General features: G+C 49.0%; 6 protein-coding genes and 1 non-coding gene across 22 annotated transcripts; 3 read left to right on the top strand and 4 right to left on the bottom strand.

Annotated features, from left to right (window-relative positions):
* Positions 1-996: 996 nt before the first annotated feature.
* Positions 997-13,893, bottom strand: Gucy2d (guanylate cyclase 2D, retinal). The gene is made up of 18 exons (XM_052195288.1): positions 13,105-13,893; positions 12,702-13,006; positions 10,190-10,541; positions 9,789-9,873; positions 9,470-9,572; positions 9,048-9,149; positions 7,607-7,687; positions 6,217-6,423; positions 5,964-6,120; positions 5,414-5,563; positions 4,091-4,239; positions 2,927-3,090; positions 2,649-2,841; positions 2,080-2,254; positions 1,734-1,832; positions 1,531-1,625; positions 1,311-1,396; positions 997-1,100 (listed from the first exon to the last, which is right to left on the bottom strand). The coding sequence occupies exons 1-18, from the start codon at positions 13,835-13,837 to the stop codon at positions 1,007-1,009; spliced, it is 3,330 nt and encodes a 1,109-aa protein (XP_052051248.1). The 5' UTR covers positions 13,838-13,893; the 3' UTR covers positions 997-1,006.
* Positions 13,894-70,953: 57,060 nt separating this feature from the next.
* On the bottom strand, positions 70,954-95,783 carry Cntrob (centrobin, centriole duplication and spindle assembly protein). Of its 9 annotated transcripts, XM_052195156.1 has the most exons (20): positions 95,657-95,783; positions 92,370-92,508; positions 91,529-91,616; positions 91,235-91,319; positions 90,716-90,872; positions 89,514-89,630; positions 89,085-89,201; positions 88,685-88,783; positions 86,815-87,051; positions 86,361-86,507; positions 83,098-83,231; positions 81,050-81,175; positions 80,034-80,196; positions 79,373-79,631; positions 76,971-77,125; positions 75,474-75,537; positions 74,520-74,690; positions 74,258-74,390; positions 71,643-71,715; positions 70,955-71,441 (listed from the first exon to the last, which is right to left on the bottom strand). In XM_052195156.1, the coding sequence occupies exons 3-20, from the start codon at positions 91,590-91,592 to the stop codon at positions 71,322-71,324; spliced, it is 2,421 nt and encodes an 806-aa protein (XP_052051116.1). In that variant the 5' UTR covers positions 91,593-91,616; positions 92,370-92,508; positions 95,657-95,783; the 3' UTR covers positions 70,955-71,321. The 9 variants fall into 9 exon arrangements, with proteins under 9 accessions (XP_052051109.1, XP_052051111.1, XP_052051114.1 ...); XM_052195149.1 differs by lacking the exon at positions 95,657-95,783 and having other exon boundaries at positions 70,954-71,441; positions 92,361-93,564; XM_052195151.1 differs by lacking the exon at positions 95,657-95,783 and having other exon boundaries at positions 70,954-71,441; positions 91,235-91,316; positions 92,361-93,564.
* On the top strand, positions 93,634-95,455 carry Trappc1 (trafficking protein particle complex subunit 1). The gene is made up of 5 exons (XM_052195159.1): positions 93,634-93,744; positions 93,836-93,934; positions 94,070-94,140; positions 94,482-94,620; positions 95,109-95,455. The coding sequence occupies exons 2-5, from the start codon at positions 93,836-93,838 to the stop codon at positions 95,235-95,237; spliced, it is 438 nt and encodes a 145-aa protein (XP_052051119.1). The 5' UTR covers positions 93,634-93,744; the 3' UTR covers positions 95,238-95,455.
* A 158-nt stretch (positions 95,784-95,941) lies between the features above and the next one.
* Kcnab3 (potassium voltage-gated channel subfamily A regulatory beta subunit 3) lies at positions 95,942-102,545 on the top strand. Its single transcript, XM_052196776.1, has 14 exons — positions 95,942-96,578; positions 97,818-97,861; positions 97,949-97,986; positions 98,225-98,304; positions 99,545-99,589; positions 99,673-99,717; positions 99,866-99,909; positions 100,081-100,167; positions 100,419-100,504; positions 100,648-100,768; positions 100,849-100,943; positions 101,042-101,162; positions 101,251-101,339; positions 101,554-102,545. Exons 1-14 carry the CDS (start codon positions 96,337-96,339, stop codon positions 101,629-101,631), a joined length of 1,215 nt encoding a protein of 404 aa, XP_052052736.1. The 5' UTR covers positions 95,942-96,336; the 3' UTR covers positions 101,632-102,545.
* Positions 102,546-109,358: 6,813 nt separating this feature from the next.
* Rnf227 (ring finger protein 227) lies at positions 109,359-111,553 on the top strand. Its single transcript, XM_052195057.1, has 2 exons — positions 109,359-109,991; positions 110,092-111,553. Exons 1-2 carry the CDS (start codon positions 109,475-109,477, stop codon positions 110,145-110,147), a joined length of 573 nt encoding a protein of 190 aa, XP_052051017.1. The 5' UTR covers positions 109,359-109,474; the 3' UTR covers positions 110,148-111,553.
* Positions 111,554-112,476: 923 nt separating this feature from the next.
* Positions 112,477-138,895, bottom strand: Chd3 (chromodomain helicase DNA binding protein 3). Of its 8 annotated transcripts, none has more exons than XM_052197556.1 (40): positions 138,619-138,895; positions 134,218-134,330; positions 133,499-133,669; positions 133,181-133,305; positions 131,400-131,686; positions 131,042-131,172; positions 130,736-130,886; positions 130,405-130,598; positions 129,921-130,151; positions 129,534-129,737; positions 129,193-129,404; positions 128,525-128,656; positions 127,658-127,757; positions 127,110-127,301; positions 126,802-127,002; positions 126,361-126,498; positions 125,961-126,082; positions 125,645-125,818; positions 125,227-125,368; positions 124,943-125,074; positions 123,988-124,105; positions 123,684-123,808; positions 123,282-123,513; positions 122,805-122,971; positions 122,184-122,361; positions 121,797-121,862; positions 120,626-120,711; positions 120,342-120,475; positions 119,656-119,800; positions 119,335-119,497; positions 118,725-118,837; positions 118,475-118,610; positions 118,264-118,365; positions 117,942-118,073; positions 117,231-117,339; positions 116,228-116,360; positions 115,739-115,980; positions 114,675-114,838; positions 114,342-114,468; positions 112,477-113,667 (listed from the first exon to the last, which is right to left on the bottom strand). In XM_052197556.1, the coding sequence occupies exons 1-40, from the start codon at positions 138,872-138,874 to the stop codon at positions 113,421-113,423; spliced, it is 6,327 nt and encodes a 2,108-aa protein (XP_052053516.1). In that variant the 5' UTR covers positions 138,875-138,895; the 3' UTR covers positions 112,477-113,420. The 8 variants fall into 8 exon arrangements, with proteins under 8 accessions (XP_052053516.1, XP_052053518.1, XP_052053517.1 ...); XM_052197558.1 differs by having other exon boundaries at positions 117,942-118,070; XM_052197557.1 differs by having other exon boundaries at positions 133,181-133,302.
* LOC127695733 (small Cajal body-specific RNA 21) lies at positions 120,073-120,212 on the bottom strand. Its single transcript, XR_007980092.1, has one exon. It is a non-coding gene; the product is annotated as a small Cajal body-specific RNA 21 (non-coding RNA).
* Positions 138,896-139,965: the final 1,070 nt, after the last annotated feature.

Genomic DNA, 139,965 nt, shown 5'->3' with positions numbered 1-139,965 from the left:
GGCAGGACGGGGCAGAAGCCTTGGGCCTTCGTCTCATATATAGCAGCAACTTCAGGAAGGGCCTTGCAGAATAATCCTGAGGGAATAAAAGCTGTCTCAGAGAGGAAGACATGAAGGCCACCTGCTCTGTCAGAACTGCAGAAGCAACCTCACACTGACCTCTGGTAAATGCAATCCTCAAGAATTCCATTCTCTGTGCAGTAATGGCTGAGGGGCCTCTCTGAGAGGCCTGGTTTATGTTCAGGGGATGGGGTGGGTCAGGGCAAACCTGGTTCTGGGATCACTCCAGACCTGCCAAATCCGTATGCCTGGTGCTGGTACTTTCCTTCTAAGGGAAGTCTCTTTTATGGGCTGAGGAATCAGCCTTTGTCCCCTAAATCAGAGAGGAATGAGGACACTTGGCTTGGGTGGGACATTATTCAGGCAACTCTTACCTAGTCTCTAATCTGGTGAGGAGGTGCCTGACCCCTAGGAAGCACATCCACCCTCCCAGCCCACCCTATAGAAGCGAGAGGTCCCTGACTGTTGGGTACACTGTGTGAAGTTATGTCCCTGTCCTTTCTTACCAACCTAAGGCATTCTTTGATTGGCTTTAATAAAAATCTGATGGCCAATTAGCTGGGTAAGAAGTGGAAGTGAGACTTCCTGGGAGGGAGAAAGGAACTTTGGGGAAAAAAGTCCTGTCACATCACCAGGAGATATGGAGGAAACTGGCTTGGTCACAGGCCTGGAATGTAAGGCTATCTGCATGAATGGATGGGGCTAGGTGGTCAGGTTAACTTAGATGAACTAGTTGAGAGTCTACCCAGCTAAGGCCTAAGGACTTGATCCTTTGAAATATTAAAAGGTCTCTGTGTGGTTATTGGGGGGGGGGAGAACTGGCTAAGGAATAATTGCCACTGTATTAATTTCCAGCATTAATTAATTAATATATACAGAAAACAATACTCTTTTTAACCTACTCCTGAGGCTGAGGGAAGACACGGTACCTGTCTCCAGTAGAGCTTCACTTCCCAGTAAACTGGCCTGGCCTGGCTTTCTCCAGCTTCTTGCGTCTCTCTGGGGGAATCTCCTGCAGGCTGATGCCATGGTTGCTGGCCCTGCAGGGAGGAAACTGCAGCCTCAGGGAAGAGAAATGGGGGTGAGGGAGGTCAGGGCTCGGGTTGCTGCAGCTTGGCGGGAGGATGAGACTTTGTGTGGGAGGCAGAAGAAAAGGCGAAGGCATGAAGGGCCCATTGGCTGGCGCCACGCTGCCAAGGAAGCGCCAGCATCCAGCTTTCTCAGCAGGCTTAAGCAAACCAGCCACTCACCCTGGCTGCAGATCAGGTGGTTTGGGGATGGGCTTGTTGAAGCCGACTCTGCCCACAAGCCAGTAAGTGTTCTCAACACCCTTGCCCTGGAGAAACACAAAAGAGGGGAGATTTATGCAGACCAGGATGAGGGATGGAGAAGTTTTAGGTCGAGGTGAAACTGGGAGGCTCTGCATCTGCACAGACCCCCACAAAGTGGCAGAGGATGGTCCACACACACCTTCAGCTCTGTGCGGCCTCGACACTCCATCTGGAAGCCCTGGTCCAGAGCGCGAAGAATCCCAACAGTGCTCATGTTTACGTGGATGCGGTAAGCTGAGGTAGTGAGGGACACTATGATTGCTCAGGAGTCCTCATCCTGGGCTATCTCCCGTGTCCAGCCTCTCCCACTTCCCCCCAGCTCTCCTCGTCTGTTACACTCACGCAGTCCAGTGGATTCCATTCGTGAGGCAGTGTTGACCGTGTCCCCAAAGAGGCAGTACCGAGGCATAGTGAGGCCCACCACACCGGCGACGCACGGGCCTGGGGAGATAGGCTGGGTCAGAAGACAGGCGGAGATGGGTTGAAGCTAGTGGTGTTCAGCAGCTAGGCTGCACGAAAGGCCTCGAAAGACCTCGCACCCATCTTCTCCACCAGCTCCGCCAATGAAAAAGACACTCTTAAGTGTATTTTCTTCAAGGGAACTCCTCCCCAACCCCTACCCCAGCCAAGACTTTGCCTCCAGTAGCTGAAATCTGGAGCCCAGACATGGGGAGGGCTCAGTAGTTACCTGAATGCAGACCAATGCGGATGCGCACTGGTACCTCTGGCATATGGCGCATGCGGAAGGAGCCTACTGCACTGAGGATGTCCAGTGACATGTTTGCAATCTCTGCAGCATGCCGCTGCCCGTTCCTCTGTGGCAGCCCAGAAGCCACCATATATGCATCTCCAATTGTTTCCACCTAGGGGATGAGGTTGTGTCTGTTCAGTTCTGAGCACCCCGCCCCCAACACTCAGATCAATGACACTTGTCAGGAGGTCTTAACCGGTTAGAGCAGATATTCCGGGAGGCAGAGCTAGGAGCAGGAGTTGCATTTGGGCCTGAAGGAAGAGATTGGGGACAGGAGGACTGAGGGAAACTAGGCTGGTGTCCCAGGCAGGTAGAACTGATTAATTCAAACTGAAAGACAGTGCCAGGTGTGCTGGTATATGACTATAACCCCGGGGCTCAGGAAGCAGAGGCAGGAGGATTGCTATAAGTCTGAGGCCAACCTATAAGTCTACACAGCCACCCAGGTAAACATAGAAAACAACAAAACTGAAAGGCAGGAGGTTTCTATCTCCTGCACACCCCACCTTATAGACATCATGGGCCCCAATGATGGCATCAAAGAGTGTATAGAGGTCATTAAGCAAGTCGACCACCTCAATGGGTTCACTCATGGCTGAAATGGTGGTAAAGCCCACAATGTCACTGAAGTAGAGTGTCACCTCTTCAAAGTACTCAGGCTCCACAGATGTCCCCATCTTCAGGGCCTCAGCCACAGATCTAGGAATGGCGGACAGTGGGGTCACCTGGAGGCTGGCCCAATCTGGCTACCCTCTCCCCACACCCCTTTGCCTTAGGCACCCACGGAGGCAGCATCTGTGTGAGCAGCCTGTCTGTCTTCTGCTTCTCCTGCTCTAACTCCTCTGTCCGTTCTCGGATCAGATCCTCTAGGTTACTGGAGTACTGCTCCAGCATCCGAAGCATGGAGTCAATGATGTTTGTCTTCCGGCCCTTGTTGATGCTCTTGAACTAGGAGAGGAGAAAGCGTAGGCTTACTGCCATTGTGCGTTGTGTAAAGATTATCCCTGTATTACTCAAACACTGATTTCTGTGCCTTCCTATCTGATTACAATCCTTGTTCTGAGAATCTCCTGTCTGGATGTTGTATAAATATTGCTCCCCAGTTATTCCCTAATTGGTCAATTATGAAGCTGACCAGCCAATGATTTAGCAGAGGAGAGGATAGGGCTGGACTTTCTCCCAGCCAGGGGCGGGGGAGGGGGAAAGAAGAGGCGGGTGTCCAGACAAAGAAAGGATTCAGGAGCCACCATGGAGACACACCAGAGCAGAGAGAGTCAGATTCAGCACTAAAATGCAAAGACCTCAGGAATTTTGGCTGGGAGGTAGCCAGGGTAGAGGATTAAGTAGATTAATACTGCTCGGTTGTTGTGCCTTAAAGCTGTTAAATAAATCTAATAGTCCTGTCTCAATTATGTGGGAGCTAGCTGGGTTAAGAGAAAAAGTGCAACGCCTTTTTAAATGACTCTAACAAGAAAGCGGGAGGTCAGGGGGCTACCTAGGACTTTGGCTTCCATGGCCCTCCTGTACCCTCTCATGGGACTAAATATCTGAGTGCCATCTACTCGTGAAGCACTCCCAAACTCCTGGAACGAGAGTTCCCAGAGATGCTTGCTCTGAGTTGGAACTGACAAGGGACTAATTCAGCCAGAAGTCTTTCTGCTGCACAAACCAAGCACACATCTGGTTCTCATCCAACGTTATTTGCTTTGAATTAAATATTTCTCCCTTCCAGAGTTCCCACTCCCATTCCAAAGGCTTACACAAGTCCTCATTGGCATTCTAAACCTTCCCGGGCAAATTCTCAGTCCATAGGCTAACCCTTCGGAGAGAGACAAGAAGGCCTGCCAGTCTGCCAGTCTGCCAGCCTGCCTGTCTGGTAACAAGATGCCCGACAAGAATCCGGGATCCCAGGGGCCAGCCCAGTCCTTGCCCAATCCCAGCCCCTGACCAGGTCAAAGGTGAGGTCCATGGAGGGCCGAAGTTCTGGATGCTCTGCCCAGCACTGTGTCATCAGCTGGATGCATTCCACAGGTGCCTGGTCCATTGACACCAAGGGCCGGCACAGCGGAGGAGGGCTCCGCACCCTCTGTATTACTTCTAGAGGCAAGAGGAGACTGTGAGAAGTGGGTACCCCCAAACAAAGTCACTTCTGAGCCTAGCCTAAATGGGGCACTGAAAGAGGGTCTAATAACTCCAAGCTGGCTCCAACTTGCTATGCGGATGACTCTAAAGGATGACCCTGAACTTCCGAAGCTTCTCCCCAAGCAAGTCCTGGGACCACAGGCTTAGAGCACCATGCATAGGTTATGGGGTGCTGGGAACTGAACTCAAGGCTTGGGAACACTAGGCAAGTATGCCGTCAGCTGAGCTGCTTCCCCGCCAGAGAGGGTTTCATTTTTTGTTTTTTGTTCATTGTTTGTTTTTAATTAACACTTCCAAGCCTTAGGAGATGGCTCAGTCGGTAAGCCTGGCATGTAAGCCAGAGGACCTGAATTTGAATCTTTAGCAGCCACATTTTTTAAAAGCCGGACATAGTGGCATACTCCTCTAATCACTGGGAAAGCAGACACAGGCGGCTCCGTACAGCCCGATGACAAACCAATATAGCTAATTAGTGAGTTCTGGCTTCACGGGAGATTCTGTTCAGAACATAGGGAAGAGGAAGACACCTAACGTTAGCCTTTGACCTCTATTTGGATACACACACATAAGTCCACACGACTGTCTGCACACATGAACACATACATATACTGCACACAAATAGCTAAGTAAAATAGATAAATAAATAATAAATGCTTTAGTTAATGGGAGAGTGTAATGTGGATGGTCATCTCTAGGAGTAACCACAGGGCCCTGAACTCTGAGTGTCAGTAAGAGGTGACACAAATTAATGTTTAATGAACATAAGAAAAGTAAGGATTGGGGTGAGACTCTTCTAGAACACGAGTGATTTGGATTTTAATCCAATGCGACTGTCCTCTGGACCTCTGCTTGTCCCCTTCTGTCTTCCTAGGATCTCTGAGAGTCAGAGAGGAACCTGTCTGTGTGGTGGAAGAGCAGGGTGGGTCCAGGGTCAGGGCAGAAACCCTTAAGATCTGTGCCCTTGAAAAATCCACCCCATCCTGGGCTTTCCCACTGCTCTCCTCAGACCCAGCTTTAAGAAAGCCACGACAAGATTAATAATCATCACAGGGCTTCCCTTTATTAAAGAACCAGGTTGGGTGTGGCTGTTTTAACTACAGGGTGCCTATTTAGCCACAAACCCCCTTACCCTCGGGCGATAGCTCCAGCATGGCATAAGGGGTGCTACGGCACACGACCTCCTGCATGATGATGCCCAAGCTAAAGACATCGCCAGCTAGAGTTCCTCGGCGCTCCAGGGCTGGGTCCCGAAGCAATTCTGGGGCTGTCCATAGCTGATCTAAGAACAGAAGAAGGGCAAGGGAACAGAGAGGCTGTGACTGGCCCACAGACTAGACGCTCACCTCACGGATACTAATTAACCCCACAACCCTCAAATGTCTCAGCGCAGAGATTAGTTGAGATTCAAGGAACCAGAGAAAACCCTGCCCTCAGGAAGGCGGTGCCTAGGGAAGACTCCGCCTCCAGAACACCAGCCTTCAGCAAAGCGCCACTTAACCGCAGACCAGGCCCTCTCTAGCAGGCCCCAACGTCCCCAGCCATAGACCTTTCCTGTAGCTGATAAGTGTCGGTAGATGAGGAATGGGAAGAGAGCGAGGAAGCGACTGAAGGAAAAGCGCTTGCAACTATGCGGGTACTAGGGATGCTCCAGTGCCTGGGACGGAGCTGGGGACTCCTACCCTCTGCACTGGGAGCTTCCGGTAACACTCTTTGCGCTTCCAGTAGTCGCCCATGGCCGTGATCTGTCACCTTGAGCACGAACCTCCCGTCCACCACGCAATTCCGTGACTTGAGTCTCCCGTGGGCCACCCCGCGATGGTGCAGATATCTCATTCCCTTGGAAGGAGAGGAAGAAGAGGCAACCTCAGTTCTCCTGACAGCTAGCTCCCTCATCAGCACATCTGTCTCACACACACACACACACACACACACCTTGATGAGGTCCAGCAGGAGGGAAGACTTGAACATCCAGTCCAGTTTTATTTCTCTCTGGGCCAGAAGGTCATGGAGGGAGCCTCGAGCACAGTGCTCTGAGACCACAGCCAAGAAGCCCTCCCCAGGGGTGGCAGGGCTGTCCGCTGTGCCCGCCAGGAAGAGTCCCAGGTAGAGAGCCACATTCTCATGCCGGAGCTCTCGCAGCTGAAAGGCAGAAACGAAACCCACAGGCATTTTCTGCCCTGGGAGCAATTCAGGGAGCACCAATTATCACCTCCCCTCCCCCCCCCCATCTAGTAGACCCATTCCGGCTCTGCTTTGTTAAATGAAGCTGCAGGTCTTAAATTAACTACAAAGCTAAGTGAAGTCGTGAGAGAACGTGTGATGTGAAGACACCTGCTTTTTTTTAATTCAGCAGTCTTTGATGAAGGGCCAGACAGACCAATGGTTGCCTCACTAGCTTTCCCTGGGGCCAAATGCTCACTTAAGGGGCTGCCCTTCACGTTAATCACCTGGTGTGCAGTGGTGAATCTGTCAGTTCCCAAGTCTAGCCACCTGAATTGGTCCCCCAGAACCCACATTAGTGGAAGGTGAGAACTGACCCCTGCCCTCTGATCTCCACGTGGGTTCCATGGTACACGCATGCCACACGCATACAAATATGCAGATATGCACACACATATTATTAAATAAACAAAAACATTTTAAAAAAGGAAAAAAATTCAACGAGTCTCCCCTTCTCTTAGACACTGTGTGGAATGGCCCGGCTGTGCCCACACCGTGAATAAAGCGGGAAGCTGGCGGCAGGTCGTAGACTAGCGTATTCTGGTACTTTAGTGTCCCTATTCTCCCAGCACGGAGGGAGCATCCTTGGTTTAGCCTCTTTCCAGGAGGCCGCCACAGGAGCTAGTGATCACAGCTGTGAGTGACTTAAGTGGGTTCTGAGGAACAGATTCAGGTGGCGAGGCTTGTCAGTGGGCACCCTTGTCCACTGAGCCATCTCGAGGGGTCCTCATTTTTATTTTATTTTTTATTTATTATTATTATTTTTTTTTTTAGCATTTCACTCTACACAAATCGACCGGCCTCCGATACTCCAGACACTGTGCCAGGTGCTGGGAATGTGGCAGCGACTTCCTCCACTCCATGATGGAGGCAGATAGCATACACCAGACATAGCTGAGTGTACAACTTATATGATGCTAACATGTATCATATATAAGTGTGATTAAGAACATTAGGGGAAAAGCTAGTATCATGAGAGAGGAGGCCAAGGAGTCAGTCCTCTCTAGATTGGAAGGAAACCCCGGGGACTACTACCTCTGTTACCTGCTACAAAAAAGAAGCCAAGAATGGTCAAATTAATAGCCACAGGTCCAGCTCTCACCTTGGAGAAGGCTGTCTTGGTTGCTGGCCTGATGGCCATATGATGTTCCCCTGGAAACTTCTTCAGCCAAACCCAATCCCCCTGCAACAGAAGGTTAAGGAATTCAGTCCTGGGAGGCCCAAGACGCAAGGTCCTCTTGGACTCTCACATTTCCACTGCCCTAGTGACCCAGAACCCATCCACCATGAGACAGAACATCAGATGCAAGCATCTCAATGTATGCCTACCCGTCTCACAGGTATCTGGGTCAGAGCCCAGGCAAAGAAGATGCGTACCTGTTCATGGTGGTCCTCACATCCCCAGATATGCCGATCAACAGTCATGGTGGTCCTCACATCCCCAGATGTACCGATCAACAGTCATGCAAATGAACTGTTGCACACGTGACCCTCGCCACTACCCCTTGCCACGAGAGAGCCCTGTACTAAGGAGTCGTCGGCTATCACTGTGAACTAGCTATGAAGGGAGGCATCATCCTTCCGGGCTGTATTGTCCCCAGAGGCTGCAGGCATGCTTTGCCTTGGTTCAGTAATCTGCTGCCATCATGTGGATGAACAAAGAATCCTTTGTACTTATTTTGCCCTGAGCCTTACAAATCAGGTTTGTGGTCCTGCCTCTTGCTAAGAGACATGAACTAGAATCAAGTCGTGGAGATTTGGTACTGACTCTTAATAAGCATCTGGAAGTAAATATGGAGATTTTCTTAATGGTCATTAAAAATTGGAGGTTGCATTTAGTGGACAAGGTCAGAGAGAAGAAAGACTTAGCGAAGGCAGGGGGTGTGGTGCCATGTCACAAGAACAGTGTGCTTAAAGTAACAGCAAGGTGTCTCTGAGAACCGTCATAATGGTCCCAGGTGGCATGCTCAGAACATTGTCTCCAGGATCTTGAGCTTGGGCGCTCCTCCCAGTCCTCTCCACTAGCGTGTTCTCTGAACCTCACGGTTCTCACTCCCTCTCACCCACGCTGCCACATTCGCACGCCCTGGCCCAGTCGCTAGTGTCCCTCTCTGGCATCCCTTTTCCAGTGTAGGGCTTGTTTGTGCTTGTGGGTCTCATCAGAACCGGGTGACAGTATTGAGGAGGTCGGGTCAGAGACTCCCAGGAGAGAAGGGGTGGGTCTCACTGGCTACACCAGATCGCATGCTGATCCCAGCATGCTCCACAATACCTCCAGCTTCCGGCTTTGGGTTTGGGAAGCCTTCACCTGGATCTTGTGTCAGAAAGGTTTTCCAGATTGGAGAATCAAGTTGGGATTGCTAAATTCATGACTTTCCCCCAGGTCCTGTCCAGTGTCATCTCTGCCTGGAGCCCGTGGGATTTGACTTGACTGTGTGTATCTCTCCCTCGAGGGTGTTTTTCCTCTGGACTCTGGTCTGAGCATTCTTCCCTTTCTTCCCCTCCTGGAGTACAGGTCAGCCTAAGTGGGGAATTAGGCTTACCTCATAAAGGCCAATGTTGGTGCTCTCTTGGGGCTGGCTGGGGACACTGCGAATGTCTGATGTGCTCCGGGCAGCCAGACTGGATCTACTTCCCTGGACCACCTGAGGACAGAGGCCAATGCAAAGTATCAGAATATATTCTGCAGCTGAGGCTGAGTTCTAAGGGCAAAAGAGAGGAGGGACTCTCCAGGGCACGTGGAAGTGGTACCACATGGCACAGTTTACAGAACACGCATTCACTTTCTAGTTGGACTTTCACACCAGCACGAGGTCCCTGACTCCCAAGAACAAAGATGGAAAAGAAGCTAAGTTTCTCACATGGAAGTTGCCAGTGGGGGGTTGGGGGAGGGGTGGGGGAGGGAGAGCTGGCTCAGGGAAGGAACCAAATATAACCGGGAAAGATGGGTTCTAGCTTTCCCGACCTTTCGAGAGTTGCCCCCCTGTGGGTGGAGGAAAGTAACATCTTCCAGAGTCAGAATGATCTTATTGGGTCCGGAGATCATCTGCATGTGCAGCAGCCTGTGCCTGGTGGAGGGAGGTGGTCATCCCCAGAAAGTTCACAAGAGGCCAGCAGGGGAGAGAGCAGAAGGACAGCATTAGCTCAGGGAAGTTTACTGGAATAGAGCTATTCCCCCCCCCCCCCCCCGCCCCAAACACTCCCGGGGACGCTGTCAGCCCCTCTCCGAGACGACTCTCCCTCACATGGACCTCAAGTGGGCAGATTCCCTTCCCGCTACTCACCTCAGGTAATGAGCCAGGAAGGCTCCAGTCAGTCCCACCCCTATCACCAGGAGGAAGCCAACAAAGACCAGGCCTGGCTCCACCCCTGAAGGAGCAAAGAGAGGGACACTTTTGGTCCTGTCATGGATAGGACCCCTTGAGGGACGGAGGTGTTCAAACAGTCATGCCGAATCTAAAGAAATCGGCTCAGGAGCTGGGTAAAAGGTTACAGATCCCTCAAAGGAGACCACGTCTGGAGATGCTACGGGGTCCTCAGGGGCCTTAGACACCTTCGAGAGGGGTCCTGAGCAAGCCATGGGCTGAAGGAAGACCTGGAGAAGTAGCGGGAGTTCCCGCCCTCTCGCCCTCTCTCGCACAACTTTGTGGATGTCCCAGTAGGAGCCTGCGGGCACTCCCCTCACCTCCGTTGCAGATCACATCTGGATCGAACCAGCAGGAAGGATCTGGTCCCGGAGCAGGTCCACCTCTAGGGAAGTGGACGGGGGTCCCTACGGACCGCAGGGAGCCTAAGATAGGATCCAGCAGGTGTGTGGCGAACAACCGTTCTCCGGACGCATCTGTGTCCAGCAGCACAAAGGAAGGCTCCTCGGTTCTTCCCAGGACCCCACAAAAGCCAGAGACTTGCGCTTCTCGTACTTGGCGGGCCACAGAAGCACCTGACACCCAGCCGCCACCCACAGCTGCTCTTGCTCTTGTCACGCCCCCAGCCAACAGGAAGATTGCATCATAGATGGTGCCAAACAGTGGAGAGACCTGCAGGAGAGTAAGGACTCAGGGCCAGGACTTAGAGGCCATAAAGGGGTGAGAAGTCACTGGCTAGCCTGTTCCTTCACTGCACCAGGCTAACCCTAAGGGTTCCTATCTGTAGGTGAAGGCTCCCATCCACCCCATCTGACTGTTACTCACACCTCCTTTCAGGAGTTAGGTTCTTCTCAGACTCTGACTCTCTGTCGCCCAGACTCTTTCATCCAGTTGTTTGTTTGTTTGCTTGCTTGTTTTTGGATATTTTTTGTTTGCTTTTTTACTAGCTTATGTTTTTAATCTCATCAGCTATCATTCATCTGATGGCTTCCCCACCATCCTTTGGTCGTCCTTTTGTTGTTTAATTTATTGAGTCATGGTCTTCCAAAATTGCTCAGGTTGACCTCGATCTCTCTCTCTCTCTCTCTCTCTCTCTCTCTCTCTCTCTCTCTCTCTCACACACACACACACACACACACACACAACTTTCTTTCTTTGAGCCGTGTGGCCCAGACAGAGGACACGCCTAAGAACCTACAGTGCCTTAGTCTGGCTGAGGTTCTCGGAAGACCTTAGAGAAAGGAAGACTCAAGACCTACTAGACCATGTGGAGAGACCTCCATCTACACAGAGTAGCGAGGGTTCCCAACTCAGCATGCAGGATGCCCTCCAGAAGCTCCCAGGAGGCCTTGAACCAGGTATGCAAACTGTAGAGCACACCCCACTTCTGAGACCTGATGTAGCTATTAGTGGAGAGAGCCTGGGTCGCCTGAGCATCTCGAGGTTCTGGACTTGGGCCCAGAAGTATTGCACCCTGAGTCAGGGCTGTGTCAGTGAGGAAGGAGAGTGTGAGTGGATTCGAGCAACCTTCAGGAAGTCAAAGCAATAGGGCTTCACGCCTGGGTTTGTGGGGGACGAGGAGGGGAATTGGGTCTCCAGCATGGTCAGCTGGCTGTGCCCCTCACGGCAGCTAAGGAAAGCACCTTTTTCCCTGACTGACAGATTCTCCACCCCATCTTACCCTCACTTTATTGATTATTCCCAAACTTTCTTCCCCTCTATCCCAAATATCTCCTTGGAGAAGGCTAGAGGTGTTGGTGGAATAGTCCAGTATTCCTCTCCACCCACACCCCACCTCCTTTCAGTGGCGGCCCCTCTTGACTGGGTGTTGCCACTTTTTTATTTTGGGAAATTGAACCCAAGGCCTTGCCCAAGCCTGGCCAAGTACCCTACCAGTGTGCTACACACAACCATCTCTTGATTTTTTTGAGACAAGCCCCTGTTGACCAGAGTTTACTCTGTAGCTCAGGAAGGACCTGAGCTTTCTATCCTCCTGCCTCAGCCTTTTGTATGTGGGGGATTACAAACCCATATCACTAGGCCCGGAATGAGTATGATTCTCTTGATCGCTGATTTTCTTCCTACTGATGTCTAGCCTCCCTTCTACCTCAGTAGCTTCTAGACTCCCTTTGTGACTGGGATGGGATTGGATAGTCTGAACTTGGATTCTAGAGAGTCAAGGAATTCTGATTACTACTTGAATGTTGGAAATTATCTTTGGAGTCCCCATCTCCACCTGGGGATCTTTCTTTCACATCAAGGCCCTCACAAAGTTAGAAATACCGTTGTGACCCGAGAACAAAGTCCAGGCCCTCAAGGTAATGTCTCTGAGCTAGGTAGGTGTGGAGGTTGAAACTGTGTCCGTTTCCCAGAACACCCGCTGCTTGTTACAGCCCGTATGCTCTTGAGGTGCTGAGCTAAGTCTGCTTTGAAACACACTAAAAATGACATGGCAGTTTAGGAACTGGATTTGAGAGGTTTCATTGCCTCCTAGGTGGGGGGAGCGTAAACGTAATAATGAGGGTGCCCCAAGCCAAACCAGAGCTTCTACAGCACACAGGCAACTCCAGATCAGCTGCTACTGTCCACTCCCCATTGGCTCCACCTCTCCTTTCCCATTGGCTCCACCCTCTCCTTTCCCGTGGCTCCACCTCCCCTTTCCCATTGGCTCCATCCTCTTCTTGCCCATGGCTCCACCTTCTCCATTCCCATTGGCTCCACCCTCTCCTTTCCCATGGCTCCACCTTCTCCATTCCCATTGGCTCCACCCTCTCCTTTCCCATTGGCTCCACCCCACTGGGTCCATCCTTCTCTTTTCTGTAGTCTATCTACCTGCTTCAGGTTGAGGTCAAGGGGCAGCTCCTGGTGTTCTTGGGCCTTGCGCAGGCTGTCTTGCACGCTGCTTCCAGGAGGACAGCGGCGTGTGAGTGTGAGCACCGCATCGTGAGCCCTGCGGAGCTGGGAGCTGTTGACAAATGCAGCCAGAGCCTCCGGGTCTGGAGACAAAGCGTAGTGAAGTGTGTCGAAGGGCAGGAAAACCAGGGAGCCATCAGTCAGACCCAGCTCTTCTGCAGCTTCCAATAGGTAACGCTGCTCCTCGCCGCCCAGCAGCACCGAGTGCATCACCATGATCACTACTGCGGACACAGAGGCTGGCTCGCTGCGCTGCCCGCTGCCCGCTGCCCGCTGCCCGCAGGACCCGCCCACCTTGCCCACACTCTACTAGAGAGCTTACCTCTAACTCTAGGCCCGTCTCGGATCCTCCTGAGGGCCTCCCGGGCTCCAGATCGGTCTGAAGGCTCCATGGAGGTCACTAGGGCAACTGGCAAGCCCCGAGCCCTGAGGGCTGTGGACAGAGCGCGTCCTGCCTCCACCCACAGGTCCTGGGGTGCGGTGATCAGGGCCACGCGCGCCCAGCGGAATGCTCTAAGAAGGACGTAGAGAGCGTCTGCAGCGGGGGTCACCGCCGGGGCCGTAGTGCCCGCCGCCCGAGTGCCCGGGCAGCCCCAGGGCACCAGCGCTACTCCAGCTTCTTGGGCTAATAGTTCGGCTGGCCGGCAGGCTGCGGGGTTCACCGGACCCACCAGGCCAGAGACTCGAGACAGCGCGGAGGACACAGCCCCTAGTGAGCCCGGGGTCAGGCAGGGCTCTGGGAGCAGCGCGACCTCGAACCTGGGGCCGCCATCTAAGGCAAGGTCACGATTCAGGCGGTCGGCGGCCAGGCGAGCAGCCAGATCCGGTCGGGCCCGTGCAAAGATGCGGTCGCAAGTCCAGGGGCCCAGCACCCCCACTTTGAACACAGCGGAGAGGGCAGAAGGAGATGGGAGCAGCAGCAGCAGGAGCAGGAGTCCCGGCAGCCCAGGCCCTGGCCAGCGCAGGACCCGCGAGAGGCTGGACGGCGACTGCCACGCTGGGACACAGGACCCAGCGCTGGGAAGCCCTCCCGCTGGCAAGGGCCACGCGCACATTGCCCTCTTCTGTGAGCATAGAGAGAACAAGATGCGAGTTGAGGCCCTCAGCACTCACTCCCATAGGCTTCTCCGCCCAAGCCTGTTTCTCAAATTCCGCCCAACCCCTAGGGTGTCTTGGCTTCCGGGACCCTAGATGGCAGCCCAGCGCATCGCCCCAAGATCTGAGCCTAGACTGCTCGTCCTCAGATTGTTTATCCTCCCTTCCTCATCAGCAGTCTTGGGGGTTCAGTGGGGAATACTCCTACGCCTTCACACAGGACCGAAGTTCCTGTGTGGGTCATTCGTTACTTACCGGAAAGTCCGGGGCTAGGGCTTGGCTAAGGGGTCACAGGGTCGATGTCCCTTCGGTCTCCCCTGGCAGCCCAGCCCAGGGCGGGGGGTGTGGGAACAGCCCACTGTAGCCCTTAATCGCTCCAAGCCGATTAGGATCTTTTAATCAAGCAGAAAGGGGCGGGCTGGTGGAGGAGGAGAGTCTCTACTGCTCCTCTGTAGAGCGGGGTCTGCCCCTGCTTCGAGACAGCCACAGTTGCTTTAACTAATCATACAGGGAGAGAAAGTAATAGAATCTGGTCTGTACCTCACGCTGCACATGAATTCAACGTCAGACTTACATATGAAAATAAAATGTTCATCTTTTTCAGCTGTCTCTGCAAAAAGTGAATCAGATACGAATCATCGGTGGGAAGGTGGAGAGATGGTTCAATAGACAAGAACACTTGACTGCCTTTTTTTTCGGAGGACCCAGGTTCAATTCCCAGCACCCACACAATGGCTCACAACCAGCTCTAACTCCAGTTCCAGGGGATCTAGTGCTAGCTTCTGAAAGAAAGCACCTGGTTGTGTGCAGATGTACACACATACAAACATAAATAAGATAATAGAGTTAATTTTTTAAAAAAATCCATGGACACTAAAGCTAGGGAGAAATTTTAAAGGACATCAGGATGTTTTGGTTTTCATGATTATAAGTTGTCACTCCATCCATCTATTGTTTATAGGTTGATAGACAGCAGACATATAATTGCTGCAATTTTAACTGTAAAAAAAGATATTTATAGCAGAGTGTAATGGCCTCTATTCCCAGCACAAGGGAAGCAGAGGCAGGTGGTTCTCTGAGTTCAAAGTCAGCCAAGTATACCTAGAGAATTCCAGGCCAGCCAGGGCTACACATGGACCCTGTTGCAAAAAAATTATTTTATTTTCTGCATATGTATGGGTGCCTGAGTGTATGTATGTGTGTGTGTGCCACATGTGTGCAGTAGCCAGTGGTGGTCAGAAGATGATCAGAATGCTGGAGTTACACACAGTCGTGAGACATGTGTGTGCTGGGAGCCAGCCAGTGTAAGTAAGGCTCTGAGCTGTTGATGGTCTCTCCAGGCCTGGGACTGCTGCAGTCCCTCTGCACCCCCTTGTTCCGAGGTATTCTGTCTCCGGGCATAGGACATTCAATTGCCCCTTCAGTGTTTCGTTTGATTAAATTGTCATATTTCATCTCCTGCATAATTTCTCCCCTCCCTCACCCTCCCCTGCTTTCCTTCCAACCTTTAGGGAAAAACTTTAAACAAGTAGAGTTAAAAAAAATTCTACAAGAATATCAGCATCAGTCAGGCATAGTGGGAGCCTCGGGACTCAGGAGGCAGAGGTAAGAGGGCGGTGACTTTGAGGCCAGTCTGGTTACATAGGGAAGTCATGTCTTGGAACAAATAAAAGAATATCTTCAGGATGGCTCTTGAAGAATGACATGTGCTGAGTTGGAGAGATAGCTCACTGGTTAAGAGCGCTGGCTGCTATTCCAGAGGTCCTGAGTTCAATTCCCAGCAACCACACGGTGGCTCACAGCCATCTGTAATGGGATCTGACGCCCCCTTCTGGTGTGCAGGTATATATGCAGAGAGAACACTCACATAAACGAATCTTTAAAAAAGAAGAATGACATATGTGTGGCAGGCTGCTGGCTTCCACATGTACATGCATACACACACACTCACAGAGGGAGAAGGAGAGAGGACAAATTTGGAATGTGAGTGGGCAATTTAATGAGTTATCACTGTACATTTATGAAATTAATAACTGTACTGTGGTTACACTAAGGAACGCCCCCCCCCATAGTGTTTAATTCCAGCTCTTTAATCCGAGGAAAAGGTGGGCATATCTCTGTGAGTTCAGGCTAGCCTGGTCTACATAGCGAGCCCCTACCCAGTCAAGCTACAGAGTTTTTGAGACCTTGTCTCCAAAAACAGAACAAAGAAACAAAGAAACAAACAAAAAACCAAAATCAAAAGCCGCAAGTGGTAAGACATATACATTAAAGGATGTAGTGACAAAGCACCGTGATATATGTGATTTACCCTCAATAGTTCACAATAGATGATGCATGTTGCATATATTAGATATTTCAAATAATGATGAAAATGCTAACAGTGAGTAGATCTGCGGGTTAAGGAGATGGTGTGGTGGATGGAGTGCTTGCTGTGCAGGCACGAGTTTGGATTTCACACATAAAAATAGACAGCGCAGCATCATGCTTCTCCAGTCCAGGGCTGGGACTGCAGAGACGGGCAGGGTCTGGGGCTAGTCCAGGGCTGGGACTGCAGAGACGGGCAGGGTCTGGGGCTAGTCCAGGGCTGGGACTGCAGAGACGGGCAGGGTCTGGGGCTAGTCCAGGGCTGGGACTGCAGAGACGGGCAGGGTCTGGGGCTAGTCCAGGGCTGGGACTGCAGAGACGGGCAGGGTCTGGGGCTCCGCCAGCTGAGCTGAGACACTGAGCCCCTGGTTTCCTGAGAGACTCAGAGATGGGCTAAGGTGTTTTCAGGCAAACCCAATTGACTGAATTTGATTCCTGGGACCCATATGATAGAAGGAGAGAACTAACTTCAGCCAGTTATCTTTTGACACCACACACACACACACACACATACACAAACACATATATACATACATACACACATATGCACATACATACACACATATGCACATACACACACATATTCACATCACATACATACAAACACACACACATACATGCCCCGGCCCACGGGGAGTTTCGACAGGGGACCCTAGAAGAGAAGGGCAGAGAAACAGAGACAGGAGACACGAAGAATGAGGCCAAGACTAATTAACTGCTCAAGGCCTCTCAAACTGTATTTTCTCAGGGAAATTATACAGGCAGGGGAAGAAGTGAGCAAGTGGGATTCTTCACGTAGCCCGGGCATTCAGCCAAGGTGAATCTCAGGCAGCTGCAAGATGTTTTCTTCTTCTAGGAGGGCACAGTGACCATTGACCACCCGACCTCTCCAAGGTCTGCAGCTGAGGAGAAGTCAAAACCTAAGCCTATCTTTAAAATGAACTCTAAACATAAAGTAAGGTCAGTTTGGCTCCCGGCACATACACACAAATACACATACACACATATATAAACAAATACACACACACATACACACACAGTCCCACACAAACACACATTCACATACTACACACACATATATGCACACATACACACACATATAGACACATTTACACACACATACTGTGGTATACTTATACTCACAAAATCAATGCATAAATGTAATAAAAAATATGATGGGGTTACAAAAAAGGCTCAGAACACATTCACTGCCTTCCAGAGGACTCAAGTTTGATTCCCAGTACCCACATGGAAGCTCAAAGCTTTCTGTAACCCCAGTTGCAGGGAATCCAGTGCCCTCTTATGGCCTCCTCAGGCAGGTGCACAGACACACATGCAGGCAAAACATCCATACACATAAAATAATAAATAAAATTTTACAATAGCACAGTGGTGCAGGTTATTACTAAAATGGAACAACACAGAGAGGATCGGCACTGCCTCTTTGCAAGGATAACACACACACACACACACTCATGACACGGCCGCGATTTTGTCTCCTAGAGATATCAGAGAGGTTCTACCCATTAGGTCTCATCAACATGACTGCCTAAACAAGATCTGCACAGTGACACTAATGGGCATTCTAACACAGAAGGGGCCAAGCTCGAGAGCCTCAGCCCTACACAAAGAACTATGGGGAATGGGGAATGCTAAGAACAGGAGAAGAGGTCTTCCCCAGAAATGAGCCCTCCAGTTCACTATCCAATAGCAAGCTGTCAACCCAGAGGTCATATACATACAGGGAACATCATATGGACTGAGAAGGTTGTATTTGTATATCTAGGAATACATACATGTGTATACACACACACACAGACACACACACACACACATATTAATAAAAAGAGGCCATGAATTTGAGAAAGAACAAGAAGCAAGTAGAGTTCATGGGGGAAGTTGTAGGGAGAGGAAATTATGTAATTGTGTCATAATTTCAAAACATAAAACAAGATGGAGAGAGGTAGAGGAATACACTGATACCAGTGTCCATCTCTAGGCATGCACAGACCAAGGACACACATGCACATACATACATAGACCAGTGTGCCCATATATACATATGCACAGATAGACTAGTATACCCTTGTACACACATGCACATACACACATAGACCAGTGTGCCCAAGGACACACATGCACATACACAGACAGACCAGTGTGCCCTGTACATACATGCACATATGCACATAGACTAGTGTGCCCAAGGACACACATGCACATACATGCATAGACCACAAACACACACACTCTTGGAAAAACATAAGTGAATCAGAGTAGAGAGCATGAATACATTTCTTGTTATATTTTCTAATATTTTATAACTTTGAAGTTATTTCTGAATAAAAGGTTGCTAGAAGATGCTATAAAAGAGCATGTGTTTATCAACCCAGGGTAAAGGGTTTCTTAGAGATATATAAAATCCAGATGATAGAGGGAAAGATTAATACATTTTTAAATGCCCGACTCCAAGAAGAAACATGCAACAAAGAAATATGAACCATTGACAAGAAAATCTTTAAAAAAAAAAAACCACAAGCAAGTTTTTAGGGGGGACAGCTCGGGTTGTGTACCTGAGGTCAGTCTCCAGCAGAATATAAAAGAGTACTGTAGTATCCCCTGAAGTCCTAGCACTTGGGCGGTAGAGGTAAGAGGGTCAGAAGTTTAAAGTCATCCTCAACTGCAAGATGAGTTCAAGGCTAGCCTGAGACACTGCCATAAACAAGTAAATAAGAAAGAAAGGGTAAAACAACCACGAAAGTTGGTATTTAAATATCTCTATTTATTTATATTTATTCTAATCTCTATACCTGTTTTAGTTAGGGTTTCCACTGCTGTGAACAGACACCATGACCAAGACAGCGCTTATAAAGGACATTTAATTGGAGCAGGCTTACTGGTTCTGAGGTTCAGTCCATTATCACCATGGCTGGAAGCATTGCAGCATCCAAGCAGTCGTGAGGATGGAGGAGCTGAGAGTTCTACATCTTCATCCAAAGGCAGACAGGAGAAGATTGTATCCCATGTGGCTAGAAGAAAGGTCTCCAAGCCCACACGCACAGTGAGTGTCACACTTCCTCCAACAAGGCCACATCTACTCCAGCAAGACACACCTCCTAATAGTGCCACTCCCTGGGACAAGCCTATTCAAACCACCCCAGTAGCCATATAAAAGATAAACAACTCAGTATTAAAATGGACAAAGAATATGAGTAGACTCATCAAAGGAAAAGCTTCAGAGAAAATATTCAACCTCTCTAATAACCAAGACAACGAGAAGCCATTCACACCCAAAAGATTGGCAAAAATGACAATAGGGAGCTGTTGACACCAAGACTGCATGTCACTAGGGAAGTCTAGTGGCAGACGTGACAGATATACATGGCAGGTGTGGCAAGCCCATTTTTCAGGTATTGTTCCCTGACAGTTAACTTTCACTGCTAATCCGATGGGATTATGTAGAAACACACCTCTGGGGGGGAGCTATGAGGAAGTTTCTGGAACAATTGAAACGATGCAGGAAGGCCTGCCCTGACGTGGGAGGCAGCATACCTTGAGTTGGAGTCCTTGCACCGAGCAAAAAGAAAGGGGGCTGAGCCCGGGTTCAGATCTCTACCTCCCAACCAGCCGCTTATGCTCCTCCCTTGCCCTGCACAGACACTGGCCTTGCTATTCCCCTGAGCCCGACTCGGAGAAGGCTTTGCCACTCCCATGGGTCTGAGCCATGGTGGTCCTTAAGCCAGACAACCCTTGTCACCAATACACGTTCCTCTAGGACTTCACACTCCTTACACTTCAGTCAGGCTTCCTCAGGTCCCACACTTATTTAGAGGTTATCCTCTAGGTCCTAAATGTTACTGAAACTACTTTGTTGTTGTTGGTGGTGGTGGTGGAGGTTTTTATTCTGGTGGTGGTGGTAGATTTTATTGTTATTCCTGTGTGTGTTCGTGATGTGTGTTGTGGGGTCTGGGACACACATGTGACATGAGCTTGAATAGAAGTCAAAGAACAACCTTTGGGCATCCATTCTGTCTCTGCCATGGTGACTGAACTCAGGTCATCAGGTTTTTGTAGCAAGCTATCCTGCAAAATCAGTATTACTAATTTTTTTTCAGTTTTGTGTTGCTTTATTGACTTGTGTGTATGTGTGTGGGTGCAGACACAGCTACAATGTACGTGTGGAGAACAGAGGACAGCATGCACATGTTGCTTCTTTCCTTCTACCATGTGGGGCTGGGAGATTGAACTCAGGTCTCCAGGCTTGGCGGCAAGCCCCTTTCCCTACTGATCCATCTCAACAGCCCTTACAACTTTATTTTTTAATTTAATTTAGAATTGACTTAGAAAGTCCAGTACTTCTTTCCTTCCACAAGGGAAGTCTGCTTACATCTCCTTGTTGGACACAGCCCCTTGCAGTCATGAAAATTCCACCCAATCCTTCCATGCCTCCGATGATAATGAGGTATGATTTGGAATAATCATATGAGACTGATTTGGAACCATTGATAATTTCCCAATTATCCTTTATTAAACGAGTCAATGCTCATAGTAAAGATGAAGGGAAGATTTTTTTAAATTTAATTTATGCGTGAGTACACTGTCTTCAGACACACCAGAGGAGGACATCTGATTCCATTACAGGTGGTTGTGAGCCAACATGTGGTTGCTGGGAATTGAACTCAGGACCTCCTGAAGAGCAGTCAGTGCTCTTAACCACTGAGCCATCTCTCCAGCCCCCAAAGGAAAGATTTTCTAAAAAATTATAGTATAGTATATTTAACAAAAAAGTTTCTATCTTAGCCATTCTAAGTGTGCAGCTGGTGGCATTGAGAACTTCATCTGTGAAGTCGTCATCTGCAGAGCTTCTCTTCCTCCACTGAAACTGTGGACGCATTAAACAGACGCTCCTGATTCCCGGCTCCTCACCATGATCAGCACCATTCTCCTTTTCGTCCCTGTGAAGTAAATCATATGAGTAAAGTCATACAATATTTGTTCTTTTAAAATGCATTTGTGTGTGTGTGTGTGTGTGTGTGTGCAAGAGTGTGACAGGTTATGACAGGCATGGCCTGAGGAAAACTCATTACATCCAGTTCCCACCTTCCACCTTCTGGGACCCAGGGATTCACCTCAGATCTCTCTGCTTGGGAGCAAGCGTCCTTACCCACCGAGCCATCTCACTGAGCCCGTCTTTTCCTCTCTTGGCGCCACGTGTGCAAGGCCATCCTACACTGTAGTGTGGATCGCAGCTTCATTTCTTTAAAACTTGTTGTTATTGCTGTTGTTTTGTTTTGTAAGACAGAGTCTCTCTGTGGACCAGCTTTGGCCATCCTGGAACTTGCCTGGTAGCCCAGGCTGGCCTCAAACTCACAGAGATACTCCTGCCCTCTGCCTCTGCCTACAGACTGCTGAGATTAAAAAAAAAAAAATGTGCCACCCATGCTTGGCCCTTAAAATATTTTTATTAGTTCTTTGAGAATTTCATACAAATTATTTTGATTGTATTCAATTTTCAACTGTCCCCCTCCAGGTCCATTCCCACCCCGTCTTCCCTCCATGTTCACACTTTTTCTCCCCTCACACTCAGAGTCTGATGTGTGTGGCTCAGAACTCTTGGACGTGGCTCCCTCCTCTGAAGTGTGGTGGACCTAGCAGGACCACATCCTTTGGAGAAAACTGTTCACCCAGGATCAACTGTCAATAGCTTGCTAGCTTCAGGTAGGGGTTTTGTTTCTTTTTAAGGCTGAACAACATTCTGCTGTATAAACACACCACACGTTTTATCTGTTCATTTGTCCATCCATGCTTGGGTTGCTTCCGCCTTGTTGCTGTAGAGAGTAAAGCCACGGTATACTTAACAAATAATTCATCCGTTAGAGATTATAGCTAAAAGTGAAGTTTCTGGATCAGTGATTTGAGGAGCTGACATTCTAGGTTTTCATTTTATTTTATTTTTTTATTTTATTTACAGATGCTGCATATTTTATACAGGGGGCAGAATATTTTAAATCTATCCTGGTCTTCATTCCAAGATGACATAGCCCACAGTAGAGCCACAGCACCAACCCCTCTCATCCGTGCTCCTTATCTGCCAATTTGCATTCAATCTGTAGTGTACAGAAACAGAACTGGTCCTCCGAGAGGAAGGGTGGGGCCATGGCTTAAAGCCAAGTTACCAGAGGGCAGAATTATAATTAAGTCCTAAGACTATAAATAGCCTCGGCTGCCCAGGGAAGCACATAAGAAGGTCTGGGTTTCTCTTTCTGTGGAAGGAAAGGGAAACAGTCTTTTCTTCCTGCTTCTCAGCCCCTCTCCTGTGTCCCTCAAAGTCACGGAAGAATTCAAAGAAGGAATTCATTTCTATTTGTGGAATCACAGCTGCAGCAGATAAGAAAAAAAAAAATAGTCTTTAAAAGAGGCAAAACAACTGTGTGTGTGTGTGTGTGTGTGTGTGTGTGTGTGTGTGATTGAGAGTGTGTGTGTGTGTGCGTGTGCGTGTGCGTGTGTGTGTGCGTGATTAATCCCAGGGCTTTATATACAAGCATGATGGTAGCGATCTATAACCCCCAAGCCCCAAACAACTTTTGAAACAAAGAAACTTGGCTTGAGACTGATCCAAAAAAGTAAGTGAATGATTCAGTTGGAGTAAAAAAAAACAGAAAACAAGCAAACAAACACAACATAACACTGAGCTAAAGTAGAGGAGGGCGGAAACCAGGAGATTCCATTACACTGCACTTTATAGTGGTTACAGAATAGTGAAGAAGTGACATAGAAATATATCCATAGCCGGGCAGTGGTGGCACACGCCTGTAATCCCAGCACTCAGGGAGGCAGAGGCAGGCAGATTTCTGAGTTCAAGGCCAGCCTGGTCTACAGAGTGAGTTCCAGGACAGCCAGGGCTACACAGAGAAACCCTGTCTCGAAAAAACCAAATCCAAAAAAAAAAAAAAAAAGAAAAGAAATATATATCCATGTCCATTTAAATGAACACACACATACAGACACACAGACACACAGACACACATGCACACACATACACACACACACACACAGGCATGGAGTACAGATTAACAGTAAAAAAAAAAATGAGGCCCTGGCTCATGTCCTGCATATGCACAGCTCGGTCCTAGAAACCTTACTGGGGCAATGGCAGATACTCTTGCAGAGAAGCTAGGTGGGCTGCCCCCACCTACTACAAAACAGCCTGGGTGAGTTTATTGCATACAAAGCATGGAAGAGTTAGCTGGTCTTGATAGAGGTCTCCATGGAGGGGCAGTGACAGACTTCAAACTTCTAGGAAGAGGAACTGCGGTGGCTTCTTCCTGTTCACCCCACCAACCTTCCAACATGGACCAGCAGAAGGATCTGCCAGAGCCCAAGCCAGGAAACAGCTTTGCCAGTTCCTGTGAGTCTGGCATTGGGACCTCATCAACAGGACACTGGGGGCTTCCTCTGCTCCCTGCAGGGTTAAAACCTCAGCATCAAGTAATCAGCCAATCAGTAAGTAATACATTATCTCTGTTTTCTGACTACAGAAGCTATGTATAGTCCTCATGCAAATCAAAGCATACAGGAACATTATCACCAAAACCGAAAGGCCTTGCCAGACGACGACCATCAACAGCTTGTGTGTGTGCTGATCATGTGCTCCGGGATGTATGTGCAGAAGCCAGAGGCCAGTGTTATCCCTCAAGTAGAGTACATCTTTTTAAAACCCTTTGCTTTACTGAGATTTAAATGCATTGTATTTTGGCCGTATTCGGTCTTCTCCTCCATCTCTTCCTGGATTCACCACCTACTCCATGCCCACCTAACTTTGTGCCCTCACTCACTCTTTTAAACCCATGGAGTCCAAACTAATGCTGCCTGTACAGTCAGGCCTGTGGGCATCCACAGGAAGGTGCTAGATCAAGCAAGAGTCCCATGCACACTAAAAGAAAGCCGTCCCTTCCTCTCTCAGCAGCTACCTTTCTCAATAGCTCCTCAACCAGGTGGGACACCATGGTCACCTCCTCGGTCCATCTTGTACGGCTTGAACTTGTGCAGATCTCGTGCATCCTGTCACAGTCACTGTGGGTTCACACGTGCAACTGACCTGCGGTGTCTAGAAAACAGTCTTCTTGTCACCCGCCGTCTACTCTTTTTTTTGGGGGGGGGCGGTTCGAGACAGGTTTCTCTGTGTAGCCCTGGCTGTCCTGGAACTCATCTGTAGACCAGGATGGCCTCGAACTCAGAAATCTGCCTGCCTCTGCCTCCCAAGTGCTGGGATTAAAGGTGCGTGCCACCACCGCCGCCCGGCTTGTTACGCTCTTTCTATTGCCCCTTTCACAATAATCCTTGATCCTCGAGAGAAGGGAATGTGTCTTGGCTCATCTTGGTTGTCAACTTGATTCTATCTGAAATTACATAAGCCCCAAGCTGCTGGGCACCCCTGTGAGGGATTTTTCTCCTTTAGATCATTTGCAGTGGGAAGACTCATCCTTGGGATGCCAGGGTACGCTGAAGACCGGCTGAGATAGCCAGCCTTGTGGATAGAATGATATGCAATGACTCTCGGGTGCTTGGACTGCTGCACCACAGCCTGTGAGTCACTCTAATATCTCCTGCATGGATTTGCTCCTTCTGTCAGTTCTGACGCTCTGTGGAGCCCTCACTAGCACAGGGTGTGATATAGATGGCTCAGCAGTCACTCTACTGGCTGAGCTATCTCCCTAACACTGCTAATAGCTATTAAAACTCATGCACAAGAAAACAGACAACTTTTTCACTGCCTCTGTATGTGATGCTGGGAATTAAATCCAGGGCTGGGATGTAGTCCAGCAGTGTGTGGTCCAGCACACACACACCCTTCCATATACACAAGTATGTAAGAAAAAACTTAAAACATTTTATTTGCTTCTTTGTTTGTTTGTATGCATGTCTCTGTGAGTGTATGTGCACGCCTGTGCAGGTACACACATCTCTATGCACAGGGGCCAGAAGAGATGTGAGCTCACCTCACAGTGGGATCAGACATTTTTCACACGTCTATCTACTTACCTTGTTACACGGTGCTTCCGTCTAAACTGTGCCCCTCAGAGCTCCCCTCTGCAAGCGTCCATAAGTCACTGAACACTCTCTCTCCAGCCCAATCTTTTCTTCCCCTCTTGGGCAGAGTCTCACATTGTCGCCCAGACTGAATAAAATAAATCTTTCTCTGGTTCCTGTTTGCTTCTCTCCTTAATTGGCATCCTGGAGTTGGTGGCTAAGCCTAGTTTGTTAGGACTCCATAGCCCGTATTTTGAACTCTAAGAACTGGGATAATGATAGGCTTTAGGAAAGACAATCAGTTTATACGCTTTCTGTTTGATCTACATTTGGGTTCATGTTTGCTAACCATGTTGATAAATGCAGTCTTGGGGGAGGGATTGCATTTTCAAAACAAGGTCTCACTATGTAGTCCTGGTTGTCCTGGAACTAACTCTGTAGACCAGGCTGGCCTCGAAGTCACAGAGAGCCACCTACCTCTGTCTCCCAAGTGCTGGAATTAAAGGTGTGCACCACTATGCCTAACATTGGATGCAGTCTTCTAACACTCTCATTTAAGAACGTTAAATAAGATCTTCTGGATATTAAGTCATTATTAGAGAAGCTGATGTTGGAGGCAAATTCTCCAGCGTCTTCTTCACGGACCTGCACCTTCACCTTTACATTCAAATCATGGTTTTTTGGTCCTTCACTTATTTTTATTTACTTGAATAATAATATTTATAAATAAAATAATTATATCAAGAATAATAATAATCAATATAATATACAACATTTACATAACATACAATATAATATTAATAATTGAAATTATAATCAGTAATTATTTTATTGTATCATAAATTATATGATTAATAAATAATTAATACTGCATAAATACCGATAATAGTAATAATTATTATTGGTTTTGTTTTGTTTTTGAGACAGGGTCTCTCTCTCTCTCTCTCTGGCTGTCCTGGAACTTTCTCTGAAGCGGAGGCTGGCCTTGAACTCCTGGAGATCCCCCTGCCTCCTGAGTGCACACCCCCCCCACGGTCCTTTCTGGAGTGAGGCACCAGGTGAGCTGCCGGTTTTGCTTTCTCCCAGCTGGTGCCTGATTGTCCTGTTGAATAATTACCTCCCCCTCATTTTCATCATAAAGATTATCCCTGAATGCATCTGCATGTATTTCTGGAGATTTTTTCCTCTGTTCCATTAGTTATTCTAATAACTGTTCCATGAGTTAGTCTGATAAAAGGCAGTAACATACTGATTCGTCACTGAAATATAAAGAATGCTTTTAGTAAGCTAATACAATTGTCCTCTCCCTCTGTCTCATTATATCTCTTTTCCAAAAATGTCCCTTTTGAAAATGTTAAATTAATACCTAAAAAGTAAATGTTAAAATATTCATTTTTAATTAATAATTTTATTTATCGACAGTTCCATACTTGTACTCCATGTATCTTATTCATTTCTACCCCCACTTCCCCTCCCCCACCCACCTCATGTCTGTTATTTTAAAAATAACTCACTGATTCCATTAGAGCCCGGGTGTGGGCTATGTCCCTTCTTCAGCAGCCTTCAACTGCCAATAGCTCCTCAGCTAGGGCCTTGAGAGTCCCCCTCCCCCTTCCCCTTCCACCCTCCTCCATGATGGAATTTAGGCTGACTTGATCTTGTCCAGGAAACCGTATAATGGCCGTCATGTCTAGAAGGGGAGCACTTCAAAGCACTCTCCCACATCCTCTGGCCCTGGAATTCTTTCTGTTTCTGCACTTGAGGTGTTGCCTGACCTGGGGGTGGGGGTTGACACAGATGCCACATTTAGGCCTGAGCAGCACAGCTATCAGTCCTCAGGCCTCTGAGCAGTTATGAGTCTCTGCACTGCTGACCCTGAGGCTTCTGTGGCCAAGGTTAAGAGAGCACACATCTACAGGTATAAACACAAATATTTGCAAGGCAGTTTGACAACATGACCAATCAGTAAATCATTAGTAAAGTTTCTCCCATAAGAACCTCGACCTCCTAGTCTTGGGCTTTCAAACTTGTGTTCTGTACCGAGTCTGAATTCCCTCCCATGGGGCAGGCCTCAAATCCAGCTGAACACCGTTGGATCGCCTGAAAAAGGGGACCCAATTGAGGAATTATCTTCTTTTGTTTTATTTTCGAGACAGAGTTTCTCTGTGTAGTTCTGGCTGTTCTGAAATTCACTCTGTAGATCAGACCCACTTGGAACTCAGAGACCTGGCTGCCTCTGCCTCCAGAGTGCTGGGACTAACGGTGTGCACCACCACCACCTCTGCCAGTGCCACTGTGACCTGGTGAGTAAATGTCTTTATCAGGTTCATCCAGGGATGTGTTTGTGAGAGATTATCTTGATTTCTTGGTTGTCTTAATGTAGGGGGCTCCAGCCCGCTATAGACAGCTCCATTTTCTGGGTGAGTGGTCCTGGGCTGCACAAGAAAACTAAGCAGGGTTTAGAGATGGAGCCGGCGGGCCAGCGGGCCAGGGGGCCAGCGGGCCAGCGAGCAGCCTTCTTCCGTATTCCTGCAGGCCTTCCCTGAAAATGTAAGCTCAATAAACAGTTTTCCTCCAAGTTGCTATAGTTGGAGTGTTTGTATCACAGCAACAGAATGTAACTAAAACACTACTATATTTTTATTTGTTTATGATTATGTGTGTGTCTGTGTGTATAGTGTGTGCAGGTGCCTCTGGAAGCCAGAAGAGGACACTGAATCCCCTGAAACTTGCTAGAGTCAAAGGGAGCTGTGAACTGCTTTGTGGGTTCTGGGAAGCAGCCAGTGCTTTTAACCACCCAGCCATCTCTCCCACACCCTCCTCCACTGTTTTAGGCAGGACCTCACTACGCAGCCTTGGCTGGTCCGGAACTCCCTGTAAAAACAAGATGGCTTCCAATTTAGCAGAGTTCCACGTGCCTCTGTCCCTGCAGGCTCTGGGATTAGAGGCATGCACGCCTTCATACCTCATAATATTTTTTAGCCTTTTTTCAACTATGTCCAGTTTAAGAGAGTTTGCTCTCGACACTTCAATTTCCTATAACATAAAATAGCTTAAATAATGACAAATCCAAGCACCGTCGTAGACTTTCTAATGTGGAAAGTTGAAGGGGCTCAGTGGTCCTAAATTTAATTCTCAGCAACCAACACAACCATCTAGAATGAGATCTGGCACCCTCTTCTGGCCAGCAGGCACACATGCAAGCTGAACGCTGTGCATAGATAATAAATAACAATGAATGAATGAAACCTGCTTCGGGAGGCAATATCCAAGTCCTGGAGACCGCCAGGCATTAAAAGCCGATATTGCCAGATGCTGCGTCTTTCTCCGTTGTCCAGATCCATACCCATGCGGTCCCAGGAACGCAGAAGCCATTCCAGGTATGTTGGCAGGCTGTGAAGACGATACTGGAATTTCAGAGCAAGCTCCTGACCTCACCACAGGCTGGGCAGATCTCACTTAAAGCGATTTGGTTGCATTCCTTTATTTATCGGAGAGGAGGTAACACGGCACTCACAGAAGCCAGGGGTTCTCCCCTCTGGTGATCGAAGTTGATATCTCTTGTCTTTCTACCCACAGGGTCATCTTGCAGCCCTAGATTTCATGTTTTAATTGCAAACAGACACTCCAGAGTTTTGAAAAGTTGGTGAACCTCATGTGTGAAACCTCATTCTCATCTGGGCCAGATTTGGTTGCTGAAATCACGAACGATGCCATGGTAGGATGAGACTTGTATTTTTTGTGGGAGGAATGTGAACTGTTGTGGCCAGAGGGCGAGCTGTGGATGGCTGGATTTTCCCATGACGGCTGGACGGCCAGAGCACCATTCCCTGCATCCCACAATGTGGTTTGGCACTTCTCTTTGAGTGTCCACGCCCCCTACTTTGGAGACTAGGTGGGCTTGTGGTAACGGCAGGAATGGTGCTCTGGCTCCACGGGATGGAGCGTAAATCTCAGCATACAGTGGATAGCACGAGGCTGCCGTGCTGAGAGGGAGCCCAAGGCAGCTCATGCCCAGATTGACAGACTGATGGAGAGAAGGGGTCAGGAGAGAGAGCACGCACTGCAAGATTTTCCTTTTTAAAAAAATGATTAAGGTAAAAATTATTAGTCATAAATAATCCCAGGTTAGTGGGTCTCAGTTGTAATCTTTTCAGCCAGAATATTATATTTTATTCTTTTTCCCCACTTATTTATTTTATGTATATGAGTACACTGTCACTGTCGTCAGACACACCAGAAGAGGTCATCTGATCCCATTACAGATGGTTGTGAGCCACCATGTGGTTTCTAGGAATTGAACCCAGGACCTCTGGAAGAGCAGTCAGTGCTCTTAACCACTGAGTCATCTCTCCAGCCCTTATTTTATTCTTTTGTTTTGTTTTTGTTTGTTTGTTTGTTTGTTTTCGAGACAGGATTTCTCTGTGTAGTCCTGGCTGTCCTGGAACTCACTCTGTAGACCAGGCTGGCCTCGAACTCAGAAATCCACCTGCCTCTGCCTCCCAAGTGCTGGGACTACAGGTGTGCACCACCATGCCCAGCTCCTTATTTTATTCTTTTAATAGTTATTTTAGCCTTTGAGACTAGATCTCCCACTGCAGCCCTGTTTGGACTAAAATTCATTATATGGCCCAGACTCAAACTTGCAATTCTCCTGCCTCAGCTGCCCAAGTATTGAGGATTATAAGTGTAAGCTACCTTACCCAGATAGCTCTAGAATTTTAGACGGGTCTATTTTTACATTCCCTTCTGGGTCTGTTTGTGGTTGTGTACAGCAGAAGTCAGAGGACAACTTGCAGGAGTCAGTTCTCTCTTTTCTCCATGTGTGGGCCTTGGGGATCAAATTCACATCCTCAGACTTCGCAGCAAGTGCTTTAACCCTCTGATCCATCATGCTGGCCCCGGAGCTCCAGAGATTAAGTCTCTCTCTTATTCATTGCATTAAGTTTTCAAACATGCAACATCCGCAGTTAAGACTCAGCCACGTGGTTTCTAGCTGGCTGCCTTCCCACCATTGTCCCTCACTCTAGGATCCACCGAGTCCTTCTGATCCATGTTTACGGAGCTGAGCTATGAATGGACACCACACACCAGATGTCCGTGAAGTGTAGACTCTTAATTCCTGTGACCAATCTCTTTTTCCCTTCTCCCCACTGGCAGGGGGAGAAAGGACAACTTGAGAGTTACTGGAGGCCCTGTCTCCCCCAGAGGAGCTGTGTCTTTGGAGTAAACATGCCCTTCTCCACAGGACCTCCCTTTATCTTCCCCTTGTTTTTCCCATCATAGCATCTGAGCACAGCAGGGACGGTGCCAGTGTCTGTACTAACCTCATTCAGACCCTGACCTGAGGTGGCACACCTGGCCCCTCCCCCATCTCTGCTCTTGTCCTAATCCGTGTGGGATGCAGCACCCTGATCCACTTCTGGTTCGATCCTGCAGATGGTTCGCTCACATACACACATCTGATACACACATCTGGATGTTTCCACCAGACAGAAGTCCCCAGTTCCAAACCGAGCAGGGAGAATAGCAATGTCCCTGGTATCTCTTCTGCCTCTTTCTCTCCCTGGGATAGCTTTCTATCATGGTGACACATGTTTTTCTAGAGTTAAAAGCATGTACCAACTCTTGAAGGGGACCTGAGATTGGCCTCTAGCATACATGTCTGGTGGTTGACAAACACCTTTAACTGTCTAGCTTCAGGAAATCTGACACTCTTTTCTGAACACCACAGGCTCCTGAACTCACACTTGTGTTCGTGTTCGCTCGAGCATGCACGTGCATGCACACAAACACACACACACACTTAAAAATAATAAAAGTAAACACAAAAAAAAGAGTAAAACTTGGAGATTCATCTAGAAACCCACATTTATATCCCCAGGACCTTTCTCTCTTGCTCCTCATTTTTTAGTTTACATAGTGAGTTCCAGGACAGCCGGAGTTTCAGAATGGAGAGAACTTGTCTCAAATAATTTAATTAATTAATTATTGGTTTTTTTGAGACAGAATTCTTTGTGTAGCCCTGTCTGTCCTAGAACTCATTCTCTAGACCAGGCTGGCCTCCAACTCACTGAAATCTTCCTGCCTTTGCCTCCCAAGTGTTGGGATTAAAGACATGTACCACCACCGCCCAGTGAAATTTATTTATTTATTTATTTATATGTTTTTATATGTTTTGCCTACATGTTTGCTATTAAAGGCATATATCACCACTGCCCAGCAAAATGTATTTTGTATGTGTCTATATGGTTTGTCTGCATGTTTATCTCTGTGCTACCTGCCTCAGACCCACAGAGGACAGAAGAGGCATCGAAAAGGCTCAGTGCAGCAGTGTAGGGGACACTAGAACAGGGAAGTGGGAAGGGGTGGATGGGGGAACAGGGGAGGGAAGACAGCTTATGGGAATTGCAGGGAGGGGGGATCAAGGAAAGGGGAAATCATTTGAAATGTAAATAAAGAATATATCGAATAAAAAAGAAAATAAAGTTTAGCTATGCAAAAAATAAAAAAATAAAAAGAGGCATCGAACCCTTCAGAACTGGACTTGGACAATAGTTAGCTGACTTGCTAGTGCTAGGAACTGAACCTGGGTCCTCTGGAAGGACAGCCAGCACTCTAAGCTGCTCAGCCCCCTTCCTCTCTTAACCGGCACGCTTGCTTAAGCCTGTTATTGTAGGCGACCTCCTCAGAGCCAGGGAACCACTGACTTGAGTACTTCAGCTGTGCCGCCTTGGAAAGGCTTACCCCAGCTGGACCTCTGACTGCTTATACCTCATAGGGGGACAGGGAGGGTCATGAGAGCCTCCACCAAGCAGACAGCTGCTCCCTTCCGCCTGTTGTAAGCCCTAATGCACATGGCCTCAGGAAGGGGCGAGCCTCTAGCCCTCGGTCCTCTAGCCTCTAGAGTACATGGGGGAGGTGGGGTAGAGAGGAGGGCTCCATCTGTCAGCTTCCAGGAAGTCCTTCCTCGTCTATGCTGTGGCTTTCCAGGCGCAGGCTGTTGGAGGAGGCGCAGTCACCGCTCTGTGCGTGCGGTCAAGAGAGAAAGCAGGGCTGAGCAGCTTAGAGTGCTGGCTGCCCTTCCAGAGGACCCAGGTTCAGTTCCTAGCACTAGCAAGTAACTCCTCACCTGCACTCTGTAAGGAAGCACAAACCCCTCACTGGTTTCACAGAGTAAAATTTGATGGCACCAGGCCTCAGTTTGTCACTGGGACCTTGGGGAGGAATGATAAATATTGTTTATGGCTCCTTCTTGGAAGGAATTCTAGCAACATGTATAGTAAACATCTTTTTAAACCCCTATCCTGCTTCACTAAAAAGAATAACTCCAATTGTGCTTCATTAAAAAAAAAAAAAAAGTCATGCTCTTGCTGGGTATGATGTCTCGTGACTGTAATTCCATAATCTCGGAAGCTGAGGCAGAAGGATTCTGCTGAGTTTCGGGCCAGCCTCGGCTATGTGAGATCATATCTACCATAAATGGGCAGCGTGCAAGGGAACAGTAGAGAGACATCAGCTCAATACTCCCCGATTCTACTTAGGGCAGAAGTGGTTCCCAGGGCACACAGAAGGTAGTTAGCTGTCACCTGAAACCCAGCCCCAAGGGATCTGTCCTCACTCACCTCCACCCCCCATTTAAGAAAAAGCCAAGCTCTTCCTCCGTGTGGCACCTCCCCCAGGTGTCGCCCCTATTTCTGTTAAGGTCCCCTGCTTGCCTTCACCTGGAGGAGATGTGTTATTATATTTTTATTAATAATAATTTGTTATTATAATGTGTATAAGTGCTCACACATGTGGAGGTCAGAGGACAACCTTGTGGAGTGAGTTTTCTCCTGCCCTTCTGAACATTCCTGGGGTCAACCTCAGATGGGCGGGCTTGTGCAACTGCCGCTACCCACTGAAACATCGCTGCAGCCCAAGGACTTTTCTCTACACTGTGGAATAAACACTGTACTTTTGAGTTTGTGCGCCTGAGTTTTTCTTTTCTCCCCCCCCCCTTTTTTTAGACCACAGAATTGTTTGGAAATAGAACTGACTAAAGATGGAAATAATTATGAATCCAAATAGCGTCCTGAGGGTTTTTTCCCTTGGCTGCCGTTCTGAGTCATGATGATTTTAAAGCAGCCCTTCCCATGATTCCCTGCTCCTATTTAGTTTTCCATTTTTGCCATCATGTTCTAAATTTCCAAGAATTTTTTATTCTCTGGTTGCTTCTTTTTTTTTTCAGCAAATGGATATATATTTTTTTCCATTTTACCGTTTGTAAATGTACAAATGCAATTAATGTTCAAAGGCAATTAAGCAAGTGACATTTTTGCGTGATCGCTGTCACTGTAGATATCATCTCCAAGAAAACTGGGCCTAGTCAACAGTCGCTACTTCTCCCTCCTATTCCGGCTGCTCTCTTTTCTAGGACTTTGCCTGTTCTGGGTAAAAGGAGCTGCTGTCCTCCGGCTTTTCCATCAGCATGCCTCTGTGTTGTTACAAACACTGGATTCCATTTCCGTTTCCATTGTTGCTCCACCGTGAGGATGCACATTTACTACCACAGGCTGTTTGCTAGGATCCAAGTTTCCGCCGTTAATAGTACGAGAACGGGAGAATCCCTTTGCATTTCTTATGTATACACACACACACACACACACACACACACACAGAAGGCTGGGACGCCGTGACTGCTCTGCCTTACCCATGGTTTCCAGGACTGATGGTTTGGTTCTGACGGGATTGGGAGAGGAGGTGTAGGCTGCGGTGCTGGAGACGGTGTGGATTCCCTGAACGTGTCCACAGATCATCTTTAGCTTCCTGCCTTGGCTGTCTTCTTCCCTCAGGGCGGAGGAGCGCCCAGACTGTATGAGATCGCGGGAGCCCATTCCCTTGCAGATCAGAGCTGAGGGCATCCCCAGGGGCAAGGCTCTGATGCCTCGGGCTTAAGCAGTCTGTGGAGACCACGTGTACCCAGGGTTCCTTTGCCCACGCTTCTATGGAGACCTCAGCAAGATCTGCCTCCTGGGATCCTACAGCTCAGAAACTCTGCTGCCCCCGACCCTGAGACCCACCTGCCTCCCGGGAACCACCCTTGAGACCAGCCTGCGACAGCTTGGCTCTCAATAGAAAAGTAACCCTTCCCCCTCCTTCCTCCTGAGGTATTTTCCCCAGTTTTGGATTTACTGGAAGTGATCATCTTTGTTGCAGTTTCACTGTAATATTCGACTGCCTTACATTTTCAGTGTCGTTTCTATTCTGTCGTCTTTTCTTATCTTTTTGGATAGTTAGGACAATTGATTCCTGAGGTTCTAGCCCCTTCTCAATTACCAGCGCCATGGGGACATGTTTTCTTTGGAATTGTACTTTCAAACCACAAAGTATTGTGGGAATGCGATGTGATCAGAACTATAAATAGCAGCATTTGCATGCTTTTGAATCAAGATGTTTTAAATTGACCTAGATGTACTGTATAGATGCAGACTGCTAGGCCTCAGGGTGGAGCGAAATAAAGGACTAGAGGCTAGAGACTGAGAAAACAATATTGTCCACCAGGGGGAGCTGTAGACCATGTTTAAAGTTTTATTTATTTATATTTTTCTTTTGTTTGGGGTTGGGTTAGTTTTGTGGTTTTGTTTTGTTTTGTTTTGTTTAGAGAATTGCTACTTTATGTCTTTCTTGGGCCACTTTAGACCATGATTCTCTGGACAGAGGATTTAGTGAAGGCGGAAGAACATCCTGAGCTGGGCAGGAGCGTGAGCTGTAGGTCTGGTTCAGTGTAGACAGCTCTGGGGTTATTGGGTTTGACTCTTCCCCTGTAACTGGCTTTGTTGACCACGAAGCTTACCTTTTTTTTTAATTTGTTTTTTCTGACAGTTTCACACATGTATATAACACATTCTGGTCACACGCATCTACTCTCTCTTAGCTCCCTCCCACCCCAGTCCCCCCCCCCCACACACACACACACAAACTCCCCCTTCCATCACTATCTGTTTTAGTTTTGTTCTGTGGCCCCGTGTGTTTAACCAGGGCCACCTGCGTCAGTACACGTACCTCACGAGTGGCTTCATCACCAAGCAAGATAAGGACTCCCTTCCCCGCAGCCGCATTAGCTGCCAATAGGGGGCGCCCTCCCTCCATCCTGCTAACAGGTCCAGTCTTGTGTAGCCAGAGTGCAGTCGCTATGGGCTCCTGAGTACAGTAGCCGGCTCACTGTGGCCCAGAACAGCCCTCCTCCCTTCCCAGCTTCCCTCCCCATCCTCTGGCTCCCACCTTCTTTCCGCTTCCCTCCTCTGTGATGTCCTCTAGCCTTGGCAGGGATGGTTTGGATGTCCTGTTGAGAACCGAGCACGGAGCAGTCAGCATTTTGACCGGCTGTGACTCTGCAGTAAGCACCACTCACTGAGAAAAGAGCCTTCTTTGACAAGGCTAAGAGCAGCCCCGGCCTATGGGTATAAACACACGTATTTAGGAGGTGGTTGAACAATAAATATTTAGCAAAACAGAAGTAGCGTATTCACCCTGAGGGCCTAGGACCTCTCCAGCTATGGACCTTGAACCAGGTCCACAGTACCAAGTACGAAAGCCCTCTTGTGGGGCAGACCTCAGATCCTCTCAGGACACGGGTGATTACCCCCATGACAATCACGTCGCTATTGCACTGGTGGGCACATCTTGCCTAGCAGGTGGGTATGGAAGCACGCAGATGAGACTCTCCTTTCATAGTGGCGGATGTGACTTCAAAGCTCTAGCCTCTTGGCCTCCCAGACTTAAAATAGCCTTGCTTGGGGCTGGAGAGATGGCTCAGTGGTTAAGGGTACTGACTGCTCTTCCAAAGGTCCTGAGTTCAAATCCCAGCAAACCACATGGTGGCTCACAACCATCCATAATAAGATCTGACACCCTCTTCTAGTGTGTCTGAAGACAGCTACAGTGTACTTATATATAATAATAAATAAATACTTTTAAACAAATAGCCCTATTTGCCTGGAGGTGTCGACAAAAATCTAAAATTCAGCTTTTGATGCAGAATGTACCCCTAGAAATCTCTGTAACCTTACCTCAACTTCCTGCACATGCCGGGAATTGCATGCTCGAGCCACCACAATAGAAATTGGTCCATCTTGGTCAAGGATGCACCCTGAAACCTAACTCTGTCAAAAAGCAATGTGATGGGTTAGCCTGAGCTACATTGGGCTAACGGTGGAACCAAGGTGACCCAGGAGACAAGAACGGAGAGACCCACATAAACCCTGCTCTGCTATGGGGCCACATGGGAGGGACTGCAGGGCCCTCAGAAAGCAGAAAGGGGAGGGTGAGACCCAAGACATGGACCAACCAGGACTCAGGCTCAGCTTCACATCCAAGGAGACGCCTTCCTCGCACGGCAATGAATGGGCAGTCTGCAGCAGTGACTTCAGAGTCGTGGCACTGGGAGGTGACACAGTCAGGGTTTGGCCTGTGGCCGAGGGGATGCTTGCATGCCTGTTGAAGCTGGAATGCTAGACAAACAAAAAGCCGAAGGATGGCTGTGCCGTGTGGAGGCCGCTGTCATGAGAATAAAAACGCCGTCAAACACGGGTGGGGCAGAGGCGTCCTTGTTGCTCAAGGTATGGTGGCAGACTTCAGGGATGGGGTCTGGTGGGAGAGAGAAATGGTCTCCTTCAAAGAGCTAGGAGGAGACGAGCTCAGACCCGAGCTCTGGGCGTCACAGAGTCGAGGGCGAGAGTGTTCGGAAAGCAGTTAAGAACACAGAAGTCAGCCAGGTAGGATAGTGCAAGCCTTTAATCCCAGCATTGGGAGGCACAGGCAAGAGGTTCTCTGTGGCAAGGCTACCCCGGTTCCTTAGAGCTACACAGTGAGACCTTGTTGGGTGTACGGGGAAGCGGGGAGAGAAAAAGAGAGAGGAAGAAACTTCCAGTTAAACAAGCAAGCGTCCAGATGAAACTGTCTCTCAGCTCCCACTCAGATTACAACAAAAGCATTGTCAAAGGCATAAACCAAGAGCCAGAGAGACGACTCCGTGGTGAAGAGCGCTAACTGCTGCTCTCCCTGAGACTCTGGGTTTGACTCAGAGCACCCACGTGGCAGCTCACAACCGTCTGTGACTCCTGTCCCAGGGAACCCAAGACCCTCTTCTGGTTTCTGCAACACTGGGAACACATGTGGTACACATATCCACATGCAGACAAAACACCTTACATATAAAGATAAATGGATAAATAAGAAAGAGAGAGGGGGAGAGAGAGAAAGACGGAAGAAGGGAAAGAAGAAAGGAGGGAAGGAAGCAAGAAAGAAAGAAAGAGAAACAAACAAAGAAACAAAGAAAACAAAAATGTAGAAGGCATAAACCCTTAGGTGAGCATTCTGGAATTGGGGGAGTGAGTGAGGAGTGGCTGACCTTTGACCTTGCAGGACACAGAAACCCAAGTACCAGCAGAGTCATGAGTGAACAGTGAACCCCTGAAGGACCCCAGGAGCATCACGAACTGAACATGTCAGGAATTTGTCTACTTGTTGCTAGGAAATATAAGACTCAGATATTTGGTGGCTTAAAGCAATGACCATTTGTTATCTAAGGGTTCTGCAAATGTCCTGGGCTAACCTGGGCAGCTCCACTCCTGTCCTGCTCGTGGGACATCTTGACCGCATTCACCAGGCACGGTGTGCTCACCTACAATCCCAGCGCTTGGAAGGTGGAGGCAGGAGAATGATGGATTGGAAGGGATGCTGGGATGTAGTTGACCCCATCTTGATCTCTCCTCCTTCCAAAGAAGCAGGAGTGATCTCAGTACCTTTAGCTGCACCCCTTCAGTCAGGCAGAGATGCTCGGTGGTTAAGCGCACTCGCTTGTTGCTCTTCCAGGGGACCAGGGTTTGGTTCTTGGCACCCAGATGGTGGGTTGCAATTGTCTGGAACTCCAGTTCCAAGGGACCTGACACCTTTATCTGGTCTTTGCAGGCAGCAGGCATGCATGTGGTGGACAGACATAACATCCAGACAAAATACCCAAACATTAACATTTATTTTTAAAATTATTTTTTAAAGTCGGGCGGTGGTGGCGCACACCTTTAATCCCAGCACTTGGGAGGCAGAGGCAGGTGGATTTCTGAGTTCGAGGCCAGCCTAGTCTAGAGAGTGAGTTCCAGGACAGCAGGGCTACACAGAGAAACCCTGTCTCGAAAAAAACCAAATCCAAAAAAAAAATTTATTTTTTAAGACATGCTTTGGTCATTCTGGAACTCACTATATACACCAGGCTGGCCTTGAACTCACAGAGGCCTCTGCCTCCTCCCAAGGGCTAGGATTAAAGACATGCACCATCATGCCTGATCGCCCCCCCAATTTAATAATAATAATAATAACCACAAGTTACTGTCCCTTACTCTGAGTCCTCAGTGGAATAGTTGATGACCCTCACATGTTCTTTCTTTCTATGATACCATCTCTCCTACTCATGTATCTACATCCAAGCTTTTCATCAGTGTCTCAGAAATGTAGAGTGTCTGTTCCAAGATCCCAGTGGCCATGTCAGAAGGTGCTTTTGCCATAACTCGTGCCTGCCCTCCACACAGTGACTCTGTCCAACCCAGCACACGTCTAAGGCAGCATTAACTAAAGGGTTAGTCCCTTTCGTCCACCAGTAATCCACACTGTTTCGGCTTAAACAGCCTGCATAGGCTTCGGAAGGTTTATTGATGCTTGAGATGATCAGTCAGTATTGGGAGGTATCAGTCATATTGGGAAGTACACATGCAAGGCTGGGGACGCCTCCCCAGTCGAGATGTCCAACCCTAGAACTCTCTGCAAGGGGGACAGAGCTATCTCAGGTCAGATCTGGACAAACATTGCAGACTTCAGCTGAATGCTAATCCCTGTCACATTCCCACACCCTGTGAGCTGAACACAGCCCACCAGGACTCGGCAGCAAGGTTCAGAGACATCACGCACGTTTCTATGCTAAGGAAATGTCATCTCCATCCCTTCACCCACTGCTTCAGCCAATCGTGTGCATATGGCCTTGGACCCCAGTCAGAGGGACTTTGTGGTTCTTTGTTAGAATATGGGACTGTTGAGCGTCAGACAATCTAAGGTGAGGTTTCTCAGAATGTTCACCCTCTGACTTCCAACTTTTCTTAAAATTAAGGTACCCGGTAGAGGGAAATCCCTTCAAAAACAAACATATTGAGCACGTTTTATGTGGAGCACCGTGAAGTTGGTGAAGCAACGAGGATTCGCACTGCCCTTCCCGTCTCTAAAGCGTGCTTCATTAGGAACAGTATGAGGGCGGTGGTGATGCTCAGCGTGCAGAGGTATCTGCTGGCACGCGCTGTCAAGTCTGACAAGCTGGGGTAGATTACTGGAACCCAGTAGGGGATTGGACAGAAAGAGCCATCTCCCTTGAGCTGTCCTCTAACCTACACCACACACACACACACACACACACACACACACATACACACACACACACACACACACTCATACTACACCACACACACACACACTCATACTACACCACACACACACTCATACTACACCATACATACACACACACACTCATACTACACCACACACACACACATACACACACACTCATACTACACCATACATACACACACACTCATACTACACCACACACACATGCACACGCACACGCACGCACACGCGTACTCATACACACATGCACACGTACACACACATTCATACACATACACACCATGGTACACACAAATAACTAAAATTTAATAATAAAACGTTATGATTCCACGAACACATGCTATTTGAGGGGTGGTTGTTGTTCAAAAAGTCTTTAGATCTAGTCAAGGCTAGTCTGTAACTCACTATGTAGCCTAGGCTAGTCTCAAATTTATGATCCTCCTGCACAGGGGCCTCCAGAGTTCTGGGATTGAAGGCAAGTGACATTTAATGCATGGCCTATTTCCCAATGACCAGGTAATGAGTCTTTGATACACACACCACACATTTTCTCTTTTCCCATTCCTTTACAAATCTGTCCGACTTCCCTTTTTTAACTGGGTTCAGACATATTGGTTATGCTCTCTAGCACTGTCAGAGTGGCAGTTGTGACTGGCCCAAACACAGCCTTGGAATGGTACCCACTACCCTGCAGACCATCTCTCTTGTCTCAGGAAATTTTAAAGATAAAAAAAAATAGATGTGTGTCTTTCAGAATCACAGTGTTATAAAAGGACGTCATAGAACAACAAGTCCTCCCCTGTCTTCTCTCTCCCCTTCCAGTAAAGGAGCCATTTCCCCCAAATGTGCGCTCGCCTCCTCCTGTCTGTTGAAGAGGCGGCGGCACATCCTCTCTCTCCTTCCGCACCTGCATTACTCAGTAATGGCGGACTAGGAACTCAAATCAGTACACAGAATTCTCTCCCTCCCCCACCCCCACACTTTGTATTATATTTAGTCCACCATGTGACTTACACATAGGCAGTCTCCCAGGATCCCGCACTTGGGCTGCTCTCACTGTGGCTGTGAGCGTCTCAGTGACGGGTTTTCTGTCATTCTGCGTGGACCTTAGAGGGTGTCCTTGTGCTGTCAAGGGGGAAATGCAAGGTCATCAGGTTCTCTCAAATTACCATCAGAGGGCGATGTCCAACCTTGGATCTGAGGGTCTTTGCCAGTCTATTAAGTAGGGAAAAAAATGGCATTACTGTTTTATCTTACATTTCTCTGAGTTTGTATTTCACTTCTGTTCATGTGTTTAAAAGCTCTTTAGTATTTATCTCCTCCCTCACCGTGTGTGTGTCTGTCTGTCTGTATACTTGTGTGTTTCTGTGTGCATGTCTGTCTGTCTGTCTGTGTCTAGATCCCTTCTTCTAAGCATGGGATCCAATTCAGGTCATTGGGCATATCCTTACCCACTGAACCGTCCCCCTGCCCAGTATTATTTTTTAAAAATATTATTTATTTAATATATATGAGTACACTGTAGCTGTCTTCAAACACACCAGAAGAGGGCATCAGATCTCATTGGCGATGGCTATGAGCCACCATGTGGTGGCTGGGAATTGAACTCAGGACCTCTGGAGCAGTCAGTGCTCTTAACTGCTGAGCCACCCTCTCCAGCCCTCTTATTATTATTAACAACAACAGGGTCTCTCTATGTTGCCCAAGCTGACCTGGATAACTCACAGAGTTCCTCCTGCCTCTGAATGCTGGATTAAAGGGGTGCACTGTCATGTCCAGCCAAAGGCTTTTTTTAAAGTACTGGATTTAGTCATTTTACTTAGTTTCTGGGTTTTTTGTTTGGTTGATTGGTTGGTTGGTTGGGGGGGTTGTTCTTTGTTTTTTATTGTTATTTTGGGTTGATTTGTCTTAAATTACAAACATGCCTTTGTAAAGATCTGCGTGACCACTAGAGGGGGAATGACTCCATGTTTAACAGAGAAAGTGCCTCCTATAAGTTAAGACTTTTCTCCCAGCCCCACTGCGTGGGCCTGGGCACAAGGCTTCTTCTGCCCATACGGACTGCACACCGGGTGCCGGCTCCCTCCTGGGTCCGGACGGCCCTTCCCAGGCCCGGTGAATCGCCCATCATAACCGGTAACTGAGCGGCGTGGGTCCTTTGCAGTCTGTTCTCGGCTTGGACCCTGGGTCCTGCCTTGGGGAGCCTCTTCCTCGACCGCTCCTGCCTCTCGCTCAGATTCAGGGACTCTGAAGTCCATCTCACCCCCAGGCGGCTATCGACCGCCTGTCACGCCTGCTGTTTAAGCCATGGTTAGCCGGCTTCCTACACTTGACCTCTAATTGAATTTCCTTGGAAACTCAGTGACAAGATTGATTCCGCCTAATTGAGTCAAAGACGGACTCTGGGTGCCATTCATACTGTCCTTGTTTGCCTGGGGCTCCCTGGGCAGAGGGCCCCAGACTTTCACCGTCTTTATCTCAGTAAAGAACTTTTTACTTTGAAGGATCCTGCAGATGGTTTGTGGGGAGGCGTTTGCCGGAGGCCGGGGTAGGGAGGCAGACCTTGGCGAGCAGAGGACAGGAAACGCTTGTTGGTACATTCGCTTTGTGTTCTTGTTCGGGCGCAATTCTGAGGAAAAAGGAAAAAAAAATTATATATATATATATAAATCAAAGCAAAAGCCCAGGTCTGTTCAAAAGCAAGTTTGGAGATGAGTACAATGTCGTCTGGCTTCTAGGAAGTCAGAGACTTAAACTCTTGTTTTTCTTCAGTGTTCCTGATATGACTCAGTAATGCAAAGGCAAGTGAGGGAGAGGCGGGGCCACTGATGGCTCCGCCCCGAGTTCCAGATAGACAGCTGAGAGATGCTCTGCATGCTGTCCTGTGGTGGGGTGATCACAGACATTAACTCCATACTCTGAAAAACTAGAGAAAGGAGAGTGGTAATAACCAAGATCAAGAGTCCTTCCCCTCTCCCTAAAGTTATTGGACTAAAGATGAAAAATTGCCAGGAAAAAAATGATGAAAAGAAATCCTTAATTGTGGGTCAAATCTTTGTCACAAGCACCCCGAATAGATATTTTCCCCATTTCAAAAGATGAAATCTGGGGCTGGAGAGATGGCTCAGCGGTTAAAAGCATTGATTGCTCATCCAGAGGTCCTGAGTTCAAATCCCAGCAACCACATGGTGGCTCACAACCATCTGTAACGGGCATCTGATGCCTTCTTCTGGTGTGTCTGAAGACAGTGACAGTGTACCCACATACATTAAATAAATAAATCTTTAAAAAAAAAAGATGAAATCTCTCTGGTGGGGTAAGTGGGAGACTTGATTGGCAGCTGTCAAACCCTCCCCAATGCCCTGCTGAAGCAACAGTTGCCAAGGACAGAGCCAAGCACCTATCTCAGGCCCCACAGAGAAAGGCCGGATCAGGAACCACGGCCATCTTCTCCACAGTTCTTGAGTCCGGTGAGACTGTCTGTGAGTGGTATTGCCTCTGCTGCGGAAGGACCTGGGGCCATTTCCACAGAGGCAGGTGGAGCTGACAATCAAGTCGCCTTAGTTACTTATCTGGCTGTTGTCAGAGGCAATCACTGACAGTTTTAAAAGCCCTTGTAGCTACCTGAGGGAGATTAGAGGCTGGTCAACAACACTGGGAGGAGACTTCAGACCCAGTGCAGACATCTCAAAGACCCTTTCTTTTCGTTGAGGGGGGCTAACAGCTGTCTTGCCTACCACTCTAAGACTGGAGACTTTTGGGAGCCTCTGCCTAGGCTGTAGTGACAGCTTCAGATGACCCTCAGAGGAGCAGATCCATTGCATCTTCTGATAGCCCCACCTACGGTTGACCACCCAGTGAGGAAGAAGCCCCCATGACAGCTAGTACAAAGGACTGGGTTGGGAATGAAGGATGCTCCTCTACTGTCTGGGAGCCTCCCTCCTATAAACTACCTAATTTTATCACAGAAAGAATTCTGTGTAGTCATCTTTTGTCTTTATCAGGCAGATAGCTGCTTGAAGAACCGGCGATTCCTGGCACTGCCAGTTCCAAGCACACCAGCAGCCCCTCCCCCACCCAGAGGAGGCCATCGAAGAGCTGTGAGCAGAGGCTTTATAGGGCTGAAGTTATCAAGAACTGCTGGGATTTTGCCAAAGGAGAGAGACATGTTTGGTGAGTGGAGACTTCAGAAGATAAAAGGCTCTAAAGACAGAGACTCCCGAAGACCAGAGGTAAGCTCTTGCTCTGGAAGCACTCATGGGTCCTGACAGCCGCCAAGATGTTATCTAAAGCTGCAACACCAGAGGCTGAAGGCCATCTGACCTAACAAAGCTAGGGTCACAGCCCTGGGAAACCCAAAGCTGTAACTCTACACGCAAAGGCATTCTTAAGCCCTCAGCTTATAGATGCAGGCAGAACAGCTCCACAATCAAATGAAAGCAATCTTCTCCGAAGACAGTGACCGACTCACAGAGTAAAGAGAAACACTTCAGACACCTAGAGCACCAGGGGCGCTGGTTTTCTTTACCTAACAAATCAGTCTTTCAGCAGATCAGTATCCTCTAATTCAGTCCAATTTTACCTGCAGATGGCATCAGATCCTGCAGGCTAAGGGCTCAGTCCCTGACCCACCACACAGCAGAGCTGAGCCTTCAAATTCACTGCTTGTAATTCCCCAGGAAGAAACGCTTATATAGAAAGACCCAATCACCACAGAATCATAAGCAATGAGGATATCATGTGGTTTAAGCCATAATATTTTGAGCAGTTTGTGATAAAGCAAGGTCTAACTAAACCAATTTGGTCACCAGAAATTGGAAGGTATGATTAGTTAAGGATCCTGTGCCCGAATAATATCATATACCAGGATCTGGGCATTTGTTTCATTACCTAAATTTAAAATGACTTCATATACCTTCCAGCAGTTAGTTAGCTGGTTTAGGACATCATCAAAGAAAATGAAGAAACTGGGTATGACGGCGTGTGCCTGCAGCTCTAATACTGGAGACAGATGTTCACATGAGCCTCACAAATTCAAGGGCAGCCTTCATTTCCTGAGGAGATTCTGTCAAAGGAAGAAGTAGAGAAGGAGAGGAGAAGGAGACAAAAAAAAAGTAAAGAGATAAAAGAACAGTAGAAAGTGGGACTGGCCTAACTCCATGCCAACCAGAAAATACAGCCCTGCCTTTCTTACACAGGCCTTTAGTGCCGTGTCCACCAGAGCCTCTATACCTCTATAGTCAGAGACTGTAAATAACTGCTGCTTATAAATGGTTGAAAACAAGTGTAAGCAAGTTCAAACGCTATGTTAAATGTTAATAAGAAACATATGGGCCACAGAGGAAGTGGAGGGCAGAACCCCAACTAGACACCACGTGCTAGCAAGTCAAGTCCCCACTCCCAGGAATGTTGACCTGTGTTTGACTTGTTGGCTAATGGGATCTCACAGAGCCCAAGCACAAACTACTGCCAATCCTCTCATTTACCTCCCAAAATATGACAGTAAGATCCTACTGATCAAATACAGTGTATGAAATCTTTTTGAACAAGAATGTATGAGTTGGAGAGATGGCGTAGTCGTTAAGAGAAGGAGCTGCTTCTTACGTAGGACCTGCGTTCAACTCCTAGCGCTTACATGGTGTCTCACAGCCATCTGTAACTCCAGTTCCAGGAGATCTGACACCCTTTTCAGTCCTTCACGGGTACGCACACGGCACACATACACACACACACACACATACACACACACACACACACATACACACACACACACACACACACACAGAGAGAGAGAGAGACATATGTAGGTAAGCACTCATACATTTAAAAAGGTATGTATGGGACTTAGCAATAAAATCATGGTGTTTTCCTAAAGGATGAAAGGGAGCGGGTGGCGGTGGCAGACACTATTGTGAGGAGTTCGCTGGTGCTGCGCCTTGGTTCTCTCCAGCATCTGCCATCACTTGTAAAACATGACAGTTTGCTTCCCTCCGTCTCTCTGATTGGATCATTCTTCCTCTAACCCTTTGATTATATCATTCTTTCTCCAACCCAGAAGCTTTGTTAGGATTTTTAAAGCCAAGTTAAATAAGGGCAATGGTCCTTGTCTTGCACCCCCCCCCATACAGGCTTTCTCTGTGTAGCCCTGGCTGTCCTGGAACTCACTCTGTAGACCAGGCTGGCCTCGAACTCAGAAATCCACCTGCCTCTGCCTCCCAAGTGCTGGGATTAAAGGCGTGCGCCACCTCCGCTCGGCCCTATCTTACCCAATTTTAAAGAGGAATAATTTATGGTTCCCCACTAAGGCTAGCTCTGACTTTTGGTTTTAAATAGTCTTTTTGTCATGTTAAAGAGATAACCTTTTATAGCTTCTAGGAAGCATTTCAATGAAGAATTCCCTTTGGGTATCCGTGGAACTAACTTGTATGTATTTTTGTAATATTTTTCCAGGCGCATTATTGGTTATGCTCACACTTGAGCTTTTTAGGAGTGAAGAAATAGAAATAATAAAAAAGCGTGTTCCTTTTAAAATTATGTTAAAGGGAGGTGAGTTGGAAGACGGTGCTATAAAGGGTTAAAGGGGAATAATGGAACAGAAAGGGTTAAATGGGGCGTGTGTGTGTGTGTGTGTGTGGGGGGGGGGGGGGGGGGGGGCGGGGCAGAAGGGCAAAGGAGGGAACAGGAGAGGGTTAAACTAACACTACTGGCTTTTTGGAAAGCCATATGGAAACCTGCTACTGTAGAAGCTTCTGAAAATATATACATAGACATATATAAAAGACTTTAAATGGAGTCACCCTATAAAGGAACGACAATACCCCTACTAGACGCCACAGGCTAACAAAAACCCCGGCACTAGGAATAGGTTCCTGCTCTTGGAGCTGCTGCCCAGTAAGGTCCCAAGAATTACAAGCTAGTGCCAATTCTTTTGGTTACTTGACAGGGAGACCCTATTACCAGAAGACACCATGTACTTGAGTCATAGAATACAGAGATCAGGCGGGTCCTCACCTGGAAACTTCATCCCTTCTAGTTAGCTTTCATGATACTAGAAAATCCTACACACACTCCAGGAAGAGACATGAAATCACCAGCTGGGAGCCCTTCAAACTGACAATGGATGGCCAAGCTGGTACAATAGTAGCCATCAACCGTTTTCTGATTTGTGCACGAGAATTTAACACTCCTTATTGCAGCTTTATCTAGAACATTTCCAATGTTTTCTAGAATATTTCCTATATTTCTAGATATAGCTCAAATGCCTATTAAAGGAGATCCGTCAGTTTTGGTGCATTACCAACACACCGTGGACAAGAAGCATGGTTAATTAACGTGTGGGACGCGTGAAAGACTCTCACAGACTCTGTGCTGTGATTAAGAAGCCAGACACAAGACTACATACTGATGATTCTGTTTATGTGAAGCTTAGTAAGAGGCAAACAGATTTGCTGAATAGTAAAGTGCTTGTGTGATGAGTCTCATAACTTGAACTCAGTCCCCAGGAGACACAGTGAAAAGAGGAAACTGACTCTTGAAAGTCGTCCTCTGACCTGCACAGGCAAGACACAGTGAACTTGTGAATATGCATGTGTTTGCACACGTGAGCACACTTACATGAGCGTGAGCAAACACGCGCGCGCGCATGCACAAGCACACGTTGAATTTGATTTAATTTTAAGAACACGTATGGGTGATGGGAATACTGATTATCTGAAGACTGTGTGAGCCTTAACCAATAGAGGGCACTAGTGAGTTTTCTAGGTGCTAGAAATGGAAGTATCAAGTTTGGACAGCAGTTAACTGTGCCTTTGCAAATATAAACCTTCATGAAGATCAGGGCTTGTGTGCCTGAGCTGGGTGCATGACTCAGTGACTTGCTTAGCATGTGCAAGGTTTAATCACCAGCATTTAAAACACAAAAAACGGAAACAAAACTAAAAATAAGGACTGAAGCCAGATGTGGTCCCAGCACTGACAGGGGAAGTAGACATGGAGTCGCATCCCTAACCAAGAAGCTTTTTGCAACTGATACCTTCTGGCAAAGGGGAAATCCATTTTCTCAAATGGAAAGTCACTGGGCACGTCAACTATTCCCCACAGCAAGTCCATGCCCAGGAGCAGGGGGCCAACACAGACCGAGCTCTGTGATTTGTGTGTAGGTGTGGGAAGGGGCATTTTGTTTCCATTTGGCTTTTCCTTTGGTTTGGTTTGATTGGTTTTTTGTTTGCCTTGGATTTTTGTGCTGTGTTTTGTTTTGAAAGGGAAGAACGTAAAGTTAGGGGGGCGGGGAAGGATCCAGGAGGAGTCAGAAGAGGAGAAATCATTACCAAAATATGCTTTATTAAAAAAATAAATAAATAAAAACAAGTAAGAAAGTAAATAAAAACACACTGGCAAAAAATGGTAATCGTGATGAGAACTGGAGAGATGGCTCGACAGTTTATAGTGTGGTCTGTTCCTCCAGAGGAGAGGTCTGGTTCCAGCGCCTACACTGGGCCGCTCGTACTGCCTGTAGCTCCTGGGGATTCATCACTCTCATCTGGTCTCTTTGGGCATTTGCACATGTATGTTCTTATCCATGTAGACACAAAGATATACACAAACTTAAAAGTAAAAGCTTTAGGGGCTGGAGAGACGTCTTCGTGGTTAAGGGCACTGGCTGCGCTGGCAGAGGACCAGGGTTCAGTTCCCATCACCCACACAGTGATGGTTGCCACATCCATCTGTAACTCCAGTCCCGGGAATTCCAAAGCCCTCTCTAGGCACCACAGGCATGTGGTGCAGACATACACACGGACAAAACACCTATGCACATTATATAAATAACCTAGGAACCTTTAGTGACAAGGCCAGGAAGGCCTGCCCTGCTGAAGGCATCAGGCAGCACAGACCTCTTTGGCCCCTCCCCACTCTCCAGCCCCTGAATAAAATGGCCTGACACACCCCCATAAGAAAATCAAAAATAAAATGTAAAAAAAAAATCAAACTATGGGGCTTGAGGAGATGGCTCAGTCAGCGAACGCCTGCTCCGCAGTCAGGGGCACGAGATCCCTGTCAGGCAAAGGGCGAGCAGAGCCGCACAGAATCTCGAGAGCTCGGTGTTAGCCAGTCTAGCTCACTGCCTGAGCTCCATGTAGCTGGCAGAGGACCTGGGTTCAGTGAGAGACCTCTGTCTCAAAAAGGAGGGAAGGAAGGAGGGAGGGAGAGAGGGAGGGAGGGAGGGAGGGAGAGAGGGAGGGAGGGAGGGAGGTGAAGGAGAGTAGGAGGGAGAGAGGGAGGGATAAAGGGAGGGAGGAAAGGAAGGAAGGAAAGAAGGCAAAAAAGGAAAAAAGAGCTGGGTGGTTGGATCTCTTCCAGGCCAGCCTGGTTTACAAAGTGAGTTTCAGGACAGCGAGGACTACACAGAGAAACCTTGTCTCAAAAACTTAAACAACAGCAATAATAATAATAATGATTAGATGTAGTACAGTGGAGAAAAGCACCTAACATCGGCCCCACACCATAGGTAAGTACATACCTGCACATTAACATATATACCACACGATCAAAAATAAATTTTAAAAAAGCAAATTTTGAAAAGAATTATGTACTTCATGGAACTTATTTGCAATAAAATTTAAAACATGGCCTCGAACTCAGAAATCTGCCTGCCTCTGCCTCCCAGAGTGCTGGTTACAGAGGTGTGCCACCACCGCCCAGCTCTAGCTCTTATCTATTGCAGCTTAGGACATAGACAAAGGTAGAAACCGGTGGTAGTACACTTGCCTGGCACGGGCAAAGCCCTAGGTGTGAGCCACAGTACCTCTAAAACAAAAACTACTTAATATGTAGGGTAAGTTAAGGTCTGAGTTACAACCATATGCACATTTGTCAGTTCCATTGTATAGGAAACAAAAATGTATGAAACTAAGAAGATAAATATGGAAATGGAGACCGAAGGAGTACTGTTGTGTTGTTGACCCTGAAAACACAAAGTGTTCGCACAAAGGTTTTGCACTTCTGTTCTTCCCAGGCCTTAGAAATAATTGCTGCCTGGAGCTGGCGTGGTGGTCTCTGAAACCCCAGGCATCTTTATGACGCCTCTTTTCCTGGGCTCTGGCCAACAAGCTTATGAATGAGGAGGTTAATAGAAATTGCCTGACCTCCGTGGGTTAGAACTGGGATCTCACCGATGGAACGGGATCCTTAAACACCAAGAAGACTCAAACTAGTGTCTGCAAGGAAATAATTTTCTTCACAGTCTTGCACGATTTTCCAGGAGCCTATGGATGAAGCTGACAAATTATCGAGAGAAAAGTCCAAGCTCTTCACGTACACATGCCGGCACTCACACGGGAGGTGGCTAAGCGCCCTCAGTGCAGGGGCCTCCGAGACCTGACCTAAGGGGCATGGCGGCTGGAGTGGAGGCCTGTGTTTGGTTCCCAGCACCCACAAAGCAGCCACAACTTCTGTAACTCCAGTTCCCGGGGATCTGTCGCCCTCTTACGACCTCCTTGGTTACTGCATTGGTGGTGCACATACATACACACATACATACATACATACATACATACATACATACATACATACATACAGGAAAAACACAGGTATACATAAAATGCAAACAAATGAATCTTTATAATCCTACTTTAACAGGCGGTATCTAGGGGAATTAAAAATAAATTTCTTTGTTGATAACGATTAGACTCTTGTGAAGAACACACAGGATATAAGTTTGTGGTGAGTTTGTTTACAGACGGCTCAGTGGTCTGGAGTGGGGTTGACAGTAGTTCATCCTCTCCTGGCGTGGATGTATGGCCGTGAGGAGGAGCTTGTGGCTGTTTTAATACCCAGAAGTTCCTGCTGTTAGACAGAGCAGGTGGTGAACTGAGCCTCTCTGTGATGGCTGCTTCTCAAATATCTCCAGCTCAGAATAACTCCATGGCAGTGTGTGGTAAGTCGTAGAGCCCTTTTGTCCACATAGACAATATTCTGAGGTATTACCAACTCAGCACCCCCCCCCCCAGTTTCCTGTTAGATCTCTCTCTATTCATGATGGTTTGGGGGGGGGGGGTTGTTTAATTTTTTTTAAGACAGTATCTTGTGTCACCCAGGCTGTCTCAAAGTCACTGCAGCTGAGGGTGACCTTGGTCTTCTGCTCCTCCTGCCTTTTCTTCCTGAGGGCTGGGTTTGCAGGCGTGAGTCACACTTCTCTCCCGGGAGAAGGGAACAGATCTGCCTGCCCAGAAAAGAATGGAATGAGATGGCTCAACAGATTTTAAGCTTCTAAAATCTAGGCCCTGTGGGAGAATAGTCTGGCCAATAAGATGTGACAATATGACTCTTCAGGTTCCCAGACAGAAGGCAAGAGCTGGCAAAGAGAGGAGAGTGTACCACGGCTGAGTACACTCCCTGTCAACACGCAAGGTCAGGAACGGAGTCAGAAATCCCAGGAAAGTTTTCAGATGGCTAGGGGGAAGTCCAAGATGGAAAAAGATCTCAGCCCAGGAACAGCTGGGTGATGTGTTCAGATCTGGGACTCTGAGGCAGACCCCTCGGGGGTGCTGTAGTCCAGCCTGCAACAGAGTTCCAAAGGTCTAGGGAACCCCACAACATCAACTGTAACAGTCTGGAACCCCAGAAGACATGGCGGTTCCCAGGTCATGGCTGGCTCCAAGAGTCATACGGGAGGAGAAATTCAGGACTCCAGCAAGGATGCGCTCAGGTGCCTGGTGCTTGATGCGGTGGGAGAGGGCTCTGTGAAAATGAGCAGGGACACAAATCTATAGGTTTACACAACTATAGATTTAGAAAGTCCTGGGTGGAGGCGGGCTGCTGAAGACTCACTAGAGGCGGCCTGTGTCCTCTCTCCTGTGCTGGCTCAAGCTCTTAGCTTACAGGTGTGGAGTCTCAGAAGCTCCCGGGCACCTGAGGGAACTGCTCCTCACCTCTGTTCCCGCCCCACCACAATGGACAGAAGTTCTGAAACCATGAGTCCAAATAATGCCATTTTCCTTTTCAATTATTTCCTGAGGGTATTTTGTTTACAGCGGTGTGAAAGGAACAGGTGTGGGGAGGAGGAGAAGGAACAGGTAGGGACTGAAGTGTGCCAGGGACGCAGGGTCTTGGCTCCTAAGAGCCAAGGAAACAGAAAATGAAAATAGTCATGGGGGGGGGGGGGGCTGGGCAACGCCCTTGAATAGACAGAAATTTGACCACATTTCTCCTGAAACCCACTCCTCAATAGCCCTCCCCAGAGACCCTGAAGGAAAGGCAGGGAGGCCACTGGGTGGTCACTCTCTGCCGAAATGCTTCCCTGAGACTTCACAGCTAGAGTTACAAATAATGCTGCAAGTATATAATTTAATAAATTAAAACGTTTTTGAAATTGAGTCTTTTTTAAGATGACGGAGTTGTTTAAAAGTTTTATTTAATTTGACTTATACCTTTAGGTTTTATTATAAGTCATTTAAATTTTTAGAAAATTTACATATGTATCTGTGTAACAGTATGTGCACATATATGAGTACCCATGAGGCCAGAAGGGACATCAGATCATTTAGAGTTAGAGTTATAGGCAGTCGTAGGCTATCTGACGGATGCTGGGAACAGAGCCCTGGCCCTCTGACAGTGCTCTTAGCTACTGAGCTGTCGCCCCAGCTCAAAAATGATATGTTGATACCTGCATTTTTTTTTTTTTGATTTGGTTTTTTCGAGACAGGGTTTCTCTGTATAGCCCTGACTGTCCTGGAGCTCACTCTGTAGACCAGGCTGGCCTCGAACTCAGAATTCCGCCTGCCTCTGCCTCCCAAAGTGCTGGGATTACAGGCGTGCGCCACCACCACCTGGCTGATACCTATATTTTTATATCAAGTGTCACTTGCATTTTTACTTAAAAATCCTAGTAACTTTCAAAATACTTTGAAAGATATTTTAAGTATTTTAAATATTTAGTATTTTAGAAGAAAAATAACGTCTAAAGCATGACAAATAATTTAAAATTAAAGACTTTGTATTTACCTTAATTTGCATGTCTTACTGCAATTATATGCAAAATCTGTATGCTTGGAAAACAATAACTTGACAGGCTGCAGGTAGGCTAACTGCAGACCTCTCTCCTGTTCCTCCACATCAAATCCTCCAGTCTCAACCCAGTAACAGGACATCCGCTACACCCTCCCTCCCCCTCTGCTGCACCCTCCCCCTCTCCACGCCTACCTCCAGAGAATCCTACAGATCTTCCCTCCTAAGGGACCTTCTCTGCACCTTCTCCCAGCTCCTAACCCTAGTCAGCTCTCCCTGGTAACTCACAGGCGCCTCCTGCTGGGGAAGAAGAGAGGCCAACTGCAGGTCTTCTCTCTCTCTCCTCCTCCCCCTGGCTCCCATCCCCAACTCTGCAGCAAACCTTCTGGTGCGGCCTCTTGCTCCTCTCTGCCCCCATTCCCAGGGGACTAACTAAACAGGTGGAATGTCCGGCTTTTCTCCCCTCTGTGAAGCCCCCACCACTACTACCCCCAGTCACTCCCGCTTCCTAAGCCTCATGTCCTAATACTCGGAAACATGTTTTGCCTGGAACTGCCTGTACCCACACCTATGGGGCCCCAGAGGAATTTCCTACAAGCAACATACAACCACCACACTCTCCTAAGAAACAGAACGGAAACAGAAACCAAGGAACAAAGCACACACCCAACAAGACCAGATATCAGCATCTACAATTTCAATCTTCCCAATCCCATATTCCTGGATGTCAGTGTAAAAACACAGTGACAGCCAGGACAATGTGTCTCTACTAGAGCCCAGCTGCCCTACCAAAGCAGGCCCCGAATATTCCAACACAGTGGAAACACAGCAGCACGGGTTTATATGCATATGACAGAGTCCTGAAGGAGAAAACTAATAAGTTTCTTAAAGAGCTCTATGAGAATACAAACAGTAGAAGGAAATGAATTACACTGCCCAAAACCTGTGAGGGCAAATAAAATCGATAAAGAAAACCCAAACGGAGGGAAATCTGGAAATTAAAAATGTAAGAACTCCCAGGGCAGTAGTGGCACATGCCTTTAATCCCAGCACTCTGGGAGGCAGAGGCAGGCGGATTTCTGTAGACGAGGCCAGCCTGGTCTACAGAGTGAGTTCCAGGACAGCCAGGGCTACACAGAGAAACCCTGTCTCGAAAAACAAAACAAACAAACAAACAAAAATGTAAGAACTCTAACGGGAACCTCAGAGGCAAGCCTCATCTACAGAATGCAAGAGATTCTTGGGTCTCACCTCACCTGGGCAGCACAGCAGAGCTGGCCCTGGTGGCACGGGTGTAGGTGAGCCAGCCAGAGGTCATGAGATCGGAAGAGACGGCCGTGCCCCTTGCCAGATCCCACATTGAATGAGCTAGCCAGAGGAGTACGGGCAAACTGACCCTGGTGGTGTGGGTGCAGGAGAGCTGGTGGGTTGACCAGCTCAGCTAAAACCCAGGCCCAGATCCAGGGCTTTGAGTCGACCCACCCCAACATCTGCCCCATCTGTGAACTGCTGGAGCATGAGAAGGGGCTGGTCCTGCAGATCCAAAACCACAGGATCTCCATGACACAGGACAACAACAGGATAACCAAAAGGAATCCTGGTGAGGATCCAGGGTTGATAGTGCAGCACAAACCAGGGACTTCAAACCACACCAGTGACTCATTGCAATGGGCATTTGCAAGTAAAGTGTGGACAAAGGGTATTCTGTGGGACACATGTGACACACCACAGCTTCCACAATGAGATGGTTTGTTTGTTTGTTTTGTGTTATCTTTTGTGGAGAGGTTGCAAGGGTGAAGAGCTGACAGGAAGGGACTGGGAGATGACTGGCACTGGGACGCATAATGTAAAATTCACAAAGGATCAGTTTAAAAATTTAAAAAGCAAACACACACAAGCAAACACACAAACAAAAACCAACTACTTCTTTACCCTGGGGAAGTAGGGGGTGTAGAAAAAGAAAATGTTTTATAGAGAGCCTTATTGGGGTGCCGTGCTGCCTGGCAGGAGCCTCACATTGGCCAAGGCCAAGGAAACAGGCTTCAGGCAGGAGCCTGACATTAGGCACTGACTAGGAAGTAAACTCATGACATTAAGGCATGACAGGGAAATTAAGTTCAGGCAGGAATCTAACGTTAAGCAATATTAGGGAAGCAGGTTAAGATAGGTGTCTAATCTCAGGGTGGAACAAAAAAAAGCAGGCTTCAGGCAGGATTTGGGGCTTGGGCAAGGAGGTGGGCTCAGGTATTTTGGTCATTCTCACACACCCTTGGAAACAACTGTCACCGTGGAGTAATCTCGGCACTTTGCTTATTGCCTTGAGTATTTGTGTTTATTGTCTTGCTTATTCCCCATTGTACTACTATTGCCCTTAGTACTTGCATGTAATTAAAATGGTATAAAAGCAGATTAGAAAAATTAAACCCACCCTTCAGTCTCAGAACTGACTGGGGCCATGCTGCAGCACTGTCTAATTGTCTTTTTCTTTTCAATCCTTGTTCCTGCACTGGAGGACCTCTTGACTGACTGAGCAGGCTTGGTCAATGTTGAATCTAAAAAAACTCCTGGCACAGACATCTAGGAAATCTGAGATGCTACTGAAAGACCAAATCTAAGAATAATAGGAATAGAGGAAGGAGAATAAACACAGGTCAGAGGCACAGAAAATATTTTCAACAAAATTATAGGAAATTCTCCTAACTTAAAGTAAGATATGCCTATCAAAATACAAGAAGCACACAGAACACCAAATAGACTGGACCAGAAAAGTAAATCCCCTTATCACATAACAATCAAAACACCAAAGACACAAAACAAAGGAAGAATATTAAAAGCTGCATGGGGAAAACAAGAAACATATAAGGGCAGACCTATCAGGATCACACCTGACTTCTCAATGGAGAACCTAAAAGCCAGAAAGGCCTGGGCAGACCACAGATGCCACTCCAGACTGCTATACCCAGCAAAACTTTCATAGATGGAAAAAATTAGGCATTTCATAATAAACCCAAATTTAAGCAACATCTGTAAATAAATCCATCCCCACAGAAGGCTCTAAAAGATAAATTCTAACCTAAAGAGGTTAACAACACCCAAGAAAACACAGGTAATAAATAATCCTGAACCAGCACAGTCAAAAGAAAGCACATGTATGTGTGCACACACACTCACACACACACCACCACCAGCAGCAGCAATGACAACAACAACAAACTATCTGGAATCAGTAATCATTGGTCATTGATATTTCTCAATTTCATTCATTCAAAAGTTTCATTCCCCCAATAAAAAAGATACAAACTAACAGAATGGATGAGAAAATACAATCCAACTTTCTTCTGTAACCAAGAAACATACTTCAACATCAAGGATAGGCATTACCTCAGGGTAAAAAGTTGGAGAAAGATATTCCAAGCAAATGGACCTAAGAAGGTGGTGCAGCCAATTTAATTTCTGACATAATAGACTTCAAACCAAGACTAATCAGAAAAGACAAGAGAGGGCACTGTATACTTGTACTGGCTGGTTTTGTGTCAACTTGACACAGGCTAGAGTTGTCACAGAGAAAGGAGCTTCAGATGAGGAAATGCCTCCATGAGATCCAACTGTAAGGCATTTTCTCAATTAGTGATCAAGGAGGGAGGGCCCCTTGTAGGTGGTGTCATCTCTGGGCTGGTGCTCTTGGGTTCTATAAGAGAGCAGGCTGAGCAAGCCAGGGGAAGCAAGCCAGTAAGTAACATCGCTCCATGGCCTCTGCATCAGCTCCTGCTTCCTGACCTGCTTGAGTACCAGTCCTAACTTCCTTTGGTGATAAACAGCAATGTGGAAATGTTAGCTGAATAACCCCCTTTCTCCCCAACTTGCTTCTTGGTCATGAGGTTTGTGCAGTAATAGAAATCCTGACTAAAACAATACTCATCAAAGGAAAAATACCTACCAAAAAGATATTGCAATTCTTAATATCTATGCTAGGGTACCCAAGGTTGTAAGTGAAACACTTCTACAGCTTAAATCACATATTGACTCTCACACTGATAGTGGGACACTTCAGTACCCCACTCTCACCAATAGACAGGATCATCTAGACAAAAACTAAACAGAGAAATGCTGGAGCTAACTTACATTATAGCCAAATGGACCTAACAGATATTTACAGAACATTTCACCCAAACACAAAAGAATATACCTTCTTCTCAGCACCACATACTTGGACACAAAGAAAATCTCAACAGATAAAAGAAAATGAAAATAACATCCTGGATCCTATCCAGCCATCATGGAGTAAAACTGGATATCAACAACAACAGAAACAACAGAAATCCTACAAACTCATAGAACCTGAACAACTCTCTCCTGGATGAATAATGTTTCAAAATAGAAATTAAAAAGGAAGTTGAAGACTTTCTAGAATTGAATGAAACACCCACACTGGGTATTTCCTGAGACACACTGAAGGGAGTTCTAAGAGGCAAGTTCATAGACTAGCTGCCTACATAAAAAACTGGAGAGACCTCATACTAACAACTTAACTGAAAGTTCTAGAATGAAAGAAGAAATCACACCCAAAAGGATTAGATGGCAAGAAATAAACAAACTCTGAAAGCTGAAATCAATAAAATAGAAACAAAATTTACAAAGAATCAATAAAACAATAAAATTAATGAACTCTTATTCAAATTAAAAGGTAGAGAGAGAATTTCCAAATAATCAAAATTAGAAATGAAAAGGGGTACAAGAATCATAAGGGGACTGGAGAGATGGCTCCGTGGTTAAGAGCACCATCTGCTCTTCCAGAGGTCCTGAGTTCAATTCCCAGCAATCACATAGTGGCTCACAATCATCTGTAATGAGAACTGATGCCCTCTTCTGGTGTCTCTGAAGACAGTGACAGTGTATTCACATACAATAAATAAATCTTTAAAGGGGCTAGAGAGATGACTCAGTGGTTAGGAGCACCATCTGCTCTTCCAGAGGTCTTGAGTTCAAATCCCAGCAACCACATGGTGGCTTGCAACCATCCATAACAAGATCTGACGCCTTCTTCTGGTGTCTAAAGACAGCTACAGTGTACTTACATATATAATAATAAATAACTTAAAAAACTTTTAAAAGAGAGATACTTTAAATACCTGCACTCCCCCAAATTGGAAAAAAATCTAAAATAAAAGAAATGGATAATGTTTTTGATATATAACACCAAAGTTAACTCAAGATCAGATAAGCAATTTAAACAGACCTATAACCCCTAGTAAAATAGAAGCATTCATTACAAGTCTCCCAAGAAAAAGAAGCGCAAGGCCAGATGATTTTGGTGTAGAATTCCATCAGACCTTCAAAGATGAGTTAATTCCAGTGTTCCTCAAATTATTCCACAGAATAGAAAAAGAAAACATTTCCCAATTCATTTTATAAGGCCACAGTAACCCTGATACCCACACTACATAAAGACTCAACAAAGAAAAAGAATTACAGCCAACTTCCCTTATAAACATAAATGCAAAAATACTCAATAAAATACTTGCAAACCAAATCCAAGAACACATCAAAAGGATCACGCACTATGATCAAGTTAGTTCTGTCCCAAAGATACAGGGATGGTTCAACATACATAAATTGATAAAAGTCATCCACCAAATAATCAAATTGAAGGACAAAAACCACATGATAATCTCATTAGATACACAAAAGACTTTTGACAAAGATCCAACATTTCTTCATGATGAAACACCTGGAGAGATTAGGGATACAATGGACATATCTCAACATAATAAAGGCAGTTTACAGCAAGCCCGTAGTCAACATCAACTTAGATGTAGAGAAACTCAAAGCAATTCCACTAAAATCAAGAACAAGACAAAGTTGTCCACTCTGTTCTTTCCAATGTAATACTAGAAGTCTTGGCTAGAGAAAAAGACAGCAAAAGGAAATCAAACTCAAAAAGCAACACCAGGCCTGGAGTGATGGCTCAGAGGTTAAGAGCACTAGTTGTTCTTCCAGAGGTCCTGAGTTCAATTCCCAGCACCCACATGGTGCCTCATGACCATCTATAATGAAATCTGGTGCCCTCTTATGTTGTACAGGCATACTTGCATGTAGAATACTGTATACTAAATAAAAAAAATTCATTAAAGAGAGAAAGAGAGATACCAATTGAAAAGGAAGAAGTCAAGGTATCCTTTTTGGCAGATGATATGATAGTATACATAAGTGACCCCAAAAATTCAACCAGAAAACTCCTACAGCTGAAAACACTTTCAGCAAAGTAGCTGGATACAGAATTAACTCACATAAATCAGTAGCCCTCCTACACACAAATGACACATGGTCTGAGAAAGAAATCAGGGACAGCACCTTTCAGAATAGCCTCAGCCTCCACTCATATAAAATATCTTTCAGTAGCCACGCAAGTGAAAGACTGGCAAGATAAAACCTTCAAGTCATTGAAGAAAGAAATTGAAGAAGATACCAGAAGATGGAAAGATGCTCAGGAATCAACAGGATCGACAGTAAAAACGGCCACCCTACCAAAAGCAAAATACAGATAGCACAATCCCCATCAAAATTCCAACACAGTTCTTCACAAATCTTGAAAGGACAATCTTCAGCTTTATATGGACACACACACACACGCGCACACACACACACACACACACACACACCAAACAGAATAGCTAAAACTATCCTGAAAAATAAAAGAACTGCTGAAAGTCTCACCATCCCTGACTTCAAGTTGCGCTACAAAGCCAGCTTGGTGTCAGCACAAAACCAAACACACTGACCAATGGAATTAAACTGAAGATCCAGACATAAAATCCACATAATTATGGACCCGATTTTTTTATAAAGGTGTCAGGAATTCACATTGGAAAAAAGACGGCATTTCAACAAACGGTGCTGGTCAAGCCAGATGGCTGCATGTAGAAAAATTCAAAAGGATCCATACTTATCATCCTGCCCAAAACTCAGTTCCAAGTGGATCAAAGACCTCGATATAAATCCAGATACACTGAACCTGATAGAAGAGAAACTGGGGAACAGCCTTGAACTCATTGGCACAGGAGAGGGGTTTCTGAGCAGAACACCTTTAGCACAGGGGCTAAAATCAACAATTTATTAATGGGACCTCATGAAACCGAGAAGGTGACTTTTGGACAAAGTGGCAGCCTACAGAAAGGGAAAAGGGTTTTCACCAAATACACATCTGAAAGAGTGCTAATATCATATATACATACATATGTATATATGTAATACTGGCATCAAATTCACTATGCAGTCAAACAGGACCTGGGCGTGTACCTCAGAGGCAGAGACAAGAGGATCAGAGCTCTTCTCTACAGCAAGTTTGAGTCCAGCCTAGACTACCTGAGCTTTAGTCTTTAGGAAAATAGAAGATGGGACCATTAGGACTGCTTGGCAGGCAAAGGCACTTGCCACCAAGTCTGAGAACCCGAGTTTGATCCCTGGAAACGTCTTGATGGAAGGAGAAGAACTAGCTTCCTCAAGATGTACACCACATACATGTACATGTGCACACCACACACATGTACATGTGTACACCACATGCATGTACATATGTACACGACACACATGCACATATGCGCACCACATACATGTACATATGTACACCACACATGTGCATATGTACACCACACACATGTACGTATGTACACCACATGCATGTACATATGTACACCACATGCATGTACATATGTACATACAGTATGGCTTCTACCTCCTTTTTCAGAGAAGAGAAAGAAGCTGAAGAGCTTAAGTGTCCACACACACAGCAGCAAGCTTCAATCCAGCCAAAGTCCGTCTCAGGTGTTTTCACAACTGTTTTGCTAATGGGCTGTGGCAGTGAATTTATCTGCCCCACTTTGACTCCGGGTGGGCTGTGCCCTTCCAGGCACCCGACCAGGAACTCTTTAAATCTGTCAACAACACACACATACACACACACACACACACACACACGACACATGTCAGTTAATTTTAACATGCCATAACTAGCTCAAGGCTGGGCAGTTCTAATCCCCTGCCTGCTCCCCCAGGCCTAATCAGGTGGCCAGTTACCCGAATTCTTACATGGCTCCTCCTGCAGCTCTAAATCTGCTCCATCTCCCACCGCATCGTGGCAATTCTGTCTGTCCCTCCCTCCTTTATCCTAACCAGCGCAAATCTGAGGGTCCAGCTTGTCTCCCTTCGCCCAGCCTTGGCTGCTGGCATCTTTATTGATTGGTCAAAAACCAATTGGGGACAAGGACCTTCAGCATTTGGACATGCAGATTCCCGATTAAATCAAAGCTTTAGAACCAATCCCCAACAATGGGCATGTGAAACTTTCTTATCTCAACTGCTTTTTAAAAAATGAATAAGAGTGGCCAAGAGCACTGACTGCTCTGCCAGAGGACCCAGGTTTGACTCTCAGCACCCACACGGCAGCACTCTATGATCTGTAACTCCAACCAAGCGATCCAGCACCCTCTTCTGCCCTCTGTAGGCACAGATACATGTGCAGGCAGACTACCTGTACATATAAATATACATGTAATATATATAATAATTGTGTGTGTGTGTGTGTGTGTGTGTGTGTGTGTGCGCGCAGGGTGTTCAAGATAGGGTTTCTCTGTGTAGTCCTAGCCGTCCTGAAACTCACTCTATAGACCAGGATGGCCTCAAACTCAGAAATCCACCTACCTAGCTTCCCGAGTGCTGGGACTAAAGGTGTGTGCCCCCGTTGCCTAGCATAAAAATTCAAAAAATAAAAATAAAAATAGGGGCTGTAGAGATGGCTCAGTGGTTAAGAGTGCTTGCTGCTCTCCCAGTGTCCCAGTGTCAGTTCCCAGCAGCCATGTGGTAACTCACAACTGTCTGTAACAACAGACAAGGGGATCTGATGCCTTCTGGTAGCATCAGACTCACACTCAGTGCATACACATCCGGGCAGAACACTCATACACACAAAATTAAAATAAATATATAAAATAAAGTAAAAGATGATAAACTATTCAAGCACACAGAGATTACTACCACTATATGAACTCCATGAACTGGGACATAATGGTAGACTTTCTGATACACTAAAAATTCAAAGCTGGCAAGGGGGTGCTGATATTGAGATGTAAAGTGAATAGGTAAATTAATCCATTTTTTAAAAAGCTCACAGCTGGGCGTGGTGGCACACCCCTTTAATCTCAGCACTCTGGAAGGCAGAGGCAGGCAGATCTATGAATTGAGGCCAGCGAGTGAGTTCCAGGCCAGCCAAGGTTACATGATGAGACCCTGTCTCAAAACAGACAGCTCAACTCTGGGCCTCAAAGAACTGTGTCAGCATGTGAGTAATACGTGTGTGGGAGGGGTGCACTAAAGGGTTGGGAGTGCAGCTCAGTGGTTGCAGCTCGCCACAAAGCAAAGATGACTTGCAATCCAGGCCTCATCTGCCCTGCTGTCCTCCCTGTGGCCAGTAGCTGATGGGCATTTGCAGTCAGCTGCGACTGAGAGGCATCTTTCTGGTCTAGAGCTCACAGTTAATTTGCCAACAATCTGGGTAGATGACGGCACCTAAATATTTATTCGAACATTCTAGATGATTCTGTAAAGTTCGGTTGCTTGCCTTTGACTGTCCAGAAAGCGCCTCTTCTCACTGCTGTCTCTGCCCGGCTGGCGTCCTGTCAGGTTGTCCATGCACTTTAAGGCACAGGCTTTTGAAGAGCTCTTGTCTCCTCCCTGCCTTCTGTCTTTCTCAGTTTTATTTATGTGTACGCCACATGAGTGCAGATCACCATGGAGGTCAGAAGAGGGCATCAAACCTCTTGGTGTGAAGTTACTGGCTGAGAGCTGCGATTTCAGGAACCATTTTCGACTCTGGAAGAACAGCAGGCACTCTTACCTGCTGAGCTGTCTCTCCAGCCTCGCTTCAAGCCTTCCCTTATCAACAAGGTAATAAACTTCAGCTTGTGTGTGTTCGTCTAACAGGCGTCGTTAGCCTTTCTAAGTTTCATAAATATGTATGTACCCACATAGTTCCACATTCAACATAGTTTGATTTTTTAATATAAATCCATACTCATACATGTATTTTTCATCCTTACTGTGAAATACTTGATACATGAGAATAAGTAGGTATGTGATACATACATAAACTATAAGGCACAATAACAAGGGTGGAATATTGCTGTACACTACACCCTGAGGTAAGGCTGCCCTCATCATAGACACTCTTCCCCAGACAGGCTTTCTCATGGTCCTGGTCTTGGGTATATGTTGGTTCCTGGTCTTGGGTATATATTGTTTCCTTATCTTGGGTATATGTTGGTTCCTGGTCTTGAGTATATATTGTTTCCTGATCTTGGGTATATATTGGTTCCTGATCTTGGGTATATATTGGTTCCTGGTCTTGAATATATATTGATTCCTGGTCTTGGGTATATATTGGTTCCTGATCTTGGGTATATGTTGGTTCCTGATCTTGAGTATATATTGGTTCCTGATCTTGGGTATATGTTGGTTTCTGGTCTTGGGTATATATTGTTTCCTAGTCTTGGGTATATGTTGATTCCTGATCTTGGGTATATGTTGGTTCCTGATCTTGGGTATATGTTGGTTCCTGGTCTTGAGTATATATTGTTTCCTGATCTTGGATATATGTTGGTTCCTGGTCTTGAGTATATATTGGTTCCTGATCTTGGGTATATGTTGATTTCTGGTCTTGAGTATATATTGATTCCTGATCTTGGGTATATATTGGTTCCTGGTCTTGAGTATATATTGATTCCTGGTCTTGGGTATATATTGGTTCCTGATCTTGGGTATATTTTGGTTTCTGGTCTTGGGTATATATTGTTTCCTAGTCTTAGGTATATGTTGATTCCTGATCTTGGGTATATGTTGGTTCCTGATCTTGAGTATATATTGGTTCCTGATCTTGGGTATATGTTGGTTTCTGGTCTTGGGTATATATTGTTTCCTAGTCTTGGGTATATGTTGATTCCTGATCTTGGGTATATGTTGGTTCCTGATCTTGGGTATATGTTGGTTCCTGGTCTTGGGTATATACTTGTTCCTGGTCTTGGGTATATGTTGCTTCCTGAGTTTTGATTTTATTGTCCCATGCAGTCTAGGTATTCCTAAACAGAATTAAGTTTGTCCTCGCCTCCGTTAGTTATCTCCTCCAGAGAAGTTTTAGGTTTTGCTCTGGCCATTAGAACAAACATTTTACACATGAGCTAATGCAGTGCTCTTGGCAAACGAAGAATTTTTAGTGCCTTCATTGAAAAATCACATGAAAAAGGCAAGAAATGAACAAGGAACAGTGTCCTGTTAGTAAAACCTCTCCACATCCACTGTAGAGATTACTAAATGGAATTTCAATGCAGTCCCAGGCTCCCTAAGATGGGCCTGAGATGGGAGCCATTAGACCTGACTTAGAGTGGGTTTTTTTGCTTGTTGGCTTTTGTTTTCTTCTGACAGTTGGGACTGAACCCAGGGTCTTACACATGCAGGGAAAGTGCCCAGCCACCCAGCGACATCCCAGCTCAACATACTAGAAAGATGGCTCAGGAGTCACCTGCAGAGGACTCAGGTTCAGTTCCTAGGACCCTCACCAGGGATATCACAACAAAATCTTGTAACTGCAGATCCGGAGCAGCCTGGACTCTTCTGACCTCTTCAGGCTGTTACTGTACAAGAGCGACATACCTGCCTTCCCAATATACATACATGCATATAATTAAAATAAAAAATCAATCTCAGGGTTTTGGGATATGACTTGGTGGTAGCATGTATGAGGCCATGGGTTCAATCTCCAGCGCTGACAAAATAAAAAATGAAAAAGATTATGCAGGTGGCAGTGGTGCACACTTTTAATCCCAGTGCTTTGGAGGCAGAGGCAGGCAGATCTCTGAGTTCAAGGCCTGCCTGGTCCACAGAGTGAATTCCAGGAAAGCCAGGGCTACACAGGGAAACCCTGTTTTGACACACAAACACCCAAAAAGGAGGATTAGTTTCAGTGCAACATGATGGCACATGCCTATAATTCTACCACTTGGGAGGTAGAGGCATGATCAGGAGTTCAAGGCTAGTTTAAAGTACATGGAGGACTTGGGGACATTGTTTCAGAACATCTGTACACACACACACAGAGATAAAACAGGCAGATGTAGAGATAGCCACCTTGAGCTGTCAGTCCGACCGTAGTGATACACCCATCATAACCGGGAGGCTGACATCAGTCCTGTGGTAGTCTAATCCTCAGAGCTGACTCAGCCTTCTCTGTCATCTCGCTCGAATTCTCTGTGACAAAATGACCTAATCATGGTCACATGGTACAGTTACTATTTTCAAGAAGATTGAAATATTTCCTTTATTTGTATGTGTATGTGATGGGTTCATATGCCACATACACGGTGAGGCTGAGACAATTTATGGGGTCAGTTCTTTTCTTCCAACATGTAGTCCCTGGAATAGAACTCATGTCATTAAGTATGTTTACCCACTACAACAACATTTTATGTTACTTAGACACAAGTTGAACAAGAATATGTAAAAATGAACTGGAGATGTAATTCACTAGTAGTATGTCTCTCTCTCTCCTGCAACTGCGATTTCACTGTATTTGCCCTTCTTGTGGTGACAAGAGATGACACAGTGCCTTTGTGAGGAGATAAGAGTGATGTTTGTGAGGCTGGCAGTGCAGCATGCATGCCTGCGTGAGGAATTCTTGCACTGCATGAACTGCATGGCCTGCTTGAGGCTGAGAAGGTCGGCGCGAGCCTGTGGCTCCAGCGTGTGGAGGAGCATCTGAGCCCAGGACTTTGGGGCCAGCCTGGGAACACAGTGAGGCTTGTTGGCAAACAGCAGAGTGCTTCCATTGTTTAGTGCTGGAATCCTCCATTTCATATCACCAGGCCGCAGTTGATTATGGACAGACAAAATGATAGAAAGCCAAACTGCTTATAAATGGGGTTACTGTATTTAGAAATTGTTTTGAAGATATCAAGTTAAAATGAAGTCATAATGGATTAAGATGGATCCTAAATCCAATAAATATATCCTTATAAAAAGGCCAAGGAGAGCTGGGCGGTGGTGGTGCACTCCTGTAATCCCAGCACTCTGGGAGGCAAAGGCAGGGGGATTTCTGAGTTCGAGGCCAGCCTGGTCTGCAGAGTGAGTTCCAGGACAGCCAGGGCTACACAGAGAAACCCTATCTTGAAAAAACCAAATCCAAAAAACCAAAAAACAACAACAACAACAACAACAAAAAAGGCCAAGGAGGACACTGGGATTCAGGGAAAATGCTGTGTTGCATCCAAGGGACTGCAGGGGCTGTTAGCAGCCACTGATGGCAGCCACTGATGGCAGCCCAGAAGACAGATCTTCCCTGCAGCTTTCAGAGAGCACGGTCCTGCCCTAACCTTGATTTCAGACCGCCAGCCACCAGAATAGTAAGAGAAAGCCCGTCACTTACAAGTACCCAGTTTACAGTTATTCATTATAGCAGTCTGGGGAAAGTAGCGGTATTGCTAGGAAACACACCACAGACAGACATGCATGCAGCGTGCATTCATGTCTGCTTCCATGTCTATCTCTATATATTTCCTCTGTGATAATCCAACCTAATGCAGCAGCAGAATTGGCTCCGTTTTCCTTCTCTGTGTCTGTACAGCCGCTCTCCCACAACACAAACTTGCCTCCCTTTATCTGTAACAGCCACTATTCCATCACCCCCACAAAAGACGGCAGTCACCACCATACGCTCCCTCACACGGCCGCTCTGTCTCACTCTGCCCTGCCTCTGACGCCCTTGGCCTTTCAGACAGACACACTCCTTTCCCCAGTACCCAGAGCCAGGTGAGCCCCTGCATCGTGGGCTCCTGCTCACCCAGCTCTGCCTCTAATCACACATGCTCGACTGGGTTAGCCTGCACGGATTTTAGTGTTATGTAAGCAGCACGTGTTGCCCATTTCCTCCCTCAGTTTGCATTGTCGCTCAGCACCATTTTTAGGACCGACCTTCACCCAGACAGACAGATGGACGGAAGGACAGATGGATGGACAGACAGGGGCCTGTAACTACAGTTCACCCATCTGAACTGCTGCAAGTATTTCCTGATGTGAGTGAGACTGCTTTGGCGGAAGGACATTCGACTGCCTGCAATCTTTTTTTCCGTGACAGCTATGGACTTGTCTCTGGTGCAGAGCGGTTTTTCTAGGGCATGTCCCCAGGGACGGCTCTGCTGCATCATAGGGTGTGCATCGTCACACCAGGCACTGCCAAAATGTTTCCCAAAATGGTCCCTTTGTCCCCTCCTGCTTCTCTCACCCGCAGAACAGCTGCTGCTGTCACATATCTCAGTGGCTATACATTCAGACCTGTAAAATGTTGCCTGTCTGATGGGGCGAGAGAAAAGTTAACTCTCATTCTATTTGTAGGGCCCACCCAGTGCTCAGCAAGGCTGAGCACCCCTCCTGGTATTGACTGGCTTGTTGGGTCTGTGCTTTTCAAGAAATGATTGCTGATGTCTCTCTTTTAAAATTTTTATTTTTATTTTTTATTTCCTGTATGGGTTTTGTCTGCATGCATGTCTATGTACTATTCTCTTGCCTGGTGCCTGTGGAGGCCAGAAGAGGGTGTTTGTTCCCAGGAACTGGAGTTATGGAGAGTTGTGAGCCACTATCTGGGTGCTGGGAATTGAACCCCAGTCCTCTGGGAAAAGCAGCCATCGCTTTTGACAGTTAGGCCAGCTCTCCAGCCCCTACTTTAAGAAAGTTTTTGTTAAGCTAAGCCCTTTATATTGGAACTTTAAAAACAACTTACTATAAATCTTAACATGTTATTTAACATAGCATTAGCATCTGAAATATATGTATCAATTTGGTGTTGTATTTGAAGTATTTTAAGTGGCAGGAGTACGTATTTTAAGTATATCATTTGATATGCTTTTAAACTAATATGCTGTGGAGATGATTGCTTTATCTGTAAATACTGGTTTTCTCTTTTCCATTCCTTGCGCCTGTAGGCTTGCATTCCGGTGCTAATGGAGGCAGTAGGAAGAGTAGCCTTACTCCAGGAGGATGCTTCATTTTTACCTCTTAAACGATGTATGCATCTTCTTGCTTGCTGAGTGTGTATGCACGCTCCATGCATGCCTGACTCCCCAGGAGGCCAGAGAACGGCATCAGACTCCCTGGAACAGGAATTAGAGTTGTGAACTGTCATGTAGGTGCTGGGAACTGAACCCAGGTCCTCAGCAAGAGCAGAAATGCTCTTAACAGCTGGGCTGCCTCTCCAGCCTGTAAAGATTAGACTGCAAAGACAATGTTTCTAACATTTCCTACAAGAATAGCGTTTGTGGGGCTGGGGAGAGGCCACAGTGGATGAAGCGCTGGCCCCACATGTTAAGAACAGGAGTTCAGATTCCCAGAACCCAGGATGGTTTTGTCTTCATGGTCATAAGTGGTCATTGACATGAATACGTGATGGTTGCATCTCTGAATTTCTATATTAAATTACTCTTCTACTCCTGAGATAAATGCAATTTATGTGTGCATGCATGTGTCTTGTCTCCCTGTCCCATCTCCCCACCTCTGTTGGACCCAAATCTATAGTTATTCTTAAAGAAACCAGTTCACCAGTTTCACAGTTCCACTCTGTGCTCCTGCCTTAATTCAAAGCTTTTTTTTTTTTTTTTTTTTTTTTTGACAATCAATTTTCATGGTGCTGGTGGTGGAGACATGGCATCAGGGACTCCCTCCATAGCCCAGACAGGCTTTGAACTTGCAGCAATTCTCCTGTCTCAGCTTCTTGACTCTAGGCAGGAGCCACCATTTCTGCCAGACTTTTTTTCTCTTTTGAACATGGGAGATTTCCAAACATTTTTATCCTGAAGAACATACATGGTTTTCAATAACGTTCATTCTTTTGTGAGTGTGTATTTATTTTTAAGAGAGTCTATGTAGCCCTGGCTATCCTAGAACTCACTATGTAGACCAGGCTGGCCCTGAACTCTGATCAAGGAGGCCAGAGCCTCCCAAGTGCTAGAATTAGAGAGAGATGGCCTACTATGCCCAGATGTGAATATCTTTGTGTGCGAGTCTGTGTGCATGCATGTATGTGTATGTGCATGTGTGTGCATGCATGTATGTGTATGTGCATGTGTGTGCAGTAGTTGGAGGATGTTGGCAGAGGGATCGGATCTCTTAGAGTTGCAGTTGGTTGTAAGTTTCTAGGAACCAAACCTGGGTCTTCTCCAAGAGCAGCAAGTGCTCTTAACCACAGAGCCACTTCTCCAGTCTGAGCCCATCCCTACACTACCTGCTGGTATGGCTGCGTCTTCGTCATACTACCTTTCTCTTCTCAAAAAGAACACTGCTTAAATTAGTTCTTTCCAACATTAATTTCTGAAAGAGATTGGTTCAGCTTTACCGTTGGTCTGTGTGACTGATCGATGTGTTTTCCCTACGCCTCACAGTTATGGGCATGGGTCATCTTTCCAATCAATAGTTTCAATTTCCTTTAAATTTTTACTTTTTTGTTTTTTTGTTTTATGTTTTTGTTTGTTTGTTCAAGATAGGGTCTCACCATGTAGCCCTGGCTGTCCTGGAACTATGTAAACCAGGCTGGCCTCCAACTCTTCTGCCTGCCTCTGCCCTCGAGTGTAGGGAGTAAAGGCGTGGGCCACCACAGTAGTTAGTTTCTAATTTCTTTAAGAGGGCCTAGTCTTCCACAGGGCGGATTGCTAGACTGTCTGTTAGGATCTACTTTACCCTTCCCATATTGTTACACACAGTACCAGCCGCGTATCTGGCAGCCCAGTTAGGCAACATTTCTGAGATGTCTGCAGCCTAACTGCTGACCACCTTGCCAATGGTACAGTAGCGAAGTCGGTGCATCCTATTTCCAGCTATGTGGTATAAGACACTGGGCCCCTAAAGTCTTTCCTTACTTCCCAGCTGGGAGTCATAATGATGTCACCTCACCTGTATAAATAATAACAGTTCAGGGAAATCAGCAAGCCGGGCGCCCGCCCGCCCGCGTGAGCAGTAACGTCAGACTTCCCTACTGTTCTTGATTGTCATGGAAGAAACAACTTGTACCTGAAAGGCAGTGCTTTGTCACAGCAGTTTAGCTTCCACCCGAGCAGACCCCTGCCTCCAAAGTCCCCTAAGCCCTTAGCCCTCCTCACACATGGCCCTGAACTTCTCTGGAGATGAAAATCCCTTTATCAACGAGCTATCTGCACCAGGCGGCAGCTGAGAATGTAGGCCTTCTTGAAATCCTTCACTTTTTTTTTTAAACTTTTTTGGTTTTGTCTGTTCCCCTTCTCAGAGTTTTCCCAAGATAACCACAGAGGTGTCGGGTGGGAGATGACCGTGATTTCTGTGTCCCTCCTAGCTTCCCTCAGTGACTAAGTAGACTTAAAAAATCAAAGCTGTCCTGTTAGAATGACCTCCCAAAGTGGTTAAATCAGCACTGTGCCCTTTTCTCACTGAGAGCTGTTTTAGGGACACATACTCCAGCCTGTGTCTCAAGAAAAATGTAGGGCGTGTTGGTAGGTGGCAGCAGGTGGTGGCGGCAGGTGGTGGCAGGCTGGAGTCCGGAGACGAGAGAGGAGTTGAATGTTCACTTTACCAATATTTTTTAAAAGTGTAAAACTAACTCTTACCAGTGCTGACAGTGTGCCGCAGAGCAGTTTGGTCACTGCTGGCACTTGAAACAAAGATGCACACATTCCTCAAGGTGGGGCTCCCCCCTTCCCCCCACAAGCCTACAGCCGGCTGTCTTTGTAGCTACTTGCCTTTTGTTTCCTCTCATACACATTGGAGAAAGTCCTGGAACTTGCTTTGTAGACTAGGCTGGGCTCCTCAGAGATCTGCCTGCCTCTGCCTCCCTCACGCTGGGATTAAAGATGGGTGCCACCATGCCCGGCTTATTTGCACGTTTTTAAAGCTGTAAAGTCTACAGCTCAAACACACCTACTGGCTGGACAGAACCTGCCAACCTGAATCCCCAGCACCACCCAAAAGAGTCATCTGCTCTTAGAAAGCAGAAATGCCAGGCACGTTGGCACAAGCTTGTAACCCAGCACATATGCAGCAGGAGGGCTGTATGGAGGAGGTAGCCTCAGCTACACAGAGAGGGGCCTAGTCTTACAAAGGGGAGAAAAAAAATCACATAAAAATAATCTAAAATGTTTTAAAAGACAAAACTTTTCCCCAGCATAAAAAGCTTTTCTTAAACATTTTTATACAATAATTTATTCTTTTATTAAAAGTTTGGGAGATTTTTTTTAATCACTAAAGTAATACATACTTATTTCAGAAAATATACAAAATACAAACTATACAAAAAGAAGAGTCAGTCATAATTCCACTACGGAGCAGCAAGCACCGCAAGCACACACTGAGCCGTAGGCCACTCAGACACCGGGTCACATGCCAGCCTCAAAGACTCCATATGCTTTCTCATAGAAAAGAAATATATTCTAAAATACCGAGACAGGATTTTTGAAGGTTTCTTCACAAAGTAGCTTCCTACAAAATCTCCATTTTCCAGATTCCTCTGACACAGACGGACAGCAGGGCACTAATTAAAATGAACGGCAGAGGAGGAGGATGGCCTCATCTCCAGATGCCGCCCCGGCTCCTCATGCCGGGACCAGGGTGCCCGCTTTTCTTCCGCGCAGGCTTTTCAGTCTTAGGGGCTGAAGCAAGGCGTCGGGGGACAGCCTGGGAGGGGATCTGAGAATGGAGAAGAAAGAAGAAGCCATCATCATATCCCCTCTCTTTCCCGTCCCACAGGGGAAAGACACGGTGTACAGAGAGGCCCCAACCAGTGAGCAGGAAGGCGAGGCGGGGAGTGAAAGAGTTAGCAAGAGCGGACCTTGAGTGGCAGGGCTAGCCGGGGGCGTGGGGAGCCCTGCTCTCCCCTGCTCCCCTCACCTCTTTCCGGGTGATCTCACCCAAACGGGAGTCTGTGTTTCTTCTGGGGACAAGCTCTCCTTGGCCATCAGTCCTGCCATAAAAATCAAGGGTATGAATGAGGACAAGGTGGGGGCAGGGACGTAATTCCCCAATTCCCTCTCTTAGGAAAGTGAGATGCCTTTAATCCCAGTTTGAAGCCAGCCTGGTCTACACAGCAAGCTCTAGGACAGCCAGGGCTACAAAGAGAAATCATGTCTCGAAGAAAGAAAAGAGAGGGGAGGGGAGGGGAGGGGAGGGGAGGGGAGGGGAGGGGAGGGGAGGGGAGGAGAGGAGAAAGAGACGGGGGAGGAGGGCAGGCAGGCAGCCAGGCAGGCAGAATGAGTCTGGGAAGATACTCAGACAGGAGAGCCCTTCTAGTCCCACAAAAACAAGAGAAAGAGAACTGGGAGGTGCAGCCCACGTGGAGGAGACTTTGTGGGATCCAATGAGTTACTCTGGATTGGATCTAAGCTTCTTAAACTGTGGTGTGGCACCACAAAATAGAGATTTAAAAAAGGAAAGGAAAAAACACAGAAACAGTTTCTGAATATGATATAATCAAAAATTAACTGAAAATCAAGCCCAAATGAGTCCAAGGTGCTGCAGTTCCGGGTGGTGTTGCTCTGAGACGCCGCTACAGCCCTGGGTCTGAACACACAGCACCCATGTTACACACCGTGCCGGCCATCACCACAGTGAACACACAGCACCCATGTTACACACCGTGCCGGCCAGCACCACAGTGAACACACAGCACCCATGTTACACACCGTGCCGGCCAGCACCACAGTGAACACACAGCACCCATGTTACACACCGTGCCGGCCAGCACCACAGTGAACACACAGCACCCATGTTACACACCGTGCCGGCCAGCACCACAGTGAACACACAGCACCCATGTTACACACCGTGCCGGCCAGCACCACAGTGAACACACAGCACCCATGTTACACACCGTGCCGGCCAGCACCACAGTGAACACACAGCACCCATGTTATACACCGTGCCGGCCATCACCACAGCGAACACACAGCACCCATGTTACACACCGTGCCGGCCATCATCACAGCGAACACACAGCACCCATGTTACACACCGTGCCGGCCATCACCACAGCGAACACACAGCACCCATGTTATACACCGTGCCGGCCATCACCACAGCGAACACACAGCACCCATGTTATACACCGTGCCGGCCATCACCACAGCGAACACACAGCACCCATGTTATACACCGTGCCAGCCATCACCACAGCGAACACACAGCACCCATGTTATACACCGTGCCGGCCATCACCACAGCGAACACACAGCACCCATGTTATACACCGTGCCGGCCATCACCACAGCGAACACACAGCACTCATGTTATACACCGTGCCGGCCATCACCACAGTGAACACACAGCACTCATGTTATACACCGTGCCGGCCATCACCACAGTGAACACACAGCACCCATGTTATACACCGTGCCAGCCATCACCACAGTGAACACTGCCTCAACACTCGGTCGGCTCTCGGGACCACTGCCCACTATGAATCATCGCCATGTTCTTACCATACATGCCGAGGGGTTTCTGCTCACATACAAACCACAGTTTAATTACAGAAAACAAAGCCTGTGCTTTTGTGCTGGGCACCCAGGTGCACGTGCATGAGGACAGACAGTCTCCAGTGTTGTTCCTCAGGAGCTATCCTCAGGAACCATTTTTATCTTTCTGAGATAGGGTCCCACTGTGTAGACTAGGTGGGCCACAAACTCAGAAATTCCTGAGTGTCTGCCTCCCAAGTGCTGGGATTAAAGATACATGCTACCATATCTAGCTATCTTAGTTTATAAAACAGGGTCTTTTATTGGCCTGAGGCTCAACAACTGGCCAGGCTGGCTCCAGGCCAGGAGCCCCGGGAGGGCAAGGGTATGCTACTGTGCCTGGCTTTTCAGTATGAGCTCTGGAATCAAACCCAGCTCCTCAGCCAGGACTGCACGCACGGTACCAGATGAGCTGTCTCTCCAACCCCGTCACTCCTCAGCATGTATCAAATCAGTGCTTCTTTGGATTGTATTCAAATGTCTGATTTGAAAAACTGTTGAGTTACTGACTTCATTTCATTAAGAAATTAAAAAAATAGAAACAAAAGCAAAACAAAACAAAAAATCACCTTAATCCTGAGCTTGGAAGGCAGAGGCAAGAGGCAGGTGGCTGAGTGTGACGTCAGCCTTGCAGTGAGCTCAGGCTAGCCAGGGTTGCACAGTGAAATTTCCTTATGATTTACTATGAGTAAATGTTTGATTTGTTTAAAAAAAAAAAAGTTCTCAGATAAATAAAAATTCTGGGATTCTGAGTTCTGAGCTTCTGGGTAGAAAGGGAAGAAAACTGAAGTATGGGCACATGGGCCGGGGCCTAAGAATAACAATTAGTAGAAAGGGAAACAGAGAGATGAGGAAATTGTAACTCTACATTTCATCCCCCACCCGCTGTGGCCCCCACGAAGGACACGACCGCACTGAGCAGATACACTGGGCCTGATCAGCTCCTAATCCCGATTCCGCGCTAGGAGCCCATCCTCTGCTCTCCCAGGCTCATACCCGCCATGTTCCAGCCTCTTCAGGTACAGTAGCAGGTCCTCAGCAGGCAGAGCACCCCAACCCCGGGCCTGGTACAGGCGTAACAGTTCAGACACTTCCATCAGCTGCCTTGGGGGGCTGAGCCCATCTGTACCTGAGCAACAAGGCAGCACCTTTAGTTAGTTACTGAGGCCTCCTCTCCCAGCCTCGTCCCATTTCCCCAGGAACCTCAGATGGCCTCCCGCATTCCCTTTCCTTCCCCTGGCACACCCCGGCTCCTTACCTCTCTCCAGGGAGCCAGTGCTGAGACCGCTGACTTGCAAGTTGGCTGAGGGGAGCTCATGGACCCTGAAGAGACTCGACGCCATGGCTAAAGGCACTTTGGTTTTGTGGACAGGAGGTGGAAGTCGGGGCACTTGAGGGGCTTCCTCCCAAGACGAGACAGCCCGAGAGCCTGGCATGAGGGGAGGGGTGCGCAATGAACACGGGGTAAGCAAAAAACCAGGCTGCGCAGGCTCTGCTCTGAGGCCCTGGGTTCAATCCCCAGCACAAATAAAATTGGGCATTGGGACACATGCCTATACACTCAATTCTTAGGGAACAAAGGCAGGGAGAGTCCAAGGTCACCTTTGACTACGTGAGATCATGTCTCAGCAGCAAAGATGACAATCCTGTTGTCCCTGGTTACATTTCTCTATGTACTATGTAGGAAAAGAATAGTTAAGTATGATATTTCAATGATCACAATGTACTTTAGCAAAACTGACTGGTCAAGGAGAACTTTTAGACTTAGTTATTTTAGGTGTTAAGGATACATTGAAAAGTACCAGAAGTAACTTTCTAACACCACCAGTTTTAATGATAAATTAACTTAGAAATGGAATCCAATTTCCAGCCAGGCACTGTGAGTCACTCCTACAAAGCCAGTGTTTGGGGACTAAGGCAGGCTAGTTGCTCTGAGTTCAAGATCAATCCGATTTGCTTAGCAAGTTTGAGGCCAGTCTGGACTACAGAATGAGATCCTATCATCAAATTCAAATAAATATGTATAATCTCTCTACTGAAAACTACTGTGAACTTGTTTCTAATTCAGGTTTGTTTTACATGGTAAGACAGGCAAAGCCCTTTGTAGGCTATGGGGCAGAGCCAAATCCTACCTCCAGCTCCTACTCCATCCCAGATCACCAATCCCCACATCTCCTTGGCAGTCCTGACCTTCTTCAGAGTTGAGACTCACCAGACTTAGGGGGCAACAGGTCAACAGAGGGGTTTTCATTGCTCTGAGGTACCGTCTCCAGCAGCTGCGGGAAGAAGGCAGGATGCTCCTTTTGAAAACTGGTAGAAAGAAACCTAGGCTCTGAGGGCAACAGAGATGACCAAGGCTAGGATCAGTGACCTAAGTTCCAGAGGAGAATTATGGACTAAGGATGAGGTAAAGAAATTGCTAAGACAAATAACTGGTCCTTAAAAAGGCCAGGAAGAGTCGGGAGGTGGTGGCACACGCCTGTAATTCCAGCACGCCTGTAATCTGGGAGGCAGAGGCAGGCGGATTTCTGAGTTCAAGGCCAGCCTGGTCTACAGAGTGAGTTCCAGGACAGCCAGGGCTACACAGAGAAACCCTGTCTCGAAAAAAAACCAAATCCAAAAAAACCAAAAAGAAAAAAATAAATAAATAAAAAAGGCCAGGAAGGGACTGTAGAGATGGCTCCATGATACCAAGCAAACATGGGGATCTGAAATTAATCCCCAACAACATCCACACAAAAGCTGCATAGCTGTGAATGATGGTTCAGCTTTTAGCCCCAGCACTGGGGAGGACAGCAGATCCCTGTGAGCTGGAGGCCAGCCTAGTTTACATAGTGAGTCACAGGACAGCCAGGGTTACATAGTGAGGCCTTCTCTTAAAAAAAAAAAAAAAAGCAAGCAAGCCAGGCATGGTGGAGGGTGGATCAGCCATTTCAAGTCTCAGCACTTTGCGGGGAAGAGGGAAGAGAGGACAGTCCTGGGTGCTCGCTGGCCAGACACTCCAGCCAGGTAGTAAACTCGAGGCTCAGTCAGAGACACTGTCTCATTTAAAAAAAAAAAAAAAAGAAAAGGAAAGAAAGAAAAAGAAAAGGCTGCTGGTTGTGGTGGTGCATGCCAGCAGGATTTGCTAAAGGAGGCAGAGATGTGAGGCCAGCCTGGATACATCTGGGACTAAACCACCAACCAAAGAGTACACATGGAGGGACCCATAACTCCAGCTGCACATGTAGCAGAGGATTACCTTATCCGGTATCAATGGGAGGGGAGCCCGTGGCCCTGTGGTGGTCCCCCGTAGGGGTATGCTAGGGTGCTGAGGCGGGAGGGGGTAGGTGTGTGGGTGGGTGAGTGAGCACTCTCATAAAAACGGGGGGATGGGGAGATGGGGGAGAGGATGGGGGGTTAACTGGGAAGGGGGATAACATTTGAAATGTAAATAAATAAAAGAACCAATAAAAAAACAAATAAAAATAGCATTGAAAAAACAATTTAGCTATAAAAGAAAATGGCTGACACTGGCTTCTGGCTCACACACTTCATGAGCATGTAGGCGCGCGCGCGCGCACACACACACTCACACACACATACACACACACACACATATTCACATACACACACATACTCACACACACACTCACACACACTCATACACACACACACATACACACTCACTCTCACACACACAGGCCAGGAAGTTACTCAGGTATAGTACCTGCTGCAAAAAATTCTTGAGGCCTTCAAGCTGAGAGGCAGGTGGCAGCCCTGCTTTTAGCGGCCCATCACCATCAGATCCAGGGTCGTCCTCAGGAAACGGGCGTTCTGCCCTGTGATCAGCAGCGAAAGCCTCCAGTGCAGAGAAGGGTCCAGCTATAAGGTGAGACAGGTACCCTGGCAGGCATGTGTGTTGTATATAAAAGAAGTCCCTCACCAAATGACCTACCAAGTGCTCCCAAAGAAAAGGTACCATTGAATGGAAGAGCAGGGACTGGAGAGACAGCTCAGTGGTTAAGAGCTCTGGGTGCTCTTCCAGAGGACCCGAGTTCAACTCCTAGCACCCACATGGTGGCTCAAACTGTCTAGAATTCCAGTTCCAGGGGGTTCAACGCCCTCTTCTGACCTCCACAGGCATACATTTGGTCCATAAACATACATGCAGTTAAAACACCCATAACACATAAATTAAAAAAAAAAAAACAAAAACCTTTAAAACAAATAAATAAATGTAAGAGGGACCACACCCAGGAAAGATGGTACCAGAGTTGAAGAGCTCTGGAGGGGAGGAGAAAGGTCCCTCCTGGGGACTGGGATGCAGCTCACCCGAGTGCTTACCTAGCAAACAGCAAGCACCACAGCACACAGAGTGGGAATGCACTCTTATAATCCCAGCATTTGAAAATCAGAGTTCAAGACCAAGTGTGGCTATCTTAATGAATCTGAGGCAAACCCCACCTCCATTTTGTGGTAGGCCTCTAAGATGGCTCAGCCAGTTAGGGCAGTTGACTGCCAAGCCTGACGACTTGAGTTTGACTCCTGGGACCCACATTTATATAAAGAGTAAATCAACCCCCATGGCTTCACATAAATATCATGGTATGTATGTGCTTATGCATACACAAATATAAAGCTAATAATGTAAAAACAAAATGAGTGTTTATGTGTGCAAGAGCACGCATGGCCAGAGAAGGGTGCTGGTCTGCTGGTCTGTCCCTAAGGAGGAATCCTTAGGGGCAGAATCTTTCACTGAACCTGGAGCTGGGCCTACATGCCCCAGTGATTCTAGTCTCTCCAACTCTGTGGTGGTTTGAATGAAAATGGCCCCCCATAGGTCCACAGGGAGTGGCACTATTAGGAGGTGTGGCCAGTGGGATTAGTCTGCCTTTGTTTCAGATGCTCAAGACACGCCCAGGGTCTCACTCTCTTCCGACCTCAAAGGTCAGGACTAGAAGTGAATTCACCTACTTCAACCAAGTAAAAAATCTCTCACAGGTATGCCCTCCATTTCTGGACTGCAGTTCATTCCTTCCAGAAGTAGTCAGGCTGACAACCAAGAACAGCTCTCATAGGCCCCACAGGCAGAGGTAACAGTGAAGGTCACACGCTGGCTTTGGCATGGCGGAGGTGCAGCGGGTGCTCCTACTCCCAAGCCTTCTCTCCAGCCAGCCAACACTTCCCTCTTCTGGTGTCCTAGGGACTGACCCCAGCACCTCACATGGGGGAAGCAAGCATTTTGCCACTGACGCAGCTCCAGCCATGGCCTTGACCTCTTATCCTCCTGCCTCCAGCTCCCAAGTGCTGGCATCACAGGCAGGAGCCCTACCCCCGGCTCCCATCTTTCTTTTCTTTTTCACAGGAGTTTGTACATCCATCCGAGGCTGGCCACAAATTCACTGTGTAGGTGCTAGAGAGGGACACATATCTGCATGCAGCAGCACACTCATACACATAAAACCATAAAAACAACTTGAACACCACCTCACTATGTAGCTGAGGATGGTCTTTAACTTCCGACCTTTTTGTTTCCATTCACTGAGTGCTGGTGTGTGCCACCAGGTCCTTTCTGCTGTGCTGGGGTTCACACATCCTATGCGAGTGTTGTATTTAGAACAAACTCCAAACCTCAGTACTCTCTTCATTCTTAAGTCACCCTGTATCAACGTGTTTCAACTACAAACAACCCTACTCATCTACGTCACAGCTCACTTATCCGGGGGTGGCCATCCATCAAAGTCAGCCCATCCAGTGGCAAGAACCCTCGAAGAGCCTGGGCGCGACTCAAGTGTGATGACTGGTCAGGGCCATACACGAGCCACGGTCATAAGGAGTGAGAACCACAGTATGGAGAGTGGGAGAGTGGGAGACTTGTGCAGAAAGAAGCAGGGGTGTAGAGTGGGGAGCACTTGCGCAGAGAGAAGTGCCACCACTGTTCCTACAGCACGCCTGCCCCCAGCCCCAGCCCCAGCCCCAGCCCCATGTATGCCTCCCTTTACTCAGTGTGTTTCTGTTCCTTGCAATTCATGACTGGTAAGACATCTAGAAACCAAAGGCCCGTGTTCCTGTCAGAGGGAACTTGGTAAGCTCTCCATGCATAAGGAGAATGCCAGTGACCTTACTCACCTGTGGGTGGAGTCACGTCAGGCTTGGGTTCCAAGGGCTGAAAGGAGTTCTGGTTCTGGAAAGAGGGTCCCAGCAGGAGGCTCAGGTCTGGGGAGGTGCTACAGAGAACAGACTGAGCTCCAGGCAGATCAGTCCTCACTTCTCGGCTTTGCTGCAGCACAGGTTTCAGGGCCACAGCCGTGGGAGGCATGGCCCAGAGCCTCCTCTCCCCCTTCTCTGGCTCCAGAGGCCCAGGGCTGGAGGGCTCAGCAAGAGGAGCCTGGCCAGGAGAGAGAGAGAGAGAGAAAGCTCACAACCTGGGAGGTTCAAAGAGACAGACTGAGCACAGACACTTGACTATGGCTATAAACTTCCTGAACTCCCTCCACAGGGAAATGGGTAGCACCTAATTTCCACCAAATTTTAAACTGGTTTCAGGGAATGCAGTCGGGTCTTCATGCTTATAAAGCAAGCCCTCTACTGACAGCACCTCCCTAGCCTCAGGACTACTTCCGGTCCTAATTTAATTAGCCATCATTCCACCAAACTACTCCCACACATTCATTCACATGTACCGGAACCCCAAAGCTATGCCCAGTGGAACAGGACATGTTTGGAGGGCTATGGCCATGGAGAAAAGGGATATTTGGGCAGGACAGCTGCTCTCTGGGGCAATGGCTACCTGAGGGTTGGGTGGCAGAAGCGTGGTGCTGAGCAGCTGGTTGGCTTCCTCCCAGTGGGCCTGCAGCATGGCCTGCAGCCGCTCCAGCAGCTCCGCCCGCTGCTCCTCCAGCTGCTGGTTACCACTCTTCAGGTCACGCACGCGAGCCTGCTCCCTTGCCAGTCTGAGGAAATGAAGAGAGGGGCCGGGGAGACGGCTCAGTTGGCAACCTGCCTGCTGTGCAAGCCTGAGGCCTGACTTAGGGCCCCACTGAGGGCAGTGAGCGGCTGGAGCACACAGGGAAGCCCGGTGCTGAGCGATCCCTGCAGGTCCCCGGAGCTCCATGGTGGGCAGGTCCAGCCAAATCGGTGAGTCTAAGCTCAGTGTCTCAAAAAACCAAGTGGAGATGGCTCAGCTGTTAAGAGCACTGACTGCTCTTCCAGAGGTCCTGAGTTCAAATCCCAGCAACCACATGGTGGCTCACAACCATCTGTAATGAGATCTGATGCCCTCTTCAGGTGTGTCTGAAGATAGTTCATAAATGAAATAAATAATTCTTTAAAAAAAAAAGAAAAAAAAAAAAAAACCAAGTGGAGGAGACATATGGTATGGCCATATCACCCACAGGAACATACACATAGTCCCCCAATTCACACACATTAAAGAGGTGACTTAGAGATTTTAAGAAAACAGAGGCTTGGACTGGTGAGATGGTTCAGTGGGTAAGCGCACCGGACTGCTCTTCTGAAGGTCCTGAGTTCAAATCCCAGCAACCACATGGTGGCTCACAACCATCCGTAATAATATCTGACACCCTCTCCTGGTGTGTCAAAGGATAGCTACAGTGTACTTACAAATAATAATAACTAAATCTTAAAAAAAAGAAAACAGAGGCTTAGGACAAGAGGCCAGGTGCAGTATCAGACGTTTGAAATAATTACGGATTTGGTTACATTAGAGGAGGCCAGATCTTCTGAAGGCTTCTCCCCGCCATCCCCAGTCTGGGCTTCCCATGGAGAGACCTGCGAGGCCAGTACCTGAGCTCATAGTCCTGAGCCACCTGCTGCTGGCGCTCCTCTCGCTCGGCCATTTCTACCTTGAACTGCGCCAGCTGGGCGGCCAGTTCCTGTTGGTGCTGTCCACTGAGTTCCTGTAGCTGCTTCCTAGAAAGGTCAAGGTGAGGGAGGGATTTAGAGCACAGACAGGAGCTAGCTACCATCAGGGGTCGGGAGCGGTAGTTCAGGGGTTAAGTGTGCTGTGTACTACTCCTACAGAGGACCTAAGTTTGGCTCCCAGCAGCACACTGAGTGGCTAATGGTGCTTGCAGCGCCTTATCCGGCCCCGCAGACATCTGTACTCACTCGCACATATCTAAACACAGATATATATGTACATACATGTAATTACAAACAAAGCCATTTTTATACCAAAAGACATTACCAATGAGAAAAAGACAGAATGTGTGTAGGTAAGGGGAGATGTGGGAAGCCCGGCTACCCAAGGCTTCTTCAGAGGCTAAACCTAATCAAAAGACAAAGTGACCATTGGTGCTGTGTCCTCGTCCAGGAGGGAGCTTGACAAGGCCGGTCCAGGGCAGGGGCGAGTGTCTCCTAAGGGAGTCAAGTTGCAGTCTCTGGGGACCCTGCTCTTCCCCGCCCTATGGTTGTCAGCGGTGGCCGAGGCGTCCTGTGCTCTCCTTGCCAGCACTGTCCGACTCAGCTCTTAGCTGAGCTTGGCTATGGACCCCTGCTCCCTGCATATATGTAGTACATATGACGCTACACTTCTGAGTACACTTGCTCGGCATAAGTCACCCACTTATACAAGACCTGCTGGTCCCATTTCTCATCCCCGGTCCTCCCACTCAGCACCTCTCCATCAGGGACCTTTACTGCTGTGGGTTCAGGTCAGGAAGACAGAGGCTGCAATCACCGGCCCAGGCACAGCACATGGACGGTAAGAACAAGCCTGAAGCCACAGGACGGACTCCCCAAAAGCAAAGACCGCTGTGAGCGTTTACAGGAAAGCAACAGACTAGCTAATCGGTGTGGTGTAGTGTGGTGTGGAGTGGTTTGGTTTGGTTTGGTTGGGTTTGGTTTGGTTGGGTTTGGTTGGGTTTGGTTGAGACAGAATCTCACTCCATAGCCCAGGCTCATCTCAAACTTGCAATCCTCCTGCCTCAGCTACCCAAGCTGGGGTTATAGGACTATAATCCATGTCCACTTGAAGATGACATAATAGAAAGCATTTCTACCAGGCATGGTGTCACATGCCTTTAGTCCCAGCTCTCAGAAGGCAGAGACAAGACAGATTTCTGTGAGTTCAGGGCCAGTCTGGCCTACAAAGTGAGACACTTTCTTTTTTTTTTTTTTTTTTTCAAGACAGGGTTTCTCTGTATAGCCCTGGCTGTCCTGGAACTCACTCTGTAGACCAGGCTAGCCTCAAACTCAGAAATCAGCCTGCCTCTGCCTCCCAGAGTGCTGGGATTACAGGCATGCACCACCACCGCCCGGCTAAAGATTTATTTATTATTATATGTAAGTACACTGTTGCTGTCTTCAGACACACAAGAAGAGAGTGTCATATCTCATTACAGACGGCTGTGAGCCACCATGTGGTTGCTGGGATGTGAATTCAGGACCTTTGGAAGAGCAATCAGTGCTCTTAACTGCTGAGCCATCTCTCCAGCCCAAGACCCTTTCTTTAAAGAGAATAACAGACCTCCCCAGCCCCCCAAAAACAAACAAAACAGCAACACTTCCAGAAGCCACGGTGAAGGAGGGTGAGAGAAAGCTGAGGTAGGAAGGAACACGGCCCCTGGAGCAGCTGTGAACGACACGCTGCAGCACTGTCCCAAAAGGAGCTGGACACATCCCTCATCGTCCACCCCTTCAGGGCGGCCATGCCCCACCTGGAGGCTGTGTGCCTGTCCATAGCACTTCACGGCAACCCTCCCAGAGGGCCGAAGACCTTAATCCACGGGACTGGCAGTGCACTGGGGTCATGCGGGGAGAGGACAAGAGGCTCTGAGCACGTGGGCAGGAAGCTCGCCCCACGGAAACACTATCTACTAAGTCCCAATTACCTGTGATGATCCCTGAGGGAGGCGGCCTGCCGCAGGCTGTTCTCTTGAGCCTCTGCCAGCCGCTCGGTCACCCGCTGCTCCAGCTGTACAGCCAGCTCTGACTCCATCTGGATCCGCTGGCTCTCATATCTGGCCTGGGAGTAAAGGAAGGTGGGATGGATGACTGTCAGCTCAATTACATCTGCGACGAGCCTTTCAAGTGTGGGAAATATAACCAAGATCGGCACCAACAACCCCTCGCCTGCCTAAAGGACCAAGAACAGGGACTCTGCCTTGGACAGGGACTCTGCCTTGGACAGGGACTCTGCCTTGGACAGGGACTCGGATTCCCTTTCTTTGCTAAACCACGAGACATATCACAGAAGCACACACAAGTGAAAATGGCTTTGGACAAAAGAAAATGGCTGAGGGAAGCGTCAAAGCAGCCTGCGAGTCTGAGGTGACAGCCTATCACCTCTACTGAGACCAGGAGGCCTCGAGAGTCCGTCCGTTCTCTCCCCTGTGCTCCCTCTCTCTCCAGAATCTGACTGCTACTTCTCGTACCAAGAGACCAGTTCTAAGCCCACAGTGGCTGTTTCTCCATCTCTGTCTCTTATGGGGTCACTGCAGCTCCTGACCCCCAGGCCACGCCTCTTGCCTAGGTGAGTTTTCCTCTGTAGGACCTCTCTCTGGTCTCTGGTTCTGACTGCTCTGCCTGCGATGGTCTGCAGCCGCACCATTTTCTCTCTTTTCTGCTATCTGCTGACATGTGGGCCAGATAATTCTAAAGTGTATATAAAAAGCTTTTGCCTCTAGGCATAGTTTTTACTAGATCTCTTAATCCCCAAATCTTTCATTTTATTCTGATCTTTTCTCTAAGCTTTAAGCCCATATACCCAAGCTAGGTGCAGTGGCTCCTGCCTGAATGCCAGTGCATGGTCGTCAGAGGCAGTAGGGTAAGGCTACTCAACTTCCACATATCAAGACCTTGTCTAAAACATAAACAGGGGGCCGGAGAGGGGGCTCAGCAGTTAAGACCACTGGCTGCTCTTTAGGAAGACATGAGTTCAATTCCCAGCACCCACTTGACAGCTCACGACTGTTTGCAACTCCAGTTCTAGGGGATCTAATACTTTCACACCAATACACATGCAGATAAATTACCAATGCATATAAAATAAAAATTATTTAAAAATAAGCAACAAACAAATAAATAAACAAAACAAAACCCCATATACCCCAAAACTTCGTAGCTGTTTTTTGTATAGACCTGGGACAGAGGCGCACCCTTGAGACCCCTGCCTCAGTGGTGCCTGGACAGACAGAGGTGCACCCTCAACACCCCTGCCTCAGTGGTGCCTAGACAGACAGAGGCGCACCCTCGAGACCCCTGCCTCAGTGGTGCTTTTCCCTGTGGAAGCCCCTGAGCTGGGAACAACACGGAGGCGTCATTCTTGGCTCGGCTTCCTTGCTTACTCCCCTCTGACTGGTCATTTAAGCCTCTTTGTGGCTCATGCACTGGCCCTCAGCAAACACTTCATATATAAAAACTGAGGCCCACGGTGGTCAGAACTAAGTCCTCCCAAGTCAGGGCTCAATGCCGTGTCCCCCGGGACTGAAACATGGCTCTCTCCGAGCAGTTCCACCACTCCAGGGAACAGCAAACTACAACTCAATTTCTGCTTCAGGCCCAAGGCCTGCTTTTTGTCATGAAGTCTGATGGGACGTAGCCACGCCCACTCACTTCCATAGCTGCTCTTGAGTTGTCACAGCAGAGTAGTTACAACTGAGAACACACCATCCACAGAGTCAAAAATATTTATGCACTGGTTCTTTGCAGAAAGTTTGCCAACCCCCTCTTTAGCAGATGATCAGAAGCTAACTAAAGTAAGTTTAGGATTCGATGTACTGTTACACCGAAGCTCTTATTTTTTAATGTGTATGGATTTTTCCGGCAGGTAGAATGTGAATTTAGTTCTGACCATTAGTTTAGTTCTGACCACTGTGGGCCTCTGTTTTCTGTGTAAAATGTTTACTAAGGTCCAATCGACAAGTTTCTGAAAGCAAGTTAAGAAGTAGAATTAAATGACCATGCTGGTGCCTGGTTCATGCCGAGACCAAGAAAGGGTGACAGATCCGGTAGAACTGGAACTACAGATGGCTGTCAGCTGCCATGTGGATGCTGGAAGCTGAGCCGGGGTCTCTTGGAAAAGCAGCCAGTGCTCTTCACTACCAAGCCATCGCTCCAGCCCTAGAAAGGGTGGTGGCGGCGGTGGTGGTAGCAGTGGTGGTGGCAGTGGCAGTGGTGGTACTGAACCTTGGGGCTCACACATGCTGAGTGCCTCTACCACTGAGCCACTGCCTGGTCTACATTTTACTTTTGGACACAGGCTTTCACTAACTTGTCTAGGCTATCCTTGACTTCACATTCACACTGAAACCTGGGCTGGGCTATAACTTGAGATCCTCCAGCCTCAGCCTTCCAAGTAGCTGGAATTATAGATTTGTGCTACCAGGCCTGGCTGAAACAAGGTTTTCAACCTAATTGTATATGATAATTTTGGTACGATTTTGAGCCAGGTTATGAGCTGTTATAGGAACTTCCCAAGTAAATAAAGTCAACATCATCCTCCTGGACCCCCCCCCCCACACACACACACACAGAGACACACATCAGCAGACGTCCCTACAGTCATCATAACGGGCTGCTTACATGGCTCGGCAGATTAAAAGGTTTAGCACATAATCCTAATAACCTGAGTTCAACTCCTCCCTGGAAGCGGGGGTGGGGGGGATGGGGGGTGGGGAGGGGAAGGAAAGAGTTGTTCTCTGACCTCTACATACGTGTCATGGTATAATCCACCCACACACATATAATCATACCACATATACAATGATAGATAAAATGTTTAAGAGATACAGTAATCACACATACAAAGCAGAATATAGCCAACTGGGGTCAGGTCTGGCAAAAACTTTCAACTTCTCAGTCAGTGAGTGCACTGACTCAGACAGTGTGGCACTGTCTCTTTAAGAACAGTATACGGCCTCTCAGATTTGAACCAGCAGAGTCTAAATGTAACAGTGAGTCAGTCAGCCCACATTGTGGGAAACTGGCTTCAGAAAGGAAATAGTGGAGTTTAAGACAGAATATTACTAAATTAACCAATAATAAGCCTCAAATGCCTGAGATGGGCGAGTCTCCCGTGATCCCCAAGTCTCTGGGGGTGCTCACACCTGCTCTCTCAGCTACAGAGCAGCCCCAAGAACCTGCTGGGGCTCACCTGGACCAAGCTCATCTCCAGCTGCAGCGCGTCTCTCTCTCTCCGGACCGTGTCCAGATCCCCCTCCAGCCGCCGCACCTCGGACTGCAGCAGGGCGAACTGCTGCTGGGCGTCCCGAGCGGCCTGGGCCTCCCTCTGGCTGTTCCCCTGCAAAGGAAAATCCAGTATTAATGCATGCCTCACCTCCTAAGTCCTGGTTACTGATTCCAAGTCACGCTCCATCTTCCCTCCTCCCGTTCATCCTACCTCTCCATTTCTGTCTAATGTCACCTTTGGCCTTTCGTGTATCTGTTGCCCCCAGATCTTCACACTGGTCCTCAACCCCAATCTTGCCTTCCATGTACAACTCTTTACTCTCTATCCTGTTCCCTATTAACCTCCATATTCTATCATCTCACCTTACTCTAATTCTCCCCCACGTTTCCACCCCAGCCCTTCCCTCTGCCTTTTCTACCTTCTCTCTTTCCAGCTGAGCCTGGCCTTCTTCCTGCAGTGCCTGAAGGCGTTCCTTCAGCTGGTGTTCCTGCTTGATCCAGGCCTGCCTTTCCTCTTGTAGAGCAACCTGCAGAGCCTCCAGCTTCCGGTGCTCACTGAGCTGCCCAGCCCTCGCCTCATCCCGCTCTTCCTGGAGGGTCTGGCACTGCTGCTGTTCCACCTCCAACCTCAGAGTCAGGGCTTGCCTTTCTTGTTCCTAAAGCACCGGGAGAAAGTCAACTTTTAGTACGCACTCGATAAACTGTGATCACTAAAGCTAAGGCTGAGTGGTTCACTGGGCTGTAATACAGTAGGTGAGATGGCTGAGTGGCTCACTGGGCTATAATGCAGTAGGTGACATCACCATCCTGCTGCTCCCCAGGAGGGAATGCACACCTGGTACAGTGAGCCCAGCAGAAGCCTAAAGCCTGAAGGCCATAGGTCCGGGGAACCTACTACTCTGGTCTTGCTAAATGGACATGATGTCCAAATGTTCCTGAAATCTTTATGTTTAAGGGCTGCAGTGATGGCTTCGTGGTTAGGAAGGTCAGCTGCTTTCCCAGGATATCTGAGTTTTATCCCCAGGACCTACATGGTGGCTCATACTTGTCTTTAACTCCAATCCCAGGAGATCTGACATCCTCTCCTGGCCTCTATACCAGGCATGCACATGGTGTGCAGACATATATGAGGGCAAAACAACCATACACATAAAGTAAAAGCACATTTTTAAAAATTCATATTTAAACACAGATTTGTGCTGTCCTCAACCTTGGCAATAAAAGTTCCAGTTTGTTCATTGGGCAACAGCTAATTTGGAAACTCAGAACTGGGTGACAGTATTACAAATAAGCAACTAAATGAGGGCCTCTATATCCACACCAAGACTCCCGCCCAAGGCTCAGGAATGTCACGAGGAGTGCAGGGAGGTGTGCTGGGAAATGCTGTCTTTTGAACATGACAAGACAGTGCACTCACGAACACAGCAGCTATGGTTACGGCAGGAGACTGGCATGTGACCAAGCCAACAGGATCAGTCAACTGACTACAGCAGTTACCCCCAAAAGAAAAGATTTGGGGTGCATTTTATCAAGACACAGTTCATATGTACAAGATTAGTAAAAAAATAAATAAAAGATACTCTATTTAAAAAGCAGGCACATCTCGCCTTTTCGCCAAGTAAAGGAACAGCAAGAAGTTAGCCGTCTGCAAGCCAGAAAGCCACCCACCCAGCACCTTGATCCTGAACTTGTAGCTATCAGAACTTTGAACATAAGGTCTCACCATATAATGCAGGTGAGACTCACAGAGATCCACCTGCCTCTGACTACCTCAAGAGTGCTGAGATTAAAGGCCTGAGACACTACATCTAGCACTTCAGATGGGTTAAACTTTGGTTTTTTTTTTTTAAAGCTTTCTTTCTTTCTTTCTTTCTTCCTTCCTTCCTTCCTTCCTTCCTTCCTTCCTTCCTTCCTTCCTTCCTTCCTTCCTTCCTTCCTTCCTTTCTTTCATGTATGTGAGTTCACTGTCGCTGTCTTCAGACACACCAGAAGAGGGCAGGGGATCCCATTACAGATGGTTGAGCCACCGTGAGGTTGCTGGGGAATTGAACTCAGGACCTCTGGAAGAGCAGTCAGTGCTCTTAACCACTGAGCCATCTCTCCAGCCTTGTTTATTGTTTTAAAAAGAATATAATTTGCAGGCTCTCCAATTTGCCTGGCAGCAGAGCTGTTTTCAGAGATTAGCGGAGCTAATGTTCTGAGGACGGGCCTGAGCACAGGGCCCAAGTGCCCGCCAATTATAAATTCATCTAGAGCAGCTCAGCCCCGGTCTCCAGGCAGCCTTCTCACCAGGGCCTCTCTTTCCCTCTGCTGTAGTCTGGCCCCCTCCTGCTCACGATTCAGGGCTTCCACGGCCTCAGAAAGGCTTTGTTCCAGGCGGGTCACTGTCTTTCAGAAAAGAAAAACACACAACAATGAGAGTGAGGAAAACACCTCTTCTTCAGAAATAATTAGCAATGGACACTTGGAAGCAGTGTTTACTAAATGACCTAGGGCACCAAAGACAAGACTGTGGGGGGAGGGGAAACAGGGAAGCCACTAGTAATATAAATCTGACAGCAGCAGCAATGGTAGAGGAAAGGGCACAAGGACAACAGCCACAAGCCACAGGCCAGGCTTTTGGGAACCCCAATACCAAGGCTACTTCTTCCTATCCAGACTCTAATGCCACCTGATGCAGGTTACCCACCTCCTGCTGCTTGCTTCTGGTGAGTTCTGCTGCCTGGCGCTCCTCCTGAAGTCCCCGCAGCACCTCTGTCCGCTCTGCCTCATGCCGATTCCAGCCCTCCACCACTCGAGCCAGAGTCTCAAGAAAGGCAAATAAAATGAAATTTCAAGGTCAATGGTTTTGCACTCTTTTCTACAAGTCACGAGCCACCTCCCTCTCTCAAGTCAGAAAACCTAACATCTTGCCCTGCTGTTCACATGCACACACACTGGTTACACAGGGCATGATGGTTCACTCCTGCAATCCCAGCACTGGGGAGGCTGAGGCAGGATGGCCATTAACAGCACAAAGGAAGATGATATGGGAGTCTGCCACCCGCCCCCACCTCCAGTGACACTGCAACAGTGCCCTCCACAGAGAGACCCGTCCACCAATGATTGCTACTGTCACCTTGTCTAGTTGTTCAATCATGAGATCTTTCTTGTGGTCAGCAGCCACAGCCACCGCTAGCTGCTGTTGCAACTCAAGCACTCGAGTCTGCAGGCTCTGAATGTGGCGCTCGCAATGCTGGAAAGAAACACGAGGCGCATGTGTGACGCTCATTCTTAGTCTGACCACAGCACTGACATTGCAGCATCCTTAGGGAGAAATGGGCTGGGGGCAGAAGAAAGCTTAGGTCCCCAAAACAGAACTGGTTTGAAAAGAAAGAATCACGAATTCTGGAGCAGGAGCCTTGAGACCCAAGACCTGCAAACCCTTTCTCCTACTAGCTCGGGAGGTGGTGGTTAGCTTCCAAGCGATTCTCTTCCCTGGGTTTCCCATCAACTGTTTGCAGAGGTGTAGCGGCAGCCCACACTGTAAAGTGTGGGAAGTTACTCCTGCTCTGAGGAGCTCACTGAACACCAACTGGGGAGCCTTTCACTCGTGGCCCAGCAGTTTACAATAATGGAGAGAGTTCCAAAGTTGACAACCAGTGACTCTGCCTTTTCTTTATTCTTGTTCATCTCTCTGTCCCCTCACACATTAAGGGTCTTATAAAGGAAAAGAATCAGCAGGGCAGTGGTGGTGCACACCTGTAATCCCAGCACTCTGGGAGGCAGAGGCAGGTGGATTTCTGAGTTCGAAGCCAGCCTGGTCTACAGAGTGAGCTCCAGGACAGCCAGGGCTACACAGAGAAACCCTGTCTCAAAAAAACCAACCAACCAAACAAACAACCAAACAAAAAAGAATCATCATATTACCAATAGCTCTAAAGCTCTGTGCAAGCCAACAAAGTTCTTATTCATTCAAAAAACACTACGGAAGGTTTTGTGTGAGGTGAGAGTCAGTACTGAAAAGGACATAGCAACAGCACTGGCCTTGGAGGAGCTTAGATTTCAGAGGAAGCAACAAGTTGTTCTCAGTGACAAGTTGTATGAAGGAGGCAGAGCTCTGATAACTCTAAGCAGCAGTGTGTGTGGTGGTGGTGGGGGTACACACTACACAGGACAGCCACTGAGGGCCTCTCTGAAGACACCCCAGCTGTCCACAGACTGTATCCACAGACACAGTCCAACTCCCAGTCTTCAGGCTTATCAATCAGACTTGCTTCTCTACCCAAGGCCACTCATTTCTAACCTTGCCACTTTCGGAAGAAAACCTTTGCCTCTCACCTTTCTGCGTGTAAGCTCTGAGTCCAGTGCGTCCCTCAGCCCCTGAAAATCTGGGGGATTGCTGGGGGGCCCTGGCCGAAGGCTGGTATAGCGGGGAAACAACTCTTCCAGTGCCTGGGCCGAGCTGGATGGAGACAGGTCTTGCAGAGGCCGGGTGCTGAGCAAGCCAGACAGAGAATGTCAGGACTGGGAACCCTTGAGAGCCACTGATCCCACGGTGGCGTCTTACATATCAGAGAACCAAAAAGCAGATACACCAACAGGACAGAGGACCCTCTGTGAGGTCCCTCCCTCCAATCACCCCACTGCAATGAGGCCTAACAACAGCAGACACAAGCTGATTCTTCTAGGAGAGGATGGGCGGAGGAGAGAGAGCCAACTACCACAGCTACTGCCCAGGTTCCAGAAGGAAGAGAGAGAAGAGCTGAAATCCAGGGGCAAGCTTCTCCACCCTCAGGATGACATCAGGGGTGACAAGTAAGGAAAGCAAGCGGGCCCCAGAACCCCAGCAGCACTCACTTGAGCAAGGTAGCCGTGCTGTCACTGTCAAAGGAGTCCTCTTCCCGTCTCTCTGAACCAGTTCCTGGAATGAGGGGATCCCCTGCTTGTAGCCCAAGAGACCCCAAAGTAAGGACCAAGTAGGAACGGTGGGCATTTAAAAAAAAAAAAAAGGCCCTTCCAGTTCTCCATGCCACAAACCTCTCCCCAGAGAATGGGCACCTTTTCTTTGTCTCCTCTCAAGAGTCCCTGCTGTCTCCTGCCCCACACCTCAGCTGTCCTCTAGTGCTCTCTCTACTTGCTGAGCTGACTTACGATAGGCAGCAGCATCACGTGAGGTATGGAGCATGGTCTGGAGCTGACCCCGAACACTTTCCATCTCAAAGATGTGCTTGGACCCATCCTAGGCGGGAGGAAAAAGAAAAGCCACAGAAGTGATATCGTAACTCAGGGTAGAAGATCCAAATGGGCCTCAGAAATCTGAGGAAGGCACTCAAACCCGGGGGTTGGGGGGGGGGCGGTGGAGGGGTGGGGATGGGGGGGTGTCTACCCTTGAACCCAAACCCCAATTGTTTACAGAAGCCAGAGGGGAGTAAGTAAAGGAAGCAGCAGGTTTAAGACAAGGCTGAAGGGATTGCTGCCAACTGAGGAGCGGATGTCCTGTCAGACACCTGGTACAGCTGTGCCTTCCGGACTCAGTCTGGAAGATCCAGCCAATCTGCATATCAGGTATCTTTTCCACCAGTACAACTATCTTCCCTGCACATGCATGTGCACACAAATCACAGGAATTCGAGCTGGCAGGACCTTCACATGAGCTGCAGCTGTCCTTAGACTCCAGTTCTCACTTGGCTCCAAGAAACCTAATCCCCACTTCTAGGACACCAAGCCACTCTACAGTGGCAGGTGTCTGTCCAAACAAAACCATGCCAAAACAAAGCAAAACTCTAGAAGTGGCATAACCTCCCAAACTATAGGCTCATGCCATTCCCTCAAAAACATCTCCTGTGAGAAGAAAGCATGAAAAACATCTATGTATTAGTGGAGATAATTTAAATCTAGTAATAGCCTCAAGCCACAGCAAAGCTAACCTGAAAGCCCATGGGCCCTAATACCTTCTAATACCCGAGAGATCTCCAAGACACACCTCTCTCACCTTTTTCTTCAAGTTGTTTTCCAATCCAACTGACAAGCTGCGACTCAGTTCTTGAGCCAAGCTGTCTAAGGCTTCGTTAGGAGGTGAGGAGGTAGAAGCTAAATACAGCTGGGCGCGGGCCGTGGCCTCTGCTTGCCGGCTGAGATGCAAAGAAGTATAGAGCTGAGAGGTCACCTCCGAGGACACCTGGTTCAACCCAGGAGGCTCTGCTGAATCGCTCAGGAGGTCCTCTGGTCGGAGAGGAGAACTGGGGCTGGGGGCTGCTGTAGCCATATGCAGTGAAGAGACAACTGGACTCAGCGGGAAACTGGGAACTCCTGGCTCAGTTCTGAGAAGAGTCCGAACTTGTGAATAAGTTCACCAAGAAGGAAGATTTGGAAGGGAGGAAGACTCTTTGGGTTCTCAACAAACGCTATCGGGGCTTTCTGGTTAAAGGAATGTCCACTGACTCCAGAGACCGTGGAGAGGGCAAATACATTCTTTCTCCCAACTCCTGGGGACGGCGAAAAGCAGATGTGTAAGGCGGAAAGTCAAGGGAATGGACAGAAGACCTGCACGCAGGGCGACTGAACCGCTGGAGTTCCTTCCTCCTAACTAGAGTGCTGGAAACTGCAAATCAGTTTCGGCATGGGTTAACCATGGTCACCTTTTTTTTACACTCAAAATATGCAAACTGAAACAGACTTCAAACCAAAGCTGGCCCAATGTCTGTCCAATTGGTTCTAGTGAAGAAAGAGGCAAGACTTCAATACCACAACACCCTCCTTCCGCCCCTACTTCATCTGTCCCACCCAGAGTCGACTTCCTTGGATTGCCCCTCTAATCCTTCCTGATAAGAAAGCTACAGCAGAGGTCCGTAGAATTCCTCCCTATCCCACCCTAAGTAATCACAATAAAAGGGGCGTGCACACACACACACACACACACACACACAGCAACCAGCTGCCTGGGATTCTCTACCGCGACCACCTGGTTCCAACTACTCTGAGCATGTTGGCCCTGGTTTGCCAAGATGAGGAGGTCTGTCCCCCAAACTATAACCTCCACAGAGAAAGACCAAAGGCCACCCCTCCTAGCGCGACACAAGCTCTCAAAACCGTTGGCAGGCTCCCGCCCACCGCTTGCAATCCCGCCTCCAACCGAATTACGTCACCCGCCCGCGAGACCAAGCTCTCCGCACATCACTGGGCTTCGGAGGCCGGGGAACGTGGGCGCGCATGCGCGCGGCATCGGCTACCACGGATTGGCTTCAGGAGAGAGGCGGGGTCTTGTAAGACTATCGGGGCGGAGTTAAGGTTCTTGAGGGTGACGCTTGTGACCCGGCTGGGCTTTAGAAACCGGAAGTAACTTGTCACCCTTATTCAGAGCAATTCCGGTGAGTCCGGGGGTGGGGTTACCACCTGGCTGAAGAACCAGGTTCTAGAGAGTTGGGTGCAAGCCATTGAGCGAGGCTCTTTATCTTGCAGATGACTGTCCACAATCTGTACCTTTTTGACCGGAATGGAGTGTGTCTACACTACAGCGAGTGGCACCGCAAGAAGCAAGCAGGGATCCCTAAGGAAGAGGTGATCGGAGGGTCCCAGCGTAACCCCAAACACATAGTCCCAGTCCAGTCCCCCTTCTCCAAATCCCAGGTCCTTCCTATTCCCATCCTGTCCCTCTCCATAACCGAGATCTAATTCTACCGCCTCTCCCTCCAGGAGTACAAGCTGATGTATGGGATGCTCTTCTCCATTCGTTCGTTTGTCAGCAAGATGTCCCCGCTAGACATGTACGGTCGTTTTGGAAGGGTGTTGAAGGGATGGCTAGCTAGCCTTGGGAACAGGAGATATTGTTTGGAATGGAAGTGGCATGTGGCCCCAAAGAGGGGAGGTGTGTCTTAGAGAAGCTGAATCTAGAAAAAGAGTCTTGAAGCTTAGCAGGAGCAGCTGCAGGGATGGTCTGAAAGTAGGGAGAGAGTGAAGGCAGCAGCAATTAAATCGGGGGGGGGGGGTTGTACTCAGTGAGTCTGCTACAAACTATCTATATGACTAGGAAGGAGCAGACCTTGAGGGCAATACAAATATTTTTTTGGGAGTGATTACACTCCTGTCCTAACACTCATTTCCGCAGGAAGGACGGCTTTCTGTCTTTCCAAACTAGCCGATACAAACTCCATTACTACGAGACTCCCACTGGAATCAAGGTTGTCATGAATACTGACTTGGGCGTGGGTCCTATCCGAGATGTTCTACACCATATCTACAGTGCGGTCAGTGTCGGCGAAGGAACCTTCTCCTCCCAGAGCCCCAGGAGTCCCTTGGGTTTCCTGTCCTAATCCTTCTGTGTTGTATCCCTGTTGAACTCAGTTTTCTCCCGAGCCTTTAGCTCTTTAAACAGTAATAGCTTCTCTAAGGAAGAGCTTGTGCAGGGTTTTGGTTTTTTTTTTTTTAATAACTCATTTCTTATTTGAATTATATGTATTATGTAGAGGGTATGTGTGCACATGAGCACAGGTGTCTGTAAAGGGCAGAAAAGAGTGACCAATCCTCTGGAGAGTTACAGGCAGTTGTGAGCTGACCAACATGGGAGCTAGGCACTGACTATCCTCTGTCAAAGCAGTAGTATGCTTTCTTAATTCCTGAGTTATCTCTCTACCCCACCCCACCCATGTATTCTTAAATTCCTGAGATTATACCAGGTTTGAGATTGAAAATGAAAAGTGTCTCAAATCAGGCTCACACACCCTCCTTTTCACAGCTGTATGTGGAGTTTGTTGTGAAGAATCCTCTGTGCCCGCTGGGACAGACCGTGCAGAGTGAGCTCTTTCGGTCCCGGCTAGACTCCTATGTCCGATCTTTGCCCTTCTTCTCTGCCCGAGCTGGCTGAAGCATCTATCTCACCCCTCAGAAGAACCTGTGACTGCCTGGGCCCATCTCACTTGTTGCAATGTGAGCCCTTCCACCTACCTGACTCCTAGAGCGTCAACCTGAAGGCCTACCACCCACTACCTTCAAGTCATAAGAATGAAGCTCACTGGAGTCTTCACCAGTTTTATCCCCTGCTTGACTCTGTGAGAAACACAGAATAAACTTTTTGTCACCCTCTGCTGCCTGAGTGTGAGTTCCTGTGCAACCCCCCCAGTGTGACTCACACAAAGATGAGCTAGGGTAGCCACACATCTTTAAAGCTTAAAAAGAGGTTTTCCTAACAGATTTCTCTTGAGCTAGATTCTTTGCTACGTTTTAGAATCTTAGCAGCAACCTTTGCTACCACTTGATAGATGTAGTATACACATCCTGTCTTACCTTTAGCTGTGACAGTGTCTCCAAATCTAGTTTTCTTGGGGAACAAAAACTCTCGAGTGCACACCACTAACCGGAAAGAAAGCTAACACGCTTCAAGTACAGAAAGCGAGAAGCCAGGTCCTAAAACGGGATGTTCTGGTCAAGGCACACTGATTATTTAAGTTCGGGAGCCTTCCGCAGGCGGAGCTTATGCAGATGAGCTGCGAGTTCGGCTGGGAGGCAGGCGGCTCCATGCAGATGAAGGGGCGGGGCCTGCATGTTAATGATCTGGGCTTGCTGCCAAAGCGGCTGGGAGCACAGCGGTCCCGCAGCGGTTCCAGCTGAAGTGGCACCCGTCTTTCGATACCCCTTGTCCCTGGGTAGCTATTCTTGAAGACCGTCCTCGACTTTTCTTTATCCTTACCCGTTTATCCTCCTACTCCCTTCATCACAGCCCCCAGCACCTGAATACCCACCACTCCGGGAGACCCCACGGTTTTTCCTTTCCCGCCGCAAAACCCGCGACCTCCAGCAGCCCGCCCCCGCGGGCCCGATCCCATTCGGTGGCTCTAGCGGCAGCCTCCTCAGGCTTCCCGCTCTCCCTGGGATCGCGCTATTATCTCACCGGTGTCTGCCCTCGGACTTCCCCGCTCGCTCCTCCCGCTCCCTCGGAGCCCCCTCCCCCGCCCTGGCCATCCGGCATGCAGGTGTCTATCGCGTGTACCGAGCAGAACCTTCGCAGCCGGAGCAGTGAGGACCGTCTCTGTGGACCCCGGCCCGGTCCTGGGGGTGGTAATGGAGGGTCAGTGGGCGGAGGGCATGGGAACCCTCCGGGGGGTGGAGGAACCAGCTCCAAGTCGCGAGCTGCAGTGGTTCCCAGACCCCCAGCCCCTGCTGGGACCCTTCGAGAGAGCACCGGCCGAGGCACTGGCATGAAATACAGGTATGGGGTGGCCGGACATCCTATCCATTCGTTCCTCTTTTGGGACCCCTGAGGTTTTCTTGGTTAGTCGCCTAGACCCCTTCAAACTCAGCTTAAAGATCTGCTTCACTCGCCCTCTTCTCGCTCACCGGCACTCACTCTCTTCGTCTGTTAGTTCCCCCAACTTTGAAATCAAGTTTACCAAGGTTGACAGAGTCCTGTCATACCTAAACAATGCCCCTGAGTTGTCTTCCTTACCCATAAAAAAGCGGGGAACGCCTGGATCTCCTGGCTGCTCCCCCCCACCCCCTCCAATGGAGTGTCCTTGGGTTGGCGTCCTGGGGAGAGGAGGCAGGGAGACAGCATCTCACTCTGGCCGGTTGGGGCGCCTGACCCAGATTTTGCCCCCACCAGCCCCGAGGCCAGTCTCCCTCAACCTTTCCAGGGTAGAATCAGTGCAGGGGAGAGGGAAGGGACATGTGAAAGGATGGACCACATCTTTCACCCTCATGCTGTAAGACGACAGGGGTTGGCGGGAAGGGTTGTGGAAGTTTTACTTTAACTCAGAGGACTGCCGGCCAGAGACTCTCAGAAGGGGGGTGGGAGCACTTTTGCTTGGGAGTGAGCTGAGGTCATTATTGTGACCCACCTTTGTCCTCTGAAGTATCTGATCTTCTCCCTGTAGCAGCCCTGATTAGGAAGTAGGGCTGTTGAATCTGTGCCTTGGAAAGAGAAGGAGGATTTAGTTCAATCTCAGAAGTTAATGAGGAAGAGAGAGCTGGACTTTCCTGTCAAAGCCTCTCCATCCCCATATCTGCCTTTCCTGAGGCCTCATCGGTGTGCCTGAGTTGGTTTACATTTCACTGTCACCCTTCAGGGTGGCATTCTTTAGCGGAGGGCCTGTTCTCACCGCAATCAGCCACATTTTTCAAATCCCACTACTCCACACATCCCAGAGTCCACTCAGACATGGCAGGACCTCACCCAGAAAAAGGAAACCAGAGGCAGAGATAATAGGAGGGAGCAGAGACGCTGGACGGTGGCTCTGGAGGGTCAGTCACCTCCTTCTTTACTTGTTCTTTCAACAATATTCCTAGGGCTCTACTATGGGGTAGCATTGTCCATCCCATCAGCCCATTCACTGGGTCTGGTTTCTTTGGACTGAGACCCTTGAGGGCTTGGAAGGACAGGAGCTGGGGACTGATAATCCAAGTCCCCAGTGGGGGCTTCATCCTTTCCTGCTGCTTCTGTATCCTGCAGGAACCTAGGGAAGTCTGGACTCCGGGTGTCCTGCCTTGGCCTTGGTGAGTTAGAACAGAAACTAAGGGAAAGGGGTGTTATTTTATGGCCTGTCTCCCACAGTTCTCACCGATCTGAATTCTCTCTTGCAGGTACCTGGGTCACATTTGGCTCTCAGATCTCAGATGAGGTATAAGTGATGGGACCAGGACACAGGGTCCAGGTGGTTGTGGCGAGGGAATAAGAAGAGGGTTTGGATGAGTATGGGGGCGGGGTAAAGGACCTGAAGCTGGAGGGAGGGCAAAGGAGAGAAAATGCTGGGACCAGGGATGAAGTGCTGTCCAGGGCTGAAGTGCTGTGGGCTAAGATGCAGGCAGGGAAGTAACTAAGGGCAACCGTTCATCTTCAACTTTTTCTCTCCTCCCTAGACAGCAGAAGATCTCCTGACCGTAGCCTATGAGCACGGTGTAAACCTGTTTGACACCGCGGAAGTGTACGCAGCAGGAAAGTAAGAACTGGGGTGAAAGAGTAAAGATGTATTTGGAAGGCAGGTTAAGAGAGAGAGAGAGAGAGAGAGAGAGAGAGAGAGAGAGAGAGAGAGAAAAGCTGGAAATTCTGGGAACAATAAAGTTCCAACTTTTCAGGCTAGTAAACACCCTGTGTATTATGGGAGTTGTAGTTCCCACAACACTTTCTTCTCTGGATTAGAGGTCAGTAGATATTACTGTGCAGTCACATTAAAATAAAACCAACAAGTTTATCCTGAAGACTACAAAACTTTATTTTCAAACACAGCACATCACATCATTTACATTGGGAGGAAGTCTACATGGCCTACTCTGCCTCTTTATTTGATAAACATTCTTCTTCAAGACTTAGCTCAGCGTCAGCGTCCCCAAGAAGCCTTTATCCAACTGCCCAGAATTGGCCATAACCAGTGAGCATTCTTGACACTCTGTTCTACCTTCTGACACTAAGTAAGTGTCTGCTTCATACAACTACATTTGCTGCTCAGTTCAGAGCCATCCTACCTCCATGGGACCTGTCTTGTCAAGAACCTTCTTAGGGGCCAGCAAAATGCATGCACTGTTTCTGGGAAGAGGTCAACATAAGCTTAACATAATATAACATATAGATAAGTGATTATCCAAACAGGGAACATACGAAAGACCCAGCATTATACAGTGTTTCAATAATTTCAGACTTGTCACAGCCGTGATCGTGTGTCACACGACTGTATAGGCTGGCCATGGTGGCACTGGAAGGATAAGGGAGGAAGATCGAGAATTTGAGGCCAACCTGGGCTACAAAGTGAGATCTTGTTTCTAAAAGTGGGAGGGACAAAGAGAAGGGACTTGTGTGAGCAACTCTTGGAAGCTGCTAAGAGGACTCCCCATGGAGCGGAGTCCCGGGCAGAACCAGGGCTGGGCTTAGGAGCCTAGCTGGAATTTTACAGAGGCAGAGGAAGGAGACAACAACCTAATCTGTTTCTCTTGCCTCCTTGTATTCTACCCCCTAAGCACCCACAATAGGGCTTGGTATACAGTTGATACACAACATAGGTGAATTAATTAAAATTATACACTCCTGGCTCTAGGAACCCCTCATCTTTGTCCAAAATAAAGCTGAGACTCCACAGTGGTTCCTGTTCTCCCACTCTTATCTCTACTGGAGAGGACGATCTGGAGAAGAGGGGGAAACTGGTCTGTCTTGGGGAGATGAGTGCCCTTACTTTGTATTTCTTTCAGGGCTGAGAGAACCCTAGGCAACATCCTCAAGAGCAAAGGGTGGAGGTGAGACTGTTTGGGGGGTTACTGGAGACATGGTCAACCAAACATCATTTTCCTGCTGGAAATAATTGTTTTGCTTTTTCCAGGAGATCAAGCTATGTTATTACCACCAAGATTTTTTGGGGAGGACAGTAAGTACTTGGGGCGAAGCCTTACAAAGTATATGGGATGGGAGTGGGGGGGGGGCTCTGCTCCATAGCTGCCGGAAAGGACTCGTGCCATCCCAGTTTCTCATAGCTTCAGATAAGCCCCCCTCCTTGATGTAACCTCTTCCTACAGGGCAGAAACTGAGCGTGGCTTGAGTCGCAAACACATCATTGAAGGTGAGAGTTGGTGCCTGGGACCCTGAGGTGGGCAGCCCTGGAGGCCCAAGGAATTAGGAATGTTCCTGATGTCCTGAAGCGAAAGATTAAGTTGACCTTGTCAAGAAGATATGGTCTGATATTTTTATTGACGGTAGTATTTACCTTCCTTTCCCTTCTCCACCGCCCCAGGCTTGCAAGGATCCCTGGACCGCCTCCAACTGGAATACGTTGACATAGTATTCGCCAATCGTTCAGACCCTAACAGTCCTATGGAGGGTAAGAACTAGCACCCCCAGACCTGTCAGCCCTTCAAAACTGAGCACTTTTTCAAACTTGCATCAGGAAGTCAGCCTTCTCCCACTCAAACACCCCCAATCTCAGTAGCAGAGTCTCAGATCCAAGGGTGAAGAACAGACTGCAGACATGCCCGGGGTCTTGCTGTGTCGGACAGAGTCTAGGTGCACTGGATCTGGAGTCTAGGACTCCATGGATTAGACAGCAAGGCTTTTCCTCTCTTGTGCACCTAGAGATTGTGAGAGCCATGACCCATGTCATCAACCAGGGCCTGGCCCTGTACTGGGGGACATCCAGATGGAGTGCTGCAGAAATCATGGTATGTGAAACACACACACACACACACACACACACACACTCCATATCTGGTTCCCTTTCCTCATGACCAGTCCATACTTCACTGCACTGAGAAAGAAGAAAACAGGATTTCTCTGACTCCTGTTCCCTTTCCACGCCAACCAGGAGGCCTACTCCATGGCCAGGCAGTTCAATTTGATCCCTCCTGTGTGTGAACAAGCGGAGAACCACTTCTTTCAGAGGGAGAAGGTGGAGATGCAGCTGCCGGAGCTCTACCACAAAATTGGTGTGCAGACCCTCGTCCCCCCTTTCCTGTTTCACCCATGACATGCGTCCCTGTTCCACACCAAATCCTCTTGCCCTTAGGTGTAGGCTCGGTCACGTGGTCTCCCCTGGCGTGCGGCCTCATTACTAGCAAGTATGATGGGCGAGTTCCGGATACTTGCAAAGCCACTGTCAAGGTCAGACTTGGTGGCTGAGGGCGGCAGGGCTGGGCTGGCTAGGGGGCAGTGTGGTCAAGGGGGGGTCGAGCCCTTTGCTGATTCTCCTCGGCTTCCAGGGCTACCAGTGGCTCAAAGAAAAAGTGCAGACTGAGGAAGGCAAGAAGCAGCAGGCCAGAGTGACCGACCTCCTTCCCATCGCAGACCAGCTGGACTGCACCGTGGCCCAGCTGGCTATAGGTGAGACTTCCTGAACCTCTTCTGACACTTCTGGAGTCTGAGTGCCCATACCGACCCATCTGGTCCTTTTTCTCCCCTCTGGTCCCAGCCTGGTGTCTCCGAAGCGAGGGTGTCAGCTCAGTTTTACTGGGGGTGTCCAGTGCAGAGCAGCTGATGGAACATCTGGGCTCCCTACAGGTGAGTTTCAGATTCAGAAACAGAATTCCTTTCTCTCCATGCTGTCTAACCCTGAATGGACTGAACGGCCCACCTTCTTGCAGAGTTGTCATTTGCAAGGGAAAGTTCAGGGAGACAGGGCCAAGTTGTCAAAAAGCTAAGACTTTCTCAGTGGGTCCCATTGTGGCCTTCATCATGCCCTTACTCGGTGCCCTCTCTACTGCCCATTCTCTAGGTGCTGAGTCAGCTGACGCCGCAAACGGTGATGGAAATAGATGCGCTCTTGGGGAACAAATCTCATTCCAAGAAATAGACCGTTGGGGGCGCGGGGACCCAAGGCGGAGTGATTGCACCCTCTGGAAAGCCACTTTCCTGCATCCTGCAATCAGCTCCGGATCCCCACCAACCAAACCCTGCTCCCACGCAGCAGCGCCGCGGCAGAATCGGGGTAGCCCCGCCCACCAACGAGTCCCGGCTTCGAGTAGCGATTCGCATGAACAAAGCCATATCCTTTCACAGGGGCACCGGGAACAGGAGAGAAAGTAGATCTCCCGCCCACCTTCTATGCCCCTGCTGTTTCCTAGGACTAGGTCCTCTCGCTATTCCAGGGCATGAGCCTTCTCCTCTCAGCCATTTGGTCTCGCACCGCTCCGCTCATTTCTTCCCCCTATTGCTAAAACCCAGAAAACATGGAGCAGCTAAGAGAAACATTTAGAGTATCTCAAAAGTGGGCCTTGAAATATCAAGCGGAGCAAGAACCTACACGGGGAACGGGGCTTTGTAGTGTTTGTTCAATAGAAGCCAGGCTGGCCCTGGCAGAAAGTAATTATAATCTTTGGAAAGCAGACTCCTGCCTCCTGCCTGGAGGTGGAGGACTTAAATCTAGAACTAGGGTCATACTTTGTGCTGCAGAGAGGGGATAAAGATGGGGAAGACGAATGTTGACAAAAGCAGAAAGAAATGTACTGGCTGTATCACAGAAATGGCGAGGTGGCCCTTAGAAAACAAAGTGCTTTGGAGGACTTAGTGACACCCTTTGGGCCACCAGCAAAGACGTGGGGTTGTAAAAGGTCTGGGGAAAAACTTGGGCATGAACTGGATTTAGTATGTAGCAGCAGAGGACTTCAGTCTTCTTCCTGGCAATAAACCTAAAGCAATAAAGACAGCCCCTCTGCTGTAAGACTTCCCAGGGAACTGTAAATAAAATCTCAGCTTGATCCTCAAGAATGGCTTCTGAAAGTGCAGGGTTGGGGTGGGGCTTAGGGGCGCGGCTCACTTGACACTTCCTCTCACTGCTTTGTTAGAAAGCTCTCAGACCTCATTTTCTCTCTGTGAGTAGCTCAGGCATCCCAGCTTTGGTTATGGTTTCCTTGAAGGATCTGAAGTACCAGGTATCCCTGGCACAGGACCTTTCTTTTGAAACTAGTGATGCGCCTTAGTTTCGTTGACCCCCTTCTTACCTTCCTAATGAAAGATGCAGCTAACACTCTCCACCTTTTGTACATTACATTTTAAACTTTCATTTTGTGTGTGTGTCACATGCCACAGTGCTCTTAGGAGGTCAGAGGACATAGTTTGCAGCAATCACCAGTATCCTTTTAGCCATCTTGTTAGCCTGCCCTCCCCCCTTTAATTTTTAGGTGGGTATTTTGCCTGCATATATAGTTTATGTGCCACTTGCATCCTAATGGCAAGAAGCCAGAAGAAGGTGTTGGATCCCAGGGACTGGAGTTAGAATTGCAAGCTGTTCTGTGGATGCTAGGAATTGAATTCAGGTCCTCTTGCAAGAGCAGCAACTGAGTTACCTCTCCACCACCCACCCCACCTCACCCTCTTTGTCTTTTAAGGTTTTACGTGTCTGAGCCTTTTGCCTGCATGTGTATCTGTGCATCACAGGTGTGCCTACAGGATAGGAAGTCAAATCCCCTGGAACTTGGGTCACAGATGATTGTGAGGTAACAGGTACATGCTGGGAACAAACTTGGGTCCTTTGCAAAAGCAGCCAGGACTCTTAACCACTCTCTCTCTCTCTCTCTCTCTCACACACACACACACACACTCACACACACACACTGTTTTTAAAGTTTTTAAAAATATTTATTTTATTTATATGAGTACACTGTCACTGTCTTCAGACACACCAGAAGAGTATATCAGATCCCATTACAGATGGTTGTGAGCCACCATGTGGTTGCTGGGAATTAAACTCAGGACCTCTGGAAGAGCAAAGTTTTATCTGCCACACCTCTTGTCTTATAGGTCTCCTTTCCCTTGTGCCTCATACCTACAGGGACCCAGAAATGAAGCAGTTTATTTGTGGCTAGATAGGAAAGGTCGCTGGGGTTGTGATTTTGTGATGTGATAGAATGGTACCGTGAGACCTGTCTCTTTGGAGAAGATACAGAGAGAGGGAAAGAGGCACAATTTGTGTGAGAAACCGGCAAAAGGCCAGGTGGGAAGGCAGCAGGGGAGGAGAGTCCAATGTGTTCTCCGGGTCCTGCCGCTATTCCTGTTGTTTATGGACTCTGTTTCTAGGAGGAAAGGAAGTGAGTGGGAAGCTACAACTGCAGGGATTCCAAGGCAAAGGAGGCGAGGCCTGCCACCCTTAAATGCAGCCTCAGTGGCCCCTCCTATCCCTCTCACCCTGCCTTGATCCTGGCATCGTCAGGAGTGCAGAGCAGAACGAATTTCCAGGAGAGCCTCCGAGCAGCCTGCGCTCACTGACTGGATTAGCAGCCATCAGCAGCAACTAATGAGTGCTCGTGTCTACCCTCTAATCTCCCACTCATTCTGGAAGGCTGTGGAGAATTCAAAGAAGTGAGATGCATGACTAAGCTATGATTAGTTCTTCTGTGACAAACATACATGGATTTATCAATTCAAAATAGTATTCTCCTTAAATAGTTCTCTTGGAGAGCAATGCGCTTCTTCTACTGCCTCCCCCAGTGCGCAACACATTTTTGTTTATTTTTCCTGCTTCTGTTCAACACCCTTTAAAACCTCCTCTTAGGATTACCTCCAGCAGTACTTTGGAAGTCCCTTGTCAACAAAACCTTCCTTTGTTACACTTCCTTTGTATACAGACATTTGCCATTATTTCTCACCTACCTTGTTCATGAATTCAGTGAGCATTTGGGCATCGGGTCACTCTATGGGGTGGCGTGGGAATATGGAATGACCTTCGTGTAGCTTGCTGCTGGAAGAAACAATCACATGCTCACTGCTCTAGTACAAACTTCTGTTGCCCAATGTCCAGAGGAAAGCATGGTAACGTTAACAGCATCTAGAACGAGTTCAGGCCACGGCACGGCTGCCCCGAGAGCAGGGAGTAGCTGTTAAAAGCAAGGGCCTGGACACAGAAAGAAACATGCAAGTAGTATCAGTCAGCTTTCTGTTGCTGAGACAAAATTCTCGAAGTAAACAAATAAAGAGGAAAGGTTTCTTCCAGCTCATGAGTTGGAAGGTTTCAGCACCTGGTTGTTTGGGCCATTTGCTTTTGAGCCCATGGCAGATCATCACAGTAGACCAAACTGCTGCCTTCATGGTAGCCAAGAAGCAGAGAGGAAGGGGCTGAGCTCCCAACATACCCTTCACACAGCCCTTAACCTAAATCCTAACAGTTCCATTCCCTCTCCAAATTACCATCACCTGGGAACCAAGCCGTCAACACATGGCTTTAGGGGACATTTAAGATCCAAACCATAATGGAACCCTGAAGCCTCCAAATCCAGAGTGTCCACGGAGCAAAGAGAGCCTGACACACAGAGGTCAGGGCCCCCAAGACCTTCTGGGCATTTCAGAGCATTACTCTGATCCTGAAGATAACAGGGCAGTATCTCTTTTGGTTAAAAATGAAATTGAAGCCGGGCAGTGGTGGCGCACGCCTGTAATCCCAGCACTCTGGGAGGCAGAGGCAGGCGGATTTCTGAGCTCAAGGCCACCCTGGTCCACAGAGTGAGTTCCAGGACAGCCAGGGCTATAGAGAGAAACCCTGTCTCAAAAAAAAAAAAAAAAACAAATCAAAAAAAAAAAAAAAAAAGAAAGAAAGAAAGAAAGAAAAGAAAAGAAATTGAGGTGAGGGGGAGGAGGGCTGAAAAGATGACTTAGCTGTGACGATGCACACTGTGCTTGTGAAGGACCCAGCTCCCTCCTGAGGGTCCTCAGGCAGCTCACACCCCCTAACCCCACCCCCTGGGGTGGCAGCTGACTCCTTTTTGCTTCAGCAGGCACCTCCATGCACACACACACACACATACACATGTACACGCACACACACGCACGCACACATAACAAAGAGACAGACAGATATACACACACAGAGGCAGACATAATTTAAAATAAGATAATTTAAAACCATATGCATAACTTACACATTTTTTTCCTCCTCCTGTGGGTTGGCTGGGAGTCCCTCTGTCCTCCTGTGGGTTCCTCTGTCCTTTCCCTTGGCTTCCTTCATGTGTCTGGATTCATTTAGCAGGTTCACGGAGCAGGAATATTCTAGATCTCTTCACTAGGATGTCAAGCAATCAGCACTCACCTCCAGTGCTCATGTCTACCCCACTTACTGCTGTGGTGGTCTCGGGCAGCCTTCCAGCAGGCAAGTGTGCCCTGCTGTGGAGTCCAGCAGGGTGGGGGTCCAGAGCACACACCATCTCTGCCTCTTGCTATTACTGGTCAGGGCTGGTCACAAAGCCATCCTCCTCCGCTGCAGAGATGGGGAAGTCGATTCCTTTTGATTGATTGGAAACAGAGTCTCACTATGTTAGCCCACAGTGCCACCAGACTCAATTGGTCCGTCTCAGCCTCCTAAGTGCTAGGACTGCACTCTGTGCCGCCTAGCCTAGTGCAGTGGGCTGGGAGATGCTGGGAGAGACACTGGCTACGTCAAAGGATTTTAAACGGGTGGAAGCAGCTACAGAATGTGACTGCTTTGAGATAAGGGAACGTCTCTGTAAATAATATGGAGGGGGAAAGCCTGTAGACCGGAGAGTTTGTGAATGAACTGGAAGCTTGTGAATGACAGGGAGGCAAGAGATGACAGCAGCTTGGACCAGGAGCATGGGAAAGATGTAGGGATAAGTATCCAGATTGGTTATTGAAAGGACAAAGTGGTCTGGGCTTCGGGATGGATTGATAAAGGAAGAGGAGGGGAGGGGAGAACTTACAGCTATCACCCAGGTTATGGAGCTAGCAAAGGAAAGAGAAGAGGAAACATGGAAGAAATTCTGGTTTGGAAAAGGGGGATCACCGGTTTGGGTTCTTGGCCATAAAGGCTGTGGAACAAGTGAGAGGAAACTATAAATGAACTTAGAGGGGCCACTGGCCATGGAACACCTTGTGGTCATTTTATTCTACCTTTGTTGAGTAAGATTGGGTTGGGAGGTGGCTCACCGGTAAAGTGCTTGAATGTAAGAGCGAGAACCTAAGTTTGAATCCACAGACCTCACATAAGCTGAGTGTAACGATACGTATGTCTGTAATCACGGTCTCCTATAGAGGTGGGAGGAGGTTCCAGGAGAATCCTCGGAATCCCAGAAGCTTGTGGACCAGCTATCCTGATAAACAGGTCTGTGAAGCCCTGTCCGAAGCAAGGTGGGCTTTGAGGCTATGCTCAGTGGTGGATGCTTTCAGCCCTAGCACTTTGAGATAGAAGCAAGCAGATCTCTGAGTTTGAGGCCAGTCAGGGCTACACAGTAAGACTCTGCCTCACAAACAAACAAACACCCACTAGCAACAACAGGAAAAGCCTAACAAGGAGAAAGTGAGGGCACTTGAGGTTATCCTCTGATTTTCACACATGTACCATAGCATGAACCACACAAAAGAATCCACACACATGTACACACATACAAAATCAAAGATTAAGACTTGCCATCAGTTGGAGATTGTTTTATGCATATGTGTGGGTAGGAATGTATGTATGCCAGGTGTGTGCGGTGCCCATGGAGTCTAGAAAAGGTTCAGATCTGAAGCTGGCGGTGCAGGCAACTGTGAGCTGCCCAACACAGGTGCAGGGAACTGAACTCAGGTCCTCTGGAAGAGCAGCAGGTGTTCTTAAGCACGGAGCCACCTTGCCAGCCCCCTGAAGATATTTTAAAATATGAGGCACCCCTTTCCAAAGAAAAGGTTCCACAAAAGGCATGGATTATGACAGTGTCACTGGAATACGTGACTAAGTTCTCCCAAGTGACCACGAAAGCCATCAAGCTCCTAAAATTTTAATGTCTGCTTAAAAACAATGGTAAACGAAAGCAGGATACGAAGGTACACACCTGTAGTCCCAGCATGTGGGAGGCAGAACAAGAACGACCTGAAGTGTGACGGTCATTTGGGACGTGTAGAGTTCTGTTCCAGCCTCCAGTCTGTACTGCTCTTATGGAGGGTGCAGCTTGGTTGCCAGAACCCATGCTGGGCAGTTCACAACCACATGAACTCCAGCTTCAGGAGATGGGACAGCTGTTTGGATTCCAGAGGTTCCTGTACTCATGGGCACATACCCACACAGACCTACAAACATACATCACTAACAACAAAATAAATCTTAGGTAAATCTCACCAAAAAAGATTACTTTCCAGAAACCATAATCACAGTGCTCTGGAAGCTGAGGCGGGAGGATTGCCATGAGTCTGAGATCAGCCTAGACTACACATTAGGTTCCAAATTAGACTGGGCAAAAGGTGACTGCTGTTAGGCATGGTAACAAATGCCTTTAATGCCAGCACTCAGGAGGCAGAGGCAGAGGCAGGCAGATTTCTTGTGAGTTTGAAGCATCCAGAACTACACACAAAGTTTCAGACCAACCAGGGCTATAGAGTGAGACTCTGCTCAAAACCAAGCAAAGATTACCCTCGACATTTTAAAACGCTCATGTTATAAACCAAAACCAGCTCTATCTTACCTGTGACAAGCCAGTAAATGCTATTCATGTAGAGAAGCCCATCTTGTATTAGCCAAGAGATGGTGTATGGGAAATACTGGGTACCAAGAAGTTAGAGAGAACACGAAGCCAGCTTGGAGCCAGAGATGATAAGGAGAATAATATAGCCGTTGCTTATCTGATGTTTACTGTGTGCCAGTCATCCTTTTAGGCACCTTACAAACACAAGCTCTTTTCATCTTTACTATTATTAACTACACTTTGTTCATGAGGAAATCAAGACCCAGAGAAATTAAGTAACTTGCCTGTGGTGTCACAACTAGGATTTGTTCTCAAGCCAACTGTGTCATGACTGTGCTATTATCCTCCGCAGCAGAGCTGGGTATAGGAGGATGAGGACGCAGCATGGGTGTGGGTGCTGCACCGTGAGGGAATGTGGGTTGTGAGTACCACGTCCTGTTTACCTGTGGGAGAAGTCAGACCCCTGAGTCAGAAGTCATGCAGAGCTGCTTCGTTTCAACCATCATACTGTGTGGGTGTCCAAGCCTGGATACTCCGGAAGGAAAAGATTCCCAGCATTCCTAAGGTCGTGATCCTGGAATCTAAAAGTCCCTCCTTGGATTGAGATGTTAGCTGGACTCAAACTCTCAGAGGGGGGGGGGGAATTTTGGGGAGCCAGCCTTCCAAAGAACCCAAGAGGTCATGTATAAAAAGGAGAGGTGAAGGTAGAGTGAATTGTGGTTGGGCACAATCCAAACATCCAGGAGCCCAATTAAAATTGGACAGTAAACCTGGCATATGCTGCTTGGTTTTTTTTTTTTGGGGGGGGGGGGGTTGTGAAAGAGTATGAACATGTGGCAAATAGGCCAAGAGGCCTTAGAGACTTGGGCCGGTGACTGTGTGCAAGAGACCTGGGCATCTGCTTCAGGCAGGTTTAATTGACAGCGCTGGTGTTTTGCTGGGGATTAGGGAGTCCACCATGGAATCAGTGTGTGGAGCGTGGCCCCCTCTTTCCTCGGGCAATTCTGCCATTGTCTTGGACATTCACCCCGTTGTATCCCCACTTGGAAGTCCAGCCTCGCGCCTCCGCCGCCCCAACGCGTGCCTCGGAAGGGAGCGGCTGATCTGTGCATGACGCCTCGAGGGCGGGGCTTCACTATTAAAAGGGGACAGAGGCGGCGGCGCGGGCCCCAGGCCCCAGCCCTGGCCCAAGGAGGGCTCGTTCATTCTGTGTCCTAGCCGCCGCGGGATCGAAGTCCTAGGGCCACGGTGACCACGATGCAGCTCTTGATGCGAGTGCCCTCTCTTCCCGAGCGGGGTGAGCTGGACTGCAACATCTGCTTCCGACCCTACAACCTCGGGGCCCGCGCGCCCCGCCGCCTGCCTGGCACGGCGCGTGCCCGCTGCGGCCACACGCTGTGCACCGCTTGCCTGCGCGAGCTGGCGGCGCGGGGCGACAGCAGCCGCACGGCCGCGCGCGTGGTGCGCTTGCGCCGCGCTGTCACGTGCCCGTTCTGCCGCGCGCCTTCCCCGCTCCCGCGCGGTGGCGTCACGGAGATCGCGCTAGACCCTGACTTGCAGTCACGGCTGGAGGAAAAAGCCCGAGCTCAGCGTGAAGGAGACCCGATGGGGAGCCCGGCCAAAGAAAGCGGAGAGGATGGAGAGGACGACGACGGGAAAGAGGGGAGCAAGAAGGGGGCGGGACCTCCAAGTGCGGGTTGGCGCGCGCTTCGCCGAATTTTGGACCGGGTGCTGACGCCGGCGCGTCGCTTGCGGCGTCCGTTGCCTAGCAATGGTGAGGGGCGGCCTGGGGAGGATACTGGGTATGTAGCGCCGAAGAATGCTGGGTCAGGTTGCATCCTCCTGTTGCCACTAACCCTTCTTCTTTCCTCCAGTGCTCTACTGTCCAGAGGTCAAGGACATTGCCCACATGACCCGTTGTACGCTGTAACTGAAGAACCCGGGAGCTATGGCAGAAAGCAGGTGGGAGCAGCATTCTCCGGTGTGCTCTGAAACAAAGGGTTGATGTCAAGACTACCTGGAAGTCAAGACTGATGCTGGAATTGGTACGTGCGTGTTGGAGATGGAGCTGAACTGAACGTACCCTAGGTGGTGTGAATTCTGAGCTGCGAAGGCTCCGCGACAGTGCCAGCATTAACATTTTCAGGATGGAGTGGCAAAGGGATAATAGAAACACAGCCTACCATAATGTGGGAAGAAAAAAATAACAAAACTTTGGCGTTTGTTCAGTCTGTGGTGTAAGCAACAGATCCCATTTTAGCAGTGGTCTATGGTTGAAAATGCCTACTTTGAAAAAATAGGACAGGACAGGGGATATGCTAATTTTTATGACATGTCAAGCTCACTTATCTGGTTATGTGTGTTTGCTGGCATGCAGTCTTCCCACTCTTGGTTCTGTGCTCCAGAAATTACTGAGTTGCCTCCCTGCTTATGATTGGAAGTCTTGCATACCCAACCTCCTTCAGCTTAATAGGGCAGGTATGAAAACATCCAAGGGACATTTATTTACAGGAGGCCTTAATTAAGGCTTATCAAGGATGGGTGAGCCACTTGATAAAGGAAGCAAAATTTAGCCCTTTATTTGTTATCTTTACTGACTCTGTAGCAATATTGGGGGGGGGGAAGATGCTCACATAATTTTGTGTCCCATAATGGGACATTGTTTATTATATGTAGATAGTACTATTTTAAAATCCTGTAAATATCTTACTGTAGATTTAAAATCAAGACCAGCAGTGTTGGTTGGTCTCACAGCTTGCTAGAAATGCAGAATTTCAGGACCCCAGTCCACATTCCCTGATATTTTTAGAATCCCAGGTATGTGTATGTAAGTTAAGAAACATTGGTTTAGATCTTAGTCATTCTGGGATGTCATCATCATCTGTAGGTGGAACATTTAAAACATTAGTGACACATTAAAGTTCCAAAGTGATATTCTTTTGAGAAGAATTTTTTTTTCTGAGCTACAAATGTAAATTTACAATAGACCTCAGTTTTCAGAGGTTCTCAAGATTTTGTTTTTATTGACAAATGTATGTAGTATAAGTTTCCATTTTTTTTTTATAAAGGAAAAGGTTTTGTCCTTTTCCTGTCCTTAAGTTTTAGCTTAAATGTCCCTTTTTGGAAGCCAGCATGCATCTGTTGTAATGTGCCTGTTGTCTCTATTTTCTGTATATGTGTTGTCAAAGTGAATGCTACATTTATTTTCTGGTATTTTATGTTTTGAGTGTTTCTAGTGTATAAACTTTAAAATGACTATCTCCAGAACCAATAGCAGTGTTAATGTAGAATATATATTCAAAAAATGTTTGTTGAATTTATTTTGAATGTAATAGTCCCAAGAATAAAGTATCTGGGCTCACTCAACCTGTGAAAGACTGTTATTGAGTAAGACAAAGTTTTATCAAGCAGTTCAGTTCGGTGACACAACAATCATCCCAGTTCTTTAAAACAAAACAAAATACGCTGCCTGCTCCGTAGTGGAATGGAAAGTGTGGTGCCGTAGTGACCTCTGCTGACTGGGGAAGGTGGTTTGCAGTGCCAGCCAGCCCTCCTGTCAGGCTGCCTGCTCCCTCTGCTCTGCACAGCTATTGTGACCTCAGGGGTCCTACTGCTCACCAGCTCTCTGCACTGAACTCATCATGTGCTTGGTGTTAGAAAAAGGGTCTTAAGCAAAACAAAACAAAACAAAAAAGCAAATGAAAAGGGCTACACAGAGAAACCCTGCATCAAAAAAAACCAAAAACAAAACACAGGCGGTGCTGGCACACGCCTTTAATGCCGGCATTTGGGAAGCAGAGGCAGGCGGATTTCTGAGTTCGAGGCCAGCCTGGTCTACAGAGTGAGTTCCAGGACAGCCAGGGCTACACAGAGAAACCCTGTCTTGAAAAAACAAAAAGCAAAAACAACAACAAAAAAACAACAACAACAAAATAAGAAAAAGGTCTTATTTTGATAAATAATTCAAGAGATAAAAATGCAGAAAACTTGCAAAATAGAAAAGGGATTATTAGCTGGGTGGTGGTGGCACACACTTTAATCCCTGAACTTGGGAGACAGAGGTAGGATGATCTCTTGATTTTGAGGCCAGCCTGGGCTACAAAGCAAGTTCCAGGAAAGCCAGGGCTACACAGTGAAACCCTGACTCAAAAACAACAAAGCAAGGGGCAGAGCCTATTCAGGTGAAATAATACAATGCAATAATCCTTACTTTACCTCCACACAAAAATTCCCTCCCCAAGCAAAAATGACAGCACACAGAAAGGAAAGTATAATTTATATGTACAACCGATAACCTGATACAGAAGAAGGGATTGGGACAGACCAGGAGCGGGAGCAGAGACTGGGAAAGGGGCGGCAAGGAGGATATGGGGGTTCCCCATGCAAACTGCCACTCCCTGGCCCCTCCTTGGAGGGGGAATGTGCCCGAATCTCCCTAGCCTGTATCCACTGTGTTGCTCTGGTCCCACAGGCAAGGCAGGCTCCTCACTAGGCCCCTGGCCTGACCTAAGCAAATTTAGTCTGTATTCAGGCCTTGAGGAGGGAAGAATTCATCCCCCAGAAACCTGAGCCCCAGCGTGGGGTCTGCCCCATGCCTGGCCCTCTGTATTCTCCCCCACCCTTTCTAGGTTATCTAGAACAGGTTGAGGAGCTCCTCTTTGGCTTGAGGGAGTATCACCCAACCATTACTCTGCAGAGGTGGTCCTTGGTCCCTGGGGAGGGGGGACAGTTCCTACTGTAAGCTGCTGCACACAGGAGGTAACCGAGTCCAGCAATTGGCTCTCTCACTTGGAGCTATGGTACCCTCCATTTGGGAGAGGGAGGGAAGGTGCCATGTAGCTCCCCTTCCTCCCTCTGCTGCTGTCTTCATCTTTGTAACAAGGTCCCCTCCTCTCTGATGATCTCACAAAAGTTCCTAAAGGCCGGGCAAGGCTAGTCCCCACTTTGGCAGGAAGGAGGTGGAGGTGATACTGCAAGAACGGCCTGGGAGGCCCCACCTCCTCCTCCCAGACAATCGTTTATTGGGAAGCTGTGTATATTTGGTGGTGGGGCATCCAGGGACTTGGAAGACCCTGCTAACTATCTCCCACCCAGACCTCTTCACACCAGCACAGTCTTCAAGGTTTGGTGGGAAAGGTGTGTGGAGGTGGAGAGAGATAGGGGTCTTTCTGGAAGGGAGGCATTATAGAGGGGCAAAGGGCTGCTAGCCCAGTGGTGGCCCAAGGGGTGGGGAAGGCAGAGGGTTGGCAGCAGGCCCCAAGGCCTGAGATGTGGGTCGGCTCCGGGGTCGGGGCCTAGGTGAAGGGCAGGCCTGGGATCCAGTCAGTCGTCTATACAAATCACCTCCCCTGCTCGGGGCTCCTTCCGATCCAGCCCCAGCCCGTCTGATACCAACGCCCCCACCATTTCCTTCTCTTTCTTCACCAGCACTGGAGGGCCGTTGGTGGTGGCTGTTTGGGGAAGACAGAAAAGAAAAAGTTAGTCCCCACATTCCAAATGTCACTCCCTGATAACAACCTATCCTTACTGCTAAGTCATTTCCTGCCACTTCTGATTTTTCTTATAAATGTAGAAAGATTAGATTCCTCTTCTACTATGATGTGACAGGTCTGACTCTCTAGCCTTTCTGAATTCACATTCATTTCCCCTTGAGGAAACCAGGTAGAGGAAGCGCAAGTGGGAGATATGAAACCATAGGACAGGTAAGGCTTTTAGTTTCTTGTTTTTTTGAGACAGGGTTTTCCTGCACGGCCCTGGCTGTTTGGGAACTAGAACTTAGGGAGCCGCCTGTTTGTGCCTCCTGATTGCTGCGTGCAACACCACACCCAGCTGGTTTCTTTTTGGAGATAGCATCTCACACAAGCCCAGGCTAGCCTGAGGACTCTCAGGAACCCTGCCTCAGCCTCCTGGTTGAAGTTTCTGACAGGGGGACAGAAGAGGGGGTACAAGAAGGGAAGGATGGGCAGAATGACCCAGAACAACTCTCCCTAAAACACTGGGCACTCACGAGGAAGAGAGACAAGTCTGAAGCCAGGCAAGCAAGTCAGGCTTGAGGGGTGAGGTCTGAGGGATGAGCAGCGAGTTAAAGTGAGGGAGAAGCAAGGAGTCAAAGGCACCGTCTAACCTGTGATGAAGGACCCTGCAGGCATCTGGCTGTAATTGGCGCCTGCGGCGGCCAGAGCCCCTACGGGTGCGGCGCTGAAAGCTGCTCCGTACCCCGGAGGTGTGGCGTAAGGACCCGGGGGAAAGGCCTGGAATGGGAGAGCAAATTGGGGTTAGGTGGTCCACGGTTTAGAGGGGAAAAAAATTAAGCTCCAGAATTACTAGGCAGGGAGACTCAAGATGCAGACTGTTGGGAGCAGGCTGTTTCTCTATATGTGTAGGATTCTGATGGAGTGTTTGTATATATGTACAAGGGGGCACTGACAGGAAAATGAGTTAGGGAAAAGAGGGTTACCGGCGTGGGGTGAGGCTCCGTGCCCTTGCTGGCCAGCCGGCTGAGGATGCTGCGCTCCGACATCTGAAGGCGGGCTGCGATGGGGGGTATTCGGGACAGCGTGGCTGGCAGGCGGGTCACATCTGCCTTCATGTCGCTCAGCAACTCCTCCAGCTGGTTCAGAACTGGGGCCCGGGCCACAGAGAGAGAAGGGCAAGAGAAAGGTGGAGAGAAAGATGGAGCCAGAAAAAGGGACAGTCAGATGGACAAGTGCAGTCAGGAAGAGAGGACACAGACATCAAAGGACCACAGGCCGAGGACAACATGGCAGAGCAGACAGGAGAGGAGTGATTGAGAGGAGAGCAGCAGGCCAGACACCACACGGAACAGATGGAGACAGAAAAAGAGTGTGGAAAAGAGGTAGGGGGAGACATCGGAAGACATGGGGTCGGGGTTGTCAGAACATCCCATACTGGAAAAGGGAGGTTTAGGGGTCGGGGTGATGGGCAGGAAACAGAAGGCATGGGAACAGTATGATTTAAGGACTCAGTTTTAAGACATGATGGGGAGAAGGTTAAATTATAGAGAAGGACCTAAGGCGGGCAGGAGTCAGGCGCTACACCAGGCTCTGTCAGGCTGTTAAGATGGCTCTGGGACCTAGCCTAGAGTTATCAGGGTTGGAGTGTGGCAGAGAAGGCTGAGGGCCAAAGGCAAGCTTCCTGGGTTTGCCCAGGGGTTTCCCTTCACAGGGAAAAGGAGATACAGAGAAAGTGACCTGTGGGTCAGAGCTAAGGACATCTAAGGTGTGCGCACACAAACCAAGGCTATCAGGATCACAGCGGGTGCCACCATGTGGTCCACTTGCAGGGGTCACGCCCCACTTTATGAGGTGACCGGTACCTACTTGTCCCTGATGTGAACCTTATCAGGTATGGGCTTAGGCAAGGGGTAAAGGCTACACCCCAAAAGGGTGCCAGTTGGGTCAGAGGTGGGGTTAGAGGTCAGAGGGCAGTGGTTCAGAGGGTAGAGGGGTAATGGGGCAAAGGGTGTGGGAGAGTTTTGAAGGGTGCGGGGTGAAGACTTACGCAGCGTGGTGGGCCCTCCCCCGCGCGGGGCCACCGCGGCCCTTACCCTTGTGCAGGACAGCGTTGGCTGGCTTGTTCCCTGCCAGCGACTCCTTGGAGAGGTGCTGGTGGCTCTCGGCTAGGCACTCGGCCTCGGCAAAGCGGGCGTGGAGGGCCATGGCGGGGTGCGCCGGCTCCTGTGACAGGTTCAGGTAGGCTGCCCGCCGCAGCTGTTCCTCGATCACCAGCGCCTGCTCCAGGAGCTAAGGGCACAGGACAGGGGGAAAGACAAGTGAATGGAAGGACAGACCGACCCAGAACTAGAGCGCTACTCTGCCCACTGCTGGCCCAGGACACTCCAGCTCCACAGTATGCGATCCAGACCACAGTTCCCCGCAGTAGGGCAGCACTTGGTTCTGAGTCACAGGTGCTACCTCAACTCCCCTTCCTTCCAGCCCACCCCGGAGCAGGCCCTTCTTCCCCCCTACTCCTCTTCGTTCTCATCCCCACCTTGAACCTCCGGGCCAGGAACTTATTTTTCATCTCCAGGAAGTTCCCCTTGTTGGCTTCCGTTTTAAATGGTTCATTGATAATGGCAAACTGAGCGTCGTTCTGGATGTCTTGCCACCGAGCATAGCCATGGCTGCCAGTGGAGGAGGGGGACTATCAAGGAATGTAACTGAATGGACTTGACGGTGGCCAGATGGCCCCAGAACGTGGCACGAGGCTCCCCAGGCTCAGCGTGGGTGCTTCTTCTCTGCAGTTCCCCGCTGTCTTGGCTAGTTTCCCTCAACCTGACCAAAGTTAGAATTATCTGGGAAGTGGAACCTCAGCTGAGAAAATGCCTCTCCATAAGGCTGGGCTGTAGGCAAACCTATAGGGCATTTTCTTCATTAATGACTGATGTGGTAAGGCTCAGCCCCTGGAGTGGTGGTTCTGGGTTCTATAAGAAAACAGAATAAATAAATCTTTAAAAAAAAAAAAAAAAAAGGAAGGGGGGTGGCTGGAGAGATGGCTCAGTGGTTAAGAGTGCCGACTGCTCTTCTAAAGGTCCTGAGTTCAAATCCCAGCAACCACATGATGGCTCACAACCATCTGTAATGAGACCTGATGCCCTCTTCTGGGGTGTCTGAAGACAGCTATAGCGAGTGAGTGGGCCTGGGGCTAGAAGAAAACATGTCTGAAGATAGTTACAGTGTACTTACAAATAATAAATAAATCTTTAAAAAAAAGAAAAGAAAAAGAAAAGGAAAACAGGCTGAGCAAGCCATGGGGAACAAGTCAGTAAGCAGCACCCCTCCATGGCCTCTGCATCAGCTCCTGCCTCCAGCTTCCTGCCTCTAGTTTCTGCCCTGACTTCCCTGCAAGATGTGCTACAAATTGTACCATGAAATAAACCCTTTCCTTCCTGAGGTGCTTTAAGTCATGGCGTTTATCAAGCAACAGAAACCCTAAGACACCTTTTCTCCTAGGTGAGAGAACCTTCGTAATCTTGCATATATACAAAGGATACAGGACAATACCAGCCAGAAGCCAGTAGTCATGCCTCCGGTGCCAGATCTCGTTGAGTTTCCCCGAGGAAATAGCTGCTCTTTCCTCATTCTGCCACAGTGTGTGCAGCTCTGCAGAGAACAGAAGAGATGTGTTGGGTTTGTGATCTGCATCTACCCCAGGATGTGCACAGGGACAGCTGTGTAAGGACGAGCACTAAAGGCTTTTAAGAATTGTGGTAGGGCTGGAGGGGTGGTTTGGTGAATAAAAGCACTTGCTACTCATGCAAGGGACCAGACTTCAGTTCACAGCCCCAACATGGTATCTCACAACTGTCTGTAACTCCACTTATAGGGGATACAGTACCATCTTCTGACCTCTGAGGGTACTATACATATGTGGTACATACACATACATGCAGGCAAACACTCATAACATGCAAAATAAACCTAAAAAAATTAAATTACAAAAAGGTGAGAAAAGCACTATGTTAGGAAGTGAGGAGTAAAGTTAATCATGAACAGGCTCACATTAGGATTAAGGCCAAAACCAACAACAACAACAACAACAAAAAATGTTAGAGCCCAGTGGGAGTCTGGTATAACTTAGGGTTTGCAAGGCTCGCTGTCTGTCAGCATGCACCATTTCATTGAAAGTACTTGGAATTAAATGTAGCAGGCAGCCTTGGACACAGTAACACAGGGAGGGGCAGGTGACAGACAACTTCTCCCACCTGTGAAGCCACCATCAGCAATGTTGAACATGAACCTTGGCTTCTCCATCTTCTCCTCACGGCGCCCACTGGGCCGTGGCTCATCTCGAGGAGTCCCAAGTCGAAGCTCCCGATCTGCTCTCACATCTTCTGCTGGGCCAAAGGTGCAGAGCTCACACCTCAGGACCGCCTCCTTCTCAGTCCCAAGACTACTTAATGTGTCGACTATACTGACTCTTCCGACAGCTACCCACCCAAGTCCCAGGCATCTGTCCCCCAGATTCCACGCCCCTCCTCCCAGATACCCTCAGGGACTCAGGCATCCAGTCCTTCCGCCTATTACCTCTCTTGCCCAAATCCCCTGTCTCCCCCTCCGTCCTCTCCCTGTGTTCCTGTACATCCAACGGCTTTTCCTCCCCCCTTTCTCCTGGCGTTGGCTCTGAGGCTGTGGGAAGAGTCAGAAGATGTGAAGAGAGGCTGTTACTTTCACCCCAAGTCCAGAAGAGGGAACTCCAAAACTCAAATCCCCATCACTAGTAGGATAATACACCCACCAGACTTCTCCCTGTCTCCTCGGTACCCAGGTTCAGGCTCTGTTTCTCCAGGTACCCCTGGTGCTTCATCCTCTAACAGAATCTTCCTGTGTTCTATCCGTTCTCCCAGTGATGGGGCCGGGCTGGGAGAATCGATCTGGTGGAGGACAGAAGAGTCTAGATGAGCTAGAGAATTTCTAGGCCCCTTGTCACCAAGCTCCCTCCAGATCCTCCACTCCATCTCCTCAGAGAGAACCAGGCGTGCACACACCTCTGTCTCCAGCTTTTCCCCCACTTTGCTGTTCTTCTCCTCCGGGTTCTCAGTGCCATCCTTCTCCAGCGGTGTTCTTACACCATCTCCCTTCTCACTCGGAGCTGGAGTAGCTGTGAGTGAAGGCACAGTGCTAGGGTTTCCATATGGCTTACGTGTTCTCTAAAGGTTCATGTGTTGAAATTTAATGCGCAGTGTGAAGTAACATAATGGTAGAAACAAAATCCAACTACAGTGTTTACAGGTGGGGTTTAAAGGAGAGAATCAGGACTAGATGAGGCCATGGGGTGAGACCCCCATGCCTGAATCCTGGTAGCTCTTAGGAAAAGAGAGGGGAGACTCTACATGCACGCTCTTTGCATTTCACCATGTGACAATTCTACATGACCCAGGATTCTGCAAGCAAGGTCATCCCCGGATACAGCTGCTGACCTCGAAGCTCTAAAACCATGAGCTCAAATAAACCCATTTCCTCTGTCAAGTTGTCCAACTTCCTGAATCTCATTCTAATACACAAACAGCCTAGTAAGAGGGGACAGCAGAGTTTGCCCACCTGACCTCTGGCCACCCTTGCTCACCTCGACCCACCCCAATCCAGACTCCCGCTTACCAGGTTTAGAGGTGCAAGGACTGTTGGTTGTAGAAGCCTCAGGAGTGGTAGGAGAAGTTTTGGTTGGAGAGGAGGCTCTGGAAGAGCGTTTGGAGTCAGCACTAAGGTCAGGCATCAGCTCCGGCATGGACCAGCGTCCATTGATATGCTCGAACTCTTGGACCTGGGGAAGGCGGGTTTCAGGGACAAGGGTCAGTTCCTGGCACTGGACACGTAGGGAGCTCTAGCTTCCTCTGTATCACAGCAGCCTGGCTAGAACTAAGAGAGGGAGGAAGGAGACTAAACAGTTGATCTGATACTCGAATGAGGAAGGACCGATACCTTCTTCTTGACAAGAGACATGACTCCAATGCGGGTCAACACCTGCTGGCGACTCAGCCCCTCCCGAGGGACCCCATCTGCGAAGGTTTCAGAGCCATCTGCCCCAGGCTCACACAGATGGCGCATGAATAAAGACACATAGGCCCTGAGAAGCACAGGGAAGAGGAGGCGGGCAAGGACTCAGGAGGAGCTCAGATACACAGCACGCAGAGCTCACTGACCCCGAACTTCAACTCCCCGGTGCTTGCTCCCCAGACTCCAGCCCTGGGCTTCACCCTCGTGTCAGCCCTTCACATCCTGACAGGTCCCGTCAGCTCCCACTGCACCTCCTGGGGTGAAGTACTTTGTTCCTGGGCTCCATCAGTCAGCGCTTCATCCTGTTCACCAGCCCCTCCTGCCAGTTTATCATGGCCAAGGAAATATGAAGCCAGGCCAGCCTGGGTGAGGCTCCTTCTTCACACACCTCTCCCATAGGGAAGGAGGCCTGGCCCCTTTATTCTAGGCTCTGCTGAGGGGAAGTGGGATAGGCTAGGCCCACCTCCCAGGAAATAGAGCCTGGACATGACATAAGGAAGGGAGGCGGTGATCAGCTGAGTAAGGTCACATCATATGGCAGCCGAGAGGAAGAAAGTAAAGCCCAGAGCTCTGAACCCAGATTCAATCACCTCAGAGTCACCCACACTCACTTAAACTCCTTCTCTGTCTTGCCCCTCAGGTCTCTCACTAGCCACTGTGTGGTGAAGGCATCCTGCGGTGGCATCCCCCAGCGCATCACAGCATTAAGAAAAGCCTTCCGTTGCCGGGTATTGAATCCCAATACCTGAAGGTGGAGCAAAGAGGCAGGGCCACGAGTGATTAGGAGCAGAAGTCCTTCCTATTGCTGGTCCCCAGTCCTCAATTTCCAAAACCCCCTCACCCCTCACCACCATTTTCTCCCTAGAGGTCATGCAAAGTGGGGCCAAAGTCTCACCTCAATGTTGCCCCCAACCCGAGCCAGCAATGGAGGCAGAGGCTTGTCCTTCTCATTGCGAAGCTGCCTCTTTGACTGTCGACGCCCTAAGGGTAAGGGTGACACCGATTAGTGGAGACACCACCTCCTCGAAGCCCTTAGTCTTCCTTATATCCATCCCCATAATACACAAAACACAGGGCTAGCCTGTGTCACGCTCACCCCTAATTTTCTTTCAAGCATGTTGTCAGTACTACTACCTACTAAGGCTAAAAGAAGTCATATTTAAAAACTAAAAACAAATGCCTGACAGAATGTTACTCATGAGAAAGTGAAATAACCTAATCTTCCTGTTTGGTTTCTGTGCATGTGCATTTGCACCCTCATATGAGGTTATGCTGGCCAGGCCGCCAACCCCTGGCCTTGAGCGATGTTGTCTAACCTTTCTGTGGCAGGGCCTGCAGGTACACAGCATCGCACCTCAACACCTTTCTTGACCTGAGAGCATCTGCTACCACACAGCTATATGCTCCAAATTCAACATCAGAGAGATCACGGACATCGCTTCCTTCCTGTGTGCAATCTTCGGTTTTCCTACCAAAGGCGCTTTATTTCCTCTCTAGGCACAGGCAAGCTGTGTAGTGAGAATGTCCCAAACTCACAGTCCCCAGCTCTAAGTGTCGACATTAAAAGTGTGAGCTACCATGTCCCCACCCACCCCCACCCCCCGCCGAAAACGAGGCATTTTTATGGCGCTGCAGTTAATAGCCCAAGGTTCGATTTCTAGCACCCACACAGTGGCTCACAACCATCTGTAACCCCAGCTTCAGCGAATCTGACACTCTCTTCTAGCCTCTCCAGGTGTCAGGCATGCAGGTAGTACACAGATATACATACAGGTAAAACAATAACATCAAAAATAAAAATTATTCTTTAAAAAAAAAAAGTGGCTGGGCAGTGGTGGCGCACGCCTGTAATCCCAGCACTCTGGGAGGCAGAAGCGGGAGGATTTCTGAGTTAGAGGCCATCCTGGTCTACAGAGTGAGATCCAGGACAGCCAAGGCTATACAGAGAAACCCTGTCTCAAAAAAAAAAACAAATCCAAAAACAAACAAACAAAAAAATTAGTGGACTTAAAGAAAGCTAGAAAGTGACGTGAGGGAAGAGTGAGAAAGTCAGGAAGAGACTCTACCTTCAGGACGCTCATCAAAGTCTTCATCCTCTTCCTCAGACCCTACTGAGTATTCTGACTGGTTATCTGTGAGGGGCAGAGAGCGTTCCACGGTGGGCAGTAAGCACACTGGGGCCATCTCCACTTAGATTCTTCCTCTTGGACATTTCTCCACCTCCACCCTGTCCTTGATCCACTGTCAACGCTACTCTAAACAGTGGACCCTGTGTGCTCACAGGATCCCTCTGTAGTCCCTAGATAGTTAAATCCCCACAAACCCATCTGGCCTTAGAAAAGTTCCTCCTGACCCATCCCGATCACCCAGCCTTTCCCTTTCTACAGCCCCAGCCTCGGAAGCTCTGTCCATCGCATCTTCCCTTCCCGGTTCTTGCGGGAAGCCGACCTCACCTTGATCCTCCTGGGCGGCATCATTGTAGTTAACTTGCTTTCGCACCCGCTTGCCCTTGCCTAGGTTCCGGGCAAGGTCTTCCTGCTGCTGCTCGTAGTGGTGCCTCAGCAGCTTCTCCCAGTAGTCAGGGTCCACGTTCTCCTCCTGCTTGATGATCTCTCGCTCAATCTCCTCAATCTGCAGGGCGGCAGAGTGAAGGCTGGCAGCCCCCTCCTCACTCACCCGTGCCCGGCTCCTGCCTGATGCTTCTGGGCCCAGCATCCAGTCTCTGACGCTGCTGCACCTTCTCCCTACCACCTCCCTTGCAGCGCCCTGGCTCCTCTCTAAGCCTCTCCTCACTCCCCTCACCTCTCCTCCCACAGGCTCAGAAGCATCGTTCTGGGACTACAAGAACTTTTTGTGCCCAGGGGTTTTTCCAAAGTCCAGCCTCATCTATCAAAATGAGAAATTGTTTGAGGTACACTGTTGCTTTTTGCTGGGGACCAGGATGAGAGAATAAATCAAAAGTATGAGTGCAGGAGAATATTTCTACTTCAAAATTTAGAGAAAGGCATTCAATGCCTTTCAGAGATGGCCTTGGAGATAGGCCTATGGGAACGTGTGGCCCCCAAGCCTCTTACCTTGTCTTCTTCACGCACGACATACTGCGCCACCTTGAAGGAGCTGAGGTATTCGTTCATGTTCTGCACGTCCGTGTCCTCGGTCGCATCCTGGTTGCGATCCAGTAGTCGAGCGATGGCTTCATTGTCATAGTGGATCACACTGCTATCCTCCTCCTTATTCTCCCCTGGCAGAGACAGAAGAGGACCTGAGGTGTGGGCCAGAAACTCAGGCACAGTTTAGCTGGGATGCGTAAGACGCTTCTCCCTCTCCTTCTCACTGGGCCCTGGAGGAAATGGCTGCTCCCAGGCTGGCATCTAGTATCTTTTGCTTTGTTTCCTTAGGTGGCCAACCCTTCCCTCAGCACTACTAGAAAGAAGGGATTTGTCCTTTACAGGCTGAAAGGAGAAGTTTGGTTTTTTGAGGGGCTTGGGGGGGTATTTTTTGTTTTGGATGGGATTGTTTTTTGGAGTGGGGGTTCCCAGGGACTACCTCACCCTCATTTTCATCTTTGAATAGTTCCTCGGTGCCAAATTTGAGGATGTCATCGAGCTCCTGCTTGGACATGGAGCCAGCCTTGGAGCCCAGGCCTGGCCGCACCACCAGATGTGTCAGCATCATCTTTCTCTTAGCCACCTGTGTGATTCGTTCTTCCACAGAGGCTCGGGTCACAAACCGGTAAATCATCACTTTGTTGGCCTGGCCAATCCGATGAGCTCTGCTGAAGGCCTACAGGGGCAGAAGAAAATGGAGGTCAGCCAGGAGAGTGATAGAGCGAAGCTGACACAGTGTCGGGAAAGGCCTTCTCTCTAAGATCCATCCCTGAGCAGGACAACACCCTCCGAGAACCCATGCCGACTTGCTGTATGTTACAGGGGATGTAGGATGCAGGCTCCTACCTGGATGTCATTATGGGGGTTCCAGTCAGAATCAAAGATGATGACAGTGTCAGCAGTGGCCAGGTTGATGCCCAGACCACCGGCTCGGGTGGACAGGAGGAAGCAGAACTGCTGGGCACCAGGAGCTAGGACGTGAGGAGGAAGAGGCCAAGCTTACCCCTGGCTGCCAGAAGCACGACTATAACCACTGCGTCCTACCTCCTAGTCTAGGGGTCCGGCTTCCCCTCACCATCCCCATCCTAAGGGCTTGGCAGATGCTCTCAGGCCTGCCAAGTCCATGCACAGCACAGCATTTCCTCCTCACCATTAAAGCGATCAATGGCCTCCTGCCTGAGGGCGCCCGTGATGCCACCATCAATGCGTTCATACTTGTAGCCTTCATAGTCTAGGAAGTCCTCCAGAAGGTCTAACATTTTGGTCATCTGAAAAAGGGACAGCAGGAGTCCAGAAGACCACAAGAGTAGCTCAGGCCTAGTTCCCCAAAGCAGCCCTTTACAGCAACAAATCCCCAGGCCTCACAGCTAAACATAGCCGCCCTGCTGCTGGCCCCACTTATCCCCAGCCCTCAAGTCCTGTCTCGAAGTCTTTTCATTTAAGATCATTTCTTATAAGGCACAGGTTCTGAGACCCATGGAAAGGTTTCAGAGAAACCTGTATAAGTACTTTGAAAATCACATAAAATTGGTGTGTCCTTTTCTTCAAAGTAGAGGTATATATACCTTTCATCAGAATCCTAAAAGGCCTGTGGTCCCTATAGCATTCATGCATAAGGCTGGTAACTGGCACTAGTCTCTTCTTAGGAACAAGGATGAGCCAGCCATGCCAGGCCTTTTATTTTTAAAGATAAGGTCTCACTGTGTAGGCCTAGCTGGCCCGGAACTATGTGCAGGCTGGATTAAAGGGAGACACTAGCACACCCAGCCCAGACCTATTAGACTTGTGTTCATTTGTCCAGTGCTAGGGATCTAATCCACAGCCTCGTGCTATCTTCAGGTGTGCGCTACCACTGAGGCCAGCCATCGGCTCGCTCTGTTCGTTCACTTGAATACACAGTCTCTATGTGCAGACTGACTTCCACCTCAGCATCCCAACTTCAGGGATGATAAGCAGACGCCCGCCACCTTGCCTGCCTGAGTCTAGACAAGCTGTGGGCAGGATCTCAGCCTTTCCTAGTAGAGGGGCCACAGGGATGAGGCAGGAGTGAAGTCTGGGTGGCGAGTGGCCACAGCACAGCCCTGAAGGGGAGCAGGGGCGGTCACCTGGGAGAAGATGAGCACCCTGTGTCCTTGCTCCTTCAGCTTGCGCAGCATCTTCTGCAGCAGCAGGAGCTTCCCTGAGGACTTAATAAGTGCCCCACCCTCATAAGCCCCACTGGGGAGTTTAGGAGACTCCTGAGAAGAGAAGAAAGGAGAAGTGAGGGGGAGCAGAACACTCCTTACTCCCCCCCACACACACCCCACACCCCTCACACCCCCACACCCCGTGCTCAAGGCAGACCCTCCCAGGAAGCAGCCACAGGATCTGTCTGGCTCTCTGTCCCTACCATGGCAGCCACAGGGAAGAGGTACGGGTGGTTACAGCATTTCTTAAGGTCCATCATGATGTTGAGCAGGGACACTTGGTTCCCACCGCCTCGAGAGTTCAAGGCCTCAAAATTTCGAGTTAGGATGTACTTGTAGTATTTCCTAAAGACCAGGGTAGGGATATACAAGAGATATGAATAATAAAGGAGCCCTCTTCTTCTTCTTCTTTTTTAAAACAAGTTTTCTCTGTGTAGCCCAGGCTATCCTGGAACTCACTGTGCAGACCAAGCTAAACTCAGACTCAGAGATACACCTGTCTCTGCCTCCCAAGTGCTGGGATCAAAAGTGTGGGCAGAAACACTTCTAATGTGGCCCAGTTCTAGGAAAGCAACCACCCAAGCCCCGCCCACAAGACTGACAGCCTGTCCCAAGTCTCACTTCTGCATGGGGCTTAGCTCTACTCGAACAATGAGCTCGGTCTTGGCTGGCATGTTCTTAAAGACATCTGCCTTGAGTCTCCGAAGCATATGTGGCCCCAGTAAATCATGCAGTTTCTTAATCTGGTCTTCTTTGGATATGTCCGCAAACTCCTCCAGGAAGCCCTCCAAGTTGCTAACAGACACAAAGAGATAAGAAATCAGACAAGGGGAGATGTTCTCTGCCTCTGACCTTGGGCTCTATTTCCTGCATCAGATGAATCTTCTAGAAGTCTGTGCTGCTCTTCCTCCCTGCGGCCACCTAGTGAGCCACTTACTTAAACCTCTCCGGAGTGAGGAAGTTGAGAAGGTGGAAGAGTTCCTCCAGGTTATTCTGCAGCGGGGTCCCGGTCAACAACAACTTATGATCTATCTTGTAGCCATTGAGGACCCTGAAAAACTAGGGAGTGGGACAAGGACAGGCAAGGGAAAGAAACAGCTTTCAGTGGCAAGTGGCTGTCTCACCTCATAAACTTGTCCCAGTTGCCAGCTCCTGAATCCCCATTTCCCCCAGGATCAGAGGCCCCAGTCCTGGCCTTGCCCGCCTCCAGCCCAGTCCTTTCCCCACCATGACAGGAAGCTCACCTACAACAACCCAGACCAGTTTTGTCATAATTTCTTTAAGGATCAGCACAAGTCCCCCGTGGCCTCCCAGTGCTCGGAGTGGACCTCACTCACCTTGGACTGGTTGTTCTTGAGCCGATGAGCTTCATCCACCACAAGGCAGGCCCAGCGGATGGAGCCGAGCGCTGCCTGATCAATGGTGATCAGCTCGTATGATGTCAGAAGGACGTGGAACTTCACCTGTGCCTCCCTCTGCCAACACAAGTATGGCCCGTTCATCTGCCACCTACACACCCCTCCCACATTCCCAGCCTTGCTCTTTATCAAGAACTGAGATTCCCTCAGGAAGCCAGTTATTCTAATGTCAACACTGAACAGGGACTATGGATCACAGCCCTTAATTTCACACCCCTATGCCCGGCACTGACAGGGCTGCACATGCTCCCAGGAGAGCCTACCGAGGAGTAGAGAGGCACAAAGATAAGGAGAGGAATTCCTGGTTGGGACAAAGAAATGGCAGATCTGAGGGTCTCAAAGCATGAGAAAGGAATTTACCTTCATCTTGAAAGCTTTCTTCCCGCCTTTTATGGCATTATCCTCAAATGAAAATTCGTTTTCTCTTATAATGGCCCGGCTGTCCTTGTCACCCGTGTATGTGACCACATAGAACTTGGGTGCCCACATCTGGAACTCCCGTTCCCAGTTGATGATGGTGGAGAGTGGAGCACTCACCAGGAAGGGTCCTTTCGTGTGGCCCTGGAGTCAAGGGTGAATGCCACTAGTCTAGTCTGCTGCCCTAGCCTTCCACCCTCCTAGGCCAGGCTAGGCCTCAGCCCCCTCGGAGCCTAGAACCCAACACACACCTCCTTATACAGGGAGTAGAGAAAAACGATGGTCTGGATGGTCTTGCCCAGCCCCATCTCGTCAGCCAGGATCGTGTCAGTGCCTTGGGCCCATGAGAAGCGTAGCCAGTTCAGCCCTTCCAGCTGATACATGTGCAGTGTGCCGCCTGTGGCTGTGATAAACCGTGGCTGAGTCTCATATTTCACTGTTGGCTGTGGAGTCAAGACATCACAAGGTTTAAGGGAACAGCTGAGGGTGCTTCTGCCCTGCGCTGGCACTGGTAAAAGGTGGATTGCTATTTCCTCAGCTATGGACTGAGTTGAGTTCTAGTCTTCAGTCTCCTCCTGCCTCCCCGCCCCCATCCCTAAATTATCACCAAGCAGCACTACTAAGAAGGGCTGGCTAGGAAAGAAACTGGATTTCAACTGCTGGTAGCACCCCAACTCCTACAGTCCAATCCCTAGCCCCTCTCAAGAGGGCCAAGCTGAGTGATGGAGAAAAGCCACTGCTGAGAGGCTGCTGTCAGCTCCAGGCCCAAGGCTGGAGCCTCAGGGAAAAGCAAACTTACATCATTAGTAGGTGAGCTGGGAGGCCCATCGCCCTGTAACTCCTTCTTCTTCTTCTTATACTTTCGAGGCTGTGCGGGGTCCTCGCCCATGATTAGTTCACTGAGAAAAGAGTGGGTGTCCAGTGAGGCCTGGTCCTGGGGCACTCTCCCACTTCTCTACACCCATCCCAGACCTGCCTCCCTCTGCCTAAATTCTTCTCTCAGATCCTCTCACTTTCTTTCTCTAAAGAATTTTAAATAAAAAACTCTTAATTACATTTACAGAGGACAGGTCACAGGACAACTGTAGAAACTGGTTCTCTCATTCCACCGTGCGGACCCACGAACTCGAGGTGCCAGCCTTACTGGCAAATTCTGTTACTCACTAAGCCGTCTTGCCAGCTCCATCCTGTGCTTTCCACCTCCTCCCCTGGGATTCCTTGAGCACCCATCATTCCCTTCCAGGCCCCCTCCGACCCACTTCTCAGACCAGATCTTATTTCCTCTTCTTACTTCTTAGACATAGTTTTTAATCAACCAATCTACCAATCTACCTATCTATCTATCTATCTATCTATCATCTATCAATCTATCTAGTGTGTGGGGGATGCCCTCAGAGGCCAGAAGAAGGTGTCTGGCCCCTGGATCTGGAGTCACAGGAGGACGTAAGCCTCCAGGTACAGGTGCTGGGAGTTGAGCTTTGATCCTCTTACAGGGGCTCTTAGCTCCTGGGCCGTCCTCCCGGGCTGGCCAGATCTTACTGTTCCTCCTTATGGTACCCCACCAAACCCATCCAAAGCCCCAGCTGAGGCTGCCTCTGCCCTAGCCTGGGTCTGTCTGGAATAGCATCCTCCCTGGTTTCCATGGCCACTGAGCGGGCACCCTCACCGATGTCTCCAGTAGCTCTGCTTCTGGTCGTCATACTCAGGGATGTTCATCTCATCCTCTTCCCACGTAGACTGGTCGTAAGGCAGATCCTTCCATTTCACAAGATAGTGGTAATTCCCCTTTTTATCCATACTGTTGAGCAGGAGCAAGAGGAAAGAAAAATAATATGGATCATTATCCAAAGTTCTAATAAAGTGGCAACAAGCACAACACCTGCTACCCTAGCCTTCTCAGCACGGCCTATAAGACACCATCACAGAGCCCATGGGATCATGCCCTCACCAGACAGAAGGTTTGCTAGTGTCTAAAATGAGCCAGCCATGGACCAAGGCACTAGGCTGAGCAACGAGCGAACCAACAAACGTCCCATCTGGTGGCTCACACTTTGGTGTAAAGGAGCTCACACTAGGCATGGTGAACACGACTCTGGAGCCACGCAGCTCCTCAGAGCTTGCTTCCACACCGCCCCCCCCCCCCATGCCTACGCTCTTAGAGACAATGAAAGTGGACTGAGCTCTCCTCGGGTCTCTCAGGTTCCCTAGAAGGAGCAGGGCCAGAAGGGCTGCAGCTGCAGAGACAGTCACCAAGCCTCAGTCAGTCATCTGGCTTAGGTAGGACGATGGCCACTGTTAGAGCAGTGTCACAGTCCAGGTGGGCCTTGGACTCACCTATGGTTAATGATGCGGTGGACGGTCATCCACTCGGGCTTGATGCCGAAGCGGTAGTACTTCTCCTCCATCTCCGCATAGTGCGGGTCCTTCACCTTGCGTTTGTCACTCTTGCCATCGTCCTCGCCAGAGCCGTAGTCCAGCGGCGGGGGCTCATCCATGTCATTTTTCCGTTGATAGTTTCGGTACATTACCAAGTGGAAGATTTCCAGCTGTTGGGGCACAGAGGGAGGGAGAAGACATAGCCTCTAAATCCAAAGATGACAGGAGCTGGATGCGCAGAGCGGAGCAGGAGACTGCGAGCAGGATCCTGGGCACGGGGAAAGGAAAAGCCTTTGTACCTGAAGCTCCTTGGCCCAGGAGCAGTGCCAGTAGGACAGTCCCACCCACTTGACAAAGAATTCTCGCTCTGATCTGCCTTGAAGAGGACGAGGCGGTGGGCCGTCCGGATTCCCATCTGCCGGCTGTGGTGCTGGCATTGCCACAGGAGGCTCCCCCCACCGCCAATGCAAGATCTTCTGAACGCGGCCCTTTAGCACAGGACACTTCAGGATGGCACATAAGAGAAAGAGGAAAGAAAGAGGCCAAGAGAGCCCCTCGTCAGGTAGGTCAGAGGTACAGCTCAGGGTCGGGGCTGAGGAAGGAAGAAAGACTGGGTGTTTGGGCCTCAGAAATGGGTGAAAGGTGGCACGGGATGGTAAGCCCTGTGAGGGTGTGGTTCCACTTACTGTGCATCGTGGGCACAGCCATTCACCATTGGGGATGTCGGGCAGCGGGGGATTCAGACAATGGATGTGGTAGGAAGAGATGCACGCGTCACAGCACAAGAGCTCCCCGCCGTCCTTGCACACGCGGCAGTACTCCATGTGGTCATCCTCTTCCTCCTTCTCTCCCTCCTCCCCTTCCTCCTCATACTCCTCCTCCTCTTCCTTGGCCTCCCACTGTACGCCCTCCTTCTCCTAGGGGGTCATGTGCAGTCAGACATAGACAGAAGAGGAGAAGGAGAGACAGGAAAATCAAGATGACTGAGTCTTAGATATGCATAAAGTCTCCCGGGACCTACCACACAGGATACCCTGACTTTCCAAACTTAATGACTCTGGGAATAAGGGGTTGAAAGAAAGGACCCAAGTAGGATTCTGGACTCTTGGGTACTGCTGAGGGCCTGGAAAACCATAGCAGACAGCAAGAAGAAACGAGATAGGTGCTCACACAGTGGGGGCAGCTCCATTTGCCCTCAGGAGCCCGGTCAAGGTCGGGGTCAAGGCAGACGAGGTGGTAGGCGCGGGGGCAGGTGTCGCACAGGATAATCTCCCCGCCCTGCTGGCACACCTCACAGTAATCCTGGTGGTCCGTCTCGTAGCCGTCACCTTCCTCCTCCCCGCTCACTGGAGGACAGCCCAGGACTGTCACACACCCCAGCCAAGACAGAGGGACAGAGAGAGAAGAAAGGGAGTCAGGGAAAGACAGAGGGTCTGCACATCTGCAGTGAGAACGACAACAAGGATAAGCCACCCAGAGGCTCACGGGGCTGCGTCCTCACCCTTCTTCTTCTTTCTTCCTGGCCGACCTCGCTTCAGCTTCTTGGCACGGACGGGGCCCTCAGGCCGGCCTGAGGCACTATGGACACTACCACTGTCCAGGTCTGACTCCTCGGCCTCCGGTTCAGGGCCCTCATCACTCTGAAAAACACACTGCCCAGAGCCCCGCTGCCATGAGGGAGGGAGGGAGGCGTCCTGGATCCCACCCCCACCCTCCGCCCCCAGACCAGGGCCCCACCCCAGCTTCCCTCATGGAACTGAGCCCTTGACACCCAGGTGCTGGGCAGGTGGACGGCAGGGTTGCTCACCGAGCCCGCCTTCTTCCTCTTGCCACCCAGCAGCCCTAGCTTGATTTTGAGTGGCGCCATCTTCTTTCCTCGAAGCTTCTTGCGTCCATCAGGTACTCGGGGGCTCTTATTCCGCCTCTTGTGGCCTGGACCTGAATGAGAAATGGAGAAGGGAAGAAAATCCATAGGCCATGACACGTCGTGGTGGAGTAGGAGCCACAGGGAACTCTGGACTGCATTGCGGCCAGGGCTTTACTTTTCCCTTCCCTAAGAAGCATTTCTCCCCCAGCAATCAAGGCTGGAAAAGCATGGGTTGTGGAGTCGAGAAGCCATGCAGTCTGGAAAGCAGGGGAACAGGTTGGAAGAAGAGGCTTCCTACCTTTGCCCTCTTTGGTTTTGGCTCTTCTGATGGGTGGGGGCTGGATTTCAGGAGCAGGGGGTGGTGGAAGGGCAGGGGGGGGTCCAGATGGTGCTATGGGGGTGGCTGAGGAGACAGCAGCTGACACCTGCTCAGCCACAGCTGCTGCTGCTGCCGCCGCCGCCGCTGCCACAGCAGCTGCCGAGCCTTTGAAGGGGTTATTGGCGCTGAACTCTCTCCACTTGGCCCCCAGGATGGTCATCATCTTTGACATCGGGATCTTAGGATTCTTCTTAGCAATTAGGGGCCTGGAAAGACAGAAGCAGAAAACTCAGACCCTTCACAGATGGTCTGGGAATACTGCCATCTCCTGTATCAATTAAGTCTATGCTAACATTCCTGGGTGGGGAAAATATGTCCTATTAAGAAAAATATTAATTTAAGTAATGAGTTAAGTAAAAGTAAGTTACAAGGAAAATATATCCTGTCAAGTCCCACCTCACAACGGCATGCTTGCTTTGATTCTCTGCGTTTTATTGAATTATATGAACCCTGAAGGAAGTTTCCCTTGGGATAGTTTGAAAGAGACAGACATCATATGATCCTCGAGGGGGTGTGGTAAGCTCCTATTAGGACACCTATGATCCTTAGTGCTGGCAAACATACTGTCTGTAGCAGGGTTGTAAGTAAGGCATTCCCAAGGATGGCTACCTTGAGGCTAGGTACCAACCTCCTTTTTCTTTTGTTGTTGCTTTTTTTTTTTTTTTTTTGGTTTTTTGGATTTGTTTTTTTGGAGACAGGGTTTCTCTGTATAGCCCTGGCTGTCCTGGAGCTCACTCTGTAGACCAGGCTGGCCTCGAACTAGAAATGAGCCTGCCTCTGCCTCCCAGAGTGCTGGGATTACAGGTGTGCACCACCACCGCCCTGTGCTAGGTACCAACTTTACTGGGCTATGCATTCAGCTTCCTACCAAATCCACACAGGCTTTCCTACAAAGCATGTATTTCTAGTTTACCAAGCACTTACAAAATTAAGTAACTTGCCCAAGATGAAACCAGGGCACTAAACAGTTGTGTTAAACCTCAGCACGTACATCCATGGCACCGGAACTGCTGTGTGAGAACCACACCTCCACCCTGGGCATTCTCATTAGTCTCTGCTTCGAGAGTCCCTGTCCAGCTGCTCTCAATGTACGATCTGTTTTTACTAGGGCTTAAGAAAGGGTTCTTGATGGGGCTGGAGACAGCTTGGTGGTTAAGAGCTGGTTAAGATCTCTTCCAATTGCTGAGTTCAATCCCTAGCACCCACAAGGTGACTCACAACCATCTGTAATGGGATCTGATGCCCTCTTCTGGCACACAGGGGTACATACGATGGAGCTCCTCATATACATAAAATAAATAACTAAATCATTAAAAAGGAAAAGAAAGGGTTGTGAAGATTTGAAATGAAAACTCTCGGACAATGATGGCACCTGGGTCTAGAGAAGTTACAGAGATGAAAAACAGAACTGTCAGAGGAGAAGATTCAATCCTTCCTGTCCACACTACCTTCTAGTTCTAGAAAATTCTCTAACCTAGTACTAGGCTCATAATCTCTGTCCCCACAACCTCAGAGAAAGATGGACTCTTAGCCTGGATTGGTAGACCCCAGACCAAGAGTACATTGAAAGTCTATGTAAAATTATTTCTGTACATGCCACAAATTTCTCTAGGAAACATTTTCTTAGATTTTAAACAGATTCCAGAGAGGCTCAGCCCTCTGGAATTATTTGTCTGAAAGGATTCCTGGTTCTGTTGTACCTCATGAACTGACTGAAAGCTTTGTAATTGGTAAGTGTGTGGTAGTCCTCTTCAGAGAACACGTGCTCCACATCCTCCAGGCCCCAGGTCAGCAGCAAGGTTGCGGATGACTTCTGCTCCACCTGCTGATGGGGGACAGGATGGTGAGCTGGGGCACCCTGGCTCCTCTCCCAGCATCCTTCACTGCCTCCGTTAATGTCCACCAGTGTCCTGCCCCCTGCCCCAGTAGCCATCCCTTCTGAGGCCCAGCCCTGGCGGCATCCCGGCATCCCGCCGTCCCTGTGCTGCTCCCTGTGCTTACTCCCTAACTCTACTCACCTTGTGCCCCCCATCCCCTTCTCCCCTTTTCCTCCTTTTTGTTTTTTTCTCTTTCTTTTCTCGGTGCTTCCTTCTTCGTTTCCGACCTGGTCCAGTTCCATACTCGCTGCCTCCACTCTCCGACTTCTCCCGGTACTCATCTCGCTCTGAGCCAAATTCCTCTTCACTGTCCTAAGGAAGAGAAATAAAAACAACATTCATTCATTCTCACCATGTTCCAAGAACTGTTCTTAGTGTGAAACATATTTTCTCTTTCCATCTTCAGAACTATCCCATGCCACAGCAACTGATCTATATTTGTTCACTTTTTTCAAGAGGAAACTGAGGCACAGGGAGTTAATAAATTATCCAGGAAGGCAGAGGATTTCAAGGCTCTGAATTCACACACACTTCCTCTAAGATTGTGGTTTTCTTTTGCCCTCTGTATTGGGAATTAAACTCAGGGCTCAACCATGCAAGGCACTGAGCTACTCCCTCAGTGAGACAGCATGCTCTCAACTCTCTCAGATGGAGGGCGGGCTACAATGACAGCTGGACTCTGTACCAGGAGAAAGTGACGGTAGGATTGCAGGTCCAAGAGAGGCAGATGAGATTCAGGAGGAGGGGTAAAGCCTCCTCACCCTAGGAACCCTCTGCCTAGGTAACCAGGAACAGAGAAGATGTCTGTTGTCTCTGGGAAGACCGCCCCCCCCCCCCCCGCCCTGCTGTTGGGTACTCACAAGCTTCTTCCGTTTCCGGGGTTTGCCTGGCTTATTTTCCTTCTGCTTCCTGGGTCCTCGTTTTCCCTTCTTCACACCCAATGCTGAAGGCAGCAGCCGAATATCATCTTTATCTTTGGAGAAAAAAAGCACCAGAAAATCAAAACTTGGAGGGTCCCAATCTCTGGGGTCCTTCGTTGTCCCCTTCTTAGTGCCACCGTGGCACTCTCTTGGAACCCAGGCACTAACACCTCTACATTTCGCTGCCCCTCAACTGATGCCGCGCTTCTAGTACTCTGGGATCCTCTGCTTCTGAATGGAGGTCAAGGGTCAGAAAGGAAGAGCAGCCAAGCCACTCCCTTTTCTCCCCTCCTGCTAACAAGGGAGCAGACTCTAGGCCACCGGCTCAGACTGTGGCAGGTCCTTTCAGTGCTCGCCAGGGCTCCTCCTGCCTTCCCCCTCACTTTGCCAGCTGGCAGCTTGCCCAGGAACCGGGGAAGCCATGCCCAGCTGCTGGCCTGGCCTGACCCCAGCACTTGGAGTAGGGAGACACAAGCTGGCAGCTCCCTAAACCAGATGCTGAGGAGCCAGAGCCAGAGCCGGACACCTGGGTTCTCACACTGACACCCTGGGGCCCAGGAGGGAGGCCTCTATTTACATTTTCTTGGATAATCACACCAACACAGCACTGGAGCAAAAGAAATTCTCAGTCATCCTCTCTTCCCCTCAGGACCAGTATCTGCCTCCATCACACCCTAAGTCAGCAAAAGGAAGTCAACGCAATTCCCTAACCAGTCCTCCTCCTGGACTCTTTAGGACTGGAGTCTGCCTGCCTCTACATCTATTCCTCGAGGCTGTACCTCTACCACACGCCTTCCCTTTCACCTCTAAATCTGTCCCAGACATGCTGACGCATCTATATATACACATTGCAGAAACACAAACAAGGATATAAACACAGACACACCTAACATGTGCAGTCTCAGAATCATGCACACACACACACACACACACACACACACACATACACTGCTTCAACACAGCTATGCCCCTGATCTCTCCCCAGAGAGCTCTACAGAGGGCCCCAGGAAGGTTCTTCCCTGATACCCCACCACCCCATTCTCCCCGACCCCTGCCAGTCTGCTGAAGTTTGGGGGCCAGAGTTATTTCTCAAAGATTAAGCCCTAATGTCACACGGAAACAGGCCGTGGTTTACCTACACCCCCACCAGCCACTAGACTAACCAGCCAGACCTGTCTTGTCCAAGTAGAGGCAGCTGCAGCCAGAGGGGAAAGCCAGGGCTTGGCCCAGCCTCTTGCTCTAGGACACAGAATATTCCTTCCTTCAACAGCCAAGGGAAAATTAGCCACAATTAACACCCCAGGCCTGGGATTTCAATCTGATGCTACCTTTCCTTCTACCACCACAATCCCTGGTCCCCGTGAGTGAGCAAAGACACTCTCGATAGGGTGTGGGCATGCAAAGGGGCTGCCTGCCCAGAGGCCGCGTGTGAAAAGCGATCCAGGGGAAGTCAGACGTCAGGCCCAGCAGCTGGCTCCCCTTAACTCTAGGGACTTGGGTTAACACGAACATGGAAACGAAGACCGCGGGGCAAGTGGTAAGGGCAGGCCAGGCTGCGCCAACTGGCTAAGGATCAGGGCAGTGGGCCGCCTGGGTCAGCCTGGGTGTGTGGGGCGAGGAAGCCCGTGAACTCCACTTCCCACCCAGCCCGGCAGGAGGTTCTCAGTTTTAGGCCGACGTCGGTGGCCAGCAGAGGAAAAGAATGGCGAGGAGAGGCAAGGGAGAGTAATAAAGCAAATCTAAGCCCCAACCTCTGTCTCAGCAGCCTCTCAAAGCTGGCGGCGAGCCCAGACTCTCCCACATCCCGGCTCAGATCTCGGGAAGGTGGGGAGGGCGAGGGCGGAGTCTGGCAGTAGGGCTGTGGGAGGAGCCTGGGCAAGAGCCTTCCTCCCGCCCCCCCTCTCCTAATCTCGCCATCAATCTCTCACACTTATATTTATTTTTTTCTCAAATTCCCCTCCCTCCCCCACAACGAACCTCCATAATAGGTCTACCGCACATGCGTACTGAATGCAGGAGGTGGGTTTGTATTTTCAGACCTTTTGCAAAGAAACTACCAGAATTTTCCGCACCACCCACAATCATTTCCCCACCCCCATCCCCACCCCCCAAGGAATCACATCTATATATTATGTTATATTATTTCTCTAGACTTGCCAGAAGGGGGAGGGAGAAGAAATGAGGTTTTTCTTTAGCTTCCTGCTCCCTTCCCCCACCAACACGAATGCTATTATTTTAAACGTTCAACAATGTAAGGAGACTGGAGCGATGGGGGAAGGGATAAAAATTGGTCTTGGGTAAGAATGTAAAACAAAATGGTGAGAATCAAAGCAGTCGCAGTGAAAAACAATGGAAGGCTCTCGCGAGTACAAATCCATATTCCAGAAAGAGACGAGGGCGGGCAGCCTGAACAGAGCTCCTTAAGAGGAGACTTATTTTTCCCCACACTTAGGTAGACGGATAATGAGTACGCTAAAAATATTTTCCGAAAGTTTTACCTCAGAAAGTCATCTGAGGGGGTGTATCTGGGTCATTTTGACTTGGAGGGCTGGAAAGGAGATGAAATCGCCCAGGGAGACAGAGGTGGTGAGATTTCATTTCAAACATAAAAATTCAAAAGCATTTGACGCTCCTCAAGGATTCAGAAAGCAAGGGGGGAGGGAGGACGCTACACAAAGACCCATCTCGACCTTAGGCGCGTTCCTTCTCCTCTCTAACGGGCACCAGTGCCTGGATCAACACCGGATCCCGAGTTCGGAGCAGTTGGGCGAGAGTTTCGGGTTCCCAACTCACCTGCCAAGCCCCCTTCCCCTCCTTTTTCACACCTGGCCGCAGGCGGCCCTGCGGGCAGCCCTCTCCTCCCGACCTTTTCTTCTCGCCCCACTCCAAGCGAATTCTGCGGGCTCGCTGGAATAACTTTTTTCTAAACTTTTCCTCTTTTACAGGTAAACCTGGCGAGGTTAGGGGTGAGGAGTTGGCTTCACCCAGGATGCATTAAACACATTTTAACACCCCCCCCCCAAAGGCTGTCTCAACACGTGCGACAAAAAGTCACAGTGGTCAATAAGATAGTTTTACAAATAACGTTTTAAAGTTTGGTGTATGTGTGCTGATCTGCCGCCGGAGCCCTGGGGGTGTGGATGTCCCCAAACAGAGGTTGGCGACAGCTATCCAAAAGAAGCTAGGAACCGCTGCACTTGGAGGGTGGTCTGAGAGGGGCCACTGATCCAGATAAGGTCTGTCCCCAGCACCGCTGGCCGTGCTAGTCCAGCGCCAGGTGACTTGTCATCTCGGAGAAGGGTGCTTGCTGAGTGATGGTCAAGACTGAGCAGCTGGGTGGGCAGTTCACGCCCCCCACCGTGGTCGGGGTGTGTGGGTGGTGTCATCAAGAGAGTGACAGTGAATGGCAGCCACGTGAGTCACAGCTGGGCAGTTCGGCCACCCCAGACTGATGGGGTCACGAGGGGGGAGGGGGCTGCACTTGACACAAAAGAGCCCGGGGCAGAGATGACGAGGGTGGGGCCGGGGGCATCTGGCTCCCCAGACCTTCTCCTGTCTCTCCTGATCTGAGGTGACCCGAGATCTCGGCGGCCAGCTAGGGGGAGTGGAGGGTTCCGTCCAAAGTCTCACTCCAGGAAGTGGTCTGCGTGGAGTGTGGCCACCACCTGCCCCTAGTCACCAGCCGCTACAAACATTCGCGCGACCCCTCCCCCGCGTGCCACCGCACAACCCTAAGTTGGCGGGCACCGAAGTCCCTGCAGGTGGAGGGGCTGGTCCGCGGGCCACTGTCCCACCTCTGCTGGCCCAAGTCCCCCCGGCGGCGGGCGGCGAGCGGCCGGCGGCTCCGCACCCGGAACCCGCTCAGCTTCAGTTCGACCCCACCGGGGCCGGGCCCGAGGGGCGCTCACGCGGCCGCCCCTCCCCCACGCGCCCCTCCCCCCACGCCGCCGTCCGGTCGCCGGGGTCTCGGCGGTCCCTCGCTCGGCCCGGGAGGGGGCCCTGGCTTCGCCGCGGCCGTTTCCTGCCTACCCCCTCCCCGCCGAGGGTGAAAAAAAAATAAATCTCCTCCCCCGAAAGCCGCGACCAAGTGGCCCGGTCCGCGCGCGCAGCTCGCTCCCTGCGCTCTCCAGCCCGGGCGGCGGCGGCAGCGGCGGCCGCGGTGGCGGCGGGGGAGGGGTGCGGCGGGGGAGGGGAGGAGGCCCGGCCCCAGGGCCGCCGCCGCGGGGACCGCCGGGCCCGTGTGGACCGGCCAGGCGCCCGGGACTCGCCCCGGCTCGGCCGAAGCGTAGGTGCGGGGCCCCGCGGCTCCGCTCGGGCCCCGGGAGTCGGACGGACGCTTACCTGGCGGCGGGGGCGGCGGCAGCGGCGGCGGCGGCGGCGGGAAGAGGTGGCAGCTGGGGGGGCTGTGGCGGTCGCGGCCCCGGTCGTGGCCCGGCCCGCGCCCGAGTACTCCCTCTTCGTCCTCCTCCTCATCGTCCTCGTCGGCCGCCTCCACCTCCTCCTCCTCCTCGTCGCCCTCTTCTTCCTCCTCTTCTTCCTCCTCCGACACCACCATCTCCTCCTCCTCCTCCTCCTCGTCCCTCAGAGGGGAAGCCATCCTGTGGCTCTGGCCCCCCCACCACCCCCCCACCCACCGCCCGCCCGCCTCCCCCACCGCTACCACCACCACCTCCTCCTCCTCCTCGGCGGCGGCGTCCTCCTCCTCCTCCTCACCGCCTCCCCCAGCCCCCCAAACCCCCGGGCCACCCCCCTCCAGAGCACCCACCCCCGGGGCCGGCGTCTGAGGAGGGGGGCCGCACCACCCCCAAAAATGTTCTTGGAAAAATTTAAGGACTTTTTCCCCCTTCTCTCTTTCCTCCCAAGAGAACAAGAAAGGGAGATCGTTTTTTTAAAAAAAATTATATATATATGTATATAAAAGTTTTCGACTTCTCTCTACCCCCCCTCGGTTGCTTTAAATATATTTAAATTCTGAGGGGGGCGCTCAGAAATATTTCTCAGAGCTGAGGCACTAAGATGGCCGCCTTGAAATTATTTTTAAAACAACCCCCCCTCCAGCACCGCCACCCCCTCTATAAAGAAAGAGAGAGGGGGGTAAAATCCCCTTTTAAAACAAAATGGCTGGCTTAATATTTCATTTTTCATATACCCCCCTTCTCCCTGTTACATCCCTCTCCAAGCTTCTACTCAGAAACCCTCAAATTTCTCCCTTTTTTCATAACTGATTAGTGCACAGATTAATATATTTTCCTTGTGTATTGAGAGAGAGAGAGAGAGAGTGAGTGTGTGTGTGTGTGTGTGTGTGTGTGTTGGGGGGCATGAAGGATTTCTGCATAAAACAAAAATGGCTGCTGTGACTTAACTCCCCCCCTTATAAAAATATTTGGGGGGGCATTAATCAGTACTCATGCTCAGTCTGACATCAGCATAAATTGTTAAAGGTTAACTAGTTAGATACTAGTCCAACTAGATTGAATTTTTCTTTTCTTTACTAGTCTTCTTCCTCCCCCCACCTTCCTTCTCTAAAGAAAAGCTTTTTTTTTTTTTCTGAATACTTCAGAAGGGAGTGGTTTGATGTGAAGGGTTTTTTTTCCTTCAGGCATTGAAAAGGAAAAAGATGAAATATATGTTTATATATAACTCTCTACATACCTCATTGAAGTCAAAATGCATTTAATTGTGTACGTA

This window comes from Apodemus sylvaticus, chromosome 10 (genome assembly GCF_947179515.1).
Source record: "Apodemus sylvaticus chromosome 10, mApoSyl1.1, whole genome shotgun sequence".
In the NCBI taxonomy this organism is placed as follows: Eukaryota; Metazoa; Chordata; class Mammalia; order Rodentia; family Muridae; genus Apodemus; species Apodemus sylvaticus.
Note: the sequence above shows the minus strand (reverse complement) of the source record. Positions and strands in the feature narration are given on the sequence as shown.

Excerpts from the sequence above, each read along its gene's own strand:
- Trappc1 (XM_052195159.1), top strand. The coding sequence starts at position 93,836 with ATGACTGTCCACAATCTGTACCTTTTTGACCGGAATGGAGTGTGTCTA. Across the intron at positions 93,935-94,069 it reads CAGGGATCCCTAAGGAAGAG|GAGTACAAGCTGATGTATGG; the intron begins GTGATCGGAGGG and ends CTCTCCCTCCAG. Across the intron at positions 94,621-95,108 it reads TACACCATATCTACAGTGCG|CTGTATGTGGAGTTTGTTGT; the intron begins GTCAGTGTCGGC and ends TCCTTTTCACAG.
- Rnf227 (XM_052195057.1), top strand. The coding sequence starts at position 109,475 with ATGCAGCTCTTGATGCGAGTGCCCTCTCTTCCCGAGCGGGGTGAGCTG. Across the intron at positions 109,992-110,091 it reads GCGTCCGTTGCCTAGCAATG|TGCTCTACTGTCCAGAGGTC; the intron begins GTGAGGGGCGGC and ends TCTTTCCTCCAG.
- Gucy2d (XM_052195288.1), bottom strand. The coding sequence starts at position 13,837 with ATGTGCGCGTGGCCCTTGCCAGCGGGAGGGCTTCCCAGCGCTGGGTCC. Across the intron at positions 2,842-2,926 it reads CTCACACAGATGCTGCCTCC|ATCTGTGGCTGAGGCCCTGA; the intron begins GTGGGTGCCTAA and ends CGCCATTCCTAG. Across the intron at positions 2,255-2,648 it reads GGGCCCATGATGTCTATAAG|GTGGAAACAATTGGAGATGC; the intron begins GTGGGGTGTGCA and ends CTCATCCCCTAG.
- Chd3 (XM_052197556.1), bottom strand. The coding sequence starts at position 138,874 with ATGGCTTCCCCTCTGAGGGACGAGGAGGAGGAGGAGGAGGAGATGGTG. Across the intron at positions 131,687-133,180 it reads GCTTTCAGTCAGTTCATGAG|GCCCCTAATTGCTAAGAAGA; the intron begins GTACAACAGAAC and ends CTGTCTTTCCAG. Across the intron at positions 123,514-123,683 it reads ACCCCCATAATGACATCCAG|GCCTTCAGCAGAGCTCATCG; the intron begins GTAGGAGCCTGC and ends CTGCCCCTGTAG.
- Cntrob (XM_052195149.1), bottom strand. The coding sequence starts at position 92,642 with ATGGCTACAGCAGCCCCCAGCCCCAGTTCTCCTCTCCGACCAGAGGAC. Across the intron at positions 74,691-75,473 it reads CCTGTTGCCCCCTAAGTCTG|GCTCTCGGGCTGTCTCGTCT; the intron begins GTGAGTCTCAAC and ends CCCTCATGCCAG. Across the intron at positions 71,442-71,642 it reads GTGAGATCACCCGGAAAGAG|ATCCCCTCCCAGGCTGTCCC; the intron begins GTGAGGGGAGCA and ends CTCCATTCTCAG.
- Kcnab3 (XM_052196776.1), top strand. The coding sequence starts at position 96,337 with ATGCAGGTGTCTATCGCGTGTACCGAGCAGAACCTTCGCAGCCGGAGC. Across the intron at positions 97,987-98,224 it reads GCTCTCAGATCTCAGATGAG|ACAGCAGAAGATCTCCTGAC; the intron begins GTATAAGTGATG and ends TCTCCTCCCTAG. Across the intron at positions 100,769-100,848 it reads GGAGCTCTACCACAAAATTG|GTGTAGGCTCGGTCACGTGG; the intron begins GTGTGCAGACCC and ends TCTTGCCCTTAG.